The 144179-nt window shown below is 34.6% G+C and overlaps 2 protein-coding genes across 2 annotated transcripts in view; both read right to left on the bottom strand.

Moving 5' to 3' along the window:
• Positions 1–30793: 30793 nt before the first annotated feature.
• FAM171B (family with sequence similarity 171 member B) lies at positions 30794–103390 on the bottom strand. Its single transcript, XM_027866011.1, has 8 exons — positions 103106–103390; positions 45504–45737; positions 43283–43375; positions 40768–40926; positions 38097–38267; positions 36746–36862; positions 32931–33054; positions 30794–32618 (listed from the first exon to the last, which is right to left on the bottom strand). The coding sequence occupies exons 1-8, from the start codon at positions 103341–103343 to the stop codon at positions 31265–31267; spliced, it is 2490 nt and encodes an 829-aa protein (XP_027721812.1). The 5' UTR covers positions 103344–103390; the 3' UTR covers positions 30794–31264.
• A 26878-nt stretch (positions 103391–130268) lies between these two features.
• The window catches only part of ITGAV (integrin subunit alpha V), a 101250-nt gene continuing 87339 nt past the window's right edge, over positions 130269–144179 (bottom strand). The window contains exons 22-30 of the mRNA XM_027865934.1: positions 141450–141529; positions 140782–140862; positions 139831–139936; positions 138950–139108; positions 137582–137695; positions 134193–134306; positions 133986–134093; positions 133028–133150; positions 130269–132543 (exon numbers count right to left, since the gene is read on the bottom strand). Of these exons, the coding sequence (XP_027721735.1) occupies positions 132448–132543; positions 133028–133150; positions 133986–134093; positions 134193–134306; positions 137582–137695; positions 138950–139108; positions 139831–139936; positions 140782–140862; positions 141450–141529 (981 nt within the window). The 3' untranslated portion in view covers positions 130269–132447. The remainder of the gene's footprint in view (positions 132544–133027; positions 133151–133985; positions 134094–134192; positions 134307–137581; positions 137696–138949; positions 139109–139830; positions 139937–140781; positions 140863–141449; positions 141530–144179) is intronic.

Genomic DNA, 144179 nt, shown 5'->3' on the forward strand with positions numbered 1-144179 from the left:
TAAAGCCCAACCCTGGCATAAATTCCCAGCTCAGGAATGAAACCTGAAGAGAAGAATAAATTAAACGCCATAATTAAAAATTATTGAGAATCTAATATCCATGGAAAGAATGGATTTTCTACAAGGACAACATGAATACCTAGAAGTAATGAAGCAAGAAATTAAAAATGAAATATATTTGGAAAGAATTGAAAGAGAAATAAGTAGCTTAGAAAAGAAAATGATAAACTTTACCCAAGAAATGGATTCAGTGAAAACTAGAATAGCCCAAAAAGAAATCAGAGTCCATAAAGCAAGAAATATTAGAATAAAATCTAAAGATTTTTTAAAAAAAACAATGCAATAAAAGAAAAGATAAGATATTTGGTATCAAAAACAACTCAGAAAATAGGTCAAAGAGAGATATTTTAACAATCATAGGACTTCCTAAAAAATACAATTTTTAAAAAACCTTACAAAAAATAAAAAATGAAAACTTGCCATATCTGTTAGAACCAGAGAGCAAAGGGAGAATCCACTGATCATCTCCTAAAAGAAACTGCAAAATGAAAAATCCCAAGAATGTCATAGCCAAAACCCAGAGCTCATACATCAAATCAAAAATATAGCAAGCATCCAAAAAGAAAGTTCAAGTACCAAGAAACTACATTCACTATCACACAAGACCTGGTATCTTCTACTGTTTTTTAAAAAAAAAGGAGTAAATTGTACAAAATAGTCATCCAAAAGGCAAAACAAAACAAAACAAAGTTTACAACCAAGAATAACTTACCATGCAAATCTGAGTATAATCTTACAGGGGTGGGAGGAGGGGAATAGAATATAGAACTTTTAATAAAATAGAGAACTTTCAAGAATTTCTGATGAAAAGAGCAGACCTAAATAAGAGCTTTGAACTGCAACCACAAAAATCCAGAAAAGCCTAGAAAGTTAAATTTATTGGAGCATTTGAAAGGAACTATAAGATGATGTAGTGCTAACATTATAATGGGGGATAAGGAATACATATCCTTTCAGAATCTTAAAGTCTTCAAATGGTTCTGTTCTGAGTGTTTTAAGAGGAGAAAAAAAGAAGAGGGTGTAAAGAGGAAGACACTAGTACAAAAAATTAAGGGGGTTGAGCTTGCTTTTTTCTCATAATTGGGATGGATGAGAATATACAGGCATGAAGGAAAGGATGGGAGAAGTGAGTGTCGGATGGACCTCCCGTGAAATGGACAAAGAAAGGTTGATCACACACCATTTTGGTGTGGGAATACATGAAATTGAACAAGTAAAAAAGCAAGGATGGGGGCTGGTTAGAGGTAAAAGGGATGATAATGCCAGGCAGGGAATAGAAACAAACTAATTTCCTGATTCAGAAGAGAGGTTAAGGGGAGGGAATAAGAGTAAATGGAATATTACTGTGCTGTAATATATGTGTGTGTGTGTGTGCATGTGTGTATGTATGTATGAATGTGAAGAAAACAAAGAAGCAAAGAAAGATACACATGCACTGATGTAGAATAAAGTAAACAAAAGCAAGAAAACAATATACACAATAACTACCACAATGTAGGCAGAACAACCATTAAAAAAAGTGAATGCTGCAAAATTATAAAGAACAAGTGTGGTAGGTTAAAATTTTATCTGTTCTGGTCCCCCTAATCACCTCTACCCCCACTAACCGTCTAGTTAGTACAGTAAGTTTATAAGTATCGCATAATCGCAAGAAGACTGCAGTGGGAGGGCTCAAAATCACTAACAGACTCTGCCATAGATCAAAGGAGCATAATTTGCAAACTATCATATGTTCGCTAAAAATCACATCCTGAGATAAACCTCAAATGAGCTCCAAACATCCACAGTAAGACTAGCAGAACACCAAATGTTGCTAGTGACTATGAGATGATGGCTTTGAGAAGTAATGCCAAACTGGCACAAATAAGACTTAGTCTGTCCCCCACCAAAACCCTGTGAAAATGAGACCCCAAACTCCTGGCCTGATCAAGGGTTCATGCTGTTTGAGTGCTTCTAACTCTAGTCCATGGTTATGTGAGTGATTCTGTGCCTCTCTCCATCCTCAGACTTCCCCATCTTCATGCCATCTGCCTGGCACCCACCTTGCACCATTTTGGTCTAAACTTTCTTTGCCATTTTCCCTGTGCCCTTATTAAAGTGTGATTGAAACATCATTGCCTGATGCCATTGTGGTCTTTCCCAGCAAGTACCCAAAGAACCAGGCATGCCTGCTCTGTTTAATAATTTCATAAATTAATTAGAATTCACATGGCTTGAAAGAAAAAAAGATGCTTCCATCCCAGCCCTTTGCAGAGGTGGTAGTTCCACAAATGTACACTGCAAACATTTTCAGACTTTCTAAATGTATTGATCAGTTATGCTCTTCCCTCCCCCTTTTATGCCTTTAAAAAAAATACTAATATGGGCTACCTGGGAAGGGTAAAAGGAGTGATGTTATATAGTGATGTTAAAAATATATAATTAAAAACTTATTTAAAACAAAAAATCCTAGAAAAAAGAGGAGGGAAGAAATCAAAGAACTGGAATCTAAGGGAGTGCTATTGATTATCTTTTGGTAATTGGGGAATGGCTGACCAAATTGTAGTACATGAATGTACTGGAATATTATTGTTCCATAAGATAATGAGATGCTTTCATAGAATCATGAATATTATGAACTGATGCAGAGTGAAGTGAGCAGTATGTTTTATATAAGAGAAACATTGCAAAGAAAAATAACCTTGAAAGGCTTAAGAACTTTGATCAATGCAATGATCAACCATGTCACCAGAGTACCTATGATGAAGCATATTACTCACCTCTTGACAGAGAGGTAAGGGACCAAGGTGCAGAGATGTACACATTTGGACATGACGAATGTATAGATTTGTTTTGCTTGATTATCTGTAATTTGTTACAAGGGTTTTCTTTTTTCCCTCCTCTTTCAATTTTTAATGTTAGTGGTGGGGTAGAGAGGAATGTCAAGAGGAAGGGGTTAGCAATAGTATTTTTTTTTGTTTTTTTTTTTTTTGGTGAGGCATTTGGGATTAAATGACTGCCCAGAGTCACACTGCCAGTGAGTGTTATATGTCTAAGGCCAGACTTGAACTCAGGTCCTCCTGACTCCGGGGCCCATACTCTATCCACTGTACCACCTAGCTGCCCCAAATAGTATTTTTTTTTAAAAAGAGGGCCATTGTATTGTTTGGTGAAAAATAAGGCAAGGAAAGTAAAATAAACTGGTAAAACAAAGTAAAAGGTTATTGAGAAAAAGGAAAGTTGGTTGAGGTGATAAGATGATTAAGAACTGCTTAAGAAGCTGTGACCAAGGTTGTGAGGTGAGTTATAATCTCCAAAACGCAGGTTGAAAGAAGAGGACTGAGACCAGACATATTCTGTTTGGCTCCAGAGAACAGAACTGGCACTAGGGCATGGAAAGTACAGGGTTACAGATTTCACTTCAATATTAGAAAGAACTTCCTAACAGTTAGTGCTATCCCAAAATAGAATAGGCTACCTTCAAACAGTGGCCAAATGGCCACTTGGAGATGCCTTTGGAAAGGGGATTCATACTTCAAATGTAAAGTGAATTAAATAACTTCTAAAATAACTCTTAATCCAATAATTCTTTTACATAATTTTGCAGTTTTAATTTCAGTGAGTTTTACTTTATTCTCTTTTTTAAGTACTAAATAAAGCAAATTCTTTTAACAAGCTAATTCTTCAAAACAGATCCAAAGAAGACACTCTCTGTGTGATCCTGGGAAAGTCACAACCTTTCTCAGTCTTAGTTTCCTCATCTATAAAATGAAAATAGTATTTGCACCTTTGTAAAGAGCTTGGCAAACCTTAAAACACTTTGTAAATTAGAACTAATATAAAAAAAAAATTAGAGACCAGCTAATGTAAATCTACAAAATCACTATCAAATGTTAGGTGACTACCTCAGCATTATGCTGTGATATCATAACACAAATTTTCAGGGTTTTTTTTTTTGCATGTGAATGTTAGGCATAAATATTTTATTGAAAGAAGCCATTGTAATGAAATATTCAGAGAGGCATGTATACAAGAACCTTTCCAATAACAATTAGAGGATTAAAAACTGTCTGACAGCATTTTTTTTCCCAAGTGAAGACTACAGGGAAAAACTACTGCCTTTTTAGTGTGTTATAAAGGTTATAGAATATTTCACATTAAAATGAAATTACTAGTGAATAGGTGACTATACACTCTAAGATTATACTCATGCATTTTTCCCAACAAAGAATGGAGAAAGTAATTCATATCATAAATGATTATTTGGCATCTCTCAGTGTTTTCAAAGATTTAATTTCAGAGTTTTTAATGAATTGATCTGATACATATTCATCTGTCTTCATAAATTAAGTACTTTTCCAAGATTTATGAACCCTTGGAAATTTTCATACTGTGAGAAGGAACTGGAAAACCTCCCATTTAAAAATCTCAGATGCCTGAGATATGCATCTCCAACTTAACATGCATATACTATTGCATTATTCTTATATTCTTATAGTTTAAACAAGGCAGTGAAGAAAAATCCAAAATATTATTTCTTCATAACTTCATTTCTTTCATAAACATACATAATGGGCTAAGTATATTCTGGTGACATATCATCAAAATGTAATACCAAGAACTACCAAAATAGAACAATGACATGTCAATAAGGACCTTGTATAATGTGTATAATTGCTAGAAGAAATTAATAGTTCTATTGTGATTAACTGTAAAATGCTATTGAAGTTGCATGAAATAGTTTAAAGTTAATTTCACAAGAATTTATTTCATATACTTTTGAGTCAGCAAGGTAGAATAATGGTTAATTTGACTGCTACTTAAATCATACTTTCACCAAAAAATTTATCTTAATAATGAGCACTTCATTTGATTTTTAAAGCCTTTTTAAAGTTATGCCATGGATCATTTAATGGTTTTCCCAATGCCATCATTTTTTCTAAACAAATAAAGCATGGTATAAAGTGACCATTCTTTATATAGCAGGAGCCAGAAAGCCTCAGTTATCCATAAGGAAGTATTACATAATTTAAGAACATAGAAAATTGCATGAGGAAAAAAAATAATGACCAAGGTTCTTTGTAGGAGTAAATTTTTAATGTACTGTATGGGAATTTTACTATAAAATTCCATTAAGCCTGATGAGAATCACTTGAGTAGCTCTTCTTTTATTGCAATAAAAGTTAGCTTTCTTTTTTTCTGTAAGTAAGATATCTTTTAAGTAATCTTTAAAATTCTAAACTGGTATTTGGCAGAATTCTTTAATTTTATCTGATTTTATAAAGGCTTTTTGCTGATAATTCTATGCTTTCTTCATTTTTCATAGAAACATAACTTATCAAATATATGATTGACAAGACTCATAGTACCTCACATCATTAGTCTTAGACAAAAAAAAAAATTAAACCAACTCCTCTTCCTGTGTATTATTGGAGGTAGTACTCACTTAAATGAGATCACAGATATATTGGAATATGAATATTTCATTTTGGCCTATCGAAGAGATGCTACTCTCAAGAGAGAAATGAGGAATATCACTAATATGAACATTACAAATTTCTCCAACAGAAATTTTTTGTTTAAATAGTATTTTATTTTCCCCACAATTACATATCAAGAAATTTTTTAGCATTCATTTTTACAAGATTTTGAGCTCCAAATTTTTCTACTTCCCTCCTTCCCTCCCCTTCCCTCTTCTGAAAAATGCTAGGCAGTTTGTTATAGTTTATGATACCATGTAAAACATATTTCCATATTAATCACAGTTGTGGAAGAAGAAACAGATCAAAAGGAAAAAAAATATGAGAAAAAATAATGTCAGTGAAAAAAATATGCTTCCATCTGCATTCAGAGTCCATCAGTTGTTTATTTGGATGTGGATACCATTTTCCTTCCTGAGTCCTTTGTACTTGTCTTGGATCATTTTGTTGCTGAGAAAAGCTGAGTCATTCATAGTTGATTATCCCACGATGTTGCCACCACAAACAGGGCTGCTATAAATATTTTTGCACATGTAGGTCCTTTTCCCTTTTTTATGATCTCTTTGGGATACAGACCTGGTAGTGGTATTACTGGATCAAAGGGTATGCAGTTTGGTTTCCCTTTGAGCATAGTTCCAAATTGCTCTCCAGAATGGCTCAATCAGTTCTCAACTCCAACAACAATGCACTACTGATCCAATTTTCCCATATCCTCTCCAACATTTATCATTTTCCTTTTTTTTCATATTAGCCAATATGATTGGTGTGAGGTATTTCAAAGTTGTTTTAATTTGCATTTCTCTAATGAAAAATAATTTAGAGCATTTCTTCATATGCCTATACGTAGCTTTGATTTCTTCATCTGAAACTGCCTGTTCGTATCCTTTGACCAAATGGTCAAAGGGAATAGCTTGAATTTTCATAAATTTGACAGTTCTCTATATTTTGAGAAATGAGGCCTTTATCAGAGACATTTGCTGTAAAGATTGTTTCCCAGCTTTCTACTTTCCTTCTAATCTTGGTTTCATTGGTTTTATTTGTACAAAAGCCTTTAAATTTAATATGATCAAAATTATTTATTCTATATTTTGTAATGTTCTCTATCTCTTGTTTGGTCATAAATTCTTCCCTTCCCCATAGATCTGACAGGTAGGCTAGTCCTTGCTCTTCTAATTTGATTGTTTCATTGTCTATGGTACCTTTTAGCAAGATGTAGTTTCCTTTCCCTTTCATTTAACCAAGACACTGGGAATATAAGGATTAAAAAAAAAAAGATAAAATATCTGCCTTTGGGAGGGTGGCTTTTTTTTTTTTTTGCTGTTTTTAATGTGTTTTGCCGTTTTAAACTTGTTTTTGCCATTTTGAATTGGTTTTTGTCATTTGGGCCGGTTTAAACCAGTGCTGGTTTAAACTGGTTTTGGCTGACTGGAACTGGCTTGAACTGGTTTTAGCTGGTTCAAACCAGTTGGAACTGGTTTTGACCAGTTTGAATCAGTTTTAGCCAGTTGGAATCACTTTAAGCTAGTTGGAACTGGGTTTTTTCCAGTTTGAACTGATTTTAGCTGTTTGAAACTGGTTGGAACTCAGTTTAACTGGTTTTAGCCAGGTGGAACTGGTTTGAACTGGTTTGAATCAGTTTTCACTGGTTTGAACTTCTCTGAACTGGTTTTAGTTGGTTGGAACTAGTTTGAACTGATTTTAGATAGTTTAAATCGGTTTTGGCCTATTGGAACTGGTCTAAACTGATTTTACCCAGTTTTGAGCTGGTTTGAACTGGGTAATGACTTTTGTCATTTCAAACTGGTTTTTTTATTTGTTTCAAACTGGATTATGCTGTTTTAATGTAGTTTGGAGCCAGTTCAAACCTGCTAAAACTGGCTCAAACCAGTCAAAATCAGTTCAAACCTGCTAAAACCAGTTCAGACTGACTGAAACCAGTTCAAACTGGTCAAAACCAGTTCAGACCAGCTGAAACCAGTTCGAGCCGGTTTAAATCTACTGAAACCAGTTTAGACCAGCTCAAACTGGCCAAAAGTAGCTCAAACCATTTCAAAAAGTTAAAAGACATTTCAAATGGAAAAAAACCCAACAATTTGAAAAGGGAAAAAAACAATTCAAAATGGCAAAAATTAAAACAAAAAACTATTCAAAACAGAAAAAACTAATTTGAAATGACAAAAACCAGTTCAAGCAAGTTAAAACAAGCCAAAAACAGTGTAAAATGGGAAAAAAAACTGTTCAAACCGGTCAAAACCAGCTCAGACTGACTGAAACTGGCTCAAACCAGTTCAAATAAGTCTGAATTGGTTTTACCTGGTTGGAACTAGTTTGATCTGATTTTAACTGGTTTAAACCTGTTTTTGGCAGTTAGAATGCTTTTTTCCCCCAGTCTAAACTCTGGCTTTTTTAGCCAGTCTAAACTCTGGCTTTGACCAGTTGGAACTGGTTTTATTCATCTGAAACCGGTTTTAACCAGTTTGAACCTGTTTTAGCAGGTTGGAACCAATTTGAACTAGTTTAAACCAGTTTTGAAATGTTGGAACTGGTCTGAATCAGTTGTAGCCAACTGGAACCGTTTTGAACTGGTTTTAGCTGGTATGAACTAGTTTTTGGCTGTTTTGAGCAGTTTTTGACCACTTCAAATGGTTTTTTTCATGCTTCAACTTGTTTTTTTCCATTTTAAACTGGTTTTTGCTGTTTCAAATTTTTTTTTGTTTCAAACTGGATCTTGCTGTTTTTAACATGTTTTTTTGCCATTTTAATCTGGTTTTTGCTTTTTTGAATTGGTTTTTGCCATTTGGGACAGTGTGAGCCAGTTTTGACCTGTTTAAACTGGTTTTAGCTGTTTTAAATCAGTTTTGGCCAGCTGGAACAAATCTGAACCAGTTGGTTTTTTTTTTGCCATTTCTAACTGGCTTTTGCTGTTTCAAACTTTTTTTGTTTCAAACTGAATTTTGATGTTTTAATGTAGTTTTGTCATTTTAATACTTTTTTTGCAGTTTTTAATTGTTTTTTGTTATTTTGAATTGTTTTTTTTTTATTTCAGCCAGGTTTATGCAGGTTTTTGCTGTTTGGAACTGGTCTTAACTGGTTTTAGCTGATTGGAACAGGTTTTGACAGTTTTGAACTGGTTTTAGTCAGTTTGAACTGGTTTTTGCCAGTTGGAACCAGTTTTGGCCAGTTCAAACTGGTTGGAACTAGTTTTGCTTGGTTTGAGCCAGCTGTAACTGGTCTTGACAGGTTTAAACTGTTTAATGCAGTTTAAATCTGTTTTGGCCAGTTGGAACTGTTCTGAGCCAGTTTTAGGTGATAAGAACTAGTTTGGGTTGTTTTGAACCAGTTTTGACCAGTTTAAACTGGTTTTTGCATGTTTCAGGTTTTTTTTCTGATTTTAAACTGTTTTGAACTGGCTTTTGCCATTTTTTAAACTAAGGTTTTTTTTGCCATTTTTTTTTTTTTTGCAGTTTCAAATTTTTTTTTTCCTTTTCAAACTAGATTTTGCTGTTTCAATGCAGTTTTTGCCATTTTGAACTAGTTTTTGCTGTTTGGGCCAGTTTGAACTGATTTTGACCAGTTTCAACCAGTTTTAGCTGATTTAAACCAGTTTTGGCCCACTTGACCAGGTCTGAATTGGTTGGAACTGGTTTTGAACTGATTTTAGCCAGTTGTAACCAGTTTTGGCCATTTGGAACTGGTTTGGATGATTTTGGCCAGTTTGAACTGGATTGGATAAGGTGAACATTGAACAGACAGATTTCTTTAGAACGCAACCTCTCCAGCCAGGATGCCATTCGTGTTAAACAGATTAGATTTGTAAACGGTTTAACTAGCTGGATCAGAAACCAGCCTCAGGGCAAGAGTTTCACAAATGCAAATGAGCACTTGCAAAAATCCTGGGGAAAATATAGAAATTACCAGTTTAGCCTGAATTACTTTTGGAGAGCTAACTAGTCTTTCTTCCTCCTCTCCCATAAATAATTATTTGGACAATTCAAGCTCCATAGTCTACCAGTAGAATTATGAAGGGCTTTGTTCCAATCTGAACTCAGCCAAATTGCTTGACAGATGAGCAGTCTGACAGACAAGGAAACTGAGTCATTAGAAGGTTAAAAATCTCTACCTGATTACTACTGCAGTCATTATTGAGCAAGATCAATGTTCCTGATGTTCTTGTACTTGGGTCAATAATCCTATGCTATGCTAGACACCTAATAAGCAGGATGGCTTAGCAAGGTCTTGATTAATTTAGAGCAAGTGTCTCTAACTCTTTTGTAAGAAGGCAGCCCCATTTTCATATCCCGCATGCCCTGAGATCATAATCATGGAAGGAAAGGCAGGGGGTGGGGGTAGTGGGGACAGGGTTTTTTTTGGGGGGGGTTGTTTTTTATTTTTTTAACTTGGTCCATGGAGTAGTGAAAAGACCCTGGGTGATTAATTGTGATTTCAGTGAACTGACAGGAAAATGGTGGACTTAAGCTGTAGAATCAGGCATATGCTCTCAGGCATGGCTAGTGTGTTGACTTGATTTGCTTAGCTGTATTTTCTCTGTTTCAAGGGAAGGTTCTATGGGGTCATGGAGAATCATTGGAAAGTAACAATTGTGAGGATTAGTATAACACTTTTTTTTAAAGTCAGCCCTGTGTTTAGAATCGAAGGGACTTTAGTTTAAATCTTAGTTATTCTACTGTGTGACTTTAGACAAGTTATTTCTGCTCTTAAGGGCCTCTGTTTCCTCATGTGCAAAATAAAGGGTTTTTTACTATCAGAAGTGAATTGGGCTACCCGGGTTTGGGGGCTTGCCTTCATAGGAGGACTTTGAACAAAGCCTGGATGATCACCTGTGAGGTCTGTTGTAGAGAGGATTCTGTTTCACGTATGAGGAGGTCCCCATGTGATGGTATGACCAGATGACTTCTAAGGTCCCTATTTCTTCTTGAATCAAAGATACTCCATTTCTTGATCCTGGGCATTTTCTTTGATCCTCTATGCCTAGAAAGTTCTTTTCTGCCTTGGAACTATGAGGAGGATTCCCTATCTACCACCACTATGAGCTCCACCATGCCAGCACTCCTCACTCCAGGACCACCACCCAAAACTGCAACCCAGAGTCCCCTCTGATCAACCACTTGATTCCTTCTTAGTCTATGGACCAAAAGTTCTGGAAGCAGTTGCTGCCCTAGGCCTGCACCAACTGACCTTCTAAGTTGTCTTTGGTGTTTGTGGGTTGAGAAGTCTGGAAACTGCCACAGCTGCCCATGATTCAGTCACCTGAGGCCTGCTCCAGGTTCGCTGAGGCCTGGTCTTTGCCTTCGTGCCCACGCTGAACTGCACTTCTCTCCCAGCCCAGTGCAGTAGACCTTTCCAAACAATCATCTACATTGTCTTGTAGGTTTTATATGCAGATAAAGATTAATAGGGGCAGCTAGGTGGCATACTGGAAAGAGCACCGGCCCTGAAGTCAGGAGGACCTGGCTTCAAATCTGGCCTCAGACCAAACACTTGACACTTACTAGCTGTGTGACCCTGAGCAAGTCACTTAACCGCAATTGCCCCCCCCAAAAAAAGATAAAGATTAATACAAGCTCAGGAGTGATATAGAGGCAAAGGAGAGATACAATTGAAGGGAACTAGAAAAGTTAAATGAAGATATTGCTTTGGGGCTGGGGAAAGGGGAATTCAGGAAGGCTACATGAAAGAAATGGTACCTTCATCGAACTTAAAAGGAAGAGAAGTATTCTGAGAGGAGGAGATAAGGAGGACATGTATTCCCTTGCATGGTCTTGTTTGAATGAACAAAAGTGTCTACTGGCTTGAAGAACTCTGGGGTCAGCTAGTGGTTAAATTTGTTTACAAGACAGGGTGTGCAGAGGTGATTAGTGTGAACTAAGGCTGGAAAGGTAAGAGCGGAGCCAGATTGTGGAGGATTTTAAATGCCTGGAGGTGGAGTTTGTATTTCTTTTTTCCAAAATAGCACATTTCCTGCTGTAGTGTGATAGGAAGAGCTGGGTGTGGGAAAAGGACCATTCTCATAGGACTGGTAGGAATTATCTACCATTGTTACTATTTTGTGTGAAGTATTTTTCTATTGTGTGTTAGAGTTTGAAAGAACTACTTCCTAGGGGAGAAAGGGGGAATAAGTGAGGAATGAATAGCACTGGTTAACAGAGCTTTATTTATTCTCTAAGCTGAGTACCTACTGATCTTCTTAGTTTTGTTAATGGCTGTCCTAAGAGATAGAGGTATCCTTTAGACAGGCACTGAGTGTATTCTTGGTCAATCACAGGGCTCGACTTTGAACAGAAAGAGAAATAGAGCATGTGGGGGGAAATTCAAAGAACCTCAAATCTGGGAAGACAGATTTGAGGACAACGGCAGCCTAGAACCATGGACTACATGGCCACTAGAGAAGAGGTTCAAGTGAGAGCGATAAAAAGTAACTGATGTTTATAAAGCAATTTCTAAATGTCTGCCAAGATCTTTATATGAATGATGTCATCTGAACATTCCTAATCTTGCAAAAACTCTGTGAGGTAGGGAACTTATTTGTTTTGTTTTTTCAGTCTAGTCCTGTGATTTCATCAGTATCGGAAGCTCCTAGAATGGCAGTTCTCTCTACCAATGCAGATCATTAACTGCTCTGTAACTTACAGTGTTAGAGAGTTAGTCACCTGGTGAACTAAGAGGTTAAATGCTTTGCCAATGACCCCACAATTAGTATGAGTCAGAGTCAAGATTTGAGCCTAGGTTGTCCTGATTGAAGGAGGCTCTCTACCCATTATGTCACTCTGCATTGAGGTAGGCAATATAGAATATTATGAATAAAATGAGTCTCACAAGCTGGTCCACTGCGATATAACTTTGTGAGGTCTTTCATATTTTGTCCCTTTTGCCATGTTCCTGCCCTAAGTATATGGGGAAACTATGCTTTATCTAAAAAGCTGACCCAGTTGTAACAATTGGCTGGAGAGTTTGCTTCAGACATGCCCCCTTAACAACAGAGGTAAGGGTCAGGGGGGCTAAAGCTATGGAAATATCCAAAAAAGGAAGTAGGCTGCTTCAAGGTAACTCCAAGAAGTCCTAAACCCCAGGGGGAGAATCTTCAGAGGTTATATAGAAAAGAATATTTCTTATTTGAGGAGCTGGAAGTGAGGGTTAGGCCTCTAAAGAGCTCAGTGCCATCCATTGGGAGTGCAAGTTAATTTCAAGATAGCCTGGCACCTTGGCAAGAATTTGTCTTGGAAGCCATTAACTTCCATAAACTGGAAGTCCCATCCCCAAAGCTAAGATTTAGAAGCATTATCTAAAAGAAGTGAGAAATCTAAAAACCTTGAGCTAAGGTCCTTGGTCTAGTATTTGGATTTTTAGAACGAAATGGAAAATAAAGGATTCAGTCAGGAAATAGAAGTTCCAAACAGCTCTCCCAACAAAGGCATGGGTTAGGTTTTAAAATATTAAGATTTTTATAACTTTGCATTTTTCTCTTTTTGCTTTAAATCCCTATATGTTTTCTGGTAGTGATTAGCTGGGGGGGAGGGGAAGGAACCCTTTAAAAAGGGATGATGTAATCTGGGGAAAAAAACACCTCTGGTTTTCTGGCCTATTCTTTCTCTATCAAACTGGACATCTATTTTCTAGCCATGTTCCCACCTCCTGTCTGATAACTCCTGTGTTTTCCCTTTTCTGAAACTTCCCTATATCTGGATTTTCTATGTGACTTGGAAAATTTCCCTTTTCACTCCTTTGCTTTATTTCTACCTTGCCCTACAGGAAGATAGGAGGAAAGAGGATAAGGGGGAGGGGATGATAGAAGGAAGGGCAGATTGGGGGAGGGGATAATCAAAAGCAAACACTTTTGAGGAGGGACCGGGTCAGAAGATACAATAGAATAAATGGGAGATGGGATAGGATGAAGGAAAATATAGTTAGTTTTTCACAACATGACTTATGAAAGTGTTTTGCATGACTACACATGTATAACCTGTATAGAGTTGCTTGCCTTCTCAATGAGAGTGGGTACAAAGGGAGGAAGGGAGAGAACTTGGAACCCAAAGTTTTAAAAACAAATGTTAAAAGTTATTTTTAATGCAACTGGGAAATAAGTTTTACAGGTAATGAGATATAGAAATCTATCCTGTCCTACAGGAAAATAGAAGGGGAAGGAGATAACAGAAGAGGGGTGATAGAAGGGAGGACAGATTAGGGGAAGGGGTATTCAGAATATATGCCATCTTGAAGTGGAGGGAGGGGAGAGATGGGGAGAATAATTGAAACTCAAAATCTTGTGGAAGTGAATTTTGAAAACTAAAAATAAATTAATTAAAAAAAAAGATAGAAGGCCTAGAGGTGATTTTGAAGAAAGGGAAGGAAAGGGGAATATACCAGAAAACAGAAAGACGAATGGGGAGAGTACTTACTAACTCACATAATATGAATATAGGAAATTAATATGTCAACATAGAAGAAGAAGAGGGGGAAAGGAGCATTACACCAACTTAATTTTCATTTAAACTAGACAAAAGAAGGTTAAATACACTTCTACATAAACACAGAGTTTGGTATAAAGGATATTAAATTCAGCAAATAAATAGGTGGGAATAAGGACAGGGGAGAGAATAATTTAGAGTGGCATCAGTGAGGGTTTGGTCATAAGCAGAACAAAATAAAATAAAAACTCCAAAGCTGGAGAGTTGAACATGAAAGGAAGATTAAAAGGAAAAAACTAGAGTTTAAACATGTGATCAGGGACAGCAAATCAGAAACAGATCACTTCAATTATTGAAGTATTAGTATTAAGTATTAAGCATATTCTTTCACCACTTTCTCAAAAAGAAGAAAAATTACAAGAATATAGGATAGAGGGACATATCCAGTTCATAATCATAATTTTGAATGTGAATGGGATGAACTAACCCATAATATTTAAGATAATAGCAGAATGGATTAGAAAATAGAACCCAACAATGTGTCATTTGTAAGAAACATACTTGAAACATAAATAATCATATAGAGTTCAAATTAGAAGTTAGAGCAAAATCTATTATGCTTCAGGTGAACTCAAAAATGCAGAGATAGAGTTCATGAATTCACACAAGGCAACAGTAAACATGAACATGATAAAAAAAAGTGACAAGCTGGTAAAAGTCATCATGCTTAAAGTCAATATAGACAATGAATTAATATAAATTTCTTACCTCCTGCATATACTCTGAAAAGAGTAGCAACTGAATTCTTAAAGGAAAAGGTAACTGAATTACAGAGAGAAGCAGTAAAACCATAATGGGGGACCTGTATATATCCCTCTCAAATTTAGTCAAATATAATGAATAAAAAAGGATATAAATAAACTTTTAGGAAATTAGATAGGACAGATCTTTGGTGATTACTAAATGGCAACAAAATATTTCTCAAAATTTTTAAAACTAACAAGGTATTAAAGCATTAAAAACCTTACATAGAGTAGCAGAAATATTAAACACATTTTACTGATTAATATACAATACATTATATTCCATAAAGAACTCTTTTAAAAGGATTAAAAATTAATTGGAGACTATGTAATTTATTCTCAAAAATTCCCGGATTAGAGAATAGTCATAGAAATAATAGGAATATCATCAAATAAAATTACAAAATGAGACGTAGCAAAACTTTGGAGATGTAGCTAAACCAGTCTCCAAGGTAAGGACTCCTAATCTTTTTCTGTGTCATTGAATGCTTTGGCGATCAAATGAAGCTTATGGACCCCAAAATATTGTTGCCTACAATCATAAGAATACTCTAAAATTCTACAAGCAAAAGTAACAGACCTAGAAGATAGATCTTGGGGATAGAGTCTGAGAATTACTTGTATTTCCCCAAAATGGCAGGGGTGGGGGGGGAGTCTGAATGCCTAATTTCAGGAAATCATGAAAGGAAGTTTCCCTTAATTTTTAAAAAAAATATACAAGGTACCAACAGAGATTAATCCTGGATATGTTGCCATTAATCTCCAAAATTACAGTCACAAAAAGATAATTTTGCAAGCAGGAAAAAAAAGAAATATCAATTCAAAAAACAACAGAAAGTAGATTTTTTTTCATTCAGGATGGTAATTAACAGAAATATATAAAATATCACATTAATTTCAATTAGTGGGATATTTCCCAGAATGCTGTCAGCCAAAGGTCCATGGAAAAAGCACTGAGCAGGGACAACTGAAAAGAAGAATCATGAGATATGAAAAATTTCTACATTATGGTGTTAGTTTAGGAAGACAAAGAGACCTTGCTAAAGATATAACTTAGGAAGTAGGTAAGCAGCAAAGTGAGGGCTACTGCAAGCTGCAAGACTAGCTCCTGATCCCAGAAATAATGCAGTTAAGTGCATAGCGCATTAATTACCACATGATCCATACAGCAGTGAAGTAAGTGAAGATTTTTTTTAAGGATGAGAAATATTTCATGTTTGAAAAGGTCAGGGAAATAACCAGTTGATAAGGAGAGGTTGAAAATTGGACTCTCAGTGCAACATGACAATCCTTTTACTATGTTTCCCTGGTCAACTCTCAGTGTGCTTTCCAGATCGGTTGCTCCAAACTTTCTTTTCTCCAACTACTTGCACTACTATCTCCCTTGAACTGTACAAAGGAGATAATAATAGCACCTGCCTCCTAGGGCTGTTGTGATGATGAAAAGAGATAATGTATGCAAAGCACTTAGCATAATGCCTGACATATAGTAAGTGTTTAATAAATTCTTATTTTTTCCTTCCAGCCTTCTCTTAGCGAAATTCACTTCAACCTTCTCTAAAAAAAAAAAAAAAATGAGACCATCCATCATGAATTCCTTCTCTTGGCCAATTCCACACGTCAGATCACCTTGACATCACTCTCACCCTCCCCCTTTCCTTTGCTTCAGTCTCAGAAGTGATAGCCCTTCTTTCCAAGGCCAACCTTTCTACTTATGTCACTAACCCTATCTCATTCCATCCCCTTTCTTCCAGCAGCTTGCCCATTTGATCATTGTTTCTCCCACTAGTGATCTCTTTATTGCCAAATCTAATGGTCTTTCTAAATTCTCCTCCTTCATGACGTGTCTGAAACTTAATCTACTTAATCTACTTTTATTTACTTATTCAGCTATAATTTGTCTCAGGAGAGGTCTCACATCTACAACTTCCTATTAGATATCTCAAACTAGAAGTACAATAGACTTCTTGAAGTCAACATGTCCTAAATTAAAGTCAATATCCCACCCCACCCCCAAGCACTCCACTCTTTCAAATTTTCCATTTACTGTTGAGAGCACTACCACCTTCCTAGTCACCCAGGCTCACCACTAAGATTTCCTTATTCTCCCTCACCTTTCCCCTTATCTGTTGCCAAGTTCTGTTTGATTCTACCTATATAACACTCCTTGAAAATGTCCCCTTCTCTCCTCTGATGGTGCCAGTACCCTGATGCAGGCCTTCATCACCCCTCAGCGAGAGTATTGCAATATCCTTCCCATTGGTTGACCTGCTCCAATTTTCTCTCTGTTCCAGTCCATCTTTTACTCAGCTGTCAAATTGCTGTTCCTAAAGTGCAGGTTTAACCTGGTCACACACCCTACCCATTCAATAAATTCCAGTGACACTCCAAGGTCAAATATAAATCCTCTATTTGGGAGAGTTCTTAGGGAACATGGCAAAATTTGAGCCTCATTTTTAATCTCTACTTATCAACTGATTGATTACCTTCCTTATACTTTGAAACATACCTAGATATTCTTCATCCTTAAAAAAATTACAAAGGTTACACTAGCTTTGTGACCCTGGGCAAATCACTTAACCCCTATTTCTAAAAAAAAAAATTACAAAGGAATGAATCTTCCTTTGGAAGAGACCTTCAATAACTTGTCTCCCTCCTAAATTTCAACTCTTCTTACATCTTATTACCTCTCCTCTCTCCCCACCACCATATTATCTGGCCTCTTTTTGTTCCTCTAACAAGACACTTCATCTCCCAACTCTAAGAATTTTCATTAGCACTCTCAAATCCCTGGGATTCTCTCCCCACCTCATGTCTGTCTCTTGCCCTCTTAGGCTTTTCCAACCTTCTGGAGGAAGCCTTTCCAAATCCCCCTTAATATTAGTGCCTTCCCCCTTTTAATTATCTCAAATTTATCCTGTATCTTGTTTGTACTTAGTTGTTTGCATACTGTCTCTCTTATTGGACTGTGAGCTCCTTGAGAGTAGCAACTATTGTTTTGTTTTTGCTTTTCTTAATATCCCCAGTGCCAGATACATAGTAGATACAGAAAAAATGTTTGTTGACTGAACAGACATGTAAAATGAGATGATTACACTAAATGAACTCTCATGCCTTCCAGCTTTCAAATTCTAGGACTCCATAAAGTAAACAGTGTTTATCATTGCTTTTAATGTGTTATCTAAAGTGTGCTACCTCTCTTCCCCTGTGAAGCAGGGGATTTCTTTCCTTATCCACCTGTATCACTAAAATGGATATCTCCCTATCCATCCATCTATCTTTCTCTCAGAGTAACAATTGAAAGGGAATGAATGAGGATATTCAGTGCAAGAAAGAGAGTGGATTTCTAGGTCACTGGATTTGAATCAAAATCCTGTTGCAAAAGCAACTTCCCATGATTCCACATTCCACCCCAAATTCTAGAAAAGCAAAAATGAATAGTAATGTTCCCCAATCCAAGTGAAAGCCAACTATATAAGCCCAGAATAAGGAAACTATTTCTCTTGTATTTCTTCTCTGCTCAGTCTTGGCATGAAGCCAAGTGATGAAGCTTGTACTGTCTGAATAGTCTCTCTTCTCAGGTAAATAGTGTTCAAGCTCTGGGCTGAAGCATGAGCCTAAGTACTCCCTGCTTATTCAATTTAGCTCTTTAAAAAGTTCCTCCTCATGGAAAAATCCAGCCTCAGTTGACTCCCTGGGGCATCTCTTAACAGCTTTGAGTTCTTTCAGCACAGACAAATGGTCTTCTCAGCCTTTAGGGATCATTTTATTCATTCAGGAACATTATTATTTTATACTGTTTTACCTCCTGCTATATTATATCCTATATATTTTCCATGTTATGATTTTTTAAATCTTTTGAATGGGATCAAGAAGCTCTACCACCTTTGTTAAATCCTCTAAAAAGATATATCTTCATGAAAAGTGAACTGAAGTATTGGCTAAAATTCCTCCCTTATTTCTGCTCTTCCTTACTTATCTGAGCAATAAAAGCAATAATCCCAGATCCAAGAATAGCAAACTCATTGAAAGCAAGAACTCTTTATTATTTACCTTCACATCCCCAGCAGTGCCTTGAATGTATTAAGCAGGTAATGAGTAAGTCAGTCAACTAAGATTTAAGTGCCAGGCAGTGTTCTAATTGCTGGTTATACAAAGAAAGGGGAGGGGAGGTACCTAAATGATGAAGTCAGTGTAAATCATTTTTATCCCACCAAAAAAAAAAAAAGAATCTCTTAAAATAAATGTGAGAGTTTTCAATGCCATGTTTAACAATGAGGTCACCAAAGTTTCATCTATAGAAAATTTGAAATGCAAAGATTGATTCCCATTTATTAGACATTCCTCTAAGGATTACTGTCTGAATCAAAGAGAAACATTCAATTATAATAATTTGTAATCACAGTTAATAATGCTGGCATAAATCAAAGGGAGATTTCAGTTCATATCCCTAACCAAAGAGCCAATGTTATTGTTTAATAAAATCAACATTTCTTTCCTTATCCACCTGTATCACTAAGATGGATATTTTTGATATTCAACCTGACATTCAGCCAGGTTGGGATTGATCATCTCTTTGCTTAAAACTACTCTGACACTCAATAGCTTGTTGTCTCTGAATCTGGTTATACATAACACTGAAATGTAAAATTATGTGATGAGGTTAAAGTGGAATGTGAATATTTCTAATCTCATGAATAAACTTTCAGTGTCTAACAAATTACAGCCTTTCCTTCACACTGTCTTCTAGACATTAGCACACATAAAAGCATGGGCTGGGTGTGTTGGCACACTCTGGAGTGAGCATTAGCTTTGGTCCTTCCATATATCTATGCCTCTGAAATAGGTTTTTCACAGATAGATAGACAGATGATAGTGTGTGTGCATACATATGTATGTGTATATACATTTATGTATATATGTTTACACACATATATATGTATATATTTGCATATTTATGCATATTACAGACAAGCTAAAACTTTAAAGGTCTCAGGACTAGCTATCTTTTGTTTTGATGAAAAATACCAAGAGCCCACAGACACACACACACACACACACACACACACACACTGTTAAAGTTATTGAGGCAAATAAAGCTCAGATGAAGCTACCCAAAGACTCATTAAATTCAATATTCTTATAAACAAATTATCCTTTAAAAATCATAATGGATCCCAATGGGATGTTTTGGGCTCAGCTGTCAGGGATAACAGCAAATGCAACTTTTGGAACATTGTCATCCATAGTATGATTGCTCTGAGAGAAATCATCGTGTCTTAGGGCTAAAAAGATAACCCGTTAAAAACCAAAGGAGATAAGGCTGCAAGACCCATGTCAAACAGTCACTCCCATAGATCACTATCAGTCTGCAACTTGTGTTTTATTTGCTATGTGGCTACTCTTTGTCTTATCTGCTTTTATGTTCCTTAATCCTGTGTCTCTCAGCCTGTTTACTCTTTGCCTTATTGGCTCATTACCCTACCTATCCTGACCTCAGTTACCAGACTCAGTGCACCAGCTACATCCTAGCTCCTGAGACCTCTTCTGGTTTCTACTGGCACCACTGAAATCCATTCTGTGCTCAGCTCTGTTTAATTTTGACTGCCATGAAGATCCACCTCAAATTAAGATAAGAGTGAGTGTGCTATTCTGGAAAGAACACCATATTTTGAATCAGAGGACCTACTCTACTTAACCTTTGTGTGACCTTAGGAAAGTCACTTTGTTTTTTCTGGGCCTCAGTTTCCTCATTTGTAAAATTAAGGATTTGGATAAAATAATCTCTAAATTCCTTCCCTATTCTAACTCCTATGATCCTGGAATAACCAAAGGAGCAAAACTTTTTATTGATGACTAAATAAATTATTTTACCAAAATTTACAGACAGATCTTTTGAAATTCTGTATATTTCAGACTTCTTCCTAGTTGGAATTCAGTTGCTCTTTTTACTCTGAACATCTTATTAATCACCTAAAGCTCAAAAAAGTCCATCAAAATCTTATTGGCAGAGTTGTTCTAGCCCTTGTCAAATAACATTACAAATAAAGTTCCAAGAAATTAGACTCAAAATTTATCCTGTCCCATTTTCAAAAGGGAAACCCTTTATTTCTTCAATTTACATACATATAAATCTATTGGATGTGATTGCAAAGTACTACACCAAACTGCACTCAACAAAGATATAGATCCATAGCCATGGATCTCTCAAGCCAGTATTTTTATGAGGAGAAAGCAAGAATAACTATTCCACTTACTCACTATTACGTTCCACATTATCTTGCTGGAAAAACAGTTAAGAATAAAAAACTTTGAAGTACTTGATGTCTCAAAAGCCTTTGAGCAGTACTAAACTGTAAACCAGTATGACCCCTAAATTATTAATACTCAGTGACTAGCCCAATTGCTGACCAAGGTGCTGAACTGGAAATCTTAGGATTTTTTATTGTTATTGTAGCAGAGTGGTAGCACATTCTCTGAAGACTGTTTGCCAGTAAAGTTCAGCAAGCATACCTTCCCTCTTTCTTTGACACAATATCTGATGAAGGAACTATGATACAGGGGAAACAGCACTGGTTTTGTCACCAGAGAACCTGGGCTTAAAACTGTTACCATTTGCATACTTTCCTCATTTGTAAATGACAGAATAGTTGATTTTTTCAGATCCCTTTTAGTTCTAGATTCTTTAATCCCCCCCAACTCACACATGCAGCACACACACACACTCACACACACACACACACACACACACATACATAGAGTATACTGAGGAATTTTTTTCACAATGATAGCTCTGAGAAAATTGAGTGCAAACACATCTAAAGAATATTCTTATCTATAATTAAAAATAATCAGATTTTGTACCCTTGTGTCCATTGACTGCAAATTTGGAGTCACTGACCTTCTGAGACAATCATATCTTTTTACTAAGAAATAAGTACTTGATTACTATTGTTTCTCCCTTATAATGTTCACCCAATGCAAAAATAATTCCTGGCTAGAAAAGCAGTGCTTCCTTTTCCCCAGTTATTGATCTGACCACTTCCTGGAAAAATACCAAAACAAGACCTATAATTTTCAATATCTTCAGGTATAGCCATCATTCCTTTATGACACTAGATTCACTTAAATAGTCCCAAATTCTGAGATTTGGAAAGGACTTTATAGATCATCTACTTCAACCCATACATGGACAAGAGCTTACATATCTAAGTGGTCATCCAGTTTTTGCTTTAAGAAGCATATAAAGGGAATCCACTGCTTTCTGGTACAATCCATTCCACCTTCAGACTTAACTTTCATGAAGCTTTAACTATTGGGAAGTTTTTTTCTTACCATAAGTTAAATTTTACTCCTTTCAACTTCCAAGTATTGCTCTGTTTGGGGTCAACCAGAACTTATCTTTTTCCTCTCTGAATACTTATAGTCAGTTATCATGTATCCATAAGTTTTCTCTTCTACTGTTAACTCCCAATTCCTTCAACCAAATACCATGTCAAATAAACTTGAGGTTCTTCACTATTCAGTTTACAGTTCTTTGCTTTCTAGCTATCAATAAATTTTCTAAAACATATCACTCAGAACCACATATTCCAAATATGTGACTAGGGCAATGTATGACAGTAATATCACCTCCATATTCCTAATATAGCCTAAAATCACATCCTTTCTTGGTTACCATATGTCATGACTTATATTGAGTTTGCAGTCTGCTTAAGGTCCCATATCTTTTCCTGAAAAAATTTTTTTCAGTCATGCCTTACCCATTGTGTATTTGTGAAGTAATGAAGTATAAGGCTTTATCTCTATTTACCTTCATCTTACTATATAAGATTTGATTCATTCAAAAATATCACACCTGTAAAGATATATTTGAACTCTTACCCCTTTGCCTAGTACTTTAATGATCTTCTGCATTTGTGTCATATATAGATTTGATAAGCATGCCTTCTGTGCCTTAATGCATTGACACATGTTAAACAGCAAAGGATCAACACAGAACACTGGAGCACTTCACTAAAGACCTCCTTCCAAGCTGACATGGAATCAATAACAACTATTGTTTAGTGTAACCATTCAACCAATTAGGAATCTACTTTAGCAGTAACATCTAACCATCTTCCAATACCTAAGGCTACAGCTCATCTGGGCTAGGTGACTTGAACTCATTTTATCTCCTTACTGTATCAACTACTTATAAAAACAAATTTTCTCTGCCCTTTCAAGTACAAAAGTCATTTTCTTTGGCACAGAAAATATGGAGTAGCAGAGAAGAGGTGAACATCTCTACCTTCTGTTTTCAATCATTCCCTAATCATGCCCTAAGTAGCAGTCCTAAACATTCTTTGACATTACTTTCTGCCATTTTATTTCTTCAGAAAACCAATCCCATTTTTGCTATTCTTACATTTCCCTCACCAGTTTCAGATTGTTGCAAGTCTTAGCAGCACTGGAATTCTTGCAGGATAGTGACATGCTTTTGTATTAATCCTCCAATGCCTGCCCTTGCTTCCATCTTCTGAATATGTCTTTTTAAAATTTAATTTGCTTGTGAGTTCCTACTTCATTCACAGTGATCTCTCTAGAAAATTCCATATTTTCTCCTCATTTAATTCTCCTTTTTCATCCTATTTGCTATGAATTTGTACTTTATGAAAAGTACAAAATTGTTCAGATAGGTGGGGCTAAATAATGTTGAATGATCAATTTATATCTAAAAGCACAATAAAATATACTGAGTTATCAAGTTCCTTCCTGTTACAAAAATCAATCAGAAAATCTCTCAGGTCAAAAAGGTTGTAAAAAATGGCTAATTACAAACATAGTATATGTTACTTATTTTTATATTATAGAACTATCATAATGTGGTGGATAGAGAGCCGACCTCAAAGTCAGGAAGACCTGGGTTTGAGTTTCTCCTGACACATAATGGCTGTGTGCTCTTAGGTAACTCAATTAACCTTACTAAGACAATAAATTTCAGAGATATAAATGAGGAAGTTTCCTCACCTGGAAATTCCCCATACCAATGAAATCACAGGTCCGGTCCCTATCCTGATTTTTATGTTTTAAAAATACAAATTATTATGTTTTCTGGAAATATGAGAATTGACTTGTTTTGCTGGACTTACTCTGAATGCTATAATTATGATGATTAATACAACCTGTGATGAAGCCTTTCAACTTCAAGTAGCATGGGACCTCTTAGGGATGGGATTACCTTTTCTGTTTTGAAAGAGTCTATACTTAGCACAAAGTTATAATAGAGTCTACAGGGATTTTAACCAGTCTATGACCTCAATATATTCATTCTGATGAAGTTGCTAGTCACCCAAAGGAAGATTACCACAAATTTAAACAAAAACAAAACAATTTGCAAATGAAAGACACGATATTCACAGTGACATGTTCCCTTGTCTCATTTGCTGGCCTAGAAATCAGGAGAAATTGGATGACTAGATGTTCATTACACTATTCTAAAACCCATTTAGAAAGTATGATCACCTGAGAGAAAATGAATTGAGAACATTCTCTGTAATAGAGACCTAGCTTTAAAGCTAGAGGCACATAATCTTTCTGGGTCTGTTATCTCATCTATAAATGAGTTTATTGGACTAGATTATTTCTAAGGTCCCCTAATTTTATATCTATGATTGAGTGTAGCTCAATATATGTGTATATGTATATATATATATATATATATGAATGTATGTATGTATGTAAGCCTCCCTGTTTTAATGGAAATAGAAAGGTACTTTCAAATATTTTAGTAATTACATGAAGAAAAATATTTTTGTATTAATAGCCCATAGTTGAGAGAAGGCTGAGACTTTTATGCCTGATTTCCAAAGGTCCTACTTCTTGAATCCTATGAATATAGAAAAACTTAACTCCTATGTACATCTCCTTCTTCCGTTCATGACTCCTACTTTATCCCTAGCTTCTTGTCTCCACACCCTCTGCATAGGCACACTGAGCACTGTGGTACTGACAATGGAAGAATTTCCTCACAGTAAAGACTTTGGAATATATTATCAGCATAGTTTGAATTAGTAAACATGGATCTAGGCTATTTACATATAGCCTGAGGATGTTAAAGAAAAATTGTAGACAATAGAAGGGAGTCTGTCAGTATGAAAGATGAACTCTTAAATTAAGGAACAATATAATAAAAACATCAAAGTAGAATAATAATAATAATAACTCTAACACAAAAAGCTGGCATATACATAGAGCTTGAGGTTTGCAAAGCATACACCCACACACACACAAACACACATGAAAAGTAATGGTCTTCTTGAAAGAGATTAATACAAATCTATATGAATTAGCTATCTACAGGAAATATTCCTACAATGAAATTTGGAGACCTAATTGATTTAATTTAATTCATTAAGCACCTTTTGTATAAATAGCTCTGTGCTAAATGCTGAGAAAGATACATATTTTTTATAAATTCACACTTAACAAAGACATAAAATTAAGCTGCCTTAACATATGACAGTCATCCAAAAATATAATGAATGTAAAATAACTCCAAACCGTATGAATCATAATATATTATGAAACATGTAATGGCAATTTGCTGAAATGATGAAAGGTGATGTAATAGGTACCAACAGACTGTGGTGGTAATATAGTCTAAAAAGGCGGGTTAGAATAAGAATTGATTAGTATTTTTCCAGCAATGTCTGGGGGAGTAGGTACTTGCTTACAAGCTAAATATCTAATCTGTTTAGCAGATTCATCTCTTTTAGTGAAGGATTCCCCAAGTTGAATGAAAAGATTATTGAAGATCGTATCCTTTGCTATAGTCCCATATGTACTAAACAACCTTTTCATCTTAGTTCCTCTCCAGAGAAACCAATGATTTTTTGGCATGAATAATGATTTACTTATATTTATATTTTATATTATATGTATATATTATATATTATATTTTAATGTTTTGAAATATTTTTAAATTATAAATTATTAAATTAGCATTATGATACAAATTTCTTCTCAGTTAAAAATCTAGGTAGGATAAATCTACACAAGGCTGGATCACCCTTGTTAAGGTTACTAGGCCTGTAGAGCAGAGACTTAGGCACTAGTGCAGAGATGCAAGAAATAGCCTTCAAGCTTTTCACCAGGTCTCCTTTTTCTTGTCAGTGTTACACCCTTTTAGCAAAGTGGAGGTGGTAAAGGAGGTGGAAGGTTGGGAAGGTGAACATAGCTGGGTCTTCTGTAGCAGGAGAGCACAAGAACATTTTTGTACACATGAAAGCTACCTATAGCCAAGATACTTAAGATGAAGTGTTGTATAGTGGATAGAGTTGTTCTGTGAGTCAGTAAGGCCTGGGTGCAAGCATGGGGTCTAACACATGCTAGCTAAATTAGCCTGGGAAAAAATCACTAAAGCCAGGAAACTCTCTAAGGCTTTCAGTTGGAGAGCAAGTGGAAATTTTTATTGGTAGATTTTCTTTATCAGGAGTTTCCTACACAAAAAACAAAGCAAAAAAAAAATGCAGGTGATTTAAAAAAAAAAGGTGATACAAACAATTACATATTTAGTAGTTTGCACAATGTTGGGGGGGTAATTTTATAGTATAAACTTTTATACTATAAAACTACCCTGCAAACATAATAATGAAATGAAAAAGTGAGGAGGATTCAAACAGGACTATGCAGGACAATGTGACCATAATGACTGTGGTAGTCTTGGGTCTCTGGAGATTTCTTTTGGGTGTATGTTAAGGTACCTGGCTAATATACTGTCTCTTGGGGAAGGCAGCTTAAAGAAAGGTTATATGACTCCTATCAACTTCTTCTCAAAATCATGTTCTTAAATGCATAAAACAAAATACATAGGAATACAAGGGAAAACAATTATATCAAACTATAGTCATCAAAATATTAAAAGAACAAGTTCATGAATTCTAGGCTAAGAACATCTATTTTAGTATGTCCTTCATGTCACTGTATCAGAAGTCTAGAAACAGAAAGAACTACATGGAGGAATTTGTGATCACTTTCCATTTTCAGACTCAGCCTGAATAGAATTTATTCCTATTAGGAAATGCCCAATAAGGACTTTAAGTAGCTATGCTATTTACCATAGTTTCCATTTATTTTAAACAAAAGTTGGTTAGCATTTGACTAGCTCACAATGCAATTTATTTTAGATTTGACCAAACTTCATGGCCATGGTAATATAGTCAATGGAGGCAATGTCTACATATATGACACAGAACCACTTATAGAACCATTCCAATTAACACTTTCAGCTAAACAGATTATTGGATCTACCTATGTGAAAATATCATTAAGAGTGCCTGATCTAGGGGCAGCTAGGTGGCAAAGTGGATAGAGCACTGGCCCTGAAGTCAGGAGGACCTGAGTTCAAATCCTGCCTCAGACCAAACATTTGATACTTACTAGCTGTGTGACCCTGGGCAAGTCATTTAACCTCAATTGCCTAAAAAAAAAAAAAAAGAGTGCCTGATCTTCCAAAATACACATGGACTTAACCAAGTTGAAGTCTGGAGACTGGTTGAACTGAAAGTTATAGTTACAATGATTCTTGTGCAAATGTGTGTGTAATCACACACTTGGTCAATATAATCATTTGACCATAGGTCTGAAGAAGTTCAGAAAAGAAAAGAGAGTCAAATTTCATCATTTCCCTCTTGACTCTCTTCAGCAATGACATTTCATCTAACATCTCAACTTTCTGCAATTTTGATATATACCTAGTGAATGAATCTCCTTTTCAGATGACAAATCCCTTTACAGAGGGATCTAAAAGGAAAGGATTTACTAAAATCAACTTATAAAATATAAATTTTGAGGAAGAAAAAATGCAGAGAAATCAAATTTATTTAATAATTAAAGGATAATGAGGACTACAAAGTTTATTTTACTTTTTAGGAAATGGTGAAAACAGGGATAGGGCAGAAATAATGGTAGTAACATGTAATCCAAATTAAGTATGAACTGTTATACGATGATGTAGTGGGTATTTGTGTTAGGAAAGATGGAGATTCCCTTCATTTATTATGAGCTAATATAAAATAAAATGATGCATTAATAATATTTTCAGGTTATTTTATTGTCTTTAATGAACTGCTTGACATTTTACAAATCTTCAGAGTTACCATTTTATTGTCAATACCGTATTATTTATAATAAATACACTGAAACATGAAAAGACACTTCTGATAAAAATACAAAAGATAGAAATACTTAGAAAGTAGGATGCATAACATCAATACTAGGTCTGAAATGGAAGGACAGTGAAACCTTTTTTATAACACTGGTGTGGATGAACAGAGATAACTGTAAACCGAACCATGTTATATCAGGTTTTTACTATATGATACAATTATGATTTCGGAAACATTATTTGACCCATGGTATGTCCCAATCTATGTAATAATGAGCCATATTGTAAGAGAGTTCTATCACATACAATGATTTGAAAATGATTGCCAAAGCAAGGAACTGGGCTTTTTTTTTCTGAGAATTTGGCGAGCTTCATGCTTTATTGTGCATTATAAAAGTGCCTAATCCCCCATTCAACTTCAAAAATGTTGTAAAAATATATTTTATAAAGGCTCAAGATCATAATATGTATCAAAACAATACATATTACTGTGCTTATTAAATGAATCCATCAGTTAATTGAGGGATAGTTTACTTTTTAAAGACATATCTGAAGTATGTACAAAGATTCCATAAATGTTAATAATTTGTGACCAAAATTAATTCATTTTACATTTGCAAAAATCCCTGGAGATTTTCAATTTAAAAATTTAAGAAAGTTATAAGTGTCACATGTGGGATTGGCTTTTTGTCATTTGGAGTAAGAAAGGGTACATGGCTTCAGGCTTTTTTTTTATTTTGTTTTTTAACAGGAAAGTATGGATTGCTCTCAAATGAGAAATTACAAAGTTTTGATCAATAAAAGGAATAAACCACCAAGATCTTTAGAAAGAATAAACTGCCAATATTCAAACCCAGACCAGAATGTACTAGGTACAAAAAAATATATTTATAAATGTATCTCCAAATCTCCAAAACAGATAGTCTTTCAAGAAAAACCCTTGAGGTAATTCTCCTCATTGCCCTTACAAACAAATGAACAATCTGAGTGATTATCTGCCTAGTATGATCCTTTCAAGAAACTCAGGCCTTGAGCTGAGTTCACCCAGACAGCCTTATTTGAGGCAACATTCTGTTGCTAAAATGGGAAATTAGACTTTTTGGCTGAAAAAAGGAAAAATAATTCTGCCCAAATGATTGAAAAGGTGCTATTTGTTCTGTATAATTTTAACTTCATTCCAACATGAACAATCTATGAACATTTATTAGATTAGTAAAAATAAGCACAAGAAAAATAAGAAAGGAGCGTTAAATATTACCTACATGAAGAATTCACTGTTCCAACATGAAACATTAGATTTTGTGTTTTTAAAAATCAGCTTTAAAAAAGAAAGAAAGAAAATTTCCAGTTGAGTGATGATATTTTGGCTAACAGAAAAAAATGTGTACTTTTAGGATTTTGTTATGTTCTTCCGATAAAATGTATCTATATTAAAGGCACTTCAGCATAGTATTAACTCCTTGACCTTTTCCATGTCATAGCCATTTAAGCCACTTCAATGCATCTTCCAAATGGGTGACAGATGATGAATGTTCACTTGTTGTAGATCTTAGTCCACTCCAAAAATTAAACCTAAGGATTATCCAACGTAATTAACTCTTGAATTGGTTGGAACAATTAATATCTATGATAAAAACAGATATCAAATGTGTGCCAAGAGCTTTAAGTTATTCAGGCAAATACATCAGAATAAAATTGTTATCAGAAAGTTGTTTCACAAGTGGAGATGTATCTAGAAATATGTCATTCTGGGACATGAGCTAATGTTACACATTTCATTTAAATCTAACATTTTATTAAAGTCCTTATACATTCTGCCATCCTCTTTTATTTTGTTGGTTAGAGGAAAGGGAATTCCAAATATTTTATTTTCTCAGAGAATGTAAAAAAGAAAGAGGTCAGTTTGTGGTACTCGACACAGATCATCTAATTTTATGATGGTTGATAACTGAATTAAAAGAGCTTGGGCTAGCTATAAAACAGTTGTTCTATCACAATGAAGGATAAATCCTTTTAAATAATGAAAGGCAGAAAGATATGTTACTTCTAAAATGGTAATTTCATTTTTTAAAAAGGTATTTTGGGTTTTTGATGATTAGGATGAAAATTCCTCTACTTTTATGAAATTTATATTTTTCTCTAAGCATCTTTGATGAATATCAACTAAAAATTTTGAATAGATAACTAATTTTTTTTTGATGAGGCAATTGGGGTTAAGTGACTTACCTAGAGTCACAAGCTAGTGAGTGTTATGTGTCTGAGGCCGGATTTGAACTCAGGTCTTCCTGACTCCAGGGCCAGTGCTCTGTGCCACCTACCTGCCCCCAGATAACTAGTATTTTGAAGATATTTTTAGAGTATATGGAAAACTGCATCATTTTTCTGCTAGCCAAGATACAATATCCCACTCTGAGAAAATTAACTTCTCCACAATATTTCAAAAGATTATTTTCTTCTTTTAAATGAAATTTTAAGTTAAATTTGTGGTGTTCATGAAAAGTTTTTTCATTGATTGAGACTATAACTTGACAACCTCACTATGACTGAGTTCGAAGGAGCTTAAATAATACATTCTTTCAGAAACTGATTTTAGCATTAATGAAATAAACATATTAAAAGAAAATGAAACTGCTTGGGTTGGGTGAAAAGAAAATTCCTTGACATTTACCTCAATTCACTTATCAAGAGAAAAAGAGAAAAAATAATCATAATTATTATTTTCAATTATCAAAATACAGGGCATTTTCCTCTCTAAGCAATTCTACCAAATAACCACTGGCCCAACTTAGGTGAGTTAGGGGTGGGATTATTTTGAGGAATAATACACTATACATGCTGTTAATCACACTAAAGAAAAATTCTGTTTCACTTTTACTCTAGAATAACATCAGTCCAAAACATCTATCAAGTTATTTTAAAGCATAAGCAGAGAACAAGGTGATAAGACTGTGGGCATTTCACAAGATTGCAGAAGAGAATATTTTAAAATGTCATTCCAGGCAAGGGCAGTATTTTGGGAATCACTTTAGGAGCACACATTTGTCAGCCTCGGCAAAATGCCTGCAATACAAATACATTGAGGCTATTTTGTAATTTGAATTTCCTCAAACTCACCACTTACAAAAGAAGAAAATAATTAGAAAGTAAAACAGATTGGCAACAAAGCTTTCCTCAGTGGTTTTCTTTGAGTAGCAGATTAATATTGTACACTTTACATCTGTTATTCCTTTGAAGTCAAAGCTGTCGTTCTTACCTTGAACTATACACCTGTTTCTAAGAAATAGCTCAGCTGCTCTTTATGGAATTCACATTCCATTTTACAAGACTTAAGACAGTTCAGGAGCTGCCAGGGAAAGTAAGCATCTTAATGGGTTAATTTATGGGAATGAGTGGCCTTTCCTCTCTCTTCTTCCAGATATTAGTTTTACTATCTTTCTTAGCCAATGGGGTTCTGCCCCTTTTTTTAGTAGGGGACATACTGGCTTCCAAATCTTCAGCTGTGCTTTTTCTTCTTGGCGATTCTTCCACAGGCTGTTCCATGATAGTCCCACTCCCTCCATCTAGAATGTGCCTTAAAGCTGGATCCTCAGGGGAACAAACCGTGGTTCCACTTTCACTGCTGCTGAGATCTAAATCTTCTAAATAAAGGATCTTAGGCTGATGCATGCTTTTAATGAATGTTTTCTCCCTCTCAAGTTTTCGATTGGAGTGAAGTTCATTCATGTCCACTCCAGAGTCTAGACTGGTGTCATTGCTTTGGGTTCTTCTCCCCTTTTTCAGATCTATAAAGGAATGCCTCACTTGAGCAATTGGTTTTCCATCCAGAGAAACAAACCAGGCCCTGGGGTGTGGTGAGGGCTTTCCTTTGGACAGCTCTAATAGTGTCTGCTCTGAAATGCCTTGAAGTTCAGATGAAAATGGAGTCATCACAACAGCTTCATTCAGTGTCCCTGGAACAGAGACTGACTCTAATAAGCTATTGGAATACCGACTCCAGTCTGAAGTTTGGGATGGTAAGCTTTGTTGAACTTCAGGTGTAATTTTCTCCTCTCTTGTGGCAGGTGGCTGCAAATGAGAATGCACTGGCATTTTGGGTAATGTCTGGGTATAGTTTTCTCGGTTTACTGGCTCCATCAGTTGGCCATAGACTACCTGTCCCTTTCTGGGCAAAGTAGCTGACTTAGCAGAATGCAACTGTTCTGGAGAGTGAAAAAGGTCAGATGTTTGAAGGATGGCAATTGGCTGGCTATAGATATGCATCAGTTGTTCGGGTATATGAGAAAGCCCATACACTTCTTCATTTACTGAAAGATACCTGTTTTGTTCTTGAGTATCACCTGTAGATGGAGAGACATTGCTATTACTGTGTTTTAGTTGCACTATCTGTCTGGATGCAGCATTGTGCTCTAATGACTGGCTTGAGTTTCTTGAATGACTTTTCTGATTGGCTGACAGAAATGAAACTTCTTCATTGTAGATTTTAAAACTGTCCTGAGTTTTCACTTTAGGGACTCTGTCTTCAGGTTCTGACTTTGTAGAATCCTTTTTGCGAGGACTGTATGGGGAATTCTTAGAGTGGTACAACTGTAATCTGTCCTCAGTTTTTAATGGACCCTTCACTGAACTTATATGGTTTATGTGACTTGTTGATGTGGTCTGGTCCTTTTTAAGGACCTCGAGTCTAGTGGCATTTCTTTCCCTTTTTTGTGATCCACCACATTTATCCCTATTTTTAAAGAAAACACAAATAATTGTTTAGAAGTAATCAAGCAGAAAACCTGCTATTTAAATAAGAATCTTCAAAATAATATCTAGAGAAAAATTAGGGCATATTTGGAATATATCTATTTTATATTAGGAAATCATGCATTAAGGAACCAATGTAATCATTATATTTCTGGTTTTGCCAAAGGTCCACATTTACTAACATATCAAACATGCTGAAAGCAAAATGAGCAGTTTACAAAGAATTGTTCAAAATAATTTTTTTTCTGGGTGTTTATTAATGCTCACACACATTAATCAATTTTATTCTTACCTGCAATAACAAAGAAGAACAGCAAAAAAGCCAATGAGAATGACAACTGTACCTCCCAATATGGCTGTCAGAAATACCGTGTGGTAGGCAGTGATATCCTTGGAGACTTCACTTACAAGTGAACCTAAAATATTAAATATAAATATACTCATGCAAAAATGATTTTAACAATAAAACATTTATTTAGCACTAATTTCTCAACTATACTATCTCCTCTGACCTTGAACACTTCTGATATAAAATTTCTCATCTAACTTTTCTATTTAATCTCTACTATCTTCATTTCTTCCCTATTGTTAAGAAATAACAAAACAGCACACTGACATGCCTGTGTCAGTGTACGAATTGCACTAAGGTAACATTTAATATAAATTCACTGAGTCAGACCATAGCAGAAATGCTCTATCTACCCACTGACCCAATGTGTGCCATTTTCATAGAGGTCTATAAATGACTCCATCATGCAGTGATCTTATGAAAGGAAACAAAGATGATATAAACCGCTTTACTTTTCAAGGCAACTGATCAGGAATGATCTAGCCATTCTAGGTACCCAGATAAGGTTAAGAATGATTACTCTGAGCAGATAGATAAACCTCAAGTGCTAACCAAATTTGAGGGGGTTAACACCATCACCTCACCAGTCAGTCAGTCAGTCGGTCAATAAGCATTTATTTATTAAGCACCTACTATTTTCCAGGCAATGTGCTAGAGAAAGAATACCCATTAGGAGGGAGATTCTTCATAGAGGAAGGAGGAAAGGAACAAGCATTTATTAAGCACTTGCTATTTGTCATGTACTGTGCTAAGTGCTTTAAAAATCTTATCTCATTTTATCCTCACAACAGTCCTGGTAGCTAGTTACTCTGATAACTCCCATTTTACAAATGAAGAAACTGACGCAGACAGAAGTTAAGTGACTTGCCCAAAGTCACATAGGTAGTAAGTGTCTGACACTGAAATGAAACTCAGGTCTTCCTGACTCTAGACCCAGGACTCTATCCATTGTACTGCCTAGCTGTCACCAATATTTATCCATACCAAGGTAAAGCCACATAAACTCCTCTGTACTGCAAATGCTTATCCAAGTCAAGTGCTACAGAATAGTGGATTTATTTATGATTAAGCAAAATCTAGGAGTGGGAAAGAGGTGGAAATATGACACTTATAAGGAACACATCTCTTGGCCTCTCCTCTGCCGTTGTTCTTAATTACAAAATGAAGGTAGTGACTCAATTTTTTTTCCCATAGCATCAAGGCTAACTATTCTGCTTCCACAGGATCCCTAGCCATTTAAGGAAGTGATGTAGAGGTGCTCTAGTCCAAAATCCAGATAGGAAAGCAGTGGTCAGAAACTGCTTGAATGATAAAGAGGAAAGTAGGCAAAAGGTAGGCAATGAACATAGAAAGAAAGGATAAAAGTGAATAAGTAGAAAAATGAAAATGTATTTTATGTTCATACCAGTCAGCTCCAATTCCCCAGTGAGGAGAAAATTGGTCTTTCTTCATTCAATACTTATTAAATTTACTTACTTACTAAAATTACATTTTTCCCTAAGAAAGACCACCTACCCTTGAAACCTATTTTAGCCTAGTTTATTATGTTTAACACTTATTTTCAGTTTGAAGAAAATTTCCAATTCTGGTAAAAGACAGAATCTAAGGCAACTGACTTTTAAACTATTAGTGTAAATATAACTAATGTGATGTTGAACACATGAGCACTTATGCCAATATTGGAGTGATTTTTATCAATTCAGTTTTTGGTTTGAGTGTTTAAAGTAAATACGTCACAACATGTGTTCTTTGAACTAAAAGGAACCTTAGATATCATGTAATTACAAAAGCCCTCACTTCACAAAGAAGGAAAAGGTCCTGAAAACACTGGTAAATTTCCCAAGGTTATACAGCTAGTTAGTAGCTGAGCCGAGAGCAGAATCCAGCTTTCCTTACTTCTCCACGTTCTTTTCACTAGTTTATGCTAAAAGAAGAAGGAAAGTAGAACAGAATAGTGGGGAGAAAGCCCCAATCTGAGAGTCAGCATTTACATCCAGGCTCTGACACCTATCAGATGTATGATATTGGGCTAGTCAGATTACCTATCTGGTCCTCCAAGTACCGGCAACCATAAAATGAAGGAATTGGACTTACTGATTCCTAAGGTCTCTTACAAGTCTCAGTCCTAGTGGGGTGGGTTGAGTATCCTCTTACTACTAGTGATCTGCACATAGTAGGCATTTGATGAATGTTTATTGAACTGCTGAACAGAAATGATTTTTAAAATGACAAGCAAGTTAACATGAATTAAAAGGAAATGTTTTGCTTCTATTCATAGTGCTTAAACTACCACAAAATCATCCCACAAGGGATAAGCTGATAACTACATTTTAAAAATGAATACTAAAATAGAACTTTCACCTACTTCAGAATAATACTATATCTTCTATAATTCATAAACTCATCCTCTTTAAACTGATTATTTTAAATCTGTTTTTAGTTAGTGTCATAGTTGTCTACAAGCCTTGACTATTCCTCATGGTACTTGTATTAAAAATTAAATGTCTTGGACCTGGACTAGTAGTAATATCAAATGAAATATTAATTGCTCTTTTCATCAATATTTCATTACACTGGCAAATTAGGATTTGTGTATGGCCAGACAGCTGGGAAGACTTCATGTTATTTTGCATAAATAAATACCAAAAAGAGCCACCTCCTGGGTTTGGATTAAATAGCTTTTTTAAAAGGCTGACTTCAAATGATGAAAAGAAAGAATATACTTTTTGATCACATTAGGTTGATGGACAAATCTCAACAATTGGGCTGATAACTGTTGGCTTCACAAAACAATGTTTTTGGTTTTGGTGGGGATTTTTTTTTAGTAGAGATTATGTCTTAGTTGTAATGAGCTGAATCTTTTATCTTAGTGCTTTTTCTTCTCTATGCTTTTTATTGGAAACAATGTCAATATAAAGTAAGAGTAAAAATAAAACAGAATTCTTATTTTAAAAAAAAAAAATTAAGGGGCAGCTAGGTGGCGCAGTTGATAGAGCACCAGCCCTGAAGTCAGGAGGACCTAAGTTCAAATCCAGCCTCAGACCAAACACTTGACACGTACTAGCTGTGTGACCTTGGGCAAGTCACTTAACCCTGATTGCCTCACCAAAAAAAAAAAAAAATAGAAGGCCCAAGGAAAGCTCTCTACATAACAGATTATAAAATAATTATCTGGTAGAATGCCTTAGAGATAAATGAAAAATCTTGGGGTTTTTTCTAACCTTAGCAATTTTAAAATTTGTTGTACTCCTTTTTGTCACACAAGCAGATTTGAATATGAGAAGGAATTTTTTTTTTTACTTTTAGAATTCATAACTAAGTGAAATCTTCTTAAGACAGATGCCACAGAAGACTGACCAAAAGTGGAACAGGCAGCCTTAGAAGGAGCAAATACCCTATTATTGGGGTTCTTCAAGCAGACATTGTATTATTGTTACTGTTTTATAACTATTTCTGTTAACAATAACTACTTGACTGAGGTCAGACAGCTAGTTAGTAGTCAACCAAAGGCTAGAACCAGGTCTGCTTCCAATTCAATGTCTTGTCCTCTATACCATGATGACTTTTTTAATGTACAAATTACACTGAGTTTATTAAGTCAGATTATGTTCAAACTAAGATATTTGTTTCACCTGGAAATAAACAATCTTTAAAATGTGGCTTATTCATGAAGATTCATTAACAAGGAATAACCAACTTGGACAAATATAAAAATGATTTGTTAGCACTGAATTCCTCTTTACTTTTTAAAGTATTACCTCTGGTTCCAGGAAGTGGTGCTGCAATCCAGTAGCCTAAATGTGGAGCCATATATGTCCATACTAAATGATCATTAAATTTCTTGACCATCCCCAAGCCACGATTTGCCCAAGCACCTGGAAAAGAAACCAAATTATCTCTAATTAGGCAGGAGCCAATTTCAGAGCCTTTTACTTTTAAAGCATCTCTTTCTAAACACAATAGTTACACATATTTTAGGGTTGGTAGAACACATTTTCTGATATCTAGGATTAAATACATGTCAATTCAATATACCAAAATACTTTTTCAAAGAGTATTCTGAAAAATTTGAACTACACAAATGAGATTGGGAGCATAACCCCCTAATTTGAAAAATTTACCCTTGGACAGATGAGATAATGAGGTTTGTGGGAAAACTTTGGGGACTTTTAGCTATGCCTCCCAAAAATCCTAATTTATCACACAAATATTTAAATTACCCCTATTTAGATATCAGATGGTTATAGCTATGGAGCTAATATAGATATAGATCTTAGAAGTCATCAAGTCCAACTCCTTCATTCTGCAGAAAATAAAACTGACGCACAGAGGGGTTGTGACTTGCCCAAAGGGTCACAGAACTTGAAAATATCTGAGACAGAATTTGAACTCAGGTCCTTCTGACTCCAGTTTCCATGCTCTGTGCACAAATGCCACTTAACTGCTTATGTTTGGTCATGGTTAGACCAGCCAATCTATGTTTTTTGGAGATTTCAATAAGCTGTCCCTTGATGTCTTAAGGGGGGTGATTTGCCCCCTTGCTATAGAGTATATAACTAAAACACTCTAGATATTTATTTAAAGATCTTAAATTTACTATTTTGTTTCATTCTAGTAATTATATAAATTATTTAAGGAGATATCTTTCTAAGGCCATCTATAGCCAATGATGTTTTGCTGTATTAAAGGGAAAATTATATATGTATATTATATATGTGTATGCATGTGCATATATATACACATATACACATATATATATGTGTGTGTATATATATATATGCATATTTTTTCCTCCATAAAACTCAGTGATAAAGGGAGATAGGGGGCTAGTAATTTTTTGAGGGTGGAACAGATATGGAAAATAAAATGTTTTTCTTGTATATTATGTTATATATTCATAGCATTTAGCAAAAATATGTGCTCAATAAATAGCTAGTTTTGTAAAATGAATAATTTGCCATAATATTCCCTAATCAATTTATAAAACACTTTAACAGCCTAAAATTATTATTATATACTGAAAATGTGATAAAATGTATATTACTGAAATGTCATGCTATAACATAATATATTTTTAAAGATATTCAATGCTTCATAGAGTCCACATACCAGTTTTCATATCAAATGTCCAAGCAGGTAGAGCATCCCCTGCCTTTGCAGTATTTGGGTCTACAAGGGGGAGAGTAATTTGAATAGAACCATCCACATTTAGTTCTTTTCCACCAGAATATATAGTCACACATATTGCAGCAAGAGGAGTCAATTCAATGCTTTTAAAACCTAACAACAAAACAAAACAAAACAAAACTTTTTTTGCTTCAGAGTATCAAACAGTGTGTGTTAAGGTGCTGTGGAAAAGCAAAGTGAAGAATCAAAACATCAGATTCTTCTAATTTGTCAAAAGCTTTGTTTTTATCCCAAATAAGTACATACAGATCCAACTTTTATCCTTTCATTAGAGGAGCATGTATGCATATTTACATTATGATTCCAAATTAAAATGTTAAATTTTGAAATTCAGTAATTTAAAAAAAATAACAGTGGGTTATATTGAAACCTGATGAACTTTTCTCTGACATACTGCATCTTTGACCATTTTACTATCCATAGAATTGATATTAGTATATACTGAGATTTTAAATTCTAAAAAGGAATTAACAAAACATTTGCTAATATAGTTGTGACATTCTACTGTGTCAGCAGTTTTTTGATATTTTATCATAATGATACCTCTTAAAACTTTGGAAGATACATATTAGTTCTATACAGTAAGTAGAAAATAAGTTTTCCCTCATTATTCTCCTTTGATCACTCACACTGTCAAATAGAATAGCACTATATACTTCAAATATTGAAAATAAATTGTGTGATATGATTCTTGAAAAAAGAAAATTTTCAAGTATCTGCATAATTAGATATGTCTATTCAGGTGCACCTTATACAGAAAACTGATTTATATTAAACAGAAATTAACTTCTATTTTCTCACAGAAATAGAACTCTCTAAATTTAACCACTTTAGTAAAAATCATAGAAAGCATATGTAAAACAGTATTTACAGTTTCCTAATATGAAATAATATATTTTCTTTTTTTAGCTCAACTCTTGCCTCTTTTGCTCAAAAAGAGAGAAATGAAGTTTTGAATGTCCATAACATTGACAATTGTCTATAATGGAAAATAAGGAAAAATACCAATCACAAGCTAGAAAAAAAATCAATAATGAAGCAGATTTAATTCTTTAAAAAGATAAATGAAAACAAATATAAAATGTGATCTAGACTACTGACGTTGTCATACATTTTAATTTTTGGAAAAGTCAGGTATCTGGCTCTAGGAAGTTGCCCCTCCTTTTCCATTTTGGCTATATCTAGACAGTGCTTTCATGCTTTCATTTAAGCATAGCCTAGGGAAACTGCCCTACCACAACTCTCAGTCTATAACCAACCAACTAAAGCAGATGCGAAGAGGAATAGAAAAGAGGAAGAAAAAAGAAGAAAAGTGACTAGTAGGTACACAAAGGGAAAAGAAATGAAAGAAAAAAAGGCTACATATACAGCAATATGTCTCCAAAGTGTATAAAAGTAAGCAAATACATCAATAGTGATGTTCATTCATTTGCCTTTATTCAGTATTAAGGACTGGGATTTTTTTTCCTCCATGCCTTTGGCATCTTCACCTCTTTCAGGTACTTTACATGTCAATATCTAAACTCCCTGAAGATTATATTACCACCAACGCTAATTTCCTCATTTCACTAATTCACTTGGTCTGTACATCTGGTTTAACCATCTTTATTTTCTTTAGTATCACTGTTAGTGCCATATTTGAGCTCAAGCATGGTGGAATATCCTTGCTAGTAAAAACAGTTTGTTATAATAACCTTTGCTAAGTTTTTCCATTTTCTTCTGTTTGTTACTCTTTATCAATTTTTGTTAAATGTCTTTGAGATGATTCTGCTCAGTTGAGTCTCATGCCAAACTTGCTTTAAACTGCTTTTACTCTCCACTGCTTCTATATGCTTTATGAGACTATACTTCTCATAATTATCCATCATCCTTCTTTATAAGATTTTAAAAACAAGTTTATGTTGTAAACCAATGTTGTCTTTGGATGACATCTCTCTGCATACAAGAGAATCAAGTACTTGATTTCTTTAAGTAAGAGAAAGTTTTACTATAATTTACTCTAAAATATTACAGTCCCTGAATCTCAATTACATACAAACAAAACATTTAACTGTCTTATGTGATTTTACTGTCATTGTAACAATTACAAAGTTTGAAATTATTTCTTTAGATCCATGGTCTCAACAATGCTATTTTCCCCTATCATTATAGACTGCAAACCATTTGTGTCTTTTCATCCTGACCATGTATTTCTATAGGAACTTCAGCAAGGATTTAACCAAAATGTTAGAGGCCTTCATGAAAGTCTTTTTGAAAGTAATTCATTATTTATTTTTAACCTTCTTTTCTTCATTCACTTTGTTTTTTATGGTGCTCTTTGGGCATAAAAAAGTACACTGGAAATGAAATTCACATTAATTTCAAATAGAACTATAGCAAGTACTGTAGGGAGCCAATTGCACTTTTAGATAAAAGGAAGGCTGACAAAGATAATTTGATAATAAATACAGGATTCAAGGTGATATGAATTACTCAACTTCAAATATGTACCTAAGCACCACATCTCTACATTTACTCAAAAGTGTGAGTGATGTGCTTATGTCCTTATAATACATTTAAATCCAATGACAAGACTAAGAATAACATTGAATACCTGATTTATTAAGAAGAATTCCAGTTGTGTAAAGAAAATTGTCTACTTTCAGAAACTGTTGTAGCACTGTAAGATAACCCGTGACATTACTAATATGATGGCTGCTGGGAAGTTTAATTAAACCCTTTGGAAACTGTACACTTGGTTGAGATTTGGCATCTGGAAAATAAAATTATTTTTATTTAGCAAACTGAAATTAAGTAAACAAACCATTGAATTGGAAATAAATGTAAAACAATGCCATGAATTAGTATTTGTACATAAATCATTCTTCTCTAAAATTTCTTTCTTTATTTGTAAAATTAGGAAAGCAATAAAAGTGCCTTCTAAAAGGGAGTACAAAGAAATAATCTTTCCTAATTCCTAATTCAATGCAACTGCACATATCAGTGCTTTCTCGCATAAATGAAGGTAACTTGCAGTTTGGGAGTAGTTGGGCCAGGAATCGGGATTTTCATCAGTGTTGAGAATTCACAGTGTAGGGAAAAAAAGAAGCAACCTCTTTCCCATGCAGATTGTCAATTTGTCTGTAGCTTATAGTGTTAGAGAATTACCTGGGAGTACTGAGAGATGAAGTAGCTTATCTATGGTCCCAGAGCTAGTATATGTTAAGGGTACTACTTGAATCCAGGTCTTTTGACTCCAAGGTGGACCCTTTCTCCACTACCACACATTGCCTCTCTGATTTGTACTTAATGATCCATCAATAATTACTCTTATGTTGGTTTTTGTAGTTATACCTTCCCTGAGATCCAGGTCACTTCATTGTAGAAACTTTATTCTTCTTTGGAAGCAGTATGGTATAATGAAGAGAGAGTTGGCTTTGGAATTAGAAAGACCCAGTTTCAATTCCTGCCTTCAACACACTAGCTGTGTGACCATGGGTAAGTCATTTAATTTCTCAGGGTCCCAGGCAACTGGCTAAAACTATAAATAATAGAGAAGTCACCCATTTGTATTGGTGAAGGGTGGTCCCCAGATTGTAAGTTATTGCACATTGATAAAAATCACAGGTCCAGACCCAAACAAACCCCTAAAACCACAAAAATATCCTCTATCTGTGTATCTAATTGTAAATAGATAGCCAGATAAATAATTCTCTAAAGCTATAAACTATAGATAAGTTGGCATCTGCTTGGCAGGAGTTTGTTTCCACACAATGAGTTGTCAACACTGATGAAATTCTAATTCCTGGCCCAACAACTCCCAAACTGCAAGTTACCTTCAATTACTCTAGAATGCACTAATATGTGCAGTTGGATTGAAGAGTGGTGGAAAAAAAAGGGAAGAGACCCTAAAGGTTTTGGGTCTACCCAATTTGGCTAATCTAACTAGATAAATGTGTATTTGCATTGAAGAGCTATATGTTTATCATAAGTCTATTTCTCACCTCTGATAAAAACAATAATGATTTTCATACTCAAATAATGACTAAGAAAGCAATAGGTATGCACTTTCTTAGCTTACCTCACAAAGCAAAACCACAGACCTTTAAGAATATTGGATAGAAAGCTAAATAATCTGCATTGATATATTTGAATTTTAAAAAGAAGATACTCATGCATTTCTTGATAATGCCTAGCCTTATAACAATTTCAAAATTCAATTTAGAAATAGTTAGTTGTTTGGAACCCAGAACCAAGTTTACCTTGGAAATAGTGTTATACATGGGGTTTACGTTTTTAAGAAAGTTCACAAAAGCCTATTTAACTCACAGATAGATGGACCAATACTTAACATTACTGTAGGACATAAGTGCCATTTATCATATTGTTTCTACATGCAAACTCATTCAGATATATACTGTGGGACCCTAGGAACAGATCTCCTGTCAATGTAACCCCATCTCTTTCCAACTAAGCTTAGCTGTGGAAGAAGAGATTGTCTTCTCCATAAGCCACAACATGGGCATGGGGGTCCTGATGATCTATAGTCAAGAGAGAATGAAGGAGGGAAGAAAAGAGCATTCTAGACATCACTAGTATCAGCAATGAGGGTCTCCTATGCCTTTAGAAATAGTGGAGAGGGGACTTCCAGCTCAAGAGAATCATTTAAAGGTACATGGCATTACTTAGTGAAGTGTTTTTCTGCCTCTATTCAGAGCTAGTGGGAGACAGTATACTTGGGGGAAAATAGCCAGCTTACTATTTGGCACACAAAAAAGTTATGAAAACAATTTTTAAAAGCTTCCAACTTTTCCATTAAACTCTACTGTGTGGTTATCTTACATACCTAAGTCATTCCTCTTGATCCCTCATTCCTGAACATTTGCCACTTTAAGAATGGAGCCAATTTCAACTAACCACTTAGTATTTATTGTGCATATGATAAAATGTACACTATCATCATAACATAGATTTTTAAAATAAGCAAGTGTCAGTAAATATATCTAGTACTAGCTCTATCTATTCTGTTAGATGATTTCTTAGACCTAATTAATCTAGCTTATTAATAAAGAATTTAAATTACATAAAATAATTACTTTACATAATAGATTAAGGAGTGTTGTACTTACCAGATGATTTTCCAGTAACTAAAACAGTATCTTCAAATAGCCATATATTAGCTTGACTTTGAGGGAACAGTGAAAGTGTCACTGATGAATATACTGTGAAATGTAACACATTTAGAATATTTTATTAAGTTCAAGAAAGCTGCATCAAATTTAGTTCTGTTCCAACAGCTCTGAAAAGTGTTGAACAGACCAACTGTATGATAAGAAAGGCAACTGCAAACTCAGGAAAAACAAGAATGCAAAATATGATGGATGGAGGAAAAAAGGAAGATGAAGACAGAATAAAGAAAAAAATCAGAGTAGATTATTATGATGATATCTACTGAAGTCTAGTAGTTTATTTGCTGTGATATATAAACTTATTCCAAAGTACTTAAGGCATGTTATTTGACATAAGACTTCCTTGTGTGGAGTACATAAGGTACTGGACTTGGAACATGAAGACTGCTTTCAAACCCTGCACCTGAGACACTAACTATGTCACCCTGGGCACTTCACTTAACCTCTCTGTACCTCCTAATTTTTAAATGTGAAATGATGGAGTTGGACTGGAAGTCCTCTAAGGTCCAGGCAGAACAAAGCCTAATCAGTTTTGCACATAATATCCTTTCAAACACTTGAGGAAGGCTATTTTTTCTACTCACCTAATTCTTTCTACCAGTTCTTTCAATCAATTTTCCCATGACATTTATCATTCTGAATGCCTTCCTTTAGATAATATCTAGATTCTCAATATTCCTTCTAAAATGTGCCACCCAGAACAGAACACAATACTTTATTTTTCCTAATCCACACACCATATACCAGCACTGTCATAGCCCTCTGGATTCCATTGATAGGTAGGTACTATTATGATATCCCTTTTACAGTTGCTGAGACAAAAATACAGCCTCTTTAAGCTAAGTGATTTCGCTTTTGTTTCAAAATCTTCTGAAATGAAAATATAGTTAAAATTCAAGTTAGGTGGTATGGTTTTTGTTTCAAAAGTATTCATAAACAGCGATATTTCTGGCCCCATCCACTCAAAATGCAGCCATAAGAAAGAAAGGGAGCTTTACTAGTCTGTTAATACCTATCTAAGCAGCCAGAACAACTATATCAAGTAATTTGTTTCACTGTTTTTATTTTATTTACTTAGTATATAACTACCATGTACCTAGTACTATGAAGTATAAAAAATGATTATAGGATGTTTCTTGTGTTCTTGTATGTATACATGTAGTTGTTTCCCTGTTGTCTCTCCCATTAGAATATAACCTCCTTGAAAACCAGGACTGTTTTTTCCTTTCTTTATATATTCAGGGCTTAGTAGAATATCTTGCATATGGTAAGTGCTCAATAAATACTTGTTGACATGGCTTGACTTTAAGGATTTTATAATCTTGTTGGAGAAAGAAAACTAATTCTTGTGAAGCAATCATTAGAAATTCAAGAATAAACATATGGATTTTGCTTGTGATTTCACAGGTATAGATCTCTCTGGTGAAGAAAATCAACTAACACAAGTTATCACCTTGTCTGTAACTTGGAGTCTTAGAGAGTTACCTAGAACATTGAAAAGGTAAGTGACTAGTATCCAAGATCACACAGCTGATATGTGTCAGAGAGAACATGGCTTCTTGGCTCCGAGGTTGGCTCTCTATTATATCACAATTACTCGTAAGCAATCAAAAACAATATATAATTATACCCTACACTGTGTGGCATAGAATATAAATACTGAAGGAGATTAGAGCAGATAGAAATAGATCAATATAGATTAGTGCACTTAGAGAAAACTTGATGGAAGAGGTACATGAACAAGGCCTTGAAGAATGAAGACAAATATTTATACAGGTTGAAGAGAACTGGAAGGCATTTATACATTGTTTTAAACAATTTTACCAATAACTTGCACTATGCATGCCAATAAAGTAGAAATTACCACTTATTTCCCCGAAATGGACAATTTACTTGAATACATACTTTCTTATAATTAGGATCTACAGCTATAAGCTTTTTTACATGAATTTTGTTGAAAGTTTTTTAAAAGTCTTTTCAAAATAGCATTTTAATAAAACCATAATAGAGGGTAAAAATCCCTCTTGTTTTGCTTTAGACTGTCATTCAGTCCTGACATATTTAGGTTAGCTTTGTGGAGCTATATTCAGTTGACAAGAATAACGTGGATTTTTTCAAAGAAGAGGAAAAAGTTAATTAGTAATATTCTTAAAGGGCTTACTTGGCATTCTTCTGGTCTTCCAAGGTAATGGTGTTAGCAGGTAGCCATTTTTGTAAGCCGTGATAGTCAAGCTGACACCTAATTTATAGGGAACTTTTATTAACACTGCTCCATTGTTTCCAGTTACGGTAGAATTTGTCTTTGTGTAGTTCACATAGACTTCTACAACTGCTTGGCGTAGGTACTGACGACTGATGATATCATTCACGTGGACTTTCAGTAAAAACAGAGATACTAAAAGGAAAAAAAGAAGCCCGATATTAGTATTTAAGTATGTTCTATGCTGGAAGATATGTGTTGTAAAATACTATCCAAAATCATTTCTTGTACATTGGCCCAGAAAATTAATTTGTGGAATTTGAAATATTTGCTCCCATGTCTATCCATAATATATATCTCTTTTAACCTAACAAAAAATATTTGCCACAACTGGAATCTCTTTTCAAAAGGAAAGAAAGAGAAATATGGAAAGAATGATATTTTGTCTCCAAAAAACATGCAATTTTAAAACATTTCAATGAGCTACATAAAACTGTGTCAAGTTAATTCCAATTCTTGCCAACAAGGAACAGGGCATACCTCCACAGAAACTTGTTCATTTATATTTATGGCCTTTAAAGTACTGATTTGGTAATATTCTTCATAAGACCAAAAGGAATTTTCTGGTACTGAATGTGACAAATATAAGGCTGTGTTTACCTATGAGACAAAAGTATGTAAAAATAAGCACTGACTAATGGCAACAAATTCATTTCATATTATACTTTTCAACATGCATCTTAGCACCATGGCTAATGATGCTTTCTTTTCAATTAGTGGGGGAAAGAGTTTTACAATATTTTTTAAAAACTACTTCATAAACCATAGTTAAATGAAAATAAGATTCAGGGGAATTTGATTCCTTTAAGTATTTGAAAAGCTGTCATGTGGAAGAAGGCTAGACTTATTCTGTTTGGCCCCAGTGGTATCGAATGAGGTGAAAGTTGTAAAGAGGCAAATTTAGATTCAGTCAGAAAAAACTTCCTTAAAATAGACCTGTCCAAAAGTGGAATGCAGTACTTGGAGAAGTAAGGGGTTTCCCTTTCACTAGAACTCCTCGAGCAAAACCTGGACGATCACTTATAGAGTATGCTATAGTGAGAGTTCCTGTCTTACATGGATTAGCTAACTATTGAGATCCTTTCCAACTCTCAAATTCTCTGATTCTGTAAACAGGACAGTTGATTTAATCCTGACTACTTATATTACAGGATCTCACATTCATCTGTCACCTTACAAAGTATTTTCAACACAAAAACTCTTTGAGGTAGGTGATATAAGTACCATCATTCCCATTTATGGAGATCAGGAAGCTGAGTCTCAGAAGTCATTTGACTTACTCTTGGTAATTGTTATCTACCCTATTAAAATATAAAGTCTTTGTGAATAGATATTGTTTCATTCATTATACTTGAATTCTAAGACTAGCGCAGTAGCTGATACATAGTAGGTGCTCAATAAATACTTGATCATGTACACCTCATAAATGGCAAGACCAACACTTGAGTTCAGTTTCCAATAAAATTCACTGTTCTTCCCTTACTATGCTATCTCCCCCATAGTGATGGTGTAAGAGTGAATTGACCTTTGATTTTTCTTTAAAACCATAAAATAAACAAATTACTGACAATCTTGACCAAGGAAAACCCTGCTGGTAAATTTTTAGTCAACCTTACTTATTCTAAATATTTTATTGGCATAAGGTAGATTTTTTTTATTGTATGAGAATTGCTGTTGTTTTTAATGCAAAAGTAAAAAAAAATTGTCTTCCTGTCCTAAGGAAGATATAAGCCAGCAAGTTTGAAAGAAGAGCCCAGCTTTCATTCTTTTCATGGAGAAAAGAAAATGTTATGCAAAACAATGTTCTCTATATGCACATAGGAAAAAATTTTTGTAGTTACAAGATGCTTAATCTTATGTATAAAAGCTGTGGGGCAGCTAGGTGGCTTAGTGGATAGAGTACCAGGCCTGGAGTCAGGAAGACTAATCTTCCTGAGTTCAAATCTGGCCTTAGACACTCGTTAGCTGTTTGTGGCCCTGAACAACTCATTTAACCCTCTTTGTCTCAGTTTCTTCATCTGTAAAATGAGCTGGAGAAGAAAAGGGTAAATCACTCCATTATCTTTGCCAAGAAAACCCCAAACGGGATCACGAAGAGTCAGAAACAACAAAAATAAAAGTCCATGCCTACTTTTTTTCATCTAACAAAAAGTGAATCTTGGTTTGGAAGTGAATTGCAGAAATTTTTTTTTTCTTTTTTCTTTTTTTTTGGCTGGGCAATCAGGATTAAGTGACTTGCCCAGGGTCACACAGCTAGCAAGTGTCATGTGTCTGAGACCAGATTTAAACTAAGGTCCTCCTGACTCTAAGGCAGGAGCTTTATCCACCAGAAAGAAACTTATTAAAGAAAGAAGGCCTTTATGGTCAGGCCTTTACTGTGGGGTTTCATCATTCTGCTGGAACCTGCACAGATATTCTGAACATATCAAACATATACACTCCAAAATAAATATAAAAATTGCCTTGTAGAGCCAAATAGAAGTGATACTTGTGCTCCATTCCATTATCATAAATAATCAAGATAGGATTATAATTGGTTAATCTTAATACCCCCTATATATGAAATGTCATTACTGTTTTACTATTTTGTGTTGAGAAAAGATGTCTATGAAAGAATTTGGAAATGGGGTATGCACAAGCTCTCAACTCTATCTGTTCCTCCAATAATTTGATCTTACTTTTCAGACATTTATCATTAACTTGACATAGTATCATTGATTCATGCTAAAATAAGTGACATAAAATTTGTAACAATTTTAAAATCCATACAGCATTCTTTAAATCACTATTTTAGTATTAAATAAATTAGTATCATAAATAAAGACAACATTAAGGCTTTATTCAAAACTAAACTTTTAAATAGCAACTATTTGTCCAATTTAAAAGAATCCTCATAAGGGATTTTTAAATTTAAATTTTAAATCACCAAGGGGGAAACAAAGGATATGACCTGATTGGACTATAAACCAAATGTATTCAAACAAGCCCATTCATTAGAAGTAACATACATCCTATATGTCTGCTGTAGTTTTTCCCTTCATTTTTAGGCTTAAAAATTATTTCTCAGTAGACATTTTCAAAAGGAAGAAATAGATCTGATTAAAAGAGATAAAAAAGTAAAATGCATTTTGCTGAAAGGTACTATACACAAGGAGTTAATTTCCATATGTAACATACATGAACCAAATGGCAAAACATCTAAAGACTTAAAGAAAAAGATAAAGGAGGAAAGGGGAGAAATAGACAATAAAATTATAATAGTGAAAGACCTCAATGTACTGTTATCAGCCTCAGTTTATTTAATAAAAAAATTAAGGTAAGGATATGAATACAATTTTAGAAAAAATTAGATATGATAGATTTCTGGAGATAGAATTATTTTAATGGTAATAGAAAAGAGTATATCCACATGCCTGAGATGTGCTTGGCCCATTTACAAAAACTTACTATGTAATAGAACATAAAAACTTCAAAAACTAATGTAGAAAAACAGAAATATTAAATATATCATTTATTGGCCACAATGAAGGAAAATTATATTGAATAAAGGGCTCTTGAAACAAGGATTAAATGTTAACTGGAGATTAAACAATTTACACTTAAAGAGTCAAAGAATAAGACATAGAAAGAGTAGATAACTTCATTAAAGATAATGACATCAATGAGAAAATGTATCAAACTCTGGACATGCAGCCAAATCACTCTTTAGGAAGAAATTTATATCTCTAAATTTTTTTATCCAAAAAAAAAAGAGAGAGAGGGAAAACAGAGCAGCCAATTAGGGATGTAATTTTCTAAAAGGCTAAAAAAAAATTTAACTCGAACACTAAAATAGAAATCTTGACAATCAAAGAAAAGATTAATAATATTGAATTTTTAAAATTAAACTGATAAATTAATCTAGGAGTGATAGATAAGCCATTAGCTAATTTGATTTAAAAAGAAATAAGATCAAAATCACATTACCAATATTAAAAATATAAGAGGAAATTTCACAAAAAATGAAGAAATAAGTGATATTATTATAAATTATTTTGCCCAACTGTATGTAAATAAAACCAACAAATTAGATGAGTGAATATTTACAAAAACATAAAATACTGAAATGAACAGAACAAAATATAAAGACTTTAAGCAACATAATCTCAAGAACAATCCATAAATGAACTCCCAAAGAAAAGCCCAAGATCAGATGGCCTTAAAAATAAAGTCTACCAAGCAATTAAAGAAAAATTCATTTCAATATTGCACAAAGTGTTCACACAAAAAAAAGAGGAAAAGGGTGCCTATCAAATTCCTTCTATGACATAAACATTGTCTTGATACATAAACCAGACTTTAAAAAAAAAGAAAACTATAGACCAATATCCCTAATGAAAAAAATGCAAAAAATATAAATAAAATTAGCTGACAGGCTACACTCACAAGATTATCATAAATATTATACACTATTACCAGGCTAATTTGATATCAATAATGAAGGGCTGGCTCAATATTAGGAAAATTATCTACACAACTGACCATATTAATAATAACAATCAAAGTCATGATTTATCAACAAATGCAGAAGAAAAGCTTTGATCAAAATAAATCGCCTATTTCTTTTTTTAAAACTCTAGAAATATAGCAGTAATGGATTTTTTCCTTTACATGATAGGTAGTATTCATTAAAATATGATAGGGGCAAAGCAAGGAAATATTCTCTTACCACTATTTGGTACAGTACTAGAAAGGTTAGCTAGAGTAGTAACATAAGAAAAGCAGATATATAAGCACATATATATATAAGATATATAAGCACAAAGAAGAAACAAAATTTTCGTTTTGTACACGATATGATGGTTTACTTAGAGAACCCTAGAAGGCCAACTAAAAATTAAACAATAATTTTAGTAAAGTCACAAGGATGTAAAATAAATCCATATAAATCATCATTTTTATATAACAACAACAAAACCCAGCAGGGAGAGAAAAAAAGAGAAATTCGTTTTTAAAATATCTATAGAATATATACAATTCTTGAAAGACTTTCTTGGGAGATCAAGATAACATGGGAACTATATGAACTTTATAACTACAAAACAAGATTTATTATAATAAAGATAGACCTAAATAATCAGAGAAATATTGTTTGTAGGCAGGTCAAATCAATAAAATAGAAGTGATAATGCTACTCAAATTTATTTTTTATTCAGTGCAGTACCAAAGTACCAAAAAACTACTCTGTAGAACTAGAAAAAAATAATAACAAAATTCATCTGAAGGAGTAAAAGATCAAGAATCTTGAGGAAAACAATTGGGAAAAGCTGGAAAATAGAGGGGCTAGAAGTTCCAGATCATAACTATATTACAAAGCAGTAAGTATCAGAATGATTTGGCATTGATTAAAAAATAAGGAGGTCAATCAGTGGAAGAAAGTAGGTATACAATATATGGATACAATCCAACCTACTAAATTAGCAATTGATAACCTAAAGATCACAGCTACTGGGGTCACTATTAGACAAAAATTGCCAGATAGTAATCTGGCAGAAAATAGGTTTAGATAAATACCTCACACCATATGCCACAGTAATCTCCAAATGGATACATGACCAACATATAAAAAGTCAATTCATATAAACAAATTAAAAGCGCAAGGAATAAATTGTTGCAGAGTTATGAATAGAGGGAGAGTTCGTGACTAGTAAGTGATAGAGAGGATCAAAGAAGATAAAATAGACAATTTTGATTACATAAAATTAAGTTTTTTTGATAAATCCAATGCAGGTAAGAGTAGAAGAGAAACAGTTAACAGGGGAAAAACATTTTTGCAACAATTTCCTCTGTTATGTCTTTTCCAAGACATATAAAGAACAGATTCAAATTTATTAGTCATTCTCCGATTGATAAATGGTCAAAGAACATAGAATACGAAGTTCTCAAAGAAAGAAATCCAAGCTGCCTATAGTGATTTGAAAAAAGCTCCAAACCACTAATAACTAGAGAAATACAAATTAAAGCAACTCTTTGGTTCTACTTCATAACTATCAGATGAGCAAACAATACAAAAAAGGAAAAAAATGTTGGAGGGGCCATGGAAGAACCTGATTTTCATCATTGGAGTACATGTACTCAAAATTTCTTGTAATTATCAATAATCAGGTCCAAAACAGATGAAATTTGAGCTATTTAAAAAAACAAAAAACAATAAAACAACTTCAACAATCTACTTAGATTCTAAGTTGTATGATTGTGCCAAAGCTAAGCAAAAATTCAAGAGGTAGAATCAGGACACAAATTGCAAATATGGAAAAGCTGTTTCCTTGCCACAAAAATGGAAAATTTCATGGGAAAGAAACACTTGTTTTGCTCCACTGGAACTTGTTGTTTAAAAAAGTGATTTACCAAAATAAAGAAATGGATAACATAAAGAGAGCCTTTATGGTCTAAGGATATCCACATAGATATTTTTAAAAGGGTCTGTATCATTAAACTATTCCTCTCAGTTTCTTCCTGCCATCCAAGAAACCTAGTTGCTCAACATGATGCTCTGACATGAAATAACCCTCCTTCAAGATCTCAGAAATCTCTTCATGCTCATGATCATTTATGCTCACTTCACAAGCTCCCTTCTGGCTTTACCTCCCTGATCCCTTTATTCTCTCCCAGTACTACCCATTTGTCCTCAGGTACCTAGCTTTGTGGCACAGTGGATAAAGCACTGAGCTTAGAGTCAGGAAGACCTGAATTCAATTCTACCTTCAGACACTTACTAGCTGTGTGACCCTGAGCAAGTCATTTAACCTCTGTCAGCCTTAGTCTCCTCAAATGTAAACTCCCCAAGATTGTTGTGAGGATTAAATGAAATAATAATTGTAAAGCACTTAGTGCAATGACTGGCACCTAGGTACCTAACAAATGTGTGTACCCTTCTCCCTTCTCCTTGTGCTTTTGATAAGCATCAACCATATTCACTGTATATTAGATTTAACCTTCCAACTTTAAGAAGTGCACATCTTAGTAGTTTTCAGCTCTTGGTTGAAACATCATTCCTATATAAGAGTGAAATTAGAACTATAGTGACAAAAAGCTACATACGAAGACAAGTACAATATATTTAGGTTTGAAAGGGACTTGAAAGATCATCTAATCTAACCTCCTCATTTTACAGAGAAGGAAATTGAATCTCAGTGGGGTTAAAGGCTTTCCCAAGGCAGTCAATGGAAAAGCCAGGATTCAAACTCAGTAATCTAATTGAGCCTAAAGTCAGTGTTCTTTCTACTATACAGTAATGATCCTTCCCCCTTTATTAATTGCTATGCTGAACTGATCACCTTACTCTCAGGGGGCTGTCATGAGGTTGAAGAAGAGAAAATTTTTATAAAATTGATGTGAGATCTCTAAGTCAAAAATAAGGGGGAAATAGCATTATAATACTGCATAAACTTTAGAGAAGTGATTGTGTAAAACATGCATTTGTGTACTATTAAACATTAAATGATAAATCATATTAGTGACCATATGTCACTAATATAATAAGCAATTTGTATAACTAATTTTATCTATAAATAATTATAACTGAAGCAATATTTATAGATTTAAAGATATAATACTTATAATTTTGTATTATCTAATAATATTCCCATGCCTATTTATAGCCTTTATATTACATGCACAAGGAACCTAGGTGACACAGTGATATAGTACCATGCCTGGAGTCAGGAATTCTTATTTTCATGAGTTTAAATCTGGCCTCAGACACTTAGTAGTTGTGTGACCCTGGGCAAGTCACTGAACACTGTTTGCCTCAGTTCCTTCTCTGTACAATGAGCTGGAGAAGGAAATGTTAAAACACTCTGCCAAGAAAACCCCAAATGGAATCAAGAGGAGTTAGACATGACTGAACAACAAGAAAAAGTATATGGACATAGCAAATTATGTACTTGAAAGTAAATTCTATTGATTGTAGAGCAACAAAAAAAAATTATACATGAATGTAGAAACAGGGTCAGAGACTGTAACTATGACTTTATTGGCATAGAGAGTTCCTAGGTAAAGAGACATTTCACAAAAGCAGGTCAGTATCTTATCTTATATCTCATAGTCTATAGCTCACTGTCTAGTGAACTAAGAGATTCAGTGACTAGTTCATAATCATACAGCCAGTATCTATCAGAGGTATAACATGAACCAAGCCCTTCTGGCTTCAAGGCTGACTGTCAATCCATTATGTTAGATTTCTATAATGGAATGTAATTGTGTCATTTTTTTAAAAAGCAAATATTACTAACTCAGAGAATCTTGAGACTTTATGAACTGATATAGAAATCAGAAACAAAAAAAAGGTTACACAATAACTGTAAAAATTTAAGGGAAAATACCACTGAACATCAGTTCAGTGACTATTTTTACTTCAGAAGATGAGTAGTAAAACGTGCTTCTCCCTTCACAGCGCAGGTGGTAGACTAAGTGGAGAAAGAGAATATATTTTTAGATGTGGCAAATATGTTGGTTCTACTTTTGTATTCTTTATTATACTGACAGGTCCTAGGGATTAGGATTCATTAGGAAATGAAAGTATTATTTAAAACAAAACAATAATTATTTTATGAGTATAGGGAAAAATCAAATAGCCAATTTTAATCCAAAGAAGTGATATGAGAATAACCCCTCCCCAACTTCTCTGCAGGGATGAGGTTTTAAGGATATGGAATTTTATATGTAATATTTATCTTAGTTAATGTTTTATTTAGTTTTGCTTAGCATTTTTTCCTTTTCTCCAAGAGTAGGATAGGAGAAAGATATATTAGATAATGAAGACAATGTAAAAACAGGAGATAAAGACAATTTTTCTTTTTTAAATTAAATTTTATTTTATTTTCAGTTTCAGATTCTCTCCCTCTCTCGAAGTCCTCCTCCACCCACTGGGAAAGCAAGAAATACCATAATCATTACACGTATGAAGTCATGCAAAACATATTTCAGCATTAGCTATGTCCCCCCCCCAAAAAAAGGAAAAGAAAATAAAGTGAAAAAAAATAAGTTTCAATTTGTTTTTGTTTTTGGTTTTTTTTTTTTGTTTGTTTTTTGTTTTGGGGTTTTTTTGTCAATCATTCTATGTGTAGGTAGATAGCTTTCTTCATAATGAGTCCTCTGAAATTGTGGTCAATCATTGTATTGCTCAGAGTCACTACGTTTTTCACAGTTTATTGTCATTACAATACTGCTGCTGCTATATAGATTGTTCTGGTTCTGCTCACTTCACTTTACATTATTTCATATGTCTTCCCAGGTTTTTCTGAAAATACCCCTACATCATTTCTTACAACATAATAGTATTCCATCACCTTCATATGCCAGTCATTCCCCAAATAATGGACTTCTCCTAAGTTTTCAATCCTTTGTCATCACCAAAAGAGCTGCTGTACATCCTTTTGTACATATAAGTCCTTTTTCTTTGATCTCTTTGGAGTAATGGAATTTCTGAGTCAAAAAGTACAAATAGTTTTATAGCTTTTGGCATATATTTCCAAGTTGTTCTCCAGAATGGCTGTCCTAGTTTACAATGCCAGTGCATCACTATAACTATTTTGCCACATCCCCTCTAATACTTGTCATTTTTTCTTTTCTGTCATCTTAGCCAATTTGATGAATGTGAGGTGTACCTCAGAGTTGTTTAATTTGCATTTCTCTAATCCACAGTGATTTAGAGCATTTTTCATATGGCTATTTATAGTTTTGATTTCTTCCTCTGAAAACTGACTGTTCATATCCTTTAACCATTTATCAATTGAGGAATGTCTCTTATTCTTTTTTTTTTAATTTTTGGTGAGGCAGTCAGGGTTAAGTGACTTGCCCAGGATCACACAGCTAGTAAGTATCTGAGACCAGATTAGAACTCAGGTCCTCCTGACTCCAAGGCCTGAGCTTTATCCACTATACCACCTAGCTGCCCCTATTCTTCTAAATTAGGCTAAGTTCCCAATATATTTGAGAAATGGGACCTTCATCCAAGAAATTTGCTGCAAAGATTTTTTCTCACTTTCCTGTTTTTCTTCTCATTTTGACTACATTGATTTTGTTTATGCAAAAACTTTATTTTATGTAATAAAAATTATCCAACATTCCATAAGCCTATCTCTTGTTTGGTCATGAACTCTCCCTTTACCCCATAGATCTGACAGGTAATTTCTTCCATGCTTATAATATCATCTTTTATGTTTAAATCTTGTACTCATTTGAACTTATCTAGGTATAGGGTGTGAGATGTTGGTCTGTGCCTAGTTTCTGCCAGACTATTTTCCAGTTTTCCTAGCAGATTTTTTCAAATAGTGAGTTTTTTTCCCTTATAACTGGGACCTTTGGGCTTATCAAACATTAGATTACTATGCTCATTTGCCTCTGTATATTGTGTGCCTAATCTGATCCATTGATCAACTATCATATTCCTTATTCAGTATCAAATTGTTTTGATGACTAAAGCTTTGTAGTATAACATGAGTTCTGGTACTGCCAGCCCCATTACTTAGCATTTCTTTCACTGATTGCCTTGATATTCTTGACCTTGTGTTTCTTCAGATGAATTTGATAATTATATTTTTCTAGTTACATTAAGTAATTGTTTTGGTAAATTGATTGGTATGGCATGGAATAAGTAAATTAACTTAGGTAATATTGTCATTTTTATTATAATGAATTGCCCTAGCCATTAACAATTAATATTTCTCCAGTTATTTAGATGCTTTCATTTGTGTGAAAAGTGTTCTGTAATTATGTTCATATAATTCCTGTGTGTGCATGTGTGTGTGTCTTAGCAGGTAGATGCCTGAGTATTTTATACAGTCTGTACTTATTTTAAATGGAATTTCTCTGTTTCTTCTTGCAAGGTTTTATTGGTAATATATAGAAATGTTGATGCTTTGTGGGGGTTTATTTTATATTTTGCAATTGTGCTTAAGTTATTAATTATTTGAACTATTTTAATGGACTCTAGGGTTCTCTAAGTAAACCATCATTATCATATATAGAAAGTGTAATTTTTGTTTCCTCATTGCTTATGATTACTTATTTTTCTTGTTTTATTATTATAACTAGCTTTCCCAATATAATGTTGAATAATAATAGAGATAATGGACCTTCTTACTTTACCCCTGATCTTATCAGGATGGTTTCTAGGTTATCCCTATAACAGATAATGCTAGCTCTTAGTTTTAGATAGATACTAATCATTTTAAGAAAAGCTCCATTTATTCCTATGCTTCCTAATTTTCCTAATAATAGGTATTACATTTTGTCAAAAGTCTTTTATGCATCTATTTAAGTAAATATATGATTTTTGTTTTTGTTGTCAATTATGCTTATAATTTTCCTAATATGGAATAGTTTTTCATTCCTATTATAAATCCAGCTTGTTACAGTGTATGATCTTTGGGATATTGTTGTAATTTCCTTGATAGTATTTCATTTAAAATGTTTGCATCAATATTCATTAGGAAATTGGTTTTTAGTTTTCTTTATTTTGTTCTCCTTGGTTTAAGTATCAAAACCAAAATTTTGCCATAGGAAAACAAAAATGGTAGGAGTCCTTCTTTGCCTAATTTTTTCAAACAGTTTATATAGTATTGAAATTCATCATTCTTTAAATATTTGGTAGAATTCATTTGTAAATCCATCTGGTCCTGGAATTTTTTTCTTAGAGAGTTCATTTATGGCTTGTTTGATTTCTTTTTCTAAGATAGGATTATCTGAGTATGATATTTCCTGTTCTGTTAATCTGGGTAATTTATGTTTTTGTAAATATTCATCCATTTCATTAAGAATATCAGCTTTATTGGCATATAGTTGGGGAAAATAACTCCCAATAATTGATTTTATTTCATTTTCATTGGTTGTTCATTCACACTTTTTCATTTTTGAAACTGGCAATTTGGTTTTCTTCTTTCTTTTTCAAATCAAATTAGCCAATTGTTTGTCTATTTTATTATTTCCCTAGAAAACCACCACCTAGTTTTATTTATTAGTTCAATGGGTTTTTTAATTTTTCAATTGTATTAATCTCTTATTCAATTTTTAGGATATATGTTTTGGTGTTTAGTTGGGGGGTGTTAATTTGCTGTTTTTCTTGTTTTCTTTTTAGGTGCATGCCCAAATTCATTTTACTGCTCTTTTACTATGTAAGCATTTAGAGATATAAATATTCCCTTAAATACTGCTCTAGCTATATTCCACAAATTCTGGTATGTTGTCTCATGGTTGTCACTATCTTTAAATGAAATTATTGGTTGTTTCTCTGATTTGTTTTTTGATCCACTCATTATTAAGGATTGGGTTATTTAGTTTCCAATTAATTTTTCATCTTTGATTCAAATATCCTTTACTGAATATAATTTTTATTGCATTATGCTCAGAAAAACTTACATTTAATAGTTCTGCTTTTCTGCATTTTTCTGTGAGGTTTTTAATGCCCTAATATATGGTCAGTTTTTTGTGAAGATACCATGCACAATTGAGAAATAGGTAAACTCATTTCTATTCATATTCAATATTCTTCAGAGGTCTTTGATACCTAACTTTCCTAAAATCCTATTCATCTTCTTAACTTTTTTTCTTATTTATTTTATGATTAGATTTATCTAGCTCTGAAAGGGATAAATTAAGATCTCCTACTAGTATAGTTTTGGACAACTACATGGTGCAGTGGCTTGGCCTGAAGTCAGGAAGACTCATCTTCCCAAGTTCAAATCTGACCTCAGATACAACTCAGATACAACTAGTCATGTGACCTGGGCAAGTCACTTAATTCTGTTTGCCTTAGTTCCTCAATTATAAAATGAACTGAAGAAGGAAATGGCAAACCACTACAGTGTATTTGCCAAGAAAACCCCAAATGGGATCATGAAGAGTCAAACACAACTGAAATAACTGAACAATAACAACTAGTATAGTTTTACTATCTATTTGCCCTAGTAGCTCATTGAAGTTTTCTTCCAAGAATCTGGATTCTATGCTATGTTATTAGGTGTATATATGTTCAGTATTGCTATTACTTCATTGTGCTCACTTTTAGCAAAATGCACTTTCTCTGATTATCACTTTTAATTGGATCTACTTTGCTTTTACTTTCTATGAGATCATACTTGCTACTCTTGACTTTTTTTTTACCTCAGCTAAAGAATAATAAAATCTACTCCAACCCCTTATTTTAACTTTCTCTGTATCTTTCCTTTTCAAGTGTGTTTCTTATAAATGACATATTGCTGAATTCTAGTTTCTAATTCATTTTGTTATCATCTTCTGTTACTTAAAAAAGTAAGGCCCCTGATTCCTTGTGACTGCAACTGTTTCCCTTTTCCCTGTAGCTGGAACCTAGAATTGGATAATGGGCAACCAAGTGGCTAGATGGCATCCATCTGATTAGCAGTGCTAGTCAGGGTACTTCTAGAATTACTTTCTATCCATGTGTTGAGTTCCTTTACTGTCTCTGGTTGCTGGGCTTCTCTCCACTGCTGATGTCACTGCTATGTCTTGGTGCCACTTCTGTCACACTGTGCTCCTGGCAAGCTCCCACTCCAGTATCTGAAGACCTTACTATCTATCTTCCTAAGCTGCCTTTGACTGGAAAAAAATTTCTCAATGTGACATCAGGGCAGCCAGGTGGTGCTTCAGACTCTTACTAGCTATGTGGGCAAGTCACTTAACTTCTGTTTGCCTCAGTTTCCTCATCTATAAATGGAGACAATAAATAACATCTACCTTCCAGGGTCATTATGAGAATTAAATGAGATAATAATTGTAAAGCACTTAGCACAATATTAACCCCATTGTAAGCAATTCATGGATGTTAGCTGTTATTATTACTATTATTATTATTATTATATTCTTGGATTTCCTACTCAGAATTCATTTTGGTCCATTTTTTAGGTTGTTGTGGAAGTGGTTGGGGTGGGGGTAGGGAGTGTAGAATCTATAGCCAAGTTGCTGAGCTCTAACTCCACTCTTTACTTCCCAATATCAATAATTTTTCAAAGAATAGCATGTACTATCCTCACCCACAGTATTAGTATTGATTCACCTTAATTAATGGTACTAAATGAGTGTGTTCAGTATATTATATAGTTACTATTTTCTTTCACTGTGGGCTATTGTCATAACCAAACTGGTCACAGTACCCTATCACTTAGGCTAAGAACATGAGGTTCTACCACAGTGTGGGCCAGTTAGCTTACTCTGAACTATAGCCACACCCCAACATCAGTCATCCCCTTCATAAATAAGTACAAGAGAGTGTGGATGGACCACTATAACTAATAAAACAACTCAAATGATCAGTCTTGATCCTGGAGATTATATAATGAAGCACATTTCCCTCCTATCACAGTGCCTGGCATATAGTAGGCACTTAATAAATCCTTGTTGACTGACTTGACTCCTATCGGAAGATAAGCCAGAGATGATAGGGCAGAATGTTGCCTCCACTGTGAGATGCAATCACCTTATCAATTCTTTTTACTTTACTAATTTTCTTTAGTACTATACAAGGAAAGGTTTCATGTAGTTAAGGGAAGGGAAAATTATTATTGTCATTTTTTTTAAAAGATTTCAACAAAAACATTTTTAATGATTATATGAGAACCAGTTACCCTAAATCAAATTATTACTTTATCTTATGATAAAAAGCTATAATTACTTAACTCTGAATACATGTAAATGAAATATGATGATATGCAATTGAAGCTAATACATCTCAACTACTTGAAATGGCTTTTTAGCATTCATCTGTAAAAAATTTCACTTAGCTCTAAATAAAAGTGAGAGCTGTAGTGTTAGGAGTATTATATAATGCAGCAGCCATGGAGATGCACTTAGAAAACTTCTAGCCAAAAGAATTCCTTTCACAATTTAAGCAGCTTCTAAGCTTCCAAAAAGTGAACATGTTCAGACTATGGTGCCCATTGATAGCCATGGTTTCCCATTTTTGCCAGAATTTTAAATACATTATATTGAGTATATTCTCTCTTGTGATCTCCAATCACCCCATTTTCCATTTGCTAGGTGGGTGCACTTTCCTCTCTCTTCTATCTGCAATCGGCAAAGAGGGATATAGGAAATTTAGGTTCTGAAAAACACCCTAAGATTTACTAAACAGTCACCTTTTCAACTGCCTCAGGAAAGTTCAATTTCAGGAAACTTTGAATCCACTGGGGAGAGAAGGGACTTTAGAATAAATTAAAATGCATAAGACATCTTTAGCATCCTTTCCAGATCTAAAATCACCTTATTAGTTTAGATATAGAAAAATGCATTAACTTTCATTCAATACAATTATCACATTTGATATGAGAGGAAAACATTTTTCCCTGAAATTTTCTGGGTTGCCTTTTAAAGTAATTTTTTGTTAAGTGTAGCTCTTTAAAATACAATAATAATTGTGTAAAATGTATATGACATCTGTAAAAGAAACCCTGGATTGGGAGTGGGTTGGTGTTTGGAAGTAATAGTAATCACATATAAAACCCTCTGGCTCATAAGGCCCTCCATAAACTGGTTCCTTCCAAATTTTCCAGTCTTCTTACAACTTATAGCTTTCTTATCCCCATATTCTTCAATCCAGCAACACCAGCCTCCTGACTATTTTTTGCACATAACACTCCATATTCCAACTCCAAGGGTTTTCATTTCCTGTCTTCCATGCTTTGAACTAATTCTTCATCTTTGCCTTCTGACTTCCCTGTCTTCCTTCAAGTCTCAGTTTAAGTCACTTTTACAAGAAGCCTTTCCTGATCCCCCATAATGCTATTGCCTTCCCTCTGTTGATTATCTACAATTTATCTGATATATGTCTTATTGGTACATAGTTAATTGCATGTTGTCTCTCTATTACATGGAAAGCTACTTGATAGTAGGGACTGAGTTCAAGTCTGTCTCTGAGACAAACTGTCTGTGTGACCATGAACAAGTTATGTAGTGGACTCCAGGTTATTCCCTAAGTGGCCTAGGCAATGCTATAAGACTTTATAACAGATAAATTATTGACTTACAGACTGATTTTGAAGGAAAAAATTCTACAGTGAGAGTTCCTCACACAAAAGGAAGTCATAGATCCATCCAGATTCCTATCCACCCCAACCACCCCCCAAAAAAAGTTAACAAGGGCTGACTATTGAGACATAGAGAAGTTGGGATCTGCATCAGTTTTTAGTACAAATTTCAATGAATTCATGGATCCTGAAGGAATAAATAGGTTGAAGTTTACCAATCTACATAAATATTTTCTGATGTCAAGCCTAAATTTCCCTTTTCAACTCCACCTACTGCTCCTGGTTCTGCCCTCTGGTACCAAACAGAAAAAATCAAATTACTTTTCTATATCACAGCCTTTCAAATACTTTATGAGCCTGACCTTTCACATGGAAACATTCCAAGGGCAAACTGAATGCATAAATCTTCTCTTCACCTGGCCCAAAATTTTTTTCCTGAACAGTTCTTTCCAATATTGACTTACAAGCAAAGACAACAACAAAAACATACTGTTATTTATAGCATGTTTTCTATGCACCTAGTTTGAATGGGTGTATGACTTTTTGTCTTATCAAATACAGGACTTAGCAGTTCAACAAAACACATAGTTAGTTTTTCCCACCTATCTTACTGGTCTTACTTTATTGAAAACATAATGCAAATTTTTCTGATTCTCACAGTCTACAGTAGAACAACACTACTATGCCAGAAACATACAGTACTATGAGAGAATCTAAGATCTGGAAGAAATGCAGTGACCACCTAGTCCAACATTTACTTATACAGGAATCTCCTTGATATAATGCCTGAAAAATGGCCAACCAACCTTCAAAGACCTTTAGTGAGGGGAACCCACCTCCTCCCAAGACAACCTAGTCCATCTTTGGATACACTAATTGCTTAGAAGTTTCTTCTTTACATCAAGCCTAAATTTGCACTTGTTCCTAGTTCTGATTGCCAAGACCAAGAAAAACAGATCTGTCTCCTAACAATGCAATGACGATATTCTCCACAGAGTTTTATTCCAGCACTTCAAGGTGGCAGCTGTTCAATTATTTGAAATTCTCAAGGCACCTATCATGTTTCCCCCAACTATTCTCTTCTCCTGGCAAAAGATGCCCATCTATTTAAGCTCTGTATATGTGAGTGGGACAGCCAGCAAGCTAATTTAACTGAAATCCAAAACCCTATTTATTTTTCTTTCCCTTTTTCTTTCCTTATTGTTTTCCCTTTTACTTTTATACTTTTAAAAATCTTCTTCAATAACTATATAAATGTTTTTCCAACACACAAAAGGAGTCTATTCTGTCTATTTGGCCATGTCTTGGTAGAGCTGCCATGTATGTGGTATCTTATTTTAGAATCCCAAAGAAGAGACTGTGATCTGGTGCTAATTATCTGAGAGATCTTAGATAAGTCACTTAACCTGGCTAGTTCTCAACTTGCTCATTAGTGAAAGAAAGGATTAACCTATTGATTTCTAAAGTTCCTTCCAGCTCTATAATTCTATGAGGAAAACCAAAAAAATTAAAACACTTTACTTAAAAAATAAAAAAATTAAATGTTTAAATGTCATAATCTTAAACTTTATTGTTTGTCTCTGAGGGTAAAATGGAAATGTTATGATTAACTGATCCTAGAAAATAACATGTATAATGTAGCCACCAATCATTCTCACCAGTCAATTTTTTTAAAAGATGGAAAATACTTTTCATTAGGGAACAGAAAAGTCCAACAAATTCATTTTAACACTTAACACGAGATGAAATGAGATATAGAGACCAATTTGAGACTGAATAGGTCTAATTCAATGGTATGAGAGTAAATATGTAGTTACCTGTGGAATTACTCATCCCACAAACAATCAGAAAATTACTGGACCATTCTGGTGTTGACACTCAGTTGTTAACATGATTAAAAAAATCAGTTAACCAGAATGTTCAGCTATAGAATACTCTAGTTCAAAGGTGTCAAATGTGGGGCTGCCCACAACACTCCTTAGTGAAAATGAAACCAGGTTAAAATGTAATTGGGAAATAAATATTTAACAAAATAAAATAAAATGTAGATAATATTACATTTCAAGTCCCACAGGGATCCTTAGGTACAAAGTAGTGCCCCATTTCTATTTGAGTTTGACACCACTGCTCCAGTTAACCATGTGTTCTAGTTAATTGAATGTAAGTAAGAAATCCTTTTTTCAACTTTTGTCAAAAAACTTTCCAAAATATGTTGGATTAGGTTTGTAATGGGGTGGGAGGATGTGTGTATGTGGTATTTTGAGGCTAGTAGATCTTAAATTGCAACTAGTCTGCAATCCAGACCAGGCTCACTGAGTATCCAGACTAAATCCAGCATCAACATGGTAAGGAACAGAAAGCATCATGTTGTCTGAAGAGTGAGGAAGCAGCCTGTGTCAGAAATGAGCAGGTCGAAGCTCCTGTGCACATCAGAGTGGGATGGGCTCATCATAAGTCCCTGCATTTCCATCCTGATTTACATAGGGATAAAGAGACATAGTCTTTTTTTTTTAAAGTATTAGTCTCTCTCTCTCTCTCTCTCTCTCTCTCTCTCTCTCTCTCTCTCTCTCCCCTCCCCTCCCCCCATCTTGCCTTTCATCTCATACACACAGGGGAAAAAAAGAGTTATTTGGCTTTAAGAAATAAAATACAGTGAACGTGATTTACTACTCTTTTGATAAATATAGTGTCTTGCATATGTGATGGACACACAATAAACAGTTCTAACTGTATGATACTAAATGATTGACCTATAATGACATAATGTCAAATAGAGTAAATTCCAGGTCATGTGCTAGAAGATAATTTTTAAATGAATGTATTTTTTAATCTCATATGTAAGTTGGTTTTCTTGTCATTTGTCTCTTTTGTCACTGAAAAATTCTGGGAAAAATTATCTGGTTAATTGAGAATGCTGACTGGTGGTATGCTGGTTAACGGGTTTTAATGTGTGAAAATATTGTCATCTATGTAAACGTTAGTGTCCCTGTTAAGCTGTTAGCATTTCAAATGTCACTGCTGAACCTGGGAAAGTGTTCAGTTTCTCCAAAGTATACCCTTTTGTTTCTGAGGTTAATTGTCAGATTAGTTCAGATTTCAAAAAGACAGTTTTTTGCTGTGTTAAGAGCCTCTAAGAGGAACAACAGTTAAATATAGATAACTTGACAACAAAAATAACAACATAGGCACAATGAATTAATTTGCTGCCTTGAGCTAGGTATTATCCAGATAAACTTTATCCATAAAATTTTAAAATAAAATTCAGAAATTCAATATAGAAATATTTGCCTATTAAATAGAAAGCCTTTCTCACCAAGCTTTTTGCAGACAAAATGTATTTAAATCAATGAAGTAAAAATGGAACTCATTTAGAAGCTGCCAGACATATGCTTCAGCATGTTTTCTGGAAACTATCGGCACCATATTGCTCTTCAGCTCTTCAGTTAAGCAGATCAGAGTACCCTGCTGTGAGAGTGTTTGGGGATTTGAACTGAATGAGCCACCATCATTTTCTCTGTGCTTCTCTGAACTTTGGAAAATGCTGCTTTTATCTGAAATCTAATTAGGGAACACTGACCTGTAAGCAGAAAAATCATCCAGAATGAGAACATCAGTACCCCAAAGCATATGGCACACAACCTCTTAGTGGGGGACTTAATCTACACAATTATTATAAAATCAAGTTTAATGACAAGGCTATATTTTTAAGCAAATAATTTATCCATTTCTTTTAGTTTACATTTTTAAAGTCAATTCAATTCAACAAGCAAATATTTCTTTATATATACATAAAGAAAAAAACTTCTAATAAATCAAATCAGGTAGTAATTTAACTTCACCTCCTATTTATAGTACTAATATGTACATTTTTATAGGGAAATGCATTCTAGGAAATTTCATCTTGATTTCTTTGAGTGTTCTGAACCTTTTAAGTCTTATTTCCCAGAAAGGTATATGGTACTGACATTAACATTGGAAACCTAACAAAATATTTTACGCTTATTGTGGAAAGATTTTATATTAAGCAGTCATCAAAACCATTTGGTACTAATTTAAAAATTGAAAAATAGCTCCATGTGATAGACTAGATAAGGAAGAACCAGAAATACAGACTACAATAAACCAGTGTGTTCAATAAACCAAAAAATATAAATTACCTAGCAAGAAACTCCCTATTAGACAAGACCTCCTGGGAAAACTGGAAAGCAGTCTGGCATAAATTAGGCTTAGACCAATATCTTACACCATATTCCACAATTAATTCAAAAAGAATACATGACCTGAATGTTAAAGATCATACTAGAAAAAAATTTAAAGAGAAACATCATACATAATAGATAGCATTTATATAACACTTTAAGGTTTGCAAAGTGTTTTACAAATATTATCTCATTTGATCCTCACAGAAACCCTGGGAGATGGGTACTATTATTATCCCCATTTACAGAGGAGAAAATTGAGGCAGACAGAAAATAAGTGACCTGCCTAAAGTTACACATCTAGTAAGTCTTTGAGGGCATCTGAAGAGTCTTTCTGATTCCCAGTCCAATGTTCCATCCACTGTGCTACCTAGCATGCATATATCTTTCATAGTTGTGGGTAAGAAATGAATTCTTTCTTAACCAAACAAGAGATATGTAGACAGTTATAAAAGATAAAGATAAATAATTCTTATTACATGAAATTGAAAAGCTTTTACAAAACAAAATTAATGTTTCTATGATAAGAAAGGGAGCAGTGGAATGGGGGGGAAGTTTCCATCAAGTATTTCTGACAATGGTTTGATATCCAAGATAGATAACTAATAAATAAAATAAAATTTTAAAATAAATTCACAACAATCAAGGGAAGAAATTATCATCTGAAGGAACTGACCACCCAATATGGGGGAAAGAGCATGCATAATTTAGTATGATGCAAGGGAGAATGTGCTAAGTACAAGGAAGAAGATGAGGCAAGTGCTGTTGTGAGAACTCTAAGGAGTGAGATAATCTTTGCCATAGGTTTTACGTGCAGAAAGGAATAGCAGGAAAGACTCCATGGAGTAAATGTCACCAGAGTCAAACTGGTGAATAAATCCAATTTATTGCTGCATTATAATATTATTTGGGGAGTTGAGGCAAGAAGGAAAGGGAATCTGGCTCAAAAGTATCTTATAAAATATGAAATCCATTTTTAAAAAAAGCACGAGTCTGAGCCATCTGCTTGACTTGACAGCTTTTTGGCTACTGTGCTGTGCCAGTCTTATACTATTTCCTTCAATGGATAAGAAACTTTGGATACATTTTCAACTGTTTTAATAAATGTGCCCAAATGTCTGTGTGCATATTATATCTTTTAAATTAAAACTCTAAAGTGTGTGACAAAATGTCACTTAGTTCCTTATGGATCCCATTCATTTTATAGATAGAACCTTAAATTCTGTAACTATTGATAAGCTAATATTGCCTCAGAGGCATCAAAATCTTTTAAGAGAAGATAACATTTAAATGAGAAATGCTGATGCACTGAAAGAAATGCTTATGAATATAAATTTGAAAAAGAAAAATATATATAGATTTCATGTTGAACCTGATGCTACATAGAGCTTTTGACAGAATAAAGTCACCAAGATAATAACTGCAGCAAGGGTTTCCTAAATTATTTTGGGAAGTCATTGGTGATTCATCACAATAGAAAGTCAGAATGAATACTCTAGAGGAGGGAAAGGGAGAGTGCATTTATTAAGCTCTTTACTATGTGCCAGAAAATTTACAAATATTCTCTTTTAATCCTCACAACCACCTTGTGAAGTAAATGTTATTAGTACTCCCATTTTACTATCAAGAAAACTGAAGCAAGCAGAGATTAAGTGACTTGCCTAGGGTCACACAGAGAGTAAGTGACTGAAGCTTATTTGAACTCAGGTCTTCCTGACTCTTCTCTACCTGCACCACCAGCTGTCTCTACTCCAGTGTATCATAATATGAATAACTCAGTTATGTAACAATTTATAATTACAAAGTATTTTACTATACAGTTACTCATTTAATATTCACAGCTAAGACATAGTACACCTATTATTATCCTCAATTTACAGAGAGAAGTGAGAAAATCTTTGAGTGGGAGCTTTGCCACATTGATTAATAATTTAAGGCAATTATTTATAGCAAAATGGGGAGCTTAGGGGAAGCACCCATATATAAACTGAGTACTTAACTACAACAAGGTGTTAGAGTGCCTGACTTGGGGTCAGGAGGACCTGGGTTCAAGTTCTACCTCTAACTTTGACTACTGGCAAATCACTTAGTCTTTCAGTGCTCCCCAAGTAGCTGTCTAAGGTAGGAGTTCCTAAATTTTTTTTCTGCCATGGACCCCTGAGACAATTTAGTGAAATGTACAGACCTCTTCTCAGAATGTTTTTGAATAACTCAAGGAAATGCTAAATTTCAGGCAGAGGTTAGAAAAAATTAAAATGTAATTTTTTCCTATCCAAGTTCTTGAACCCCTTGACATCTGTCTACAGACCATTTAGGGAGACCGTGGACCCCAGGTTAGGAACTCCCGGAAAGCTTCTCTGAATCAAGGGAAGAAGTTTCTACTCAGGCACGTTGGCCATCCCAAAGAACTTACATATCTAGACTCTACCCAATTTCTATAAAAATAAAACACTACATGGAAGCCCTTACTCAAAGACTTTGACCAAAAAATGTTTTGGAACACTCATAAATCTACAAGTTCAAAACCTTTTAAAAGAAGATACTTGTTTTTTGAGTGGGCCCATCACCCTCCTGAGGAGAGCAACTGTATTGAGGCCCAGGAAATGAGACAACACAACAGGTTCTGCTGAAGTACCTTAAGTACCACCATCTCTATTTAGGTCAGGTATCCTTCTTAAGCAGCTTTTAGTTCACTAGATAACAGCTACCCTTTCAGGATTTGTCACTACCTCAAATCACTCTACTTACTCACCAGCCAAAGCTCAATAGTGAAAGCCTAAGTCAGGAAGAAAAAAAATGACTGATTTGACAGACTCTAGATCTGGAAGGAACCTTAGAAATCTAATCCACCCCTTTATTTCACAGGTGAGAAATTAAGTAGAGAAAGGTGAAGTGATTTCCCCCAGGTCACCTAGTTCTCCTAAGTATCTGAGTCACAACTCAAGCCATCTGCTTCCAAATCCAGTGCTCTTTCTTCTTTTTAACATAACTGAATTTCTTATTTTTAGACAAGATATTTGGGGCATCTTAATGATCACAGAAAATATTTTAGAGCTATTGTGTAGCTGTCTGTAACATAGAATAGATCTGTGATTAAATGAACAGCAATATGTTGTAGTGCAGAGGTGTTAAACTCTTCCCCACCAAGGATCCCAAGTGCAACCCAAATCAGATTAAAGGGTAATTGGGGATTGTTTAACAAAATAAATAAAAATACAATCTAGATGATGTTAATTTGTAGTGTTCTAAGTCAAAATGCAGCCCGAAAGGATCTGTTTCTATTTGTTTGGCATCACTGCTGTAGCAGCTAGAACACTGGACCTGGAGTCGGAAAGACTGAAATCAAATCCTACCTTAGATATTTAATAGTTATACAGCCTTGAGCAAATTTCTTAATCTTTCAGAGTTTCAGTTTCTTCACCTGCAATAATAATTGCCCCAACTCACAAGGTTGTCAGAGGATCAAATGAGATAATGTACAACAAGAACAATGAACTAGTGTTAAATTCAATGTTCAACAATACATACTAAAACCAAATTCAACTTTATCCCATTTCCCTTACACAGAGATAATAAGTTAAGAGCCATTGCCAAACATTTCTTAAGATGCTTCTGCTAATTTTCTTCTACTTGAATTCAATCTTTTAATGACAACTTGAATGGCTACTTAAATTACCCTTTATGCATTGTAATGAGAAATTCAGAAGAATTTAGCTGCAAGTGTTAGAGGCAGTTGTCAGTGTAGTGGATAGAGCTGAACTGGGAGTTAGAAAGGCCTAGACTCAAATCCTACATGGGATAATCATCTCCATAGGCAAACCACAATCTCTTCAGACTATGTTTCCTCATCCACAAAATGGGAATAATTAAACACCTAAAGGTTGTTGTACATAATATAGGCAAAGTACTATATAAATGCTAGCTATTTTCAGTAGAGTAATGATAAAAACTTAATCTGATATGAAATTCATATTCCAATGTTCTAGAATAGATCTAATTAATATCCTAGTCAATCAGCAATATTCCTTTAGAAGGATAACGCTATGAAAAAGAAACTTCTACAAAGGACTGCTCTAATCTACTCTTCCTTTGAGATAACTATAAAATACAGAAGTAAACATCAAAATACATTCTGTTTTGAAACAAAATTATTTTCTGAGGATTCTATTCCTGAACATTCACTTGACTGAAGAATAAAACACAAAAAAAATCCCAAAACTAATCAAAAAGACAAGGGTAAGGTCCCTGAGAGGAGAAGGAAAAGAGTTTAAAACATTCTAGTTTTTCTCTTAAGGGAGAAAAATTATCTTTTAAAAGACAAGCTATCCAAAGGACTCCAGCCAGTTTTAGTTAGCCTATTTGGTATGCTAAATGCATTCTGGGACATGTTAAGTTTTTGAACAAACAAGAAAGAATATTAAAGACTACTCTTTTACAATATGCTTCTTAAAAGCTAAATTGCCTTCTCAATAAAATAAAAGGTATCAATTTGTGAAAATGATGCTAGTATTTGAGTAACTTGATGTTGGTAAGCTTTCAAATACATTTTTCTTGTTACCCCCAAAGACCATATTCTTTCTATATTGTTTTATAGAGAAAACAGTAATTTTCTTCTACAATAAGTGATGATACCTGTCACTTACTATAAAAGAGTCAAGAGACTGGGAGAGTCGAAAAGAAAATAGAGGAATATAAGCAGGAATAAAAACACACTCAGACTTACTTAATGGGACTTTTCAACACTGGATTCTCTTCCCTTTCTTCTCCCTATACCAGCTCCTAAAGTAAATTATGCCTTATTTTTTTTAAGTGAAATCACAGACATTAAATGCTTTGGGATTACACTCCTTACTAACATACATATTTCAGTAATTTCTTGGTACCAATAAGATTCTGAATGTAGCCTAAAACAAAATACTTATCTGAATATTAAATTGAGTCCTGAAGTTTTTGTTTTAATTCACACACACATGCATTCCAAAACGAAAACTACAGCATTTATTTAATCTGCAACCTTATATTATTAAAAAAAAAAAAGAAAGAAAACCACTGCTTGGTACAGTGGTATTCTAAGGAAACCTTAACATCATTTATTTAATATGACAATTGCTGATTAATAAATAATACATTGCCCAGGGTGCATAAACTATGGCAAATAAAGGGCTTAAAATTCTTATTTCTCAGGCTCCTCATTATCTTCTGTGAGGAAGACAGGATGGTTAAAATATTTTGTAGACATTAATTTAAGCCACGTAGTTGCAAAGCAGAACTACATTTTTCCTCTCATTTTTACCAGCCTGAAATTTTTATTAGTCAACCACTCAAGGCAATATTTTGATAAAAGCACTTCTTTGTAAGAAAAAAAATCCCAATGGTATCACATTCTTTTGGTGTAGAAGAGAGAAAAAGAAATTTTGGAGTGATTATAGACAAAAATAATTATTAAATGACATCTAAAAGATGAACAATAAAAGCAGAAAAAAGAAAGCAGGAAATAAGGAAACAATTTGACTGAAAAACTGGTTTGTTCTTTCTTGTTTCTATAGGTTCTGAGTGTCCTTGTTTTCATAGTTTGTAATCTATTCCTTGAGAACAAAACTGATAACTAAGAAATGTCAACAATATAATCTTAGTGAATTTTATCAACTGTGTAAGAAAGTCACAAAAATAAAATAAAATATAATAAAAATAAAATCAAGAAATATTACTATGTAAATTACTATGTAAATTATCCCTCCCCCTCAGGAAAAAAAAAGACAAATGAATATAGAAGAGATAGACTTGTTTTAATCTCTGAAATTTCTATTCAGATATACAATGTATTTGATCAGTAAATTTTTTTGTTTTTGTTTTTACTGTATATCCACTGTATTGCCTAGTGCTGTGCCAGACACACACAAATGAAACTGTAAGACAGACAAGCATTGTCATCAATAAAAATCATAATATAGTACAAAAAGCATTTGCTTTGGATTCAAAGGACTTGGGCTCAAATCCACAATGTGCCACATACTATCTATAAGACTTCGTCACTTAACCTTGTGGGTCTTCAGTCTCCATCTATAAAATAAGAGGTTTGTACTTGATGACCTATAAGTTCCCTTCTAGTTCAAAATCTATATTCCTTTTGATCTTTGCTAAGAACTAAAAAACTAGTTGAGGAGAATAGATTAACATGGAAAGAGTTAGGGAAAAGATACTATATTCAGGAGTGGGGAACCTGGAGCCTCAAGGGCACATGTGGCCTTCTAGGTTCTTGGGTGCAGCCTTTTGACTGAGTCCAAGCTTTACAGAACAAATCCTTTTATTCAGGGGATTATGTTCTGTGAAGTTTGGATTTCACCCTGAATAAATGTCATCATGTAGTGGAGAATATAACTGAATAAATGAAAATATATTTATTAAGTGCCAACTACGTGTCAGGTACTATGCTAGACATTACAAATATGAAAGTGACAGTCACTGGCACACTATCCCGATTTTGTATCTACTTCTCTAAATGTTCCTTATCTGGCTCTTTATCTGGCTTTTCTGACATTTCTCATCTCTTAAAGTTGATGCCCAATTTGCACTCTCATGCACACTCACATGTGTGCAAGAGTGTTCTCTCTCACTGTCTACCACTGCCCATTAGATACGCATGGTTTCCTGTAGCAGCTGCATGGCCATTAATAAATGCTTGCTGTCTGGATGGTTCTTTATGTTCAAGACTGGTAGACAGTTCTGGCATGTGAACTTTATCATTACTGAGGTGATCTTTACTGCTGCTACTTGAAGAAAGGCCATCTCAGTGGAACAATGAAAACCCAAGATGAACAGAACCTAAGCATTGTTTGGGGATTCCATACATTGCTCAATTCAATTCCATTAAGATTCAATGTAACAATTAAGAAACTTCTTTATGCAAAACAATGTGCTAGACTTTGAAGGTACAGAGACACATGAAGCAGTCCCTAACATAAAGGTACTTCCATTCTAATGGAAGGATATGATACGTACAGAAATAATTAAATACAAGATAATTTAAAAAGACAAGGAGCACTAACAGTATGGGAGAATCAGTAAAGGCACCACACAGAAAGAGGGAAAATGAGCTGACCCTCAAAGGAAATCGACACCCCTAGAGAAAGTGAGAAGATATTGCATTCCAGAAATGGGTATCTACCTGTACAAAGGCATGAAAACAGGAAATGGAATGCCGTTTAAGGAATAATTTGTAGCCAACTATCTGAAACCTAAAGTGTATGAGGAGAATAATATGAAATATATCTGGAAAGTTAAGTCATGGTCAGATTATTAAAGGTTTTAAATTCCAGATTACATTGCTTATATTTTATCCTAAAGTCAATAGGGAGCCACTGAACATTTTTGAGCAAGGAAGTGAAATGGTCAAACCTGTGCTTCTGGATTTGGCAGCTCTGTAGAAGATGCACTAGATTGTGGAAAGACTGGAAGAAGGGAGATTTGTAAAGGGAAACAAGAGAGAACAAAACACAAGTGATAAATTGGAAGAACAGAGAAGGATGAAGGGACCAAAGCTCACTGTAAAGATGAGAAACAGGAATTCTGCTTACTTTGCTCTGCATCAATTCATATAGATTTTTCCATGCCTTTTAAAAAGATCTCTTTCTGCACTTCTTACAGTATAAACACACTCCATCACATTCATATACCACAACTTAATCAGCCATTCTTCAATTGATGAGTATCACCTTAGTTTCCAGTTTTTGCCACCACAAAAATAGCTACTATAAATATTTTTTGTAAATAAAGACCTTCCCCTCTTTCTTTGATCCCTTTTGCACATAGGTCTAGCTATGGTATAGTTGCATCAAAGGGTACTATTTAGTAATTTTTTGTGTAAAATCCTAAATGTCTTTCTAGAATGGGTAACATTCTACCAACAATGCATCAATGTGCCTCTTTTACCACAGCCTCTCCAATATTTACCATTTTCCATTTGGGCATCTTTGCCACCCTGAATTGGGTGAAATAGAATCTCAGAATTGCTTTCATTTGCATTTACAAAGCAGAGTGAAATAAGAAGAACAGTAGAACAATGTATACTATAGTATAACATCAATATTATAATGACTTTTATAAACTGATGAATAGCATAATTAGCATATCCACGATAATAATATATAGAACAACAAACACTATAAAAACAAATAACTTTGAAAATTGTCAGAATTATGATCAATAAAATGACCACTCATGATTCCAGAGGACTAAAGATGAAACATACTATCTATTACATAGACATTATAGATTTAGGGTACAGAATGAGATATATACATATGTATGCATGCATGTATGCCATTGAAGGAATTTGTTTTGACTATGCATATTTGTTATAAAAAATTTTTCTTTTCTGCCCAATGAGGTGGAAGGTAGAAGGGAGAGAAAATAGATTCCTATGATTTTTTAAAGGGTTACAAATGTTTAGAGTGTTACAAATGTGAAATATCTAGTGTGCTTTCAGATAATATCACTGTATTAATAGTTTTACTTAAATGTTTTATTGTGTTACAAGAGACCTTTCTTGTAGGAGTAATTTGCAACTGCAATGTCAAAATATGAATAAAACTTTATTTTAAAGAAACAGGAGTAACAGCAGTGATGTGCAGGGAGAGATGGAAGGATGTTATGATCAAAGAAAGGAATTTCACAGTTCAAGCTCATGAAGGTAGCATACTTATCAGTAAGGGGGAAATCTAAAATGTGACCACATCTATTAGTGGTTAAGATGGAGTAAAAATGCAGGTAACAAGAGTTCAGAAAGTTGATGACCTGGAAGGGCAATGTATTTGAGGGGACTTCAAAATCTATTTTAAGATAGCCAAGTATGAAAGCAGAAGTTTAGGTGGAGAGATAAATGAACACTTTGAGAAGTACTAAACTTTATTAGGAGGGCCCAGTATGTAACTGAGACAAGAATCTGAACCAAGTGACACAGATGGATGGAGTAAACCTCAAAGAAAGGATATTCAGTTAGTGGGAAAGGACAAGTAGAAATAGGAAGCAAGACATCCCCATTCATAGTCCAGTGTGTTGTAGTCATGTTAGGAAGATCATGTGTTGGAGTTCTAGAATTGAAGAAGAGGGACAAAGATGTAGTCTGCATTTTCCAGATGGAGCTAGATTTCTAGGAGTACCAGAAGATCTTCTCTAGATACAACTAAATTGCACCATTTTTCCTGCCTGTGGATTTTCTCTTCTTGGAGGTAATTCACAAGAAGCATAACAGATCATTATAGTTTGGGGTAACTGAGTCAGAGGTTGGAACTTATAATCCTTACCCCCTTAAAATGCTCTTCAGTGTCTGAAATATATTGCATAAATGATAGAACTTATAAAAGTCAAAGATATTCTGTTCCTGAAGAAATTACAAGACTATTGCCAGACCTTATGAATCTTGGCTATGTATTTAAGATGCTGTTTTTGACTCAGTGCTGTACTTTGATGTCTCTGTGATCTCATTAAAGTAGGTACAATCTCTATTGTAAATATCACAACCTATCAAGCCTTTCTCATCTAATTTGACTTTTTTCTATGTCTGCCCAAAAGTCCCCACAAGGGACCCTCCTAACGTGCTAGGCAAGCTTCTCTAAATTTCTTGACATTGTGTGGCTACTCATGCAGCAGATAGTCATTCCACTAATCCCTCATTTTCCCTATGTGACTTACACTTTTATATGATGTTTGCTCTGTATAAGAACCTCTGTATATACTGGATACTTCTTCATTGATAATATGCCATAACTAACTCATGCCTAGCACATGTGACCATCAAGTCTAGATATCTGAATGACTATCTAAACTATGGAATTCTACTATATTCACTCATATAGCACCAATACAAAATAATCATGTTTAAAAAAAAAAGATATGCCTTTGTTTCAGGAAGAAATCTGGGATCTCTAAAATCTTTGTACAGCTTCCCAAAGATAATCTGTCTGCTCTCCTTCCCCTAGTCAAACCTATGTTCAAGTTCACTTACCATCCTTTGCCTGTTGAAGATATATGTACTGACAGATCAGCTCTATGGGCTAGCAATCCAACAGCATATCATAATCAAGAAAATAGGCATTCTGTATCCACTTAGGTTGAATTCTTTTGAATGATTATGGATCTCATTTAGGATGTTTTGTAGAATTTCAGGGCTTTATTCAATTAGCAGAATGCTATATGCTAACAGGCCCATCTGGAGAACACCATCTACAAAGAATCCCTCTAGCATCTGCACATCCTCCATGACAATAGAAAATACCTCTGGCAAACATATATCTCCCTGTATCATGCCTACCTTAATATTAACAATTAGAGAACTATTGGACACTATTAGCTCTGTGGTTAGATCTTTTGAGGAATCTTTTGTGATTTTAATATATTCATGGAACATATCTTGTTGAAAGATAGCCTTTAAGGCAACATTTTGATTGACCAAATAAAATGCTTTTTTTTAAAATAATCAACAAACAATAAACAAATAACAACAGTGGGATGCTATGTTCTCTGAACCTTTTAGTCAACTATGGCTATAAAGATGAAGTATGCTATAAAATACCAGTTGCAAAAAGTCTTCCTGTTCCATTCTCATGCCTTGCCTTAAGCAAGAATACCCTTCTGTATATGCTTGGTTTAGATCAGTTGCTCTTAGTCTACATTAAGCTCTCTCATTAACCATATATAGAAAGGTTTTATCTATAATCCATAACTTTTTGGCCACACTATTTTTTCTTTTTTTCTTAATTATCTTTAACATAAGCATGAGACTTCTCTATAATCTCTAAGTATTTGTCTCTCTCTTTTCTGACTCTGAACCATTACTTTCCAATATATTTTTCACCATCCTCCCTTATGTACACATTTGAATTGTCACCAAATATTAAGGAATAGCTTGATTTAAAGGCTTTTATTAAAGTTTCTATAAAAATGCTCCATCGACTCATATTGTCTATAACAGATATTGATGCATGGACTATAATTATCTTCATGGTGGTCCCTTTATAAATGCTCCTCATAAGCACTGCAATATGAGATGATTGGCTACACCATTAAATAATTCTTCTTGTTGCCTTTTGTTGCACATATGGAAAAAAAACAATAGGTGTGAAATTGGAAACTGTTACTCCACTTTATTTTGTAGCACATAATAATTGATTGAAAATTGTTTCTAATCACTAGAAGAAGTACTTATGGATTAAACTTAAGATTTAACTGTACAGGCTTTAGTAGTAGAGTTGGTAAGAGTTTAACTTCTCTATTCCTCTGGGCTACAGCTTGGACTCAATCTGTCTAACCCAGTAAGTGAGGAGGGAGGAGAGGGAGAATAAGTCTACCTGGTCTTAAGATGTTCTGCCTGGTCATAAGTCTGGCACCAAATCACTCTGGTGTATGGGGGCTGCCTGACATGGGACTTTCCAGAGAATGTTGTTTAACTCTGTGTTTTCTCCATTGCCTTGCTAATAAATTGATTGTGCTTGGAACTATGCCTCAGCTTCTCTTTATCACAGATTTTTAGCCCCACATAGGCTAATCCCTTTATTTGCCTCTCCAAGAAAATTTTCCATTTAGCTGCAATTTCTGTCTTCTGCTTTCATTTATAGAAACAATGTCAAGATTAATATGAATCAGCTCCTACAGTAATATACCTATTTGATGGTCTCTGAAAAAGGATATCACATTTGAAGTACCAAGAGCTGTTAATGTTTATAGATCATCTAAAATTTTTGTGATTACTGGCATTCTCCATTTTCTTTCCCTTCCCCCAATTCTGTCACCCTCACTGCAGAAGTAAAAAGGACTAAATAGGACTGAGAGTCATTAGAAAACCATGCTGACTGGGTCCACTATAAATTTGTGTCCCCCAATCTCAATTGGGCCCTCATTGAGGCAGGGCAATCCTTTCAGAGTTCAATAGAATTACTAGCCCACAAACCACAGTATCTTTTACAAATTTCCTTAAACCTCCCATGGCTCCCCCTCCACCCACCTTCTTAACATATTGTCTCAAATTTTACTGTAAACAATGAAGCCCTTTACCGAGAACTCCCCCCATTCCTTTCTTCCTTGTCTCACATCATTCAGATGACTTCTGCCACTATTTTCTCCTTTATGCCAGTCTCAGTGAAGGAGTGGCACTTCTTCCCAAAATAGCTCTCCTTGTACATGCATAAGTGATACCATTCTATTCCATCTTATCCAGCAGATTTCCCTCTTTATCATTCCTTCTCTCTCACTAATCTAATTTCTCTCTGACTACTGACTGCCAACAAACAAACCCATGTCTCCCCCATTCTCAAGAAACATTAGATCCATCTATCACCACTAGTTATCATACAATATTTCTTCTCCTTTTGTGGCTAAACTTTTAGAGAAAGCTATCTATTATCAGTGCCTCCACTTCCTCTCACTCTCTTCTTAACTCTCTGTAATCTATTCCACATTCATCACTCCACTGAGACTGTTCTCTCTAAAGTTACTAATGATCTCTTAATTGACAAATTGACAAATCTAATGAACTTTTCTCAATCCTCATTCTTCTAGAACTCTCTGCAGACTTTGACACTGTCAATCATCATTTTCTCCTTGACATTCTTTCCTTTCTAGGTTTTCATGGCATTATTCCTTCCAGTTTTCCTCCTACCTTACTGACTGAATGGATCTTTCTCTAGAATTAACAATGGGTGTCTCTCCAAAGCTCTGTCTTCAGTCCACTTCTCATTTTTCTCTATATTATTTCACTTAGTGATCTCATTAGCTTTCATAGATTCAATTATTATCTCTCTGTTAATGATTTCCTGATCTATTTATCCAGCCCTAACCTCTCTCCTAACCTCATCCCACTTCTCCAACTGCCTATTAGACATCTCAAACTGGATTTCCTGCAGATGCCTTAAACTCAACATGTTCAAAACTGAACTCATTCTCTTTCCCCACCAAGCCCTCCCTTCTTCCTAATATTCCTATTATTGTTGAGGACACCACTACCATCAACCTAGATGACATCCTTGACTCATCACTCTCTCACTCCTCATATCCTATGTGTTTCCAAGGACTATTTATTCTACCTTCATTATATGTCCCTTCCTCTCCTCTGACACTGCCATCACTCCAGTATGAGCCCTCATTACTTCATGCTTTGACTATAGCCTGCTGGTTGGTTTCCCTGTGTCAAATCTTTACTTTCTATAATTCATCCTTCACTCAGCTGTCCAATTGGTTTTCCTATTAATTCCAAATTGGTCTGACTATGTCACCCTCCCATTCAATAAACTCCAGTGCTTCCCTAATATTTCCAAATACAAAATTATCTTCCTGTCCTTCAAAGTCCTCCATAATCTGACCCTTTTCTACCTTTCTAGTCTTCTTACTCCTTACACCCTTGCCCCCCCCACCACATACTCTAGGATCCAATGACTTGAATGCTGTTCCTCAAACAAGACACTCCATCTCTGACTACAGACATTTTCACTGACTGTACCTCATGCCTGGGATTCTCTCTCTGCCTCCCTGGCTTTCTTCAAAACCCCAGCTAAAAATTTATCTCCTACAAGAAAGTTTTCTGATCCACCTTAATTTTAATGCCTTACCTCTGTTGCTTACATCTAATTTATCTCATATATATCTTATTGGTAAACAGTTGTTCTTAAACCATCTTCCCCATTAGATTGTGAGCTCCTTGAAAGAAGAGACTGGTTTTTGCCTTGTTTGTGAATTCTGCTTTCTTTGCATCCTGGCACATAGTGGGTACTTAAATGCTGGTGGAATGACTGCATTTTCTTTAATCTCATGGATTGCCATATTGCCAGCTTATTGGTGAGGAAGCATTTTTAGTTTGTTGCTGGAACAATAGTAAAAACCTTTCCAGCATGGTAAAACTATGCAGAACTTGACTTCACTGACACAGCCTTACAGAATTCAGTTATCCAAGTAGGACTTTATGGAGGTATCAGTAGGATGTTCCTATGAAAATATTCTATCATGTCATTTGTTAATTCAGCCCCACCAAAATTTTGGTGATGCTTGTTATCTGCAAGATGCACTCCTCAGTTTAGGATATCTCCTCTGCATTATTCATCTTTGTAACTCCCCACCTCCATCTCCCAGATCTCCGACATAGCACAGTCTCTTCCACATAATAAAACTAATAAGTACCCAAAGAATACATGAATGCTGGGTACTGTTCATATAAAGAGACTCAGTTTTGATCCTCAAAAGGTTTCCATTCTAATTAAAAGATCACACACACACAGAGGCATATATGTGGTAATATATAAAGAGAAGGGGGAAAAAGATATGTAAAACACCAGGTTCAATTACTTCTCTCACAAAGATTATAGATACTGATCCTGTAGTTTTAAGAGGTTTGGGAATATTGAGCAGTGACAATTTAACATCCGTTCCTAGGGCTTGAAGTTTAACTGTGATTTTAGAAAGGCTGCTAACTCTCATTGCTTGAAAGAAACTAAGATGACAGAAAGAAAGAAATTTTTTTAAAAAAAACTTATTTCCTGATAGAACTGTGAACTCTTATCTTATGAAGATATATTATAAAGAAAATATCTTGTATAGTCTTCCAGGAAATTAGAAAAATTTAATTGATATTTTGGAGAGTTACCTGTCGTTACTAGACATACAGCATGACAGAATGAAAGAACTATTTCCTGAGAGAAGTGAGTTTAGTTCTTATATTATGAATAAAAAAGAAGATTCTTGAGAGTACTTTGACTACAATCTGAAGACTGGACTATTAAGACTGTATCCACATCTGAGAAGTCAACAGTAACAGTGACCTTTTTGTATAGCTAAAGCATTATAATGATTTATGCCTTTGTGTTATTATTTATTATAATATTCATGAATTGTATAGGCAGTAACTTTGATATATTTTTAAACTTGAGATCAAGCATTTAGATAGGAATATACAAAAGTTAAGAACTACTTATGAGAAAAAATGTTAATTCAACTTATTAAATAAATTTAGCAAACTGGGATGGAAGCTCATTGCCAATTGATTAATTAATAAGAAAGATAAAATTTTAGTAAGGAAATATCTACCCATGTTCCTGGATTATGTTAGAACTCAGGATGATGAAAATTAATATAGTAATGATTCAAGAAGAAGGTTAGAGGTTAATCACCCTACCTACACTACACAAGACAGTAGTCAATTCATAACCCTGTGACAAGGGTAGCATGTGCTAAATTCCAAATAACTGGCAAAGACAGTAAATACTATCAAAGTTCAGATGAGAAAGGGTTCATTAAGGGCTGAAAAGGTTGAAGAAGAATTCATGGACAAGATGGAATTTGACCTGAGCCCAAAAAGAAAGGAAGGAAGCAATCATTCATTAAGCACTTACTATGTACCAGGCATTAAGTTAAGTACTTTAAAAATATTATCTGATTTGATTCTCACAACAACTTGGTGGCATAGGTGCTATTATTATCCCCATTTTGCAGTTGAGGAAACTGAGGCATATAGAAATTAAATGACTTGTCCAGGGTCATGTAACTAGCATGTGTGTGAGGCCACATTTATACTCAAGTCTTAACTCCAAGCCCAGCATTCTATCCCACTGTGCCACCTAACTGCATTGGGGAAAGACTGAATTCAAAAAATCAGGGAGGATGAAGGTGGACACTACAGAATCTCAGAGAAGAAAGGGATCTCTGAAATCTCTAAGCTAAGCCCTGCTTGAACAATTATTCTCTCTATATTATCTGCAAGCTGGTGGTCAACCAGCCTTTGGTTAAAGACCCCGGGTGAAGAAGAGCGCACTATTCGTTCCAAGATAAGTCAATATTCCACTTTTGTTCAGCTTTTTTTTCATACAATGAGATGAAATCATCTTTCTACAGTTTTCAACTATTGCTTCTAGTTATTCCATCTGGAACCAAAAAAAAGAATCTAAGCCCTCTTTCACATTACATTCCATCAAGTATTTAAGATATCTATGTGTACACACACACACACACACACACACACACACACACACACACACACACACACAGAGTAGAATGTAAGTTCCATGAATCCAGGGACTGACATTTTTTATCTCTGTATCTCTAACACCAAGCATGTGCTAGCTTCTTAAGCTGCTTTATGGCAGGACCATGTCTTATACTTTTCCTTGTGTTATACTTCTACTCTGCCTTGTAAGATTCTTTACCTCCTTAGACACAGCTCAAGCTCTAACTTCTACATAAAGCCTTTCTGGTTCCCCCACCTACTGTCTAAACAACTTTAAAATAATGCTTCAAAATAAATTCTGGAGTAGCAGAACCAACAAAATGACAAGGTGAAACAATTTCCCAGTCCAAGGAAACTTTGAAAATTGACAGGAAAGATCTGTTTCACTGGGGTGAGAGTGAAGTGCAGTCTAGCACAAGCCACCTACTGTTCCTCCCTCCCAAAACCTCCTTGTATTTATCCTATATTCACTTATGCATGTAACTGTTATCTCCCTAAACAAAAATAGAAGCTCCTTGAAGGAATGACCCATTTCATTTTTGTATTTGTATCCTAAGTACCCAACAATGACTGGTATAAAGGAGGCACATAGTGAGTAATTCTTAGTAAGTATTATTGAAACGGGAATGGGAATGAATTTAATTAAGTGTCCACTATGCATTAAACACTGTGCTAGGCACTGGAGGAAAATATAAAATTGAGATAAGCCACTATCTCTGGTTAGGATAGAGCTTATAACCCAATAGGAGGACAAAATACAAATACAAATACATTTATAATACAGAATACAATTTGATAATCACATTATAAAAGTGCAGAAAATGATAGTTATAAGAGGACTATGGGGAAGAGATAGTTATTAGAAAGTATCAGAAGGGAGTATCAACTAGGGAGAATTAGAAAAGGTTTCATTTAGGAGGAGGTATTTTAATTAGAAGAAAAAAACAACATGTAGTCTCTCTTCCAAGGAAAAGTATGCCAGGCAGGAATAGAAATAAAAGGAGGAAAGCAAGAAATATTATGAAGCAAGGATTGATAGGATTTGGTAACTGATTAGGTATGGGGCAGAAGGAAAAAGAGGAATTGAGAATGGTCTAAGATTTGAGGCCTGGGTGACCGAGAGAAAAATAGTACTATTACCTGATTTGGGAAAATTGGTTAAAGGTTTGTACATCTTGCCTCATCAGTATATATTTTCCATAATGAGTTGCTCTGTCATAATGAGATAATCTGAAAACAAACATACTAAGAACAGAGCTAAAGGAAAGTATACCCTATCAAATTCTGGCCCTACATAATAAACAAGTTACTTTACTTTGGTGTAACTGTTCTTTTTTTTTTCCTTTGTAAAATGAAGGTGTCAACCTAGATGGTCTCCAAGATCTCTTCCAACCTAAATCCTATGATCCCTTCTTGGTTCAATGTCTTGGCTCCCAATCCTTACCTTCCCACTCTGGCCATCTTTCCAGTCCAGCACAAGCCATGCCCAAGGAAACCAGCAGTAGGCCATGAGGTGACTGAATGGGCAACGGTGGCTTCTGGAGCAGACAATAAGTGGGTCAGACAACTATTCAGAAGGAGATTATAGGGAACCTTTTGTTAAAATTAGATGCAGCACTCTTGCCTTGTTGATACATTGCTCTGGGTTGCAGTCCCAGGGCAAGAAGGAGTATTAGCACACTAAAGTATACAGCCACAAAAGGGAGGGGAGGGGGACCCTGGTCACAGTTACATGTTGGAAAAGAGAGCTTGTGGCTACTCATAGACCAGAGCAGAGGCTAGGAGAGCAGTGGATGCACCTCTCCTTAAATCATACAACCTTGGAAGAACTGAAAACTTACAGAGCCCCAGAACTAGCTTTGAAAACAGCAGCACAAAACATTTGAAGCATGGGGCAAGGCCCCCAACACCTCAGGAGCAGAGCCCAATTTTAACATAAAGTAAAAAGTCAAGAAATAAACTGGAAAATGAACAAACAACAAAAAAAGAACCTGAACATAGAAAGTCATTATGTTGACAAGGAAGATCAAAACACAAACTTAGAAGACAATAAAGTCAAAATAACTATATTCAAAGGTTCAAAGAAAAATTCCTGGAAAAGCGCCAAAAAAAAGATTTTAAAAATCAAATAAGAGAGATAGAGGAAAAATTGGGAAAAGAATGAGAGTGCTACAAGAAAATCATGAAAAAAGAGTCAATAGCTTGGTAAAGGAGGCACAAAAAAAATACTGAAGAAAATAACACCTGAAAAAAACAGAATTGGTCAAATTGAAAAAGAGGTACAAAAATTCACTGAAGAAAAGAAGTCCTTAAAAAGCAGAATTGGACAAATGGAAACGGAGTTACAAATACTTACTGAAGAAAATAATTTCTTAAAAACTAGAACTGAGCCAGTGGAAGCTAATGACTCCATGAAACATGAGACATCAAGAAACAATAAAACAAAATCAAAAGAATGAAAAAAATAGAAGAAAATGTGAAATATCTAATTGGGAAAACACCTGACCTGGAAAATAAAGCAAGGAGTGATATTTAAAATTTTTTCGGACTACCTGAAAACTATGATCAAAGAAAGAGCCTAGGCATTATATTACAGGAAATTGTTGAGGAAAACTGCCCTGGTATACTAGAACCAGAGGGCAAAATAGAAATTGGAAGAATCCACCAAGAGCCTCCTGAAAGAGATCCCAAAATGAACACTCCCAGAAATATTATAGCCAAATTCCAGGTCTCCCAGGTCAGGAAGAAAATATTACAAACAGCCAGAAAGAAACAGTTTAAATATCATGGAACCACAGTCAGGATAACACAAGATTTAGCATTAAAAGATCAAAGGGCCTGGAATATGATTTTCCAGAGGGCAAAGGAACTAGGATTACAACCAAGAATCACCTACCCAACAAAACTGAGTATAATCCTTTTTTGGGGGGGGTAGAGGGGGGGAGTATTGGCACTTAATGAAATAGAGGACTTTCAAGCATTCCTGATGAAAGGACTAGAACTGAAAAGAAAATTTGACTTCCAAATGCAAGACTCAAGAAAAACTTAAAAAGGAAAAGAGAAAAGAGAAATCATAAGTGATTCAATAAGGTTAAACGGTCTACGTTCCTAGATGGGAAGATGATTCTTATAACTTCTAAGAACTTTATCATTATTAGCAGTTAGGAAGAATATACATAAACAGAGGGCACATGAGTGAGTTGACTATGATTATATGATATCTTAAACAAAATAAAATTAAGTCATGAGAAAGTGTGTACAAATTTGTTCTGTGAAAAGGGGGAAGGGAAAGATAGAATGGGGTAAATTATCTCATATACTTCTATATCCTAATTCTAGTCATTAGAATGCACAATGAACAGCTATATCAAAAAAAATTTATTACTTTTCAGAAACTATCTCATTTAGCAAAGAAACCTGGGAAACATTACTTTGGTGCAGTTACATTTTGAAAAATAGTCTGAATTAAGGTATCTTAGTCACAGTCACACCCAACTAAGAAAGAATCACTGGTTTGTGGTAGACAATGAGAGAGACTGTTTGGTTTTCAGAGGGGGGAGGGGTAACCCAGTATGTTTATAGGATTGGCTGGTTGGAAAGATGGCTGGCACAGATGGGAATAGAAGGAAAGTTTATATGAGACATCAAATAACAGCTGGTCTGTGTTGTGTACAAAATAGTTTCTTTTCTTTTTTTTAATATTATGTTTAGGCTTAAAATGCAAGTAAACTGTGGTGATTCAGCCAAAATACAGTTGCTCTAGTGCTTTCTTACAAATAAGAGCTATATACTGCTATGAGGATTACTAATATATCATAACAAAAAGTGATATACTTCTAAAACAGGGTAGGCACTCAAGTGATTTACTGATGTGGGCAAGTAAGACTGAATTGCAAATGAAATTCATCCCTCACTTTGGGGGAAGACATCTTTAGTTTTTACTGTGAAAAAGTTTCATTGCAGGAGCCTCACTCAGAGATCTGGAGAAAGCTGCATATACAGGACTTAGTGCAGTTTTAAGCTTGTTAAAGCTTAATAATACAGGATGTCCCAAAAGTCTTAGTGCTGTTTTAAGCTCGCCAAAACTTAAAACTGCACTAAGACTTTTGGGACACTTTGTGTTATTCTTTTCAAATAATGATGCTATTGGGGGTTGTGACATGAAAGAAAAGGGTAACAAACATTAAGAATTCTCAAGGGCACTTAAGTATAAAAGAAGATATTAGTTAGTCAGGCTGCTAAGTAGCCCAGTGGAAAGAGTGCCAGGACTGGAATTAGGGAGACCTGAGTTCAAATCCAGCCTCAGATACTTACTAGTTGTGTGACCCTGGGTAGGTCACTTAACCCTGTTTGTCATTTCCTCATCTGTAGATTAAGTAGGAGAAGGAAATGGCAAACCACTCTAGTATCTTTGTCAAGAAAACCCCAATTATGGAATCATAAAGAGTTGGACATGCCTGAAAAGACTAAACAACAATCTGTAATGATTTAAAGCATTTTTTTTTTCCTGGGGCAATTAGGTGATTCAGTGGACAGAGTTCTGGGTCTGCAGTCAGGAAGACTCATCTTCCTAAGTTCAAATCTAGTCTCAGCTGTGTGACTCTGAGCAAATCACTGAACCCTGTTTGCCTCAGTTCCCTCTTCCTTTTAACCAAGCAACCCATCAATGTGGGAACTTCTCCATGTCACTCATCTTTTCTTTATACAACCTTCATGTGGTACTGATTGTCTCATCATCCTTCTCCATTTACACTTAAGTAAATTCTGTTTCTCTTAGCATTTCTTGCCTCTAGTTTATTTCTTCAGCATTCTTATACCTGTGCCCTTGTTTTAGAACTTGCCTATGTTGCTCCTACTATATCTTCTCTCCTATATTTAAGATTCTACACATTAAATATGTTCTATCTTGTCAGTCAAAAAGAGAGAAAGTGATTACTCTAGCTATTACATTCCAAGGAGCAACCTGCCCATAATACAAGGTATTTAAAGAGGTGGCAATTTTGTCTATTTTTATGTCTTAGAAGTTTTATTTCAAAGTACCAGGAACTCTGCTGCTATTACTTTTAAATGAGCTACACATTTTGAGATCTAGCACAAAATGCTTACTAAGTATTAAAAGCATAGATTTTTTAGGTCCAAAATATTTAATAGATGTTATACTACAAAAGATATAGGCAAAAAATGCCTTAGTGGAATACTAAATTGGGATGGAGATGATGAGGCTAGTAAATCAGGATGCTGTTATTTGTCTTTGAGATGTCAGAATCTATTATAGTAAAAATCAATTCCCCAACTGGAATTTCAAAGAAGGGTGGAGTGGAAATTTCCTGAAGTAAGAATAACCTCCTCCCTTGAAAACACAGCAGTTTTCAGAACAAAACTGTTACCTACCATGGCCCAAGAACAAAGAAATACTTCATTCTGCCATTTGAAACCAGAAGATTTATGAAGATTTATTTTTTAAACAACAAAGAAAATTAAAGTCTTCAATGAGCTTTAAATGGAATTTTATTTCTGAAAGTCTAGATGACTAAGATTTTACAGAGTAGAGAGCACAGGATCAGTGTTGAAAGAGGAGGATAAATTAGGAATTAAAATCAAATCCAGATGATGCTGACTCAAAGATTTTAAAATCCCAAAGCTGTTTCTGTAGAACTGCTAGTGTTCTATACACATCAGAGAAATGGCTTGGGATATATAATCTTCTCTAGAGACTGTTAAGAACCAGGGATATATCCTCCCACCCCATCTGCTCTGGGTGACATTTACATTATTATCTGGGAAAACGGTTTCTCGCTTTCAACCTTTGTTATATATTCCACCTTAAATCTATTACATTATTGGATGAGTTGACTGCCAGAGGATCCTGGGCAAAGATTGTTTCAAGTACAGGAAAGCCCAGAAATTTCTGATATCATCTGAGTGTTAAATGCATATGGAATAACTCCAGCTTAGGATTTTACCAGAAAGTGCCTATTGCCATTGACATGCTTTTGAAAATTCATAAAAGAAAGCCAAAATTCAGAGTGACTGACCAATTTATCCTCTCAACTCTAAGATTTCCACACTAAATCTTATTTTCAAAAGAAATCTTTTAGGTCAAGTCCTTTATACAGTTGGCACACACTCCACAGCTTCCCAACATTACACAATTTTATCATTGTAGTCTGAAGTGTTTGTAGCCTATATTAATTTTGCTGTCCCCTTACTAATCTATCACTTGTCTTCTTATGGACAGCTTGAGATAGATTTCCATTACAGAGTATCTTTTTTTAATGACAGATGAGCAAACAAGAACCTTAAAACACTGTAGTAGAGAAAAGGAGACAAAAAAATCCTTATGAGAGTAGTTTCCCCTCCTCTAACAAGCTATCAGATTACTTTGTTTCATCTCATAATTCATAGTGAGTTACATTACTTCAGTCTCTATTCTTTGATACCTCCAATGTATTCTCCTACAACTGTCCAGATATAGTGACTTAACAATATGTGATTTCTTCTTTCCTACTTGAGCCACTTGTGGAACTAAGGCTGTTTAAATAGATATAGACAGATAGATAGATAGATAGATAGATAGATAGATAGATAGATAGATAGATAGATAGAGAGAGAGAGAGATAGATCTCCTTGTTGCATATCTGTACAAGAGGAAGGAGTTTCTACTTACAATTTTCCCCAAACTGATGAAAGAAGAGGTCTTATGCCAGCCCTATCCCTTAAAAGTCTGTGTAGTTGGACAAAGAGGTTTTTAAAAATTTGCTGATATGTTTTGTGGTTTTACTCTTATTTACTTCTTTACTTTTACTTGAGTCTTTACAATAGAAAATAAAACAAACTTTATTACATATATACACATTAGATACACATGCATCCTCTTGCCACCTCAAGCAACAGAATACTTTTAATACAAAGAAGCTTTATTTAACCATGTTTATGTTACACATGATGAAAATAATTAAAATCCCCTTGGCCAATAGGTTGACAATTTTACAATTACCTAAATTGAAGTCTGAGTCCACTTTAAAACAACCGATTTTTACTTGATGAGTCTTCAAAAATACTCTTCATTGAAGAATGTTAGACAAAAGGTTGGATAGATAATCTTTATGGTCCCTTCTATCTCTCAAAGTGCATACTTTTACTTTAAAGTACTCTAAAAGTACATTCTTTACCATTCTAAGAAATCTTGGTGTGAAGGAACAGCTATAACACAAAAATCAGAGTGGAAAATGGATCCATGTTGCCTTGATAAAGAACAAGAGTTTTCAAAAACCATGTCTCCATAAAAAAAAAGAGATATCCTGCTTATTTAGCATACAATTATTGATAAGTGAAACCACATCAAAGTGCTACTTTTCAAAGATTTTAACACCACTCCTCATAAAACCTGTAGTAAAGATGAGTATTGCTTTGGACAATCAAAGTATAAGGTCAATCTGTTTGCTTAACCTTTTGAATAAGTACTAAATGTCTATTGTGGATTATAAATAAGAAAACAACACATGCTTTTCTAGAGTCTAGTTATAAATTTGCTCTAGAGTTATCTGACTGTTAAAAAATATTAGTTGTATTTCTCTGGACAAGTCACTTCACATCTCTCAGTCTCAGTTTCCTGAACTACATAATAGGAAAGATCTAGTGACTAACAAATCAAATGAGATAATATATTAAATACTTTAAAAATAATAAAACAAAAAAATACTAGCTATTTTTATATTTGATATCTTGTGAACTGCTAAAACAAGAAATTTTCAAAAGTCAACATAGTACAAATAAAATTATATATAAATAAAAATTATGATAATACAGGCATAAATGTATGTATTTTTCCTATAAATTTGCTATTTCAAAAAGTTTAGAAAGTACTTTTTATCACTTGGCTCCCTTCTTTGCAGATATACCAGAACATGGATGTGAAATATTGTATATAACATTGCATTTAATATGTTGGTTTTGCTTAACTCCTTTTCATTTTTCTCTCTCTTTTTTTTATTCTTTCTTACAAGGGATGATTTTCCATAGAAAGAAAGATACATATGAAATTATGAAGAAAAAGCATAAAACAAGATTTCAGTAAAAATGCTTGAAAATAATTTTTTATGAATAGAAAGCCTCACATATACTAGGTAAGAAGTCACTATTCAACAAAAACTACTGAGAAAATTGCAAAGCACTCATAGAAATTAAGTATATACCAACATCTTACACTGTGTGCCAAGATAAATCCCAAAGTTGATATATTACTTAGACACTAAAGGTGGCATCCTGAGCAAACTGGAGAAGCAAGAAGAAATAAGTTTCCAATCTATCAAAAGCGGAAAATTTCAAGAGGATCACAGGAGATAAAATGGATAATTTTAATTATATAACATTATACATAAACAAAATCAATACAGTTGTCCCTTACACATCATGGGATACTAGGAACACTGCACCCCAGCAATTTGGAAAATATGTGTAAAATTTTTTGGCCTTCCCTTCATACCAGAGAAAAAGTCTGAATTTTTATGGCATTAAAAGATGAAATATGTTGATATTACATAATATTATACACATATGTTATGCATTTCTTAGTTTCTAAACTTTTTCTATGTTTTCTACTGGACTTCATGTGTCATCTGAGGCTGCCACAAGACTCCAAAGAAATTCCCATTTAATTTCTTATGCCAACACAAACTCCAGTGGAAAATATCACAATGTGGAAGGGATAACTATAGTTGAAATTAGAAAGGAAATAAATGATTGCAAAATAAAAAAAGTGTTTACAGCAAGTTTCTCTAATAAAGGTCTCATTTCCAACATATGTATATAAAGAACTTATTCTAAAGAGGGCAGTATAATGATAATTCTACCTAAATTAATTTACTTATTCAGCACTATACCAATCAAATCACTATAGAATTATTCTGTAGATCTAGAAAAAAATCATAATAAAATCCATTTGAAAGAACAAAAGGTCAAGAACATCAAGGAAATCAGTGAAAAAAAACATGAAGGAAGGTGCCTTAGTTGTACCAGATTTCAAACTATATTAAAGTAGTCATTATCAAAACAATATGTATTGGATAAGAAATAGAATATTTGTTTACTGGAATAGATTAGGGATACAATGTACAGTAATAAATGACAATAGTAATCTAGCATTTGATAAACCCAATGATCCAAGCTTTTGGGACAAGAACTCACTATTTGATAAAAAAAAAAACTGCCAGGAAAACTAAAAAGTAGTCTGGCAGAAACTAGGCATAGACCAATATTTCACATAGTATACCAATATAAGGTCAAAATGGGTACATGATTTAGACATGAAGAATGATGTCATAAGCAAATTGAGGAGTATGGAAAAATTTACCTCTCACATCTATAGATATGGGAAGAATTTATGACCAAACAAGAGACAGAGGACCATAGGAAGTAAAATGAATAATTTTGATTGCATGAAATTAAAAAGTTTTTGTACAAGCAAAACCAATGTAGCACAAATTAGAAGGAAAGCAAGAAACTGGGGGGAGGGGAGGATTTTACAGCAAGTTTCTCTGGTAAAGATCTCAGGAAATTGAGCCAAATTTAAGAGAGTCATTTACCAATTGATCAATGGTCAAATAATATGAAGAGGCAGTTTTCAGAAGCAGAAATCAGAGCTATCAATAGTCATACAAAAAATGCTCTAAATCACTAATAATTAGAGAAATAAAAATGTTAAAACTCTGAGGGACCACCTCACACCCATCAGATTAAAATGACAGAAAAGGAAAATGACAAAAACTGAAGGGGATGTGGCAAAATAATTACAGTAATGCACTGCTGGTGGAGTTGTGAACTGATCCAACCATTCTAGAGAATAATTTGGAACTATGCCCACCTTTTGACCCAGGTCTATATCTCAAAGAGATCAAAGAAAAAGAAAAAAAGACCTATACGTACAAAAATATTAACAGCAGTTCTTTTTTGTCATGGCAAAGAATTGGAAGAAGAAAATGATAAATATTAGAGGAGCTGCATGAAAACTGGCACACTAATTCACTATTGATGGAGCTGTGAATTCACCTAGCCATTTTGGAAAACATTTCAAACACATTCAAAAAGACACTAACTTGGACATACCATTGGACCCAGTGTCACCCCTAGTAAGCACGTACTGCATAGAGATTAAGAAAAGAAAAAAGGTGCTCATATGTACAAAAATATTTATGGTATCTCTTTTCCAATAGCAAAAACTGGAAGCTAAGTGCATGGAAACTAAGTGTCCATCTACCAGGGAATGACTAAACAAATTATTGTATATGAATGTGATGGAATAGTATTGAGCCATAAAAAATGACAAAATGAACACTTTCAAAGGAAACTGAGAAGACTCATATGAAGTAATGCAGAGTAAAGTGAGCAAAACCTGGAGAACAATTTATAAATTGACATTACAAAGGACAACAATTTTGAAAGTCTTTAGAAGTCTGATGGATGCAGTGTCAAACAAAAATTCCACAGGAGTGATGATGAAGCATGCTACCCATCTTCTGACAAAGAAGGAATGGACTCAAAATGCAGAATGAGACATATTTTTTTATTTTACATATTGGTCATGAGGGTTTTCTTTTTCTTTTTTTTTCTTTTGCTCAATTGTGGGAAAGTAGAAGGAAAAGAAAATAATGCTTGTTAACTGAAAAATAATTTTTAAAAAAGAATGTTTTTAAAACACATATATATTTAAAGCCAATTCTACCCATTAGTCATCATGAAAAATTCTTCACAGAAAAGTTACCCTTCACTGTATCATTTTACTCTAAATAGATACTCTCTTAGTAATTGCCTTGGAATCCATTTTACCTAAGCAAATATAGCAAAACTATTAGCAGCATATTTAAAGATTTCAAAGTACAAGATCATTTAACAATACAGAAATACATTTTGACAACTTAATTCCTACCCTCTTGTAAAATATTAAGCAAAACTCAGTGAATCACCAAAAGAAAAAAAAAATCAAGATTCTGCCAGACAGAAGGTTTACATCCTGTTCACATTCTCGCTACAGTTAATCAATTAGAAACTCATCCATCCACCTATTCATCTACCCCCTAAAACTGTCCTTCCTTCATCCAAATTCAAGTATCACTTGCTTAATCTAATAGGGGAGAGGAAAAAAAAAAGTTTGGAGATAACAATTGACTGAATTCCCTCCCTCCTTATACAAAGCAGAAATTTGGAAGAAACTCCATCGTTCTAAAGGATTACTAAACCTGAAAGTTGTTCTTGGCTCTAGGGACATTCCACATGTTCCCATAACTTTTGCCCAGGGTTGAGGCTACCAATCAACTGGTGTCCTGGTCAACTAAAGTCAACACAGAATTTGGTTGAAAATTTAAGATTAGCTACTTATAGAGTTAAATAAGTATGCTACATTTTAGTTGATTCTCTAAAAAAAATTCTCTAAAATTGAATGTATTTTTTACAATGTGACTTTTATAATAAATAGTGACTATGCTGACAAAATATTGGCATAAATCTTTTAATTTTGAAAATCATTAAATGAATTAGCAGTCACTTGAAGATTATGTTTTATTTTACTGTATATAAATGCTTCAGCAAAGTCTTACTCTAATGCCTAATTGTGGAAGGGAAGTAATCCTAGGTTCATGACAGCTATACCAATAGAGTACAAGTTAAACTGGTTAACTCTGCTAGAAAGACTTTGAGTATACTATCAACAGACTAAGTCTGCATTCTGAAGTCCAACCTAAGTACAATGACAATTGTTACTAGTAGAGTTGCCATTTGATGATGAATTCTTTGGGCTTGGCAATATACTATGAGTTATAGACAGATAACTGGTAGATGTGATCTACTGCTATCCTCACACTTACAAGACAACTCAAGAAAGTCCCTAGCACGTCGAATTCCCTTTCCCTATATTTTGGAGGACACAGAGAAGAATCATACAAGAGAAGCAAGCATGGACAAGCTGTAATCTGTACCCCTGAAGGAAAAAGCACAACACCAATAAAGCCGAGACTCACTGGAGAGTATATATGAGTGGATGGAATAAGAATTTATTAAGTACCTACCATAGGCCAGGCACTATGCTAGGTACATTACAAATATTTCATTTGATTCTCACATCATGAATAAAAACATCTTTAAATTGTTCAAATTTCTATAGAAACCAGTGAAATAGATATGTATTATCAAATTTGAGTGATTCAAGGAGGAATACAGAACCTTTTTTTAAACATTAGTTCATCAATATGAATTTGGCTTATTTCTGTAATGACTGAAAGTTATTACTATTTCATAACTACTTAGTAGTACTCTATGTGAAATGACAATCAGATTCACTCACTCCAGGCCCTAAAGAATTGGCATTTACAGCTAACACATTATCAGCTACTATGCAAAAATAACTCGCAGTTGATATTACAAAAAAGAAAGAGATATGGATTTAAATAGCATAAAATCTGATATACCAGTGCTAGCGTTGGCCATATGTGAAAATACTACATATATATGTATTGTATATGTATATGCATATATGTATGTGTATTATGTATGTATGTACATGTATATTGTGTGCATGTATGTATATATACTGAATATATTCATATTGATATAAGAATCAAATGACATTATTTGTAATGCACTTAGCATAGTGTCTGGCATATGATAGTTACTTAATAAATTCTTATTCCATCCACTCATATATACTCTCCATATATACATACACACATATACATATATATATACATACACACATATACACATATATACACACATATATACATGTATACATATATATATACATATATATAGTGGAAAATTGCAGGGGCATCTAGGTGGCACATTGGATAGAGCACTGGCCCTGAAGTCAGGAGGACCTGAGTTCAAATCTGGCCTCGCACCAAACACTTGACACTTACTAGCTGTGTGACCCTGGGCAAGTCACTTAACCCCAATTGCCTAAAAAAAAAAAGAAAGAAAAAAAAAAAAGAAAATTGCACATTCAACAGTAAGATTCTAGCACACTAACAGAATTGTTGGCATCATCAGATATAGAACTGGAAAAGAATTTAGACATCACCTTCATATCTTTCATATCCCAAATAATCATAGCACTTTTCTGCAAATTTTGAAGGACTTTATCAACATTAATTAGTACACCAAAGCACCCATTTTAACAATAGCTGATGGAAAATACTATAAATATTTTCTAACTCAAGGAACTTGGGCAAAAGTAGGTTTAAAAAACTGGCCAAGGCCATACAATTAGTAATAGTGACGATGGAGCTTGGACCTTGGGAAAGTCTTTTTTTTTTTTTCTTGGCTAGGTAAAGGGGTTAAGTGACTTGCCCAGGGTCACACAGCTAGTATGTGTTATGTGTCTGAGGTCAGATTTGAACTCAGGTCCTCCTGAATCCAGGACTGGTGCTCTATCCACTGCGCCACCTAGCTGCCCCATAGGGAAAATCTTAAGAGAGAAATGTCTCTTACTCAGACACCTGGAAGGACCTTGTGTTGTGAAAACATTTGGTAGCGGCAGGTCAAACATATCAAAAACATTGCAGATTAATGATGGAAAAGAGTATTTCTTAAATTGAGCAAGTCCTCACAAGTTTTTCAATGTATTTTTTTTCCTTAGTGTATGAAAAGTATCTGATGCAACCCAAGATGACAAGTAGTAAGGAGCTTTCTTTATGTTGAAGTCATAGGGAAAGAGAGAAGTGGTGACAACATTAAAAAGCATCATAAACAGCACTGTAGTATAGTAGAATGAATGCTGACTTGAAGTCAGGAGACTCATGAGTTCAAGTTCTGGCTTTAACATCATCGTCTTAGTCAAGTTACATATCTCTAAAGTGGGAATCATAAAACTTCTACCAATTTCACAGGGTTGTTAGAAAGAATAGGTTTATATACTTTAAAATGTCATAAAAATGTGTTTTTATTATATTTGAATATCCACCTTAAATCTTTTATACTTGGTACAAAGCATTCATAATTCTACTTGTTTTCATAATTTTGTGTTTTCTTCTGTAATCACATAAGTATTGACTGATACACTATGGCACACCCATTTTATTTTACTAGTTTACTACTTTACTAATATTAAGTAAGTTAAGTAATTTTAAGTAATTAGTCATTTTACTATTTACTGCTTTACTAATTTTAAGTCCAAAAAACAGTATATAAACAATCAGTTTTGATTGCTATAAAGTCCAGTGTTAGAAATAAGATTTCCCTGAAAAATTGCCTCAATTCTGCAGGTAAATGTTAAATGCTTATTATGTGCAAGGTATTATGTTAGACTTGTGAATAATAAAACAAAAAAAAAATCTGTACCTTAAGGAGCTTATATTAATATCACTGTAACAAGATATATATATTATATATATATATATACATACATACACACATATACACATACATAAGTATATCTGTATATGTTCATATATATACACACATACAAAACATGCATATGCTGTATACTATTGATTTATATATGGCATTAAAACATTATGGTAAATTATTTTCATATATTAGAGGAAAATTGCTTCATTTTAATTTTTAATTTTCCCATATGGTATATTCATTCGTAAATACACACACATACATATACACACATGTGAATGTGTGTGTACATATGTGTGTAACAAAATGTACAATAATCTAATGGAATATTACTTCATCATAAGAAACAATGCATATGAAGAATACACAGAGCTCTGGAAAGACTCATGTGAGCGAATTAAAACTAGGAAAACAAAGAATATATACTGATTACAACAATGAAAATGGGGAAAAAAACAACAATTAAAAACTAAAACTGAACACTAAATAATTATAATGACTGCCCTTGGTTCAGAAGAAGAGAATATAAGAATATAAGACTACTCCCTTCCTTTTTTGCAGAGGTGGGTGACTATTGAGTATATACTCCCATATTTGGTTAATATGATGTGTGTGTGTGTGTGTGTGTGTGTGTGTACAAACACACATAAAGAGATGTATAGATAATATATATTTAATTAGCAAAGAAAATAGAATATGGGAAAATTAAAAATTAAAATTGTCATTTTTCTTCTAAATAACAATATGTGAAAATAATTTCCCATAATGTATTAATGACATGTATAGTCAATAGTATATGGCACATGAAAACATAATTTTCAAGACTATTTTATTATAATACTAGATATAAAAGAGTTAGAACTGGGAGAGACCTTAGAAATTATCTAACCTAATCTTCTCCTTTCATGGATAAGGAAAATGAAGTTCAAAGAATTAATATGACTTTCCTAGGTTTGCACAGGTAGTCAACAGCCAGGCTGACATTGGAATCCCCAGCCTCTGACTCCAAATATAGTTCTTTTCCCTCATACCATGTTGCCTCTCCAATCCTAGGTTATTCTCCTTATATGTGGTCAATGAAGAAAACACTACTCTTTACCTCTAACAGAGCTTCCCCAGATTGTCTTGGCTTATTGCTTTCCCCACCCCTTTGAATTTTCTGGGTGATGAGTGAATAGAATGTGGTTGTGGCAATTACTACCTGTCCCAAACCTGACCCTGGCCACCTCAGACTTTTATTTCCACCAAAAGATGGCATAGTTACACAAACCAGCGCTCTGCAAATTAGAGAAAACAAACTCAACTCAACAAACATGTATTAATTAGCTACTATGTGAAGACCAATATAGTAAGGAAGATAAAATATTTGGCTAAAATAGTTCTCTTCCCTTCTTGGAGGAGAGGGATACATAATACATGCAAATAACTGACACAAATAATACATTTTAAGAACATTAAAGGTATTTTTAAAAATACTATCTAGGGCCCAAGAGGGAAAAAAAAAATTATTTATTGGTTAGGAACAAGGGAAAGTTTCTTGGAGGTGGTAGTACGTGGTTTGTCCCTTTACAGGAGACTAGAAAATGAAATAGGTATGACACACAATTCAACAAGAAAGGGAAAGATTGGAAGCATAGGGAACAGCATGAATAAAGGCAATAAAGAAGTGAAAATACACGTAATAAACTTTACAATAATATGGAGTGTGTGGAAAGAAATAATAAATACTATGAGATAGTGTAAAGGAAGAAATGACATTACTTAGTACCTGATCAAATGTGAGTAAGCTGCATAGTTTCTTATCTTATCCCTTGCTCTCTCTTCCTACAGGATGGGCAAGTCATCATGGCAACACTAAAAAGGTCAACACTATTTTTAAGATAGTGTTGTGAGATAGAAATTAAATTTTTACTTTTAAAAACTTAAGCTATTTGTCAACTATTTACAACAGTTTATATATAATTCATTTCCAGTATGCCAGCCATTGTTTTTACTTTACCTTTCTTTTATTTCCCAGCATTTTAGAACAGTAATGAGTCATGAATATTTATGGTTTCAATGTATTTTATGAAAACTAACCAGTGACACTGGCTATAAACTAAGTAGCAAATTTCTCCGCTATAGGTGAAAAGATAAGACTTCCATTGATCACCTATTGATCTCAATCCTATCTAATCTTTCCTTCTTTATTCTGCCTGGGAATGACCCATTTTTTAACTCAATACACCTTTAAACAATAACAACATCAGCACTTCTTAGCCTGACATTCAAACTCCTTCACAATTAGGAGGAACAGCATGATGTAATAGAAAGAATCAAAATCTTTCATAAGAAAATTGAAAATTAAAACTCAGAGAATTAGCAGTTGACAAAGATGAACACAAATACATTAATATGCTGTGAATTGTTTTAACCATTCTAGAAACAATCTGACATGATGACAAGCAAATGACACAAATGTCCATACTCTTAAGCATAATGCTGGACACATAGTAGGCATTTAAGAAATTACTATTTATTCCCTATCTACCTCTCTCCTTCCTTTTGACCCAGAGATCCCATAGCTAGACATATACCTTAATAAGATCAAAGGTAAAAAGATCCAATATATTCCAAAATATTTGTAACAGCACTTTTTATAGTAGCAAAAAAAAAAAAACCCTGGAAAAAATGTCCATTAATTGGTGAGTGGCTAAACAAAATGTGGCATAATAATCTAATGAAATATTACTTCAATGTAAAAAATAGTACATATGAAGGATACATAGAGGTCTAGGAAGACTTACATGAAGTAACCAAAATTAAAGAAACAACATATATACTGATTACAACAACAATATTATAACAACAATAAAAACTGAAACTAAACATTGAATAATTATGACTGATCTTGGCCCACCTTCTTTGCAGAGGTGGGAAATTGTGGAGTATATTTGATTAATATGTTGGTTAATCTTGCTGAACTGCTTTTTTGTCCCTTTCTTTTTTATTCCTCGTAATAATGGTAGGGAGTGAGAGGAGATATACATTAAATCCTCAACATTCCTATATTTAACTTTCACAACTTCAAGCATTAACATGGTTTTATTAGTAATTTCATTTTCAATTTCCCTATAATGAGAGGCACAATGTGCACGTTTGTAGAACAGCTAGTATTCTAATGGGCCCTTCACTGGTCTTGTTCACCCTACCGTTGTAAAGAGTTCCCCATGCACTCATTAAATACTTTTATTATTTGCTTTCAAAATTCAAAATTTGGTGCTGCAATTGTGCCCCCAAAATGTAGTGCAAATCCTTTGATTTCAAAGGCCAAGCAAGCAAAGTCAGTGATACAGTTTGATGAGAAAATAAAAATGTTAAGCAAATTTTGTGCTGAAATATCTGCAGCCACTATCAAGCCAAGCTTGATGTTAACAAATTGACAATTGGTTTTATTTGCAAAAAGGAGTAAAGAACTTATGGTACTGGAAATTTCATGTGTCATGAAAAGTGAATACCGTCTGAAATTATTGTGTGTGGTTTTTTTAAATTAAGGTGTTAGCACAAAAAGGTCACAGAATTCTAGAAAATTGCTGGCAAGAAAAATGTTTTGCATGTTACCAATTTTATTTTGTGTACTCAATTTTATGAGTTATTTCATGATTACTGTGTTAGGAAAAGTACATGTTATCAGAATTAATGTTTTTTTATAAAAAATTACATGCAGAAAAGTATATTTTCAACAATCTTCAGTGAAAGATTACAATTTTTGGTGGTTGCAGTAACCTGACCCTCTATTTTCCATAGGTTCAGTGTATCAACATTCACATTTTTTACTTTTACACTGTTTTCTAGGAATATTACCTCTGTGAAATTGAGGATTGACTGTATTGGGAAATGAAGGTTATATAAAAACAACATATCAATAAAACAAATTTTTTTTAAATATCAGGATATTTTATACCTGAAAGTATCCTAAGAAATAATCTATTCTACTCATCTCATTTTATAAGTGAAAAAACTGAGGCCAAGACAGATAAAGTTACTTGCTATGGGAGTAATAGAGTAAGCCTAGAAAACTAGGTCTTCTACGTCCAAGCATAATATTCTGGCCTCCACACCATCAAGTCTGAAGGCCTGTCAAAACTAGATCAATAACCTCAAACAAGTCAATTAAGATCTCTGAGCCTCATTTTCCTCATCTATAAAATGGAGATAATAATAGATTTCTTAACTACAATAAGGACATTATGAGGATCAAATGAAATAATATGTATGAAGTATTTTGTAAGTCATAAAAATACTATGAAAATGTTAAGCTATTACTCTTAACTATCTTTCCAACCTCATCTTATGTTATTCTTCCTCACATACAGTTTACTCTGTCCAATTGTACTACTTACTATCCCATCATTTCCTATTTCTTCACCTTTACTCAGGCTATTCCTAAGATTGAAAATGTCCTCTCTTCCCTACACTCATCTTCATTTATTGCTATCTTATCCAGCTTCCAAGCCCAGTTCAAATGCGATTTCTTCCATGAAGCTTCCTCTGATCCTCTCAGACAGAAGTGCTCTCTCTCAGACTTCATCTGCTCTCATGATACTTTGTCCTACTCTAATGTATTAGTTATACTCTAATTTGCATTTCATCTGTGCATGGACCTTATCAATCCTATTAACACAAAAAGTTACTTGAGTGCAGGAAATCTGTTTTATCCATCTCTCCACTTCTTTCAAGAGCTTAGAAGAGTGCTGAGTACAAAGTTGGTCCTTGATTCATTCTTTGTTCTAGTGAATGAGTAAATGAACATAGAAGCAAAAAATCAGATTCTGTGATAGCTATCTAAGGGCACAGTATATTGATATTCAATTAAAATTCAAATATTAGATATGGTATCAGATCAAATATGGTAAAGTGAGGAAGGTCAAACAAAGCTGCGGATCTGTGAGTCACTTACAAAGAACTTAATGAATGAACTTGTCATAACCATCAATCAATTTTCAATTTTTTGTACATTATGCATGGCTATTAGCTAAAAATACAGATCCAAGATTTACAAGCTTACTTTATAACTATTACATTCAAATGTTTTCTGAGCTTTTGAGAAGAAAAAAATTAAAATTTTCCACAATATAGTATCAATCAAAGATACTTAGTATTTAAAAGTTACTACTAAAATCAGCTGCCATACTTTCAATTGTGTAAATGAGATATTAGACATCACAAATATATTAAACATAAGGGTAGCCATAATGTTATCAAAGCAATAGTAAAGCCTTTATCCCCCCCCCACCCAGAGGCTTTTGATGAGGTTACATGATTCTATATTCCTATTAAGAAAGACATCAGTTGAATTACCCTTTGTTCACCACCCATTTCGAATTCTAGGATGATAAAAAGAGAATCCAGAGGGGATACAACCGTACAGGTCCTCCCATCAATCTGTTGAACAGTTACTACTTTCCTGGTGCCTGAGAATTCTAATCTTTAAGTAGGGTGCACTAGTAATGTTATAGGGTGCACTGGTGATGTTTTCCTAAATTTGTTTTTCTAGTGAGTCCTTCCCAAAATACTAAACAATGTTATTTAAGATATGTACAGTAAAAATACAAAAACAATTAATATTTTAACAGTTATTCATATTCCTGAGGCTAAAATAAGCTGGACTAGTGAAAATCCACTTACTGTTTAACTACTGAGTAATTTTTTTTAAAAAAGATAATTTATGGACAAGAAAAAAACTGTCAATAATCAGTTCTTCATTCACAGACTTAGCTTCTTATTTTTGAGAGCTTTTAAAGATATTGCCCTTCATAAAGCATATCAGCATAGCCATCATATTTCCATTTTAAGACTCTTCAATTTTGTGAGTAATGTTTCCGCAGAACATCTTTTTCAATTGGTTTGGTACCATCTCCAGATACAAGGGTTGGGGAAAGGAGAGTGGGAAATCCTATCAAACACTTTTTCTTTCAAGACATTTTTATCCAGAGTATAGTGATAATCAATAATGAGGTTTTTGGAGGCACTGGAACTATCCACACTTTATAGAATACTTTAAGGCTATTTCATCCTATGCACAGAACTTTGACAAATTAAATCAGCCTGGATGTTTCGTGATTTTCACGTAGGAAACCTGAGTGGTATTCTTTGAGGATTCTTTCAAGGCAGGACCGTTTTGTCTCTTTGAAACCCTCATTTTCAACAGCATGTATAAGAGCAGCAGGCAGTGATTCAAAACATCATCAACATTATCATCAACAAAATCCCACTGTAACACAATTCCTGGCAGTTTCCATAGAAAATGAAGCCCAGGAAGACAGCATTGCAGCAATCGAAAACTGGGGGGAGGGAGGTGTGCGTGTTATTGCTAAGGGCAATTTTGCTCCTGGCTTACAAATGAAGCCTTAATGGTTGTAAAAATAGTAAGAACCATAATCCCCTTACTTCCATAACAGCAAAGTAACCCTCTCTCCCCATCTCTATCAAGAGCATGGCTCATTTAAGTTCTCCTTACAAGTATGAAAGATTGGCCTGTACAGCCCTAAATTTAAGGATCCTGTTTTAGCTAGGAATCGGATACAAGGGAGAATCTTTTGCAAGGTTGCTATGCCTCTAGGATAGTAAAGGTAGGATTTGGAAAGCCTGTGTGTGCGTCAGGATGGGGGATTTAGGAAGAGAGGAATTCATTCTTGAGGCAGAGAGAATTCGGAAACAGAGGAGGGCGGGGGAGGACTGGTTAAGGCAGCTATCCTCCCCCGCACCCCCAGATTGCAGTGTAATGCGCTTAAAAGAAAGCCAGACTCTAAAGGGATCCTTTTCAACCACAAGGGAAGATAGGGGATCTGAAAAAGCAATAAGAAGGAGAAAGAGGGGAACCGGGAAATGGGGCGAAGGAGACACAGCCGGCCGAAGAAGCGAAGAATCATCTTGAATCAAGCAGGGGGAGCGGGATGGAAGAAAACCCGGCATTCAGGACCCTACCTGAACTGGGGAGGGTAGAGGATGCTCCCGGCACCTCTGGCCTGTCCTCCTCCTCTTCCTCCCGCTGCTGTTGCTGCTGCTGCTGCTGTTGTTGCCGCTGTTGTTGCTGCTGGATCAGGCTCAGGTCGGAGCGGCTGGGCTCGGATCTCGAGGCTGCGGGGACAAGCCGCCCTTTCAGCAACACTGCGGCTAGACCTAGGAGCAGAGTGAAGGGAAAGCTCCCGCAAATCCTCGACATGGCGAAAAGCCAGAGGGCCGAGGAGGCATATTGCGACAGAGGGGCAGCTCTCTGGGCGGAGGCGGCAGAGGCAGCGACAGCGGCCGGGCTGCCTGCTCCCCCGCCTCACTGGCCCGCGGACACTCGGGAGACCGCTCACAAACACATACACATACACAGGCACACACACGCGCGCACCACGGAGTGGGGAGAGGAGGAGGTGGCTGGGAGGGAAGGGGAGGAAAGAGGAGGGGAAGAGAGGAGAACACTCGGAGCTCAGCACATGTGACGGGGGCGGGTGAAGATGGGAAGGTGAAGGAGGAGGAGGAGGAGGAGGAAGAGGACTGCTCGCCGCACCCTGGAGGACCAGCGGGGGCTGGGATTGGGAGTTATTTCAGAGCGCCTGAGTAGGGAGGACTCAGAGTAAAATTCTGCTATGGCTATTCTTTTATTTATTTATTTATTTATTTATTTATTCTTTTTTTTTTTTTGGCTATTCTTTTAAAAGCAAGCTTTTGCCTATAAGGGTTATCCTTGGATCGGGAAAAGGCCCCGTGCCTTCACCCACATTTAAAGAAAAATAACTTCCCAGACTTACTGGGCAGGGAAGAGAAGGATTGGTTACATCACCACTATCACAACCCCCTCCCCCATGCCAGGAAAGGTACGAATTCTTGCCATTTAAAAACCTTATACTAATCCAACTGGTGGGTAACTAGCTCTAATTGGAGTTAATATTAATCCTTCAAGGATCCCCACCCCAAGCACCATCTACTTTTAAAATCCCATCTTTTTCTCCCTTCCCCTTTCTAAGGAAGTGGAGGAAAGGTTCGAAGCCCCACCATCTTCCATTCCACTTCCTGGGCATTATCCTGATGTTTTGAGCACCACCGGCAGAGCCTTCTTTGAACTTTTGTAGTAATCAAACAAGAAGCATTTGTTAAGGGCCTACAATGTGTCAGACAATGAGCTAGGATACAAAGGTAAAGAAAAAAAAAGGCACAGCCCTTGCTTCCAGGAACTTAATTGGCGTACATTTGCACATGTAAGTAAATTTAAAATATAGCCAGAGAAAATACAAAGTAGTTTCTGGGTAGGGGATGGAGTGTGAAAGGGAGTAAATTGTAGCAACTGGAGTAATCCTGATCGGCTTCATGTAGGAAGTGACTTAAACTAAACTGAAGAAAGCTAGGGATTCTTTGAGACTCCCAGTGTATGGTACTATAAAGATAAACTTCAAGTGAAACCTAGGAAGAGATTTATGTTTGGACAGCACTATCCCTTTATAGGTTTAAATTGCAAAATCTGAGACCCAGCATAAAGGGCATTACTTTTAAGGCTCATGCGGCTACTATTAGAACAGAGTCCCTTAGGGTACTTATAAACCGGCCGCAGGAAAACCCATCTGCCTAACTTGCTGTAAGTCCCCAAGGAAAAGCATCCTTTGAAGAGCTCAATCATGCATACTCCAGACATAAAATGATCAGATTTTAGCTGCAGTGTGATTAACGAGAGCAGGGACTGGGGGAAATAAAGGACATTTATTTGCTGGAAGGCAGATTAAATTCAGTTATTGTCATTTACTCTGCCAAAAACAAAAAAGCAAAAGATAAGAAAAACCTACCCCCTTAATAATGGTGAATGAAATGAGAGATAGATATGCATTTGGTTTAAATGATCCTTGAAAGGAAGCTTCTTTTGAGAACAGTGAGGGCCAGGTAGTTTATTAATTGCTATGTCAGGCAAAATACAGACTAGGTATACTAAGACCAGTGTTAAATCTGAAACTTTTGGTTAACTACTGGGTTACCATTCCTTTCACCTTTTCTTCCCTATCACCTCTATTTTTGCAGAATATTCTATAACTACCATCACCACCAGCTTTAAAATGAAACTCTTTTTTTTCCTGAGAGTTGAACATACCCATGTTTTGGTGAAACTGATTGGTAAAATTGTCTTTCTCTCTACAGTGGAACTTTCTTTCTTTTTGATACTGTAATAAACTTATTTATTCCTGAGTGAAATACCAATCTAGACTTTCACTATTTGTCCCTCACCAAATAGCCCAAGGAAATACTTTTGCTTCAGTGGGTTTATTATATTTGCACTTTCAAGAGTTTAAATCATATTCTTGTTTCAAATCCAGATGAGACTGAGTAGAAAGTAGGGTTCATGGTAAGACTGGGAAGGAATGGTTTGTGAAAGAAACAAGACCACAAAATACTTTTGGTGAGCAGATGTTGCCTGTCAATGTATATATGTAAATGAATGAAATTGGGCATCATTGGTTCCACCACAGCTTTGTCTCCTGTGTGTAAGCAGGAGGCATTTGGAAAAGGGGGAGGGGAAAAGAGGATAAAGAGCTGAACTGGTATATGCCTAGTGCTGCAAACCCTCATTAGTCATACCAAGCTGCTTGTGTTGCTTTTTCTTCCAAGTTACCTCTACTCCTGGAGAGAAGAGAGGAAGAAAAAATGATTCCAAAATACTGACTGGCGGATTAGAAAGAAAAGAAGGTTTGCCAAGAAGACCTATACATTTCTCTTGGTGGTGTCCACCTCTGATTTAATTACACTGGCATTCTGCTTTAGCAGTGGAGTTACTAATTCAAAGACTTTGCTCTCCCCCTCCCCTTCACTTTCCATCCTTATCTCTAGCATCACCTAGCTAGGCATCAGCATATAGTAAGTTCATATTGTGGGTATATTTTGAGGTAAACAAAGTTTTATACATGAAAAGGTAGCTGTGGTAGAGTGGAAAACAGAGGTTTTTGAGTGAATAGACATGTTGAAGTCTGAGCTTTGGTAGTTGCTACATAATTCTATTCAAGTCACTCTATATGTCTGAGCTTCATTTTCCTCATTTGGGTATATATCTATGCACAGGATATGTGATTCCTTTAGTGTGACAGTGCAACTTGAATACTGCCTTCTAATGAGACCTTTCCTAATAAATATGTCAGTTTAATTTTTAATGATTTTTATTTTGAATTTAAATGCTAAGAATATACACATCAGAACACAAAAAGAATAAATGAAACCATGAATCTCCATTTTATACTTTTTTATTCCTGAATATGGTTAAGGAATAAGATTACCTTTTTTATAAGTATATGATAACATATATTCATGAGCCATTCATATGTTTCATAACTATACTTTCAAGGGCAAAATGACTATGAATTTGGAATCTTTCAAGTCTGCCTTAGTGAACCATGAATGAGCCTACGAAGGTGATCTCTAGGGTTACATATACAAATAGGTAAATACAAGATTCACATAACTTAGATGGATGGTCACTTTTTAAGGGATTATATTAGCAGCTATGGGTCTCCTGCAAAGAAGCTTATTTCAAGCTGAGTCTTCAAGGAAACCAGGGATTCTAAAAGGCACAGGTGAGGAGGGAGAGGATTTCAGAAAACTTGGGTTTAAGTGTTAGCTCTACTACTTATTTCACTGGCCTCAAACAAGTCACTTAATATCTCTTGATTTCAATTTTCTCATCTGTATAATGAGGGGTACAGCAGAGAGAATAGATTTCTAATTTCTAGAGACTTAGTCTGACAAAGGTATATGAAAAGAATTTCAGAATAATTCCCTTTATAATATTAATATTTTATTAATATAATGATAATCTACAAATTCAAATATAAATAGTAAGAATTTTGGTTCTGTTAGAAGTAAGGCAAATATGGCTCATATATTATTTTAATCAACAAGCACACCATTCATCTTACCTTAAAATATAGAAAGAGATATGAATTTTAATGCATGGCTAGTTTGGGAATTTGTTTTGCTGGTATATGCAGATACATATTGAAGGATTTGTTTCATATTTTTTAAAGTAAAAAAGAATATTTCATTAATATATTCCTCCCAATACACCCATCAGCAATTTTTTAAAAATCCTTCACCATGTATCTTCATATACCAGCAAAACAAATTCCCACACTAGCCATAGATGAAAATTTATATCTCTTTCTGTATTTTAAGTTCTTTTTGTCATAGATGAATAGTATGTTTTGTCTTTCTTCTTTTAGACTCATGGCTTAGTATTGAGTTGATCAAACTTCTAAAGTCTGTAAAATCTTAAACACTATAACAGTGCCTAGCACATAATAAGTACTTAATGATAACAGATTGTTTCTGTATGTTGTGTATATAATCTGTCCTATTACTTGACTTTTTAAAAAAAATCAATATAAAATTGTTTCAGTGATTACTGTTTTGTAGTATAGTTTAAGATCTGGTACTAATAAGTCACCTTCCTTCCCATTTTTTGGTAATTACCTTTGAGATTCTTGACCTTTACTTCATTTGTTTTGTAGTTGTGTCAGACTCTTTGTGACCCCTTTTGGAATTTTCTTGGCAAAGATACTGGAATAGTTTGCCATTTCTCTCTCCAGATCATTTCACTGAGGAACTAAGGCAAATGGGATTAAGTGACTTTGCCAACTGACACAGCCAATATGTGTCTAGAGCTGGATTTGAACTCATGAAGATGAACCTTCCTGATTCCCAGTCCAGTTCTTCATTCACTGTGCCACCTAGCTGCCCCAGCTCATTCATATGAACTTACATATTAATATAAGAATGCCATTTTGATGATAAACATTTCTCATCCACTTGATTTTTCCTAAAATGGATTTTAGGCCAAATTCTTTTGAATGTTTATAGGTATCATTCAGAGGCTCTACAATAGTTGAAGGCTAGATGAAACCAGCACAATATAATTTGCAAATACTAGCATCATAAATAGAAAATTCCTTTTCAATATGGATTCTGAAGTAGATCTCCATTACAGTAGTGAAAATCTTTGGCAATCATATAGCTCTATGTTATATGCCTGATCTGAAGTTAAATATCAGAGAGTCATCCAATAAGGCTATCTTTGTTGTTCAATCTTTTTTTTTTTAGGCGATTGGGGTTAAGTGACTTGCCCAAGGTCACACAGCTAGTAAGTGTGTCAAGTGTTTGGTCTGAGGCTGGATTTGAACTCAGGTCCTCTTGACTTCAGGGCCGGTGCTCTATCTACTGCACCACCTAACTGCTCCTCTGTTGTTAAATCTTCCAAAGAATTTTTGAAAATGTTGACATACACATGAGAGACAAGTTGTTGAAGAAGAGCCTTTAAACCAGTGTTTTACTCTACTGAATCCAATGGAGATTTATTTTTTTAGCTGAACAATAAGCACAATGGTATAATATATCCTCCACAGTTTATAGGGGATTGTGTGATAGTAAAAATTTGTTCTTCTGTGATATATCACTTAGGAAAGCCTGAATCCTCCCTTCTTATTCCTTCATAAAGGAAGTCATTAAGGCATTATTAATTATTCTAATAAAGTTTCATATATAGGAAAGTTGGGACATATCATTGTTAATGATCTCTCAGTCATCTTGAAAAATTCTTTACTGATACCTTTTATTTTTAAATTACAGTCATTTCTAGAAATGACTACTCACCACCAGCTCCTTGCAACAAAGAAAAACAATTAAGCAAAACCAGATGTTACATGGTAATTACATCTGACAAGTTGGCTTTAGTACCCTCCTACATGTGCTGTAAAAAGAGGCTATGGTTTGTTGTTGGGTCTTAGATCTTCTTTGGTTTTCTAGTTATTTAGGAAACCTTCCTTCCTTTTCATTTACATTGCTGTAATCAATATGTAATTTGTTCTTTTGGTTTTGTTTATTTCATTTGGCAACAAAAATCAGTTCATACAAAACTCCCCATGCTTCTCTGAGTTCCTCACATTTGTCACTTCTTATTACAAAGCTACCTTCCATTATATTCATATACCATCAATGTTATCCATTCCCCAGTTAATGGGTGTCTATTTTGTTCTAATTCTTTGCTAAGCCAAGGAGGACTACTATTAACATTTTGGTATGTGTTGATTATTTCTTTTTTGGCAGTAATGATGAGAACTTTTTTATGAAAAGTTTTAGATAAAATTGATCAATAAATCTTACACAAACTTGCCTGATTTTTTAAATTATTTTCTTAACTTTGAACTTAAACTTCAAATAAAATGAGTGTTTCCATATACATAGTAGATTTTTAAAAAAGAGAAATTGTACATTAAACTATGAAATCTCTATCATGAACTACTTGATTTTCTTTTTAAATATAAAACAAATTCAACAGGTAACTTTCAAAGTTATCTCTTTTGTGTTTCTGTCCATCTGTTCCCTTCTGTGATTTAAAAAAAAAAAATGTGTCAATGACTTTCCTTTTTTTTTTTTTGCTTCCCTGTGCCTATTTGTTCTCTCCTTCCCAGCTTTCAAATTGAAAAAAGGAAAAAAAATCACCCTTATTATAAATATACATAGCCAATAAAAACAAATTCCCACGTTGCCCATGTCCAAAAATGTATGTCTTATTCTGCATCGTAAGTCCATCACCTCTCTGTCAGAAAGGAGGTAATACGCTTCAACGGTATCCTCTATAGTTATGGTTGATCCTTGTGTTGACTGGACTTCTTAAGTCTTTCAATGACGTTTTTTGCAAGTTTATTTTCCTCATATAAACCATTCACTTGGTGCTGCATCAGTTCATAGAACCCTTCTCCAGTTTTTCTTAATCCATTCTTTTGATCATTTCTTATAGCAGATGGGCAGGTGAGAACAATTTGTTCCAACAGCCATGAAGGTGGCTGAAGCTGGTGCTGTGGAACACTTAGAGCTTGGTCAGGTATCAAAAATGCCAAGGTCATCCACTGCATCATGGACCATTGCCAGTTGTTTTGACTTTTGTCTTGCCACTGGACTTCAACAGCTCTGGAAGAGAGAGTGAGGCTGACAACTTTGTGCAACTCTGCCTTATTTAAATCCAACTCACTCACAAGACATCACCCTGTGATGTCATTGGTCCTCTTCAAAAATGAAGGGTGAACAACTACAACAATGACATGACAATATCCCATTATACTCCAGCACCTTGTGGCTGCTTTATACTCAGGCATTAAGGAAGTGACATCAATAGTCTGAGACCTGAAGTGTGAGACCCAAGCCAATCAAATCCCAAGGAATTTTCAATAACTTTTAAGGAAAAAATATTCAAACATGCAGGTGAGGAGGAGTTAGGATGTTGCTTCTACCACAATATTCATGTAACATAATTTGTTCAGTCATTCCCTAATTGATAGAGATACCTTAGTTTTTGATTCTTTAATACAACAAAAAAACTGCTACAAATATTTTTGGACATATAGTTTTTTCCTTATTACTTTGATCTCTATGGGGTATCTATATACCATTTTCCAGCAGAGCCACCCAGGGAATCCCTCTTATTTTCAGAGACAGCAGCCCTAGAAAGGCAGTAGCAAAATCTCTTGGTTCTAGATGAAGCAGTTGTAAGGATATTTAGGTGCTGCAGTAGATAAAGCACTAGGCCAGGAGTTCAAATCCAACCTCAGACACTTACTAGCTGTGTGACCCTGAGCAAATCACTTAACCCTGTTTGCCACAGTTTCCTCATATGTAAAAATGAGCTGGAAAAGGAAATGGCAGACCCATCCAGTATCTTTGCCAAGAAAACCCCAAATGGAGTCATGAAGAGTCAGACACAACAGAAAAATGACTCAACAACAACAGCAGTTGTAGAAGTTGTAGACTCTGGAATTCCCTGAAAGAGAAATATGTGACTCCAAAATTGGAAGGAATCATTTGACTTGAGAAATTACAAGAATTTCTGTACTTCAGAGATGAAGGAGAAGAAAAAACAAAGTCAGGATGCAGAAGAGCAGGCCTGAATCTTGCTCTCATGCTACCATGAGTTGTTCAGGAAATGCAGATCCTGTGAGAAGGAGGTTGGTACTCTAATAATCCTAAGTACAAAATTCTTTTTCAGGAGAGCTTCATATCTTTAGGGCAGAACTATAAGTTTAGAGGATTATGTAGATCTTTGGGGAAATTACTGGCAACCCTAAATGAATTTTCTCATGATCTTTATTAAAAAAAGGAGGGGGAGAGGGACAGGAAGAAGGACACAATGAAGTTCCATAAGACCAGAGGTAGCCAAATGTAGTTCTGTTTTCAAAACAGGGAAGGTTTTGGAGTCAGCAAGTCATACAAATGAACTTGGCTTCTTTTCCTGGCAAAACTCTAGAACTATTATTAAAGACATAGTTAGTGAGCATGTAGAAAGGAAGTCAGTGAGCCCTAAGAATCAGCATGACTTTATTGAGAACAAATCAATCAATTATAACTTCTTTTCCTTTTTTGACAAAGTAACTAGATATGTTCCAATGGAGTTGTGTACTAATGCTTCATTGTGGAATTAAGTTGACCCTGGATTCTTGAAATCTAGGTCAGTGCAACTTAACTTATGGCATATCCTACACAAAGCTGAAAAGGCTGTGATTATGGCATTAGGGTGGAATTGTACATCTGCTTGCCAAGATCCAGCCTTGCTAAATTGAAAGGAACTCATCATCAGCTTGGCTGCAGGGTGATTATTTTCTTTCTTGCCACAGTAGTGGTGCCTTCAAGAAGGAAGGACAGTGGTGCCTTCAAGAGAAAGAGGAAAGTTTAGATAAGGGCTTAATTGACATCTATTTTGGACATGTTGAATTTAAAATGCCTGTGTGTTATCTTGACAGAACTATCTATTAGCCAATTAATGATATAGGACTGGAGTTTTAGAAGAGGTTTACGGATGGATATATAAATTTGGGAGCCATATGAATAGTGATGATTAATAGGATCCTTGTGAGTTGATGGGAACAGCAAGAAAAAAAAAGTATGTAGATAAGAAAGGAACCAGGATAGAGCCTGGGGGAATACATAAACTTAATGGAATGCTCCAACAAAAATATTTCATAAAAAGCTGACAGACAAGTAGGAGAATTGGGAAAGAATAGTGTCACATGAGACCAGGAAGGAGAGAATGTTCAACAGGAAGAGATATCCAACAGTGTCAAAAGCAATTGAGATGTAAAATAGAATGAAGACCGAGAAAAAGTTCATTGGATTTGCAGTTAAAACTTTGTTGTTAACCTTGGAAAGAGAATTTCAATTGAGTGTGCAAATTTAGAGACATCTCCCCTCCAAATGTCCATATGAACTAGTTGTGCCCAACCTTTGGTAGAGCTTTCCAAGCTCATATTGGTCTGATCAGTCATAGTTGGACACATTTTACCTTAACCCCCAACATTGTGATATCATTTTGGTCTTCTTCAAGAACAGATAACAACTGTGTTTATGACATTAAAATGGATGCAAAAAGGACTTCGCAGTAGAGTAATATGTTATACGTATCATGAGAAGAAATTTTGAAAAGGTAAATGTAAAGATATATATTTGGTTTAATCATTTCTTCCCACCCGGATTCTCCATTAGACATTTTTCCATTGTCTCCAGAAACTTATCTTCCTGCAAGATCAAACTGATTCTGAAATTTGCATCTCCTCAGTATCTTCTGCCCCTTGGGCATCTTTCTTCCTCTGACTGGAGAGGGTGGAGGACAAATATAAAGAGCTTCTCCCAGATCCTCTATTTAAAGAGGGCCAGGACAGACACCTCATCATTTTCTACCTAACTTCAATACTTCATCATGCCCATGAGCTGGTCCCTCTTTCCCTAACGTTCTTCTGCTTTTCATATATTTTTTTAATTCATCAATCTTTCCCAGTAAACTGTGAGCTCTTTGAGGGCAAGGACTGTCTTTTTCTTTTTCTTTTTTTTTTTTTGTACCCTTAGTGCTCAGCACAGTGCCTGCTAAGTGTTAAAAGCTCAATGAATGTTTATTGACTGACTGGTTCTAAGGAATCAACTTGACAGGGAGAGGAGAAGGGAGTGATGTGATCATAACTGTGCTATAAGATAGCATTTGGGAAGCTGTGTGGAGGATGGATTAGAAAAGGGTGGTGAGACTTAAAGATCAGTTAGAAAGTGTTTGCAATATTCCAGGTGAAAAGTAATAAGGGTCTAAAATAGAATGGTGACCATCTGAGTAGAGATAAGGGCCTAGAAAACTTGTACCAGTAGAATCAATAAGACTTGGTAGGTGAATGATATATGGGATGAGGAAGAGTAAGATGTGAAGGATGATACCAAGATTGTTAACCTGAATGACTGAAAGAATGGTGGCCATATAGAAACAGGAAAGTTAAGAGGAGTAAGTTTGCAGGAGAAAGATAATGAGTTCTATTTGAAATGCATAGAGGTGATTTAGTGATACAGGACTGAAGTTCAGAAGAGATACTAGGAATGGATATATACATAGAGAAGTCATCTTCATAGAGATGATAAATGAACCCATGGAAGCTGATGCAATCACCAAGAGAGAATACAGGAAGAGATGAACAGATGAGCACCTGGGGCAGAATCTTGGGGTAAACCCACAGTAAGGGGAGGATCATGAATGATAATTGACCAAAGGAGACCAGGAAATCATAGGCAAATTGGGAGGGAGAGAGAGAGAGAGAGAGAGTGAGAGAGAGAGAGAGAGAGAGAGAGAGAGAGAGAGAGAGAGAGAGAGAGAGAGAGAGAAAATATCATGAAAGCTCAGAGAGGAGTTTCCAGGATCAAAGGGTAGTCACAATGTAAAAGGCTACCTACAGAGACCAAGCAGGATAAGCACTGAGAAAAGGCCATATGACTTGGCAATGAAGAGATTACTGATAACTATGGAGAGAGCAGTTGAATAATGAGACTGAAAAACAAATTGCAAAGACTGGAGAGGTAAGGAGAAAGAAAGGAAGCAGTGGCAAGGAGTATAAACAGTTTTCTTTTCCCCCCTAGAAAGTGATCATAAAAATGAGGAGTTATTTAGGATGATACTTAGAAGGAATGATAGGAGTTGGTGTGAGAAGATTGAGAAAAAAAATTTGGATCCACTTCTGTGTGAAGTGTAATAGAGAATTGTTTATGAAAGAGGAAAGAACTGACTGCTGCAGAGAAGGCACAGTCAGGATTTAAATAACATAATTTGTAATAGATACAGTCAGCACCATTATGTTTCTTCCTCCATAACTATTTAATTACACATGAGTAGGAGAGGAAATGCATTCCCTTTTTTATATAACCAGATATTGAAAATAATGGCATTAAAAATTTTTAAATAATCATTTGCTATTGGCAAAAGAAATATCAAAACACCCATATCAAAGTAAGTGCATAAATAATAAAACATATCACAATCCACACATAAACCTGGATCAGACTCACATGAGTAGGAGAGGAGGAAGAGAATGGAATCCAGGGCTGGGGTTTAGCAAGACACAAATCACACTGAGAAAGATGTCAAGGGATTTCAGAGTACAGGACAGCGCAACATTGAACTAGCTAATTCTAGTGTCAAGATGAGGAAGGTAGGGGCAGCTAGGTGGTGCAGCGGATAGAGCGCCGGCCCTGAAGTCAGGAGGACCTGAGTTCAAATCCAGCCTCATACCAAACACTTGACACTTACTAGCAGTGTGACCCTGGACAAGTCACTTAATCCCAATTGCCTAAAACCAAAAAAAAAAAAAAAAAGATCAGGAAGGTAGAAGAGTAATCTGAGTAGAGATGAATATCTGGAAAATTACTAAATGATGGAGGGACTGAAGGTCATAGTGAGGATAAAGAATAGGTTTAGGAGAAGTGAGGCATAAGCAGAGATGGAATAATAAAACACAGTCACAAAAAAAACTTTCACATTCTTGATAATGGAGTGTAATACTTATTGATGATATTGAGCTCAAGGGTATGATGATCCTTGTGTGTGGCTAAAGTAGAGTAAAGGAGTAGATAATAAAAGAGGAGATTCATGAATAAGAAACCAGAGTATTTGAGGAAACTTAAACAAGTATGTTGAAAATCTTTAGTATGGACTTCCAGTGCCAAGACAGTGAACTAAGGAAGGAACTCACTGGAGCCCTCCCAAATTCTCCTCCAAACAACCTTGAAAAATATCTCAAAATCAGGTTAGGAGTGGGGAAGCAACTAACCAGCACAGCAGGAAAGGTCTGTCTCCCTGAGGTGGGAGGGGAGTCCTGTAAACAAGCAGTAGTGGCAGGCTGCACTGCAGGGGGCCTGTAGCAAGGCTCTGAGTCCCAGGGCAATCCACCAGCATGACCCTGCTCCTGTGCAAGTTGGAAGCTCCAGAGGCAAGCCAGCAGTACTAGACTTTTTTATTTTTTTTAATCCTTTTAAAGCTCTTCCAGAAGTTCTTTTTTAGGCCCAAGACCAATTTACATTTTCCTTTGAGGTTTCACATGTAGCCATTTTGACATTTCTAACCTCTTCTAAGATTGTGCCTTGATCCTCCCTGTCACCATAGTAACTTCCTATAGTCAAGTTCTTTTTTTTTTGTTTTTGCTTATTTTTTTTCTGCCTATTTTATGACTTTGTACTTTTATGTAAGAGTTAGGCTCTGTTCTAGTATTGTCCCAAACTTCTTGGTCCAGGGCTTAGGGCCTTGCTGCTGGCTTTACCTGGGCCTCAGGGCCTAGATGCTGGCTTGTATTGGAGGGGGATCCTCCCTCCTGGCCTGCTCCAGGGGCAGGGCCTCACTGCTAGCTTGCTATGGAGGTGAATTCTTACTGCTGGCAGGGCCGAGGGGAAGGGTCTTGCTGCTGGCTAGCTCTGGGGGTGGGACCTTACTACTGGTCAGTAATAAGGGTGCCTTGCTGGTGGTCTACACTAGGGGTGGAGCCTTGCTGTGTTAGCAGTGTCAAAATGGCTACATGTAAATCGTCAAAGGAAAATGTAAATTGGTCTTGGGCCCAAAAGAAAGAACTTCTGGAAGAGTTTTAAAAGGATTTTAAAAAGCAAATAAGAGAAGTAGAAGAAAAATTGAGAAAAGAAATGAGAGTAATGCAAGAGAATCATGACAAAAGAGTCAAAAGCTTGGTAAAAGAAACAGAAAAATTGAAAAAAATATAAAAATTGACTGAAGGAAATGAACTTCTTTAAAAATATAGAATTGGCCAGATGGAAAAAGGGGTACAAAAGCTCACTAAAGAAATAATTCCTTAAAAATTAGAATTGGGCAAGTTGAAGCTAAAGACTCCATGAGATATCAAGAAATGATAAAAATCAAAAGAAAAAAAGTAGAAAATGTTAACTTTCTCATTGTAAAAACAACTGACTTAGAAAACAGATCCAGGAGAAATCTTTTGGTTTTTTTGTAAATAGTTTTTTATTTTTCCAATTACATGTAAAGATAGTTTTCAACATTCATTTTTATAAGATTTTGAGCTCCAGATTTTTCTCCCTCTCTTGCATCTCCTCTCCCCAAAACAGCAAACAATCTAATATAGTTTATACATGTACAATCATGGAAACATTTCCACATTAGTCATGTTGTAAAAGAAGAAAAAAAGGGGGAGGGGGAGTCACAATCAACCAAAAAAAGTGAAATTATTATACTTCAATCTGAATTCAGACTCCAAAGTTCTTTCTCTGGATGTGGATAGCACTTTCTATCATAAGTCTTTTGGAATAGTCTTGGATCACTGTATTGCCGAGAGGAGCTAAGTAAATCACAGTGGATCATTGCACAATGTTGCTGTTACTGTACACAATGTTGTTTTGGTTCTGCTCACTTCATTCAGCATCAATTCATGTAAGTCTTTCCAGGTTTCTGCCTGTTCACAATTTCTTAGAGCACAATAGTATTCCATTACATTCATATACCACAACTTGTTCAGCCATTCCCAATTGATGGGCATCCCCTCAATTTCCAATTCTTTGCCACCACAAAAAGAGCAGCTATAAATATTCTTGTAGGTCCTTTCCCCTTTTTTATTATGTCTTTGGAATACAGACCTAGTGGTACTATTGCTGGATTAAAGGGTATGCATATTTTTATAGCCTTTTTGGCATAGTTCCAAATTGATCTCCAGAATGGTTGGATCAGTTCACAATTCCACTAACAATGCATTAGTGTTCTGATTTTCCCACATCTCCAACATTTATCATTTTAATTTTCTGTCATGTCAGCCAATCTGATAGGTGTGAGGTGTTACCTCAGAGTTGTTTTAATTTGCATTTCTCTAATCAATAGTGATTTAGAGCATTTTTTCATGACCATGGATAGCTTTAATTTCTTCATCTGAAAACTACCTGTTCCTATCCTTTGTTCATTTGTCAATTGGGGAATGACTTGTACTCTTACAAATTTGAATCAGTTCTCTATATATTTGAGAAATGAAGCCTTTATCAGAAACACTGGCTGTAAAAATTGTTTCCCAGCTTTCTGCTTCCCTTCTAATCTTGATTGCATTGGTTTTGTTTGTGCAAAACCTTTTTAATTTCAAAATGACCCATTTTGCATTTCATAATGTTCTCTCTTGTTTAGTCATAAGTTCTTCCCTTCTCCATAGATCTAACAGATAAGCTATTCCTTGCTCTCCTAATTTGCTTATGGTATCACCCGTTATGTCTAAATCATGTATCCATTTTGACCTTATCTTGGTATACGATGTGAGATGTTGGTCTATGACTACTTTCTGCAATGCTATTTCCCAGAAGTTTTTGTCAAACAGTGTTTTTGTCAAACAGTGTTTTGTCAAACAGTGAGTTCTTTTCCCAGAAGCTAGAGGCTTTGGGTTTATCAAACAGTAGAATACTATAGTCATGTACTACTCTGCTTTATGTACCTAATCTATTCCAGTGATCTAACTAGAACCAAATAGCTTTGATGATTGTTGCTTTATAGTTTTAGTTTTATAGTTTTATAGTTTTATAGTTTCAGATCTGGTATGGCTAGGTCACCTTCCTTTGCATTTTTTTTTTACTAATTCCCTCTATATTCTTGACCTTTTGTTCTTCTAGATGAACATTGTTATTATTTTTTCTAGCTCTATAAAACAATTTTTGGTAGTTTGATTGGTATGTCATTGAATAAATAAATTAATTTAGGTAAAATTGCCATTTTCATTATATTAGCTTGCCCCACCCATGAGCAACTGGTATTTTTCCAACTGTTCAGATCTAACTTTATTTGGGTAAAGTGTTTTGTAATTATGGTCATATAATTCCTGGCTTTGTGTTGGCAAATAGACTCTCAAATATTTTATATCATCTACAGATATTTTAAATGGAATTTCTCTTTCTGTCTCTTGCTGCTGAGCTTAGAGGTTATCATGTGACTTTGCTAAAGTTAATTATTTCAAGTAGTTTTTAAGTTGATGCTCTAGGATTCTCTAAGTATACCATCATATCATCTGTAAAGAGTGATAGTTTTGTTTCCTCATTTCCTACTCTAATTCCTTCAATTTCTTTTTATTCTCTAATTGCCAAAGCTAACATTTCTACTACAATATTGAATAATAATGGTGATAATTGGCCTCTTTGATCTTATTAGTAAGGCTTCTAGCTTATCCCTATTTCAGATAATGCCTATTGATGGTATTAGATAGATACTACTTATCATTTTAAGGAAGACTCCATTTATTCCCATGCTCTCTAATGTTTTTAATAGAAATGAGTACTATATTTTGTCAAAAACTTTTTCTGCATCTATTGAGATAATCATACAATTTCTGTTGGTTTTGTTATTAGTATAGTCAATTATGCTGATAGTTTTCTTAATATTGAATCAGCCCTGCCTTCGTGGTATAAATCCCACCTGGTCATTCTGTATTATCCTTGTGATAAATTGCTATAATCTCTTTGCTAATATTTTATTTTTTGCATCAATATTCGTTAGGGAAATTGGTCTATAGTTTTCTTTCTCTGTTTTGGCCCTTCCTGGTTTGGGTATCAGCATCACATTTCTGTCATAAAAGGAACTTGGTAGGACTCCATCTATTTTTCCAAATAGTTTATATAGTGTTGGAATTAATTGTATTTATAGTGTTGGAATTAATTGTTCTTAAAAGTTTGGTAGAATTCACTGGTAAATACATCTGGCCCTGGAGATTTTTTCTTAAGGAGTGCATTGATGGCTTGTTCAATTTCTTTTTTTAAAATGAGGTTATTTATTTTATTTCATCTTCTGTTAATCTGGGCAATTTATATTTTTGTAAATATCAATCCATTTCACTAAGATTGTCTGATTTATTGGCATACAATTGGGCAAAATAGCTCCTAATTTTTGCTTTAATTTCCTCTTCATTGATGATTCACCCTTTCATTTTTGACAATGGTAATTTGGTTTTCTTCTTTTTTTAAATCAAATTAACCAAAGGTTTATCTATTTTTGCTGTTTTTTTATAAAACCAGATCTTAGTTTATTTATTAGTTCAATAGTTTTCTTAATTTTAGTTTTATAAATCTCTTTTGATTTTCAGAATTTCTAAATTTTATTTAATTGGGGATTTTTAATTTGTTCTTTTTCTAGCTTTTTTAGTTGCATGCCCATGTCATTGATCTTCTTTCTCTGTTTTATTCATGTAAGCATTTAGAAATATAAAATTTCCCCTAAGCACTGCTTTAGCTGTATCCCATAAATTTTGTTATGTTGTCTCATTATTGTCATTCTCTTTGATGAAATTGATTGTTCCTAGGATTTGTTGTTTAATCATGGCCATTTATTACATGTAATTTTTACATCATGATCTGAAAAAAGAAGCATTTAATATTTCTGCTTTTCTGCATTGAATTGTGAGGTTTTTATGTCCTAATACAGGATCAGTTTTTGTATAGGTGCCATGTTCCACTGAGAAAAAGGTATATTCTTTTCTATCCCCATTCAATTTTCTCCAGAGGTCTACCATATCTAAAAAATCTATTCACCTCTTTAACTTCTTTTTTGTTTTATTTTGTGGTTAGATTGATCTAGTTCTGAGAGGGGGAGGTTGAGGTCTCCCATTGGTATAGTTTTGCTATATCTTCCTGCAACTCATTTAACTTCTTCTCTAAGAATCTGGATGCTATACCACTTGGTGCATATATGTTTAGTATTGATGTTATTTCATTGTCTCTGGTACCTTTTAGCAAGATGTAGTTTCCTTCCTTGTCTCTTTTAATTAGATCTTTTTTTTTTTTTTTGCTTTTGCTTTCTCTGAGATCAGGATTGCTACTCCTGCTTTTTTTTAATTTCAGGTGAAGCATCATATATTCTGCTCCAGACTTTTACCATTACTCTGTGTGTCTCTCTGCTTCAAATGAGTTTCTCGTAAACAACATATTGTAGGATTATGGTTTTTAATCCACTCTGCTATCCACTTCTGTTTTATGGGGGAGTTCATCCCATTCACATTCACAGTTATGATTACTAACCATATATTTCCCTCCATCCTATTTTTCCCATTGATACTTTTCTCTCTCTGTCCTTTCACCCTCTCCCTCTTCACCAGTGTTTTGCTTCTGACCACCACCTCCCTCAATCTACCATCTCTTCAATGAACCCCTCCCCTCTTTTCTTTTCCCCTTTCCCTCCAACTTTTCTATAGAGTAATGTAGATTTCTCTACCCAGTTGAGTGTATGTTATTACCTCTTTGAGCCAAATCCAATAAGAGTAAGGTTCGAACAATACTCACCCCCCTCCCTTCTTTCTCTCCACTATAATTGGTCTTTCATGACTCTTCATGTAATATAATTTACCCCATTCTGCCTCTCCCTTTCCTCTTCTCCCGGTACAATCTTTTTTTCATCCCTGAATTTTTTTTATCATCACATCACAGTCAACTTATACCCATACCCTCTATCTATGTACACTCCTTCTAACTGTCCTAATAGGGATACAGTTCTTAAGAGTTACAAGTATCATCTATCCATCTAGGGATGTAAACAATTTAACCTTATTGAATATACCATGTTGTTTTTTTCCTGTTGATCTTTTTATGTTTCTCTTGAGTCTTGCATTTGAAGACTGAATTTTCTGTTCAGCTCTGGTCTTTTCATCAGGAAAGTTTTAAAGTCCCCTATTTCATTGAATTGCCATCTTTTCCCCTGAAAGATTATGCTCAATTTTGCTGGGCAGTTGATTCTTGGTTGTAATCCAAGCTCCTCTGACCTTCAGAATATCATATTCCGGGCCCTCTGATCCTTTAATATAGAAACTGCTAAATTCTGTGTAATGCTGACTGTGGCTCCTTGATATTTGAATTGTTTCTTTCTGGCCACTTGCAGTATTTTCTCTTTGACCTGATAGTTCTGGAATTTGACTACACTATTCCTAGGAGTTTTCATTTAGGGATCTCTTTTAGAAGATGATCAGTAGATTCTTTCAATTACTATTTTATCCAGTAGTTCTAGGATATCAGGACACTTTTCCTTGATAATTTCTTGAAAGATGCTGTCCAGGCCTTTTTTTTTTTTTTTAGGATTTTTTTTTTTTTAATCATAGCTTTCAGGTAGTCCAAATAATTCTTTTTTTTAATGTTTTTTTTTGTTTTTTTAGGCAATTGGGGTTAAGTGACTTGCTCAGGGTCACACAGCTTGTAAGTGTTAAGTGTTTGATCTGAGGCCGGATTTGAACTCAGGTCCTCCTGACTTTAGGGCCAGTGCTCTATCCACTGTGACACCTAGCTGTTCCCAAATAATTCTTAAATTATCTCTCCTGGACCTATTTTCCAGGTCGCTTGTTTTTCCAATGAGGTATTTTATATTTTCTCTATTTTTTTCATTCTTCTAATTTTGTTTGACTGATTGTTGATGTCTCATAGCATCATTAGGTTCCACTTGCCCAATCCTAATTTTTAAGGAATTATTTTCTTCAGTTAGCTTTTGTACCTCTTTTTCTATTTGGCCAATTCTACTTTTGAAGTTGTTTTCTTCAGTGGATTTTTTTTTCTATTTGATCATTCCTATTTTTTAAGAAGTTGCTTTCTTCAGTTAATTTTTGTGTTTCCTCTTCCAAACTGTTGACTTTTTTTCATAATTCTCCTGTATAACTCTCATTTCTTTTCCCAATTTTTCTTCTACTTCTCTTATTTGTTTTTTAAAATCCTTTTTGAGCTCTTCCATGAGGATTTTTGGGCTTGAGACAAATTCATATTCCCCTTTGAGGCTTCGCATGTACGCATTTTAACATTATATTCTCTTCTGAGTTTGTGTTTTGATCTTCCTTGTCACCTTAGTAACTTTCTTGTTTGTTTGTTTTTCGCTCATTTTAAAAAGTTGAGCTAAGCTCCTAGGGTACAGGGAGCACTGTCACAAGCTTCTTGCTCTGGGAGCCAGGGGTCTGGTCACTGGTTTTCTACACCAGGGCCTCTAGGGCTAGTGACTTGCCCACTGCTCTAGGGTGCTCTGGGTTCCAGGGCTGGCATTTTGCCTGTTGCACTGGGGCTGGAGCCCTCACATCTGGCCTGCTGTGCCACTGGTCTGGACTTGAGTTCAGACCATGTGTCCTTGGTTGCTGATCTGTGTTGTGGTTAAGAGCCTCTCACTGACTTGCCTGGACATTGCCTGCACTTTGCTGTGCTCCCCTTCTGTCCAAGTGAGACAAATGTTTCCTGAGGTCCTTCCAAGTTATCTTGGGCTGGAAAATTGTTTCACTCCAACTTTTTGTGGATTCTGTCACTCCAGAATTCTTTAAGGGGCTTGATTTAATGTTATTTCTAATGGAAACTGCAGAGAGCTCAGGCAACTTCCTAGCTTCTCTCTGTCATCTTGGCTCCACTCCCTACGAGTGATCTTCAAGATAAGAGAGAACTATGTGATGTCGATAAGCAAGCTGCCATATATTACCAAATATAACTTGAGTACAATGTGACATAAATGGTGTGTAGGCATGCCACCTGGCATATAGTAGGGGCTTAATAAAGCACTTGTTGATCATATGATCAGAAAAGGAAGCAGGTTGGTCATGTAGAAAGAAAAAGGCTATCAGATGGACAGTTTGGGTATTACAATCCTGAAATAGTATCCTGAATCATTATTCTGTTTTGCTATTTTCAGAATTTAATACCCTTCAATGAGATTGGGGTGGGGAGGCTGTGTCAGTATGAACACACACTATATGGAAAAAAGAGCAGAAAGACACAGTTCATGTCATGTTTCGAAGTATCCTGGACTCGCTGGGAAAGGAATAGACTTCCTTTTGTGACTTTTTTTTTTTGGTTAGGCAATGGGGTTGAGTGACTTGCCCAGGGTCACACAGATAGTGTTATGTGTCTGAGGCCAGATTTGAGGAATAGACTTCCTAAAAGTGACCTGATTGGACCCACAGAGTTATAAATATAGCTAATAAAAGCTAATATTTATATAGTATTTACTATGTGCTAGGCTCTATATTAAGCACTTTACAATTATCTCATTTGATTCTCAAAACAATAGTGAGAGGTAGGTACTATTATTAACCTCATTTTACAGATGAGAAACTGAGGCAAACAGAGATTAAGTGACTTGCCTGGGGTCACCGAGCTAGTAAGCATTTGCAACAAGATTGAAACTGTCTTCCTGATTCCAGGCGCAGTGCTCTGTCCATTGCACCACTAAATGGATAATAGGAAGAGATAAATTCATCATATTCTCAGTGCAGAGCAGTGTCTCTTGCATCTTCCTACCAGTCTTGAGTTAAGATGGAGAAGTTCAGGAAAACAAGTATCTGGAATAGGTAGGTGTCTGATTGAGTACAAACTGTTCAACCGGTTCTGCTTATACATTTGAAAACAAAGGACAATATAAACTATAGAACTACTAGGAAATTAAAGGTTTTTATTCATGTATTAGTATGTTTCTTTGAGATATTTCTTTGAGTGAGATTCTCTCACAAATGATTCATCCTACTTTGTTGCAGGTCATATGTTTGGTTATTAAGTACTTAAAAGAATTTAAAAGAATACACATTCTTTAATGTATATGTGTATCACAACATATCATTGTGAATTGTTACCCAGCTGTAAACCATTTGAGGGCAGGGACCAGGTTTTAGCTAACCTTTATTGCCTCTAAGATTTGGTTTAGTGCCACTTAATAATCATAATTTTATTTAACTGTTTTTGAAATTCCACTTATTTGGTTAAGAAAATACAGTTTTTTTCCTTTTTGAATCTTTTCTAAAACACTTAGGGCACACACAAGAAAGGTCTCTTTAAAGAAATAACAGGCATTACTACTTGGATTGACTATCAGATATTCAATAACAAGTTTGCAGCTAGGTGATGCGGTGAACAGAGCGCAGGTCCTAGAATCAGGAAGATCTGCATTCAAATGCAGAGTTGGACATGGAATAGTAGTGTCATCCTGAGCAAGTCACTTAACCTGTTTGCCTCAGTTTTCTCATCTGTAAAATGGGGGTAATAGCACCTGACTCCCAAGATTGTTGTGAGAACCAAATGAAACAATTGTAAAGCTAAGTGCCTGGAACATAGTAAGTGTTGTATAAATGTTTGGCTATTAGCTAACCAAATCATTTGACTGCAATCCAAGAAACTAGGGTTTGGGTTCCATTTCACTGAGCACTTAGTTATGGGACCTTTGGAATATTATTTCATCTCTCTGGGCCTCCATTTACATAAAATTAAGGATTCAAATAAATAATCTGCACTCACTTTCAGCTCTGAAGTTCTAGGTGTCTGAAACCGAGTAAATGATGTACTCAGAAGGAACAAAGATTGAACCCATGACTACCATCTGGTGGCAAAAATACATAAATGCAAACTTTCATTCTTGATGTGAATCTATGGTACTCAGAAATTGTAAGATTTGGAGTTTCAAGAAGTTTTGTGTTATCTACTCAAACATCTTCATTTTAAAGATAAGTGAACTAGCCCAAAGTGGTCAAGTAATTTGATCAAGTTTATTATTTACTAATGATTATTAAGTAGCAAAACTAAAATTTGAACCCTGGTCTGCTGACTCCAAATCCAAAAAGATATCTAGACAACATTTAGGCTTTCTATTCCTTCTTCTTCCCCTCCAAATGAAATAGCTCTCCAGCAGAGATGAAACTTTGTTTGCTATGCTCATGGGATTAAGGAAAGTAATTGAATAAACTTATACAGATATCTTCCAGACTTCATGTTAGCCAGAACAGCCATGTAAGAGCTCTGATAATTTGGTCTTAGGAATAAAATTTATACATAATCCACTGACAAATTCTAATGATAAAATGACCCATGACAATCAATAGAAGGGAAAAGACAGGTAATTTAATAGACTGGTTATCCCATTTATGTTTGTACATCTTGCATATGTACAAAGTAATTTTATTTTATAACTATATTTATATTTATATATATTATAATTATAATTTTATAATCCAGGTAATCTTTTCACAATTTTCACAATTGCAAATAAAATCACATTTTTGCTGCTTTAAGTTAGTCATTTCTTGATTTCTCTTTGTCCGTTTTCACCTACCCACTATTGGTGACTCTAAGTTAAAAGAATAGTTAATAGAATCAGAAACAATTTTAACAAGAGTCATCAAAAATCTTGGTTGGTTGTGGCTCCCAGGCTACTTTCAGGTTTAATTTAAGCTTCATTGATGTTTTATTGTTGTTTTTTTTAATCTTTATCTGCAAAGTGAGAGGGTTGGATCAAATACAGTCCTCTAAATTCAATGAAGGGAGAAAAATGCAGGGAAGAGTAAGAACATTCCTCAGCAGTATGATTTTAGGTTGTTCACCCCACCCCCACTCAGGGAAATACTAAGGATATTCTTGTATAAAGTTGGCCCATAGTTACCTATCCTTTTTCTTTGTGCAAAATACTGGGATATTCATTGAAAGGTCTACAACTATGTAGAGTATCTAGTAAAATACTATGAATTTGTTGCAAAAAATTACATATATGTATTCTTTCATTTTTCTTAATATTTGAATCTATGTAACAAATAGGAAATAAACATCAATCGATAAATATTTATTAAGTGCCTCCTATGTGTCAGGTACTGTGCTAAGCACTGGGGATACAAAAAGAGGCAAATATAGTCCCTGCCCTCAAGGAACTAAATGTGAAAAATTAGTTACAAAAAGAAGTGAGTTAATAAAATCAAATTTTCCATTGTCTAGATCTTAACTGGGCAATTAAATGTATAACATTATTGTTGTTGTTAGATGGTGTAGTGGATAGAGTGCTAGAATTTAGTTAGGAAAATCTAACTTCAAATCTAGCCATGTGACCCTGCATAAGTCACTTAATCTCTATTTGTCTCAGTTTCCTCATCTGTAAAATGGAGATAATAATAATGCCTACCTCCCAGGGTTGTTGTGAAATCAAATGAGATAATAATTATAAAGGACTTAACACAGCACTTGGCACATAGTAAGCACTATGTTGTTGTTATTATTATTAATTGTTATTTTGTCATCATCATCATCATCATTATTATTATTACTACCGGAGTTTGAATCATGTCTCAGACATTAGCTATGTGACTCCTGGCCAAGTCACTTAACATCTCTCCATTTCTTCATCTATAAAATGGGGATAGCAAAATACTATTTATCTCACAGGGTCATTGCGAGAACCAAATGAGTTAATATATGTAAAATATTTCAAACCTTAAAGAATTTTCTAAATATTAGCTATGGCAATTTAAAGTTTACAAATTGATTTGCATATACCATCTCAAGGTCTGTTTTTGGATCTTTTACATCTGAAGATCTTACACTTTTTTTTTCCGAAGCCTTCAGGCAAGAGTAAAATGCCTCAGAAGTCAATTTGAAGTTAAATTTTTTTTAAACTTTTATGTAAGAGACACTCCAAGTCTTTGCATATTTGTATTACAGCCAACAAAGTCCATAATTTGGAGAAGGGCAAGAAAGTTGAACTTTGTTACCTGAAAATCATGTTAGATTAATAATTTTTCAACAATTTCTAGGGCTTTCTATTTTTGTGCTTAGGGGAACACAAATAATTGACCTTTAGTCTAAGACTTATGCTTGTAAATGAGGATATTAAGAAAAGTTTTGATTTAAAGAGATAGGAACAAAACTGCAAATGTGGTTGTTTTAATATTTTCTTATTACTCTGTCTCTTGGAATCATTACCAAATTCTTGTATTTTGATCCAACTTTATATATTCTCAAGACCTTTTGGAGATATCTAAACTGTCAGTTAAACAGAAGGCTTAATGAAAATGCTTTTTTCAATCACCATTGAGTAATTAAGATTTAATGGGCAGCTAGGCAGCACAATGGATAGAGCACCAGGCCCACCATTAGGAAAACTCGTCTTCCTGAGTTCAAATCTGGCCTCAGACACTTACAATCCTAATTGTGATCCTGGGCAAGTCACTTAACGCTGCTTGCTTCAGTTCTTCATCTGTACGAATGAGTTGGAGAAATATCAAACCACTCCAGCATCTTTGCCAAGAAAACCCCAAATGGGGTCACAAGAAGTTGGACACAACTGAAACAATTCAACAACAATAACAAAAATTGAGGTTTACTATGCTTTGAGAAAATTGAATTAAATATGTGCTAATGAAAATGGCATTTTAAAATTGTATCATACCTCCTAAAGTTCACAACTTTTACAGAAGATTGCTAGCAGCGCACTATCACAACTTTAGCAGCAGTATAAATATATCAACATCTCACTCAAAAAAAAAAGAAAGCCTTTGGTTTTGCATGTAGAGGTATTTTATTGCAAAATTCTCAGGACCAAAAATGAATATTTACAATAGGATTTACCCATGAACACCATCATTAAACATCTTAAAATATATTTGGAAAAAATCAGAGTGCATTTCAACAAATAAATCTTATCACAGAGGGGAAAGAGGATCTCTGAGATAAAACTTGATTAAGAAACAGATATCACATCAGCCCCATTATGAGTTAATATCAGTAACTGTTTTTCCAAATAGAGCACTATAACTCATAGACCTCTTATCAGTGTATTTTACTTTTATTAGAATATATTGGTGGGATTGTTTATGTTAATTCCATTCTTTCTTGAATTATAAATATTTGATCAGTGGATATATATCAAAAATTCCAAGGGGTAAGCTGATTTTTCTTAAGTCTTATATTACTGAATAGCTATGTGGGAAAAAAAAAAGGCTTACTAACATTTATTGCACTAACATTGTAGATGCCAAAAAATTTCTTTCTATAAAATGAAGAGGTAAGTGTCTAGTTTTGCAAATAGCAACCACTCTTATTCTTAAAGGTCAGTGTGATATTGCCTTTTTGACTCCTTATATATTTTGCTTAAAATCTAAGGATTGCTGTCATTTCCATGTATACTGACTTTATAAGAATATATTTTAAGATTAGATTGCTTTTATTTTTGTTTTTCTTTCTTCTCTCTCTTTATGGCCACAAGGTTACCATTTAGTGAATTACTGATGGCTCATTGTGTCAAAAGAACTTTTTTTAAAGAAAAGATACAGTGAAAATATAAAGACCAGGAGCAGAAGTGGCATCATATGCCCTGCCCAATCTTACTGTACAGTTACTATAGTTACACTTTGCAAACACTCTGCAGAGCACTGTATCAATTTTTATCTAACTCAAATCACTGAGCTAGCAAATGAAAAATTTTATTTTCATGTCATACCCAATATGGGTGGTCAGAGTAAGTAACAAAGAAAATTGCTTTCTACAGTTTTTATGTATCAACTCAATTTGATACATGTATTTTCTAAGTTGCCATAAAATATTTTAAAACCACATAGAAGGAATTATGCACTTCTTTAACATAGGTAAAACTTCCACTGAAATTGAAGGAAGGCTATTTCTCCCTCTGAAGTTAATAAAGGATCTTTAGTATGTCCCAGATCATGGACCTCTAGGCTCATGGCTCCTGTCTATTTTTCAGTATATAAGTTATTAAGCAGTACAGTATTTTCTTCTTAATGCATTAGTCTGGTTAGATACAATACCTAAGTGCAGTCTAAAATCAACTTTCTGAATGGAACAAAGGCAAAGTTCTTTTGCCTGATAAGAACAGCAGAATCAGACTGTCAAAAGCACAATCTTTTATTAGATTAAGGACTATTAAATTAATAACTTTGAAATTACCCATGCCTTGTTAAATTGTTATATTGCACTTGAGAACAAAAAATAAAAGATTTAGTACATATCCCCCAAAATTTCAGTACCTAGCACATACTCTTCATGTTGGCAGTCTATAAAGGCTTACTCCAAACCACATCACCAAGTGAAAAAAGGTACACTACAAAATTAAGAATGAGTCATAAGCTTCTTCATTCTAGTATACATTTTTCAATTCTGTTTCTTTTCCACAAGGAACTGTCTTTTACATGTACAAGATTACCACAGGTAACAGATTACCTTTAAACAAGGTGGTATTATTGCTAATGATTGGTTACCAATGAGTATGATGCCAGAAAGAGAAAAGCAGCCATGTGATAATCCTCTTAGCATTAAGTTTTGTAACCTTCTGAAGAAACACCAACCTACAGAGACCAATTTGATTTATGAAAACTAGCAAATGCAGCACTTATCACGACCTTGCCATCAAAGTCTTTTTTTAAAGAAATGGACACATTTTAAAAATATTTCATACTTCCCTCAAATAATTCTGAAAGGCTAATTTTCTAATAGTTCATGAATTTTCTCTGAAAGTAATTGTTACCTTAATAGGTGTGATAAAAAAAAGTTTTAAAATTAAGGAATTGTGATTTGTTTTTTTTTTAGAAAAATGTCTATTAATGTTTTTATTTTTCTTATGTTTCAAAATTCCTTAGAACAATGTCACCAAAATTAGACTCTTAACTTAGAAAAAAAATGGGGGGGAAAGGAAAGGAAGAGGTGAGCTAGTAAGACTATCAGCAAAAGTTTCTTATAACTAGTAATTTAAAACATATGTAATACTTGGCTTTTTAGGTCATACTAAATGTATCTTTGTTGCCAATTAAGACTTTCAAATTCATTATGATACTATCTCTAAGAATCAAATTAAAAGGTATAGGTCTAAAATTGTGAATACCCATTAACAAAGTAGTACCTTTTTTGGCAACACAAATACATATTTTATAGGATTATTATATGGAAAACTATATACATTCACATCATACTTTAGAGTAAAAACCAATACTTAAATTATTTTTCAAATATTTGCTTCAGAAAGAGAAATCTATAAATTATACAATTTTTTAAAATCAGGTTTGGCATTTCTCCATCTTTTTCATGAGTCACATTACTGTTTTAAGTTTTATTTCATTTTTTTTTTTACTACTATCTCCAGTGTTAATGGATCATCCAGTCTTTGCTTCTGCAATACTAGAATGTGCTTTAATTTCAGGCACAGGTCAAGAAGAGAACGGATTGTAACATGTCTAATTTAATCATTTCTGTGACTTTAAATGATGAGTGTAGATTGCCTCATAAAAGATGCAGTAGTAGTAAATGGTAGCAATTGTGAAAACATCTAAAGTGATTGTTTGAGGAGTGTCAGTAAAATTCAAAATGGCTACATGGTGACAAGACCATAGGATATTTATTACAAATAATTTTTTTACGAAATACCAAGTTCATTCATAAAATATTTACGTACATGTAAGATCCCTTTTAAAATTGTTGGCAAAAAGCACTGCTCCAAAAATACATCTGATTTGAAATTCTTTTGCCAAACAATACGCTTATTAAAATTATACAAAGAAGTTCTCAGAGCAACTAATTTGTATAAGCTCACTATATGTACTTCAATTTTGTGACTATAACCCAACATTATTTCATGTACACAAAATTATTCAAAGAAAAGCAGAAATGCTTTGAGGCTCCCTGTGAAACTTAAGAAAAAAATCTGATTTAAGAGAGAAATATGTAACACTGTATAATGAAGACCAAACTTTACAAATGGTGTTCAACTTTCTTAATCCTAATTGCATCATCATAATGTCCTTACAGAGAGCAATAGCAAAGTCAAAATCAACTGATATCATCGTGCTCAAATCCTAAAGCATGGTGAGCACATCAAAATCTCACTCGTGAAGATTCACCACTACAGGGATTTGAAAATATAAGTTCCCTGCATATGCAGCTATCATTAAAATGCCTAGAATATTAGCCTTATTTGTGTTTTTATATGGGGAATTTTTAAAATTGCCTTTATAAATTATTATAGATTAGGAAAAACTGGAAGGTTGATTTATAACTAATCTTAACCCTAGGAAAACACTTTACATTAGTAATATCTTATTTAAGAAATAAACCCACTGGTGAACTGGGCTGAGGGGTGGGGTTGATTCTGTTTTACAAATAAACATTTCTGCTAAGGAGAGAAGAGCAAATTGAGAACAAAGTAGACTCATTTCCATTTATCTTGAGATTGTTTTCTGTGTCAGTTTCAAAATATGAAGAAAATGTATTTTAAGATAAACCATCTCAAATTACAAAATTGACTGAACCCAGTGAACAGTAAACAGCTGCGTCAACAATGATGATCTTTTCATTCATATAATTTTAACTTATAATGTAGCCTGTGATTACTTCCTAAAAGTTGATTAAAATTAAACACCCATAAATATTTGATTGATCAGGAGTACATACAAATTATTTAACTATAAAAATAGGAATAGAGGTAATTTTAGAATGCTTTAAGTCCCTATATGGCTTTCAGGAAGGTGATTTTAATGTAATTATTAAAATTCAATTACTGAAAAAAAGTTTACAATTAGACATTTAATGTTTTGAATTAGTAGAGACTGACTGACTAAAGTGTTTGTCCTTGAAACAAAAGCGATTTTTAAAAAATTAAATGCAATAAAAAACAGAAGGCTCAAACATATTTTAGTGATTCTGACTGCTACATTTATAGCTAGTTCATTTATGGTCTCTAGAAAGATGACTGATGGAGTCACATAGATAGTAAAATACTAAAAAGGAATTCAAGCTTGGAAATCACCTGTAGTGTAATGCTTATTAACAGTATGAATCTGTACAAAAGAATAGGACGCTAAGGCCCAAATAAAGTCTTGTCTTAAAGAGAAAAATAAAAAACAAAACCATTGTTAGAAACAGTAACTACAAAAGCTGCTGGTTTTAAGATTTTCATTAAATCCAAGTGGCAATTCAAGAAACATCAGTCTGATGTTCATCAAACAGGGCACATTCTCTTGAAATCTGATTATCAAAATCATTAAACAATACTTACGATTTCCACACATGTCAGTGCATGTGCATTACTAGTTGGATTAGGAACATGGTTAATACAAAAGATGGCTGACTCATTGTCTCATTTAGTTGTTTATGGCTATTCATCTATGCCAAAGGGTGTGATCAGCAGTGCAGTCATGGAGTGTTTATTCCTCTTCAGAGAAACTGAAATCCATAATGAAGTTGGCAATTCTAAAGTTTAAGTATGTTGCATAAATTAAAAGTTGTTAAGCATCTGAAGTCCCTTCACCATTTTCATGAGGTTGAAGTTGTTCTCTTTCTTGTTCTTCCTGAGGTGGTCTGACCCGTTTAAAAAACCCCATCTATAATTTAAAGGAGAAACAAGATCAAGAAAAACACTATTTTTAAAAATAGAGATATAATTTGTTTGTTTGTTTCTTTCTTTTAAGAGTGCTCTATTTATTGAATTTTTGCCCTCTTCATTCACATCTCCTAGATTCAAGGCCCAGATAAAATCTCACTTTTTAAAAAAAATGTTTCTCGAAGAAGCATTTCATAATCTCCCTTAATGCTAGTATTTTCCCTCTAATTATATCCAATTTCTCCCCACCATTAGACTATAAGCTTTTTGAAAATAAGGACTTTTTTTCCCCTCATCTCCAGTACTTAGCACCAAGTATCTGGTGTATACATATACATATACATATATATATATATATAAACTTAAAAATGCTTGTTGACTGATTTGCTGGAATTCAAATTATATGACTTTTGCCTCAGTAAAATGACATCCTTATAGACTTTTCTCCTCCCATCCCTGCCCCCTCCACAATATCTATTACTTACCCTGTACATTACAAAGACCAGAACAGCCAATAACAATAATCCAGCAAGAACTGCTAAAATGATCACCCATAAAGGCACTGGCATGGGTGATGGCTGAATACCCCAGGTAATATTAGTGGTAACCTATTGGGGAAAAAATTCAACAAATATTAGAAAAGAATGGCACAAGATTTGCTTCAGCCTTTTCAATAACTGAAGTGTGTTGTGGTAGAAAGACCTCTGGGCAAGGAATCACGGGAGAAGGGTTTGAGACCTAAATAGGTACTTTGTTGGTCTTTAACCAAATCAATGTTATTTAATTTCTCTGAATTTATTTTCCCATTTATACAATAGATATAATAATACTTGTATTACCTACTTCACAGATTTGAGGTGGGGAAGATGCTTTGTAAAGTATAAATGTGAATTGTTAACATTAGAAATATATGTAATGTGTTTTCCTCCTGCAACAGAGACTAGTAGGCTTGGAAAGAAATAGACTAGGCTTAGTGATATAATAGATTGTGGTAGCAAATAGCAATTTCACTACAGAGTCATATGTACACACACAATTCCAAACATTAGATTTTAAATTCTCTTGGAAAGAGATCCCAGGCATTTATAAAAGTTGGTCTTATGATGTTGTATTGTTCTTTATCATTTTAGTTGGAACTTAAAATATCAAAGTATTTGCTATATAGTTGCCTACTAATATTGCACCAAATGACTTCTAGTCCACACAATAATTTTATTCACAAAATTATAAGCTACAGTAAGACTCTGAAGTAGGAAAGGATAATCAAGTAAAGAGTCCAGCTTTATTACTTGGAGGTAGGAAAGAACAGAAATCATTTTCAGCAACCTATCAAAATACATATATATATTATTTGAAATGGTCAAGACAGTTTCTTATTTTGAACAGTTCTTCTACCACTTAGATTATGTACATTGACTTCACATCCCCATACAAGTTACTCACTAATGTAGAGTTGTGGATATCATCAATAGGGAGGTTCTTGTAGGGAAATTCTATGACACTGAATGAAGCTGATGACTTCAGTGAGTATGAATGATTCTGATTTTCCTTCTGTGGAAAAATAATATTAAGATAATTGTCTTAGGTGTCAAACAACTTTTGTTTGAGAAAATTTTGTAGGGTCAACATGAAGACATTCTCTTTACTCACATTCATGAATGTCTCAGTCCACAGCAGAGACTTTACATATAGGATCACACTCTTTCCCCTGTCAAGGCGACCAACCTGACAGACAATCTTCAAGCATTCAGCAGTCCCACATCCCTGACAAAAACAGAGTTGTTGAACTTTCAAGGAAATGTCACTTGCGTCATACAAAAAACAAATCTTTAAAATTCGGAAAATCAAGAATTAAAATTCACATGCCACTCTTTCTACATGTAGGACAAATCTTATTATAATGAACTAGAAAAAATAATTCTTGTGCATATGTGTGTGGGTGCGCACTTGTGCACATGTGAGAGATAGTGGACTATCACTTAAAACAGGTGAGCTACTGATCAGATGACTAAAAACTGCTAGAGATTTCTCTAATGATAAAATTTGTTCTAAAAAAAAAAAAGAAAAACTCCCTGCAATATCAAAATGTATGTTATGCCCACTTAAATACACTATACATAGGCTGCATCTTGAAATACTTCAGAAAGGCATTCAACAATCTCTTATGAAATATTTGAGGACACGATAGAGAAATGGATAGTGGCCAATAGTACACTTAGATGGATCCAACACTCCCCCCCACATGCATACACAATACTTCATCATCCTTTTTATGTGTTGTCTTTCCCCAGTAGGATGAAAGCTTCTTGAGGTCAGGTACCATATCTTTGTTTTTGTTTCTATCCCCAGTGCTTAGGACAGTGTCTAGCACATATTAACTGCTTAATACTTATTGACTGGTCAACTTAATTTCATTGAACAACTCTTCCTACAAAGCATTTTTCAATGATTTAATGAGAAATGTCAACCTGGAGGGAGGTGTTTACCAGAATATCACAGGTTTCTGTACATGACCCAATCTCATTCACATTTTTCTCAATGGCTTGGATAAAAACCTATCATCTTTATTCAAATATATGCTTGGACATGTCACTGGGGAAAAATAAAATACTAAATAAATACATAAAAAAACCAAAAAAAAATAAATTAAATTGAAATAAAAAGACAAAAAAGGCAGCAACCAGAAATAGCTTGGTAAAATAAGTGAAATTATACCATCGGTTTTGCTGAGCAGTTCTCAGAAACTATTTTTCAATCAGACCATCCTGGTGTTTGTTAACAAACTTCAATTGTGTGAAAACAAAATGTATGTATACAAATTCAAAACAACATAAATTTTGAAAAATGTAAAAAAAAATAAGTATATAGTTGGAGTAAAGAAAGCATGGAGGAAGAGTGACTATACTGAGTGACAAAATTTTAGTTGTTTACAAATATCATTAAACACAGATATTTTGAAATTTAAATTTTAAAATCTTGTTATAGGCCAGTTTTATTCTAAGTGGCATACTGGGTAGACTGCTGGACCTGGAGCCAGAAGGAAGTAGTCAAATCCTGACTCAGACACTCACTAGCTATGTGTCCCGTGGCAAGTGATTTAAACAACTAAAATTTAAATTGGAAAGGGAGATGAATAAAGTTGCAGGGGGTTCAGATGATTACACTTTTGTAGGCCTCTCTCTTCCCCTTCTGTCTTCTGCTTACTTCCCCCTAAATAGTAAATCTCATCAGCAAGTTACTATCTTCTCCCCTTCCCCCATTAATTAGTACAAAATTGACTTTATTAATTACCACCTCCCTCAGCCTCCTCTTCCCTCTTCCCTCTGATTGGAGGGCTAAAGGGTAGAATTCCAAACTTCTCCTGATGCCTTTGTTATAGAGGCAGAAACTAGACTCACTCTTTTTTGCATCTGCTATTCTGCCTGGTTTCAACTCCATGAAACAAGATGCACCAGGTACCCCTTGATCTACTCCCCTTTGCTTTCCTGACTCCTTTTATGTGTTGTCTCCCCACACTCCTTTAGACTGTAAGCTCCTTGAGGGCAGGGACTGTCTTTTTATTAACTGTATCCCCAGAGCTTAGCACAGTGTCTAGCACATATTAAGCACTTATTAAATTTTATAGCATTGAAATGTTTATTGGATTGGAAATTACAACATGACTTGACAGGGAGAAGTCTCTTTGTCAATTAAATTCTCACTTCAATAAACATGTAATGGGCACCTGTTGTATACTTAATACTACAAGGATAGGGACTAGACCTGTGATTTTTTTTTTTGTATAGGGAATTCCAAGAAGAGGAACTGTCTTCTATTCATGGAGGCCAGTACCTTTTCTGCAACTAACAGACTTAGTGAGCTGCCTAGAGAACTAAGAGGTTAAGTGACAAGCACAGAGTCACACAGAAAGCATATGTCAGAGGCAGGACTTGAATCCAAGTCTTTCTGGCTTTGAGCCCTCCACTACTCCCCTAGTGACTTTCAATTTGACACTAGAATAGGCACAAAAGTAAAAGGCAGAGTGTCTAACATTAAGTAGCTTATGATTAAACTAGAAAGGCAATAAAGATTGTTAAATGGAGGCTATCTCAAAACATAAAGAGAATGCCAGAAGCAAGAAAACAGCCTTCTACTCTTGTAAGGAGCTTATATAAGGATTACTTAAGGGCCAAAGTCACAGTTACATATAAGGATGAGACGTTGGACACTAATATAAAAGCTGGTACACAATCCAGATACTATAGATGATCAGGTGGAAAGGCAACAGATATCATTATGTGTCTAGATTTTTTTCAATAAAAACATAGTTAATATTTGAATACCAGGGAGATTATTGAGACAGGAAAAATGTGAGAATGGTCATAGTGACATTAATAGGGCACTCAAGAGTTATAGTAGGTATGATTCAGAGATGTGTCACAGCATCATATTTATAGAAAGGCATTATTTGATGAGGGAAAGATGTTGAATTGGGTGAGATCTGAGCAAAATTGCATAGTAGGCCACGTTTGTTCTCCACCTCCTTTGCAGTGCTCTCTCCTATTTATTTACCCCCACCACCTAGTACCCTCCTGCTACTGTCTGACATTTTTCAATCAGTATCCCACTGAAATATGCTACTTGGGTCTTAAAGAAAAAGCTGTAGCCAAGAAGGTGGCAAAGAAAGGCTATAAGAAAAGGAATAGAAATATGGAATATGTATTACAGTATTAGGGGCTATGTAATACAGTACACAGTATTCAGAATAAGTTCAAAGTTAACTTATTTTATTGGCTCTCAGGAAAGTAAAAGGACCTGGTAATGTTTGTGAGCACATTGAGGGCAGGGGCCATCTTTGCCTAGCTTTATATCCACAAGACTTAACACAATTCCTTGCACATAGCAGACATTTAATAAATGTTCACTGATTGGCTGAATATTATATTTATACATTTGATCACAACTGCTATTCTTTAAATATCTGTATTCTTTTGGATTATTGTTATAATTTTGTATTTTTGAAAGTAAAATGGAATCAGCAAAATTCCAAAAGTACTTACCAAAGTGTGTACATCCCCTTCATTGGGAGATAAATCCCGTCGAGTGATGTGATGACTCCGGTCACCTTGTCCTAAGTTTGTTTCATTTTTTTCATCTATCTGAGGAGTTGAAATCTAGGATTACATTAATAATTGTGATGAGAAATTGTAATAATTGATTATATTTTATATTGCATTTAAATTTTAACATAGTAAATAGTTACTACATGAGCAACACTAGGCAAGAAACAGGATTATTGCTCTAGATAACCTCTAAGGTCCCTTCCAGGTGTTAATAAAACTATGATCCTATAAAGGATCTCAGAAAGGATTAAAAATTGGTGAACAAAAAGTGGCATCATGTCATATTGTGATAAGAGAATTCACTACTAGATACATGGCAAAATTCAGGAAAGAAAATAAAAAATATGGGATGCACTATGCCTACAAGAACTTAGTATAAGGACTCTGCCACCAGTGGTAGCACATGTCTGAAATCCCTGCTACCAAAAAGCTGAGAATAGCGTATCATTTGAGCTAGAAATTTCAGAGCTGCAGTAGGGCTCAAGCTTATCATACTAAGTCTAGCATCAAGATGGTGCACCTCAGGTAGCAAGGGGGCTACCAAACTACTTAGAGAAGGCCAAACTGGCCCAGATCAGAAATGGAGCAGGTCAGGATCAGGCCCATGAATGCTGCTGTGTTTTAAGCCTAGGTGAAACTGGGAGACCTAGGCGCTAATAATGATGATGAAGGTGATGATGATGATGACTAACATGTACACAGAAGAGAAATGGATCATTCATTGAATCTTTCTTTCCACTATCATTAGAAAAAAAATATAAGCTTCTGGAATACCCAATAAATTCCAGAACTTTCACAGGGCAACTTATGTTACATTTGACTCACCTAAGAACCCTTTTCTTCTTTCTCTCCCTCATACTGCTTTTTCAGATACCTTATAATAACTTGCCATTAGTTTTATTCAAAACAAAATTCTTCTAAGTCACTAAAAGTCAACATTGCCAGGAGCTCATTTCTATATTTCATCCAAAAGACACAACATCCCTGACATCATACTGAGGCCTTGGATCAGTCCTAGCGTATGTGGTGGGAAACAATCCACAGACTGAGTCACTGACAAATACTTCCTGAGGCACCCTAGACAATCTGTAAAAGTATGGTTCCCTAGGGCTTCCTTAAGTCCAACTTTATTCAATTATGAGAACAAACAACCCAACCCAGAATGCATCAAAGGTGAACAAAACTATTTTTGTTGAATTAGTTGATACATTAAAATGTTATTTTTACATGCATTTGTCCTATGTAGTTATAAAGAGATACAGAAAAAATCCACTCTAATCAACAAATGTGTTTAAACAATATTACCTTGATTTTCAATGGGTTAATCTCCGTATCTGAAGTACAGTTCATTGGTCCATCAACTTCATAATGAAGGATATATAGCAAAGTGTTGTTTTTATACTTGTAAGGCCACTGAAGATTTAGCATCGCCTTGCTGAATGAACTTGGACCATTGTTTCTCAGCTAATGAAGGAAGAACAGTTAAAAGCTACTACTAAAGATTTCCCCTCCCATCCACCTTGGGATTAGTATTTAATGAATAATTTTAACACTATTAATAAAAATAAAGGTAGAATTTTATTGATGGCTTTAAAATTATAGTATTAATGTAATCATACAAACAGATGACTAATGACATCATTTAAAAATTCAACATTTTATTTGTGGAAACTTTTAAAAAGCCTTTTGTTTTTCTTATTTTGGGGAGGGAGAATTTGGTCCTAGGATTTCATTGATATAGGGATCACCTGTGGAGGTAATGTCCTTTATTAATACAGATCAGCAACTGATCTGCATGGATCTTAGAGCATCTAGAATACTTGCCTGGGGCCAAGGAGCTAGTATGTGTTAGAAGAGGGACTGAAACCCAGGTCCTCCTGATTCCAAGCCTAGCTCTACACTATATCATGATGTTTATCTGACTGGAGTAAAACAAGTTGGCTTAAAAGAATATTTTTAGAAACCATTTTTAAAATCATATATAACTATTTCAACTAAGAGAAAATGAAATGATTAGTAAGAAGAAAAATCTAAGGATTCTGTGATGATTAAGTTTTAAAGTGAAGATGACAAATACATGAAATTGAAAAGTAGTGAAAAATTTATTTTTTTCTTTCCCTACTGGCTAATAATAATACTAATAACTAATACTGATGACATTTTAAGGTGCACAAATAACTGCAAACCTCATAGATGTGTTGCACAACAGGCCCAACATCCTCTTCAGTCTGTGGATTCTCCTTATGCTCCCAGTTTGGAATAGGAAGGAAGACATGATCAGGGCTTGAGACTCTAAACAATGTTGAAAGAAAACTCAAACTTACTATGATTAGAATCACATCATCAGTTTCTTTTTAAAATGATCCTAACATAGGGGCAGCGAGGTGGTGCAGTGGATAGAGTACTGGCCCTGGAGTCAGGAGGACCTGAGTTCAAATCTGCTCTCAGACAAGACACTTGACACTTACTGTGTGACCCTGTGTAACCCTGAGCAAGTCACTTAACTCCAATTGCCTCACCAAAATTATCCTAACATTTTCAAAGAAAAAAAGGCCTTTCTCTATCCTTTCCTTTCCTACCTCTACTTCGTGTACCTTTGCTCTAAGATTACCTTCCATGTACACTCTATGTCTTTTACATACAGTTAGTTGTGCATTTATCAGCCTCATTAGACTGTGAGCTCCCTGAGGGCAAAGTCTGGTTTATACTTTTCTTATATCTTCAGCAATTAGCAATGTGCTTTACGTACAGTGTTTAATAAGTGTTTATTGGGAGATAGACTGAATAAAATGAAAGAATCACACAAAAATGTATGAATGAAAAAATGTGAAACTAATTGCCCTCTATTAATCTTTTAAGTTAAAACATGAATTGATAAATAAATAATTATAATAGAATAAAGACATTTATGTCATACCTGCTGCTATCATGCTAGTATCTGCCACTTTTCAAAACAGTGACTATATAGATAATTTTAGCATTGAAGCATATTCTAAAATTAACATGCCATCCTAGACCCAATTCTTTCTAAAAGGTGAGGACTTCAGTAAATGGGTGATTAGAATATCATACCATAGAACAAGGTTAACATCTAATGTAAAAGCAATTATAGGGATTAGATTTTTTTAGTTACCGACCCTCTTATCTCAACAGCAGCAGAAATGGCAAGGTCAACTTGGTAAGATATCATTGGACTCACTTTGTCATACAGATTAGAACTAAAAAGAAAAAAGAAAAAGGAAAAAGCAGTTAAGCACTGAACTCAGCACACTTACATCATAAATTCTCAGTGACATGAGGTATTCTGAGATCACTCATTAAAAATGAACATATTTTAAAGAGGGTCAAGAGAAATGTAAAGGGCACTTATGATTTCTGAAAAATATATTAATAACTATAAAAAGCAATGAATTCCAATATTTTTCAAAGATTAAAAATGAATGATCTTTCTAGAATTTTCTTTAAAGTCTATATATATAAGGAAATACATATCTATTAATTAAATTAACATCTATTAATTTAGACAAATTCAAAAATTTTATTGAGCACCCACCATGGATGAGATGATGTGCTAGATGCATGTTAATGTGTATGTTTACTGAAATAAATATCAAATTTAGTCCCACAGAAAATTTATTCCTATTAGTTACATATTATTTTCAAGAATGTTAAAACCTAAATAATATAATGCCTATATTCTCATTTTGTACAAAACTAAACATGCCAGATTTAGTGATTTTTAATCATATGTCTTCTGTGAAATTATTAGGTAAATAGGAAGAAGCTGTTATTCTTATTTTCATACCTCTGGATCTGTAAATCAAACTTCACAGAAGTATCTATCTCTGACTGCTGGTGCACACTGAAACGAAGACCAGCTAAAAGCTAGGGAGGGGAAAAAGGACAGGATATTAAGATGAGCTAGCACCTAATTAGTAAGAATTCCTACCTCATTTTTTTTAAATTTAAGCTATTAACCAACTCAAATTTTTTAAAAAATGTGACAATGTGTTTGTTGAAAAAAAGGTCCCCATTTACTATTCCCCCCATAAAAATCTCCCTAATAACAAAGAAAAACAAACCAAACTGACAAACACAACAGTTTTCTTGCAGTGTGTGCCAAATTCAACCCCACCTACTCAATATCTGAATTTGAAAATAAGGTTACTTTTGAACCTACAATAATGTTCAAAGATATTCTCTTTTTTAAATTGATATATGTTATTTTCTCACCACGATATATATTTCTGCTTGGAGGAAACATGGAAGGATTTATAACATTTGATGTTCTACCTTCAATGGTTCTAGGTTTTACCACTGCGGGCACTCCCTCCATCACTTCAGATTATAACCCATTCATACCTGCAAATCCTATTCAAGCCTTGCCCAATTTCTCCCACAGCTTCTTTATGCTACTCCATAGAGGCTTTCTTCAACATCTTTTTAACACTATGAGTGCCAGTGCAATCAATCATAAACATTTATTAAGTGCCTATTGTGTAACAAGCACTGTGTTAAGCATTACAGCTCTTGAGCCACCCATCTACTGTTATCACTCACTTGTTACATGAACATCTCACTTTCTGTTTTGATTTTTATTTCTTGAATGATAGTCTTTACTAAGAATGATATTCTTCTTGAATATAAGTAAATAGGTCATTATTGGCAATTGGCTGTAACCTATTCACCCACAAATTTCTCCACTAAAGTTTCGGTCACTTGTAACTTTGATTCTTAGAGAGAGAGGTGTTCCAAAGAGTCACAATGATAAATGCATCCACAGAGTAGGTCAGTAGATAAATAATTGAGCTATTTGTTGATAAATGAAAGTATCTATTAGGTGCTTACTATGAATCAGTTGTTGTGCTAAGCACCGGGTCTTCAAAGAACTCACATTTTAATGAGCTAGAAAACATGCGAACAACTATTTAGATACAAAATACATAGAGTGACTATGGAAGGTAATATGGAGGCACTGGCTAGGTATGGGAAAGAGGGAGGAACCTGGAAAGAAGTGCACCTCGTGCAAGGAAGTAGGAACCTCGTGCAAGAAGTAGGATTTGGGCTGAGTCTTGAAGGAGGCCAGGAAGGTCAGGAGGCAAAGATGATGGGGGAAAGGTGTTCCAGCCTTGGAGAACAGCCATTTAAAGGCGTGGAGGGAAAGATGGAGTGTTATGTGCATGGATTAGCAAGCAGTCTAGTACTGCTAGATTGTAGAGTTCATGGGAGAAAGATTAAAATGGTAGGAAGGTATAGGTTGAGAAGGATTTTAAAAGCCAAAAAGGATTTTACATTTCATCCTGGAAGTAATAAGAAGCCACTAGAGTTTATTGAACAGGGAGATAACATGGTTAGAGTTGAGCTTTAGTAAGAACACTTTGGCAACAAAATGGAAGATGAATCGGAATGGGATGAAAACTTGAAGCAGGGATTGCTTGCAGAATTGACTGCAACAGACTAGGTGTGAGGGAATGAAGGCCTGTACCAAAGCAATAATTAATGTGAGTAAAGGGACATACTGGAGAGTGGCTGTGAAGGTTAAAACAAACAAAACAACAACAACAACACACACACACACACACACACACACACACACACACACACACACACAAACAAACAAAACCCAAGATTCAGGATCAGATTATATGTGTGGAGTGAGTCTAAGCAGTCAAAGATGACGACCAAGTTTGTAAGATAACTGTTTAATGACTATGTGATTATTGATGCTAAATAAAGAAATGAAGTTACCTATCACTCCCAGGGTTAATCTGTCATGGAGGATGTCATGTGAACAGTACAAATGAAAAAGGATTTCCTAAAAGATAGTCTTCGAGATGCTTCCGTTTCCAGATCAAGTTCTTGAATATTACAGGGACTTATAAATGCAGTCCGTGTTTACTCAAAACATATTGGCCTAAGAATCCATGAAGGACAATTAACTATGAAAAATACTTCCAATCCAAACTAAGACATGTGGCTAAAACATCAATCTATTGAGTTAGTACCTCAGTTGATGTATCTGGGATAGGCACTACAAATGGACTGTAGATCAGACTCAGAATTGAATAGGAAGGAGAAAGAGCTGGAATGCACTTAAAAAACTGTGCTTTTAATGATCCCAAGCTGTTCTCTGGCATAAAAAACCTATTCTTGTAACAAAAATGTTCTCCTGATCATGCTGTATGCTATATCATAACAGGCCTATTCCTCAAATTACCAAAACCTGAGATTCACTAGATCGAACAACAGAGGAACAGCAAAATACATAAACACTTTTTTCTCTATCTTAGTCATGCTACAATGAGATTCACAAAGCAATTACTTTTTAAAGGATTGAAATAAAATATGAAAGTATATCTTTTATTCCTTCATGCCCCAGGGTCATGAACTAAACCAGACTCTCACTGGTCTTTTGTCCTGAAACTAGTAAAGCGTCTCCTTTGGGCATTCACAACATGGGATAAAGAAAAGTGCATCCAGTTTGGAGAAAGGAGACCTGGATTCTAGTTCTGGCTTGTCTCTAACTTGCTACATG

Source organism: Vombatus ursinus, unplaced genomic scaffold (genome assembly GCF_900497805.2).
Source record: "Vombatus ursinus unplaced genomic scaffold, bare-nosed wombat genome assembly UNPS02014779.1, whole genome shotgun sequence".
NCBI lineage: Eukaryota > Metazoa > Chordata > Mammalia > Diprotodontia > Vombatidae > Vombatus > Vombatus ursinus.

Coding starts and splice junctions, on each gene's coding strand:
- FAM171B (XM_027866011.1), bottom strand. CDS start 103,343: ATGTCGAGGATTTGCGGGAGCTTTCCCTTCACTCTGCTCCTAGGTCTA. Junction 40,927..43,282: donor AGTTACTGGAAAATCATCTG/GTAAGTACAACA, acceptor TTTATTTTCCAG/ATGCCAAATCTCAACCAAGT. Junction 32,619..32,930: donor GTTCTTCTTTGTTATTGCAG/GTAAGAATAAAA, acceptor CTTTAAAAATAG/GGATAAATGTGGTGGATCAC.